This window comes from Polistes fuscatus, unplaced genomic scaffold, assembly GCF_010416935.1.
Source record: "Polistes fuscatus isolate 324 unplaced genomic scaffold, CU_Pfus_HIC Scaffold12, whole genome shotgun sequence".
Taxonomy (NCBI): domain Eukaryota; kingdom Metazoa; phylum Arthropoda; class Insecta; order Hymenoptera; family Vespidae; genus Polistes; species Polistes fuscatus.
Genome location: NW_025113020.1, coordinates 1658636 through 1770502, shown reverse-complemented (window position 1 = coordinate 1770502; position 111867 = coordinate 1658636). Strand labels below are relative to the sequence as shown.

At 33.7% G+C, this 111867-nt stretch overlaps 5 protein-coding genes, 4 long non-coding RNA genes and 2 pseudogenes across 21 annotated transcripts; 3 read left to right on the top strand and 8 right to left on the bottom strand.

Moving 5' to 3' along the window:
- Positions 1 to 453: 453 nt before the first annotated feature.
- Positions 454 to 13076, bottom strand: LOC122526724. Of its 6 annotated transcripts, none has more exons than XR_006306163.1 (5): positions 13003 to 13076; positions 6514 to 6993; positions 4184 to 4395; positions 952 to 1300; positions 454 to 722 (listed from the first exon to the last, which is right to left on the bottom strand). It is a non-coding gene; the product is annotated as an uncharacterized LOC122526724 (long non-coding RNA). The 6 variants fall into 6 exon arrangements; XR_006306164.1 differs by lacking the exon at positions 13003 to 13076 and adding an exon at positions 7163 to 7177; XR_006306162.1 differs by lacking the exons at positions 6514 to 6993; positions 13003 to 13076 and adding an exon at positions 5929 to 6053.
- LOC122526758 lies at positions 1545 to 3347 on the bottom strand. Its single transcript, XR_006306210.1, has 2 exons — positions 1692 to 3347; positions 1545 to 1620 (listed from the first exon to the last, which is right to left on the bottom strand). It is a non-coding gene; the product is annotated as an uncharacterized LOC122526758 (long non-coding RNA).
- Positions 8483 to 10470, top strand: LOC122526720. Of its 3 annotated transcripts, none has more exons than XR_006306144.1 (5): positions 8483 to 8700; positions 8842 to 8861; positions 9034 to 9189; positions 9335 to 9571; positions 9681 to 10470. It is a non-coding gene; the product is annotated as an uncharacterized LOC122526720 (long non-coding RNA). The 3 variants fall into 3 exon arrangements; XR_006306146.1 differs by lacking the exon at positions 8483 to 8700 and adding an exon at positions 8924 to 8943 and having other exon boundaries at positions 8840 to 8861; XR_006306145.1 differs by lacking the exon at positions 8842 to 8861 and having other exon boundaries at positions 8487 to 8700.
- A 30-nt stretch (positions 13077 to 13106) lies between the features above and the next one.
- On the top strand, positions 13107 to 15016 carry LOC122526747. The gene is made up of 2 exons (XR_006306199.1): positions 13107 to 14190; positions 14255 to 15016. It is a non-coding gene; the product is annotated as an uncharacterized LOC122526747 (long non-coding RNA).
- A 15794-nt stretch (positions 15017 to 30810) lies between these two features.
- On the bottom strand, positions 30811 to 33505 carry LOC122526664 (pescadillo homolog). 2 transcript variants are annotated; one of them, XM_043650182.1, is made up of 9 exons: positions 33444 to 33505; positions 33312 to 33359; positions 32944 to 33177; positions 32366 to 32873; positions 32134 to 32273; positions 31802 to 32061; positions 31487 to 31674; positions 31216 to 31418; positions 30811 to 31132 (listed from the first exon to the last, which is right to left on the bottom strand). In XM_043650182.1, the coding sequence occupies exons 2-9, from the start codon at positions 33333 to 33335 to the stop codon at positions 30869 to 30871; spliced, it is 1821 nt and encodes a 606-aa protein (XP_043506117.1). In that variant the 5' UTR covers positions 33336 to 33359; positions 33444 to 33505; the 3' UTR covers positions 30811 to 30868. The 2 variants fall into 2 exon arrangements, with proteins under 2 accessions (XP_043506117.1, XP_043506118.1); XM_043650183.1 differs by having other exon boundaries at positions 31216 to 31412; positions 33312 to 33488.
- A 1145-nt stretch (positions 33506 to 34650) lies between these two features.
- On the bottom strand, positions 34651 to 37341 carry LOC122526669 (pescadillo homolog). Of its 2 annotated transcripts, XM_043650192.1 has the most exons (9): positions 37281 to 37341; positions 37149 to 37196; positions 36781 to 37014; positions 36203 to 36710; positions 35971 to 36110; positions 35639 to 35898; positions 35324 to 35511; positions 35056 to 35255; positions 34651 to 34972 (listed from the first exon to the last, which is right to left on the bottom strand). In XM_043650192.1, exons 2-9 carry the CDS (start codon positions 37170 to 37172, stop codon positions 34709 to 34711), a joined length of 1818 nt encoding a protein of 605 aa, XP_043506127.1. In that variant the 5' UTR covers positions 37173 to 37196; positions 37281 to 37341; the 3' UTR covers positions 34651 to 34708. The 2 variants fall into 2 exon arrangements, with proteins under 2 accessions (XP_043506127.1, XP_043506128.1); XM_043650193.1 differs by having other exon boundaries at positions 35056 to 35249; positions 37149 to 37324.
- Positions 37342 to 38482: 1141 nt separating this feature from the next.
- On the bottom strand, positions 38483 to 41173 carry LOC122526668 (pescadillo homolog). 2 transcript variants are annotated; one of them, XM_043650190.1, is made up of 9 exons: positions 41113 to 41173; positions 40981 to 41028; positions 40613 to 40846; positions 40035 to 40542; positions 39803 to 39942; positions 39471 to 39730; positions 39156 to 39343; positions 38888 to 39087; positions 38483 to 38804 (listed from the first exon to the last, which is right to left on the bottom strand). In XM_043650190.1, exons 2-9 carry the CDS (start codon positions 41002 to 41004, stop codon positions 38541 to 38543), a joined length of 1818 nt encoding a protein of 605 aa, XP_043506125.1. In that variant the 5' UTR covers positions 41005 to 41028; positions 41113 to 41173; the 3' UTR covers positions 38483 to 38540. The 2 variants fall into 2 exon arrangements, with proteins under 2 accessions (XP_043506125.1, XP_043506126.1); XM_043650191.1 differs by having other exon boundaries at positions 38888 to 39081; positions 40981 to 41156.
- A 1141-nt stretch (positions 41174 to 42314) lies between these two features.
- On the bottom strand, positions 42315 to 45006 carry LOC122526667 (pescadillo homolog). 2 transcript variants are annotated; one of them, XM_043650188.1, is made up of 9 exons: positions 44945 to 45006; positions 44813 to 44860; positions 44445 to 44678; positions 43867 to 44374; positions 43635 to 43774; positions 43303 to 43562; positions 42988 to 43175; positions 42720 to 42919; positions 42315 to 42636 (listed from the first exon to the last, which is right to left on the bottom strand). In XM_043650188.1, the coding sequence occupies exons 2-9, from the start codon at positions 44834 to 44836 to the stop codon at positions 42373 to 42375; spliced, it is 1818 nt and encodes a 605-aa protein (XP_043506123.1). In that variant the 5' UTR covers positions 44837 to 44860; positions 44945 to 45006; the 3' UTR covers positions 42315 to 42372. The 2 variants fall into 2 exon arrangements, with proteins under 2 accessions (XP_043506123.1, XP_043506124.1); XM_043650189.1 differs by having other exon boundaries at positions 42720 to 42913; positions 44813 to 44989.
- Positions 45007 to 46150: 1144 nt separating this feature from the next.
- On the bottom strand, positions 46151 to 48842 carry LOC122526670 (pescadillo homolog). 2 transcript variants are annotated; one of them, XM_043650194.1, is made up of 9 exons: positions 48781 to 48842; positions 48649 to 48696; positions 48281 to 48514; positions 47703 to 48210; positions 47471 to 47610; positions 47139 to 47398; positions 46824 to 47011; positions 46556 to 46755; positions 46151 to 46472 (listed from the first exon to the last, which is right to left on the bottom strand). In XM_043650194.1, exons 2-9 carry the CDS (start codon positions 48670 to 48672, stop codon positions 46209 to 46211), a joined length of 1818 nt encoding a protein of 605 aa, XP_043506129.1. In that variant the 5' UTR covers positions 48673 to 48696; positions 48781 to 48842; the 3' UTR covers positions 46151 to 46208. The 2 variants fall into 2 exon arrangements, with proteins under 2 accessions (XP_043506129.1, XP_043506130.1); XM_043650195.1 differs by having other exon boundaries at positions 46556 to 46749; positions 48649 to 48824.
- Positions 48843 to 62267: 13425 nt separating this feature from the next.
- On the top strand, positions 62268 to 64867 carry LOC122526719 (annotated as a pseudogene).
- Positions 64868 to 88353: 23486 nt separating this feature from the next.
- LOC122513573 lies at positions 88354 to 89236 on the bottom strand (annotated as a pseudogene).
- Positions 89237 to 111867: the final 22631 nt, after the last annotated feature.

Sequence of the window (111867 nt, the reverse complement as noted above, 5' to 3'; positions counted from 1 at the left end):
ACCTAGCAATTTGTGAAATTCTTGCTCATTATACACAATTCCTGTTTTATATAAACTTTCTATAGAATCAAATATAAATTACTAAAAATATATATAATAATTAATATTGATATTTACGAAGAAAAATAATCATAAATTTATGATATATAACCGGAAAGAATTATCGATGGAGTAAACAATAAGTCAAACAAACTAGCAGTTACTTTGAAGTATCTAAAATACAATTATGTTTAATCAATTAAAATTATTTTTGCTTGAAAAAAACTTTTTATATAAAAAAATGTTGATTAAAATGCGAGTTGCCTTACCTTGAATATAAGAACAACAGCAAATTTACTATGACGAGGTATTTTTTTAAAATAAATATAGAAAAACGAAACAAAAAAATGAATAAACAAACCTAAATAAAATCAACAAAAATATATCTTATTAGAGAATAAATTAAATACAATCTGAATTTATCAATAATTTATTAACAAAATTTTGTTATCAACAAAATTTACATTTACACAAGTAAAATGTGTGCAGCAAAATAATCCACATAATCGAAAGAAATCTTAATCCGTGTGTAACAGGAATTCCAGCATCTTCAAATTTCATACTAAATATTATTTTCGTGTTAGAATATGCGGAAAAAGCTATGAATATTTTACAAAAGAAACTGCGGTATTCTAATTTTTCCAGTTGATCCTCATTATTATCGTTTGGCGTTTAAAGTTCATCTAAAAAAAAAAAATAAACGTTATGATATTAAATAAGTATTTGTTTATTCAGTAGTATTAACTATAATAATCCTTTTGTTACTAGTCACCAAAATAAGTTTCTGATTCATGCAAAGGTTTTATTTAAACTACCGGAACGATAGGATACGTCCAAAGGATTTTTTATGGAATGATATTTACGCAAAAGTATGTTTTAACAAAAGGATTATAAATAATTAAATATATTTACCTATCGCTAGAGAATTGACATTTTTACGGTCTCGAAGATTCTTCTTTTTCTTCTTTTTATTATGACTTCGTCCTGTTAGAATAGCTTTTTTTTTTTAATGCTATTTTCGGGAACGATTTATTATTTTTATCGAGGGTAGGTTGCTCGCCTCATCCTCGAACCCTTCTCCTTTGTCTGAGATTGGGATCAGCAAGGTATTAACCAGGCGGAGTCGGTCTTGAAGATAATTGTCATTTTTCTTCAATCGTTTTTAGTAGCTTTCTTCACCTTGATTTTTCTCAATAAATTCTTCTACGTTTTTTTCCAGATTCACTTTCCCAATCGTTTTTAGTATATCAGGATATCGTCCCTATTATAATTAATAGGAATATGAGTACGACTATTACCCTAAAAAAAGGCAACAACAAAAAAAAAATAATAATATTGTATATTTAACGAAGGACTATCGTAGATTATAAAAGAATTGTTAGTTTATATTATTGTAATGAATGTTTCACTTAATAACCATCGATGGTCATCGATTAGATCTCTTACTACAACCAACGTAAAATCGGCTGAATACAGTTCGCCTTTAAAAAGAGTTCTCTTCCTCAAAACGTTTTTTAGAAAAATAGAAAGTTGATTCTTCGAAAAAGATGCTGGTAGGTACATACCGAGCATTATCAAATCCTACAAAGAAAAAATCAAAAGATTTGATTAACTTATTAAAATCACTTGTTTCATTTTTAATAAAAACTTACTTCCTTGAGTATTTCAATGTGGTATTGCAAAGTGCTATTATGTAGAAAATTAGCAACGAAGAATTACAATTCGAAAGGTGGAAATTCATCCTCGATAGGACGAAATCTCGAATTGTTTCCTAATAACTCTTCCGATAATAGGAAGGGATTTCTGTTTCCGGCATCTTCGCATTGGTGCTCTGGGTACATTCTAGTATCCAGTCAATAATTATTTCCAGAAATGAACCCTGACTTTAGTTCTCCGCTCGTATCGATTTTTTTAATAAATAGAGTGTAGTCTAAAATTATTGTAACTTTGTATGCTTTTTATTTTGCATTATTTAGAAAAGCTTGCATTTGTAAAGCAACTTATATGAGTATTTAACGACAGAATGTTCGATAATATATAATGTGTATTGATTTACATCCAACGAACAAAAAACTTTTCTTCTCTCTTCTTTTTCTTCTTCTTTTTATTAAAAACTTCATCCTGTTATCTTCTTCTTCTTCTTCTTTTTTTTATTAGGACTTTTTCCTGTTATAATAGCTTGTTTATTTATTGCTATTTCTAGGAGCGATTTATTGTTTTTACCGAGGGTAGGTGTTTGCAAGCCTCACCCTCTGAACCCTCTCCTTTTATCTGGGCTTGAGATCAGCTTTAGATGTTTAACTAGGCCGGAGGAGTCTTGGAGTCAACGGCACATCGGTTTTTCAAGCGAGTCACCCATCCAAGTACTAATCGTACTCAGAGCTGCTTGACTTAATGATCGAGCAGTAACCAGTGCTATATCACCGTGTCTGTTCTTCTTCTTCTTTTTATTAGAACTTCGTTCCGTTATAATAGCTTTTATTGCTATTTCCTGGAATGCTTTGTTTTTGTTTTTATCGCGGGTAAGTAGGTTGCTAGGCTTCACCCTCTGGAACCTTCTCCTTTTATCTGGGCTTGAGATCAGCTTTAGATGTTTAACTAGGCCGGAGGAGTCTTGGCGTCAACGGCACATCGGTTTTTTCAAGCGGGTCACCCATCCAAGTACTAATCGTACTCAGAGCTGCTTGACTTAATGATCGAGCAGTAACCAGTGCTATATCACCGTGTCTGTTCTTCTTCTTCTTTTTATTAGAACTTCGTTCCGTTATAATAGCTTTTATTGATATTTCTTGGAATGCTTTGTTTTTGTTTTTAGGTAGGTTGCTAGGCTTCACCCTCGAAACCCTTCCCTTTTGTCTGGGCTTGGAATCAGTTAGGTGACTAAAAATAGTCGGAGTCTTCACTTCAACAGCACATGGCATCCATATAAAATATGATGCACTTTTGAAAAACTTCATCCAACATATTTGCAACCAATTTACCTTTTATTTATTAATGTCTCTTGTTATCTGTTTCTGATTGCATTTTGTAGGTTTTTCGTTGAAACGAAATTCTCTCGTTTCATTTTGTGTACAATGAACTTATTATGTTGTTTACATTGTTTTATAATATCATAATAATCCTGTGGTGTATATCGGTAATCCTTTTTTCTCTTTCTTTTTTTCTACGGACAATAGACTTACACCACTTTCAAAATAAACGGTCCATATACGAAGAATTTTCAACATGGCAACTTTATAAGAAGATAAAGATGTAGTTTTTAAAAATATATTTCTACTACATTCTAAGAAACTACATTTATTCATATAAGTTCTTTCTAAACGAAAATTCTTCTATAAAATGTTTAATAAAAAGTATATAATAACGCGTCAGGCGACTCTATTTATTAATAAAAATCTTTTAAGATGCAGCTAATTTGCAATCTCCTCAATAGTATTATTTTCTTAAGCTGCACATAAAAATTAGTTTCGATGGACAAAAGGATAAATTTTGTATTTTATTTTTTTTAATTTTTGTATTTTTGTATTTTTTATTTTTTTTCAGGATACATTTCTGGAAATAATTATTGGTTGGGTACTAGAATGTACCCAGAGCACCAATGCGAAGATGCCGGAAACAGAAATCCCTTCTTATTATCGGAAGAGTTATTAGGAAACAATTCGAGATTTCGTCATATCGAGGATGAATTTCCACCTTTCGAATTGTAATTCTTCGCTGCTAATTTTCAACATAATAGCACTTTACAATACCACATTGAAATACCCAAGGAAGTAAGTTTTTATTAAAAATGAAACAAGTGATTTTAATAAGTTAATCAAATCTTTTGATTTTTTTCTTTGCAGGATTTGATAATACTCGGTATGTACCTACCAGCATCTTGTTCGAAGAATCAACTTTCTATTCTTCTAGAAAACTTGTTGAGGAAGAGAACTCTTTTTAAAGGAGAACTGTATTCAGCCGATTTTACGTTGGTTGAAATAAGAGATCTAATCGATGACCATCGATGGTTATTAAGTGGAACATTCATTACAATGATGTAAACTAACAATTCTTTTATAATTTACGATAGTTCTTTTTCGTTAAATATACAATATAATTATATTTTGTTGTTGTTGTCTTTTTTTAGGGTAATAGTCGTACTCACATTCCTATTAATGATAATAGGCATGGGGTTGTACGGTCGTAGTGGTTCTCACCCTCTTACTGTGCACGGTCTCGTGAACGCTCATTCCCACTCTGCTTGAAAAAGGATTGTTATCCTTTTCCACTTCCACGTTGTAAGGGCGGAAGGAGTTGATCCAGAAATAGAACACTTCAAATGTCGTGAATTGAAGATATATCTTAAGGGGGAAATACCTGTAAAACGATGTTTTCATTATGATTTTCATAAATTTTTTTAACGTATTAAAAATTTATGTTATTTATTAATATTATAATGTCATTTTACACATATATTTGAGAACATATTTCGAAATTTTTAAAGATTTATCTCAAAAACTAAAAGAGATATCAGCTGTCACGCATTATAGGTTGCCATCCGACTGAGCAATTTGTGTACATCTTGGAAGCCACAATTTTTATCAGAAATCAATTACAAAGAAAAATTACTTTTTTTATATGTGTATCCTCTATTTGAACCTCATTCCCCCCCAAAAAAATGAAAATTTGTATTTTTTAGAGGGGTGTTAACGTAAAGCATGATTTTTTACTATTTTTTCTTATATTTTTCATTATAAAAAAAAAACTTTAAACAAAGATATCGCTTATGATTCAGGTTCAAATATAGTGTAATTATATAAAGAAACTATATTCCAAATTTCAAAATGATTGGTTAAAAACTTTGTAAGCTAGAGTGTACACAAATCCGAAAAAAGCCGTTTTAAGAAAAACGCGTTTGAAAAAAGCTCGACCGTTCCGTATTACATGCCACGCGTTCCGACATTTTAACGACGGGCGCTCACGTAATTGTTTATAACTTTTGAACGACTTGGATTTTTGACTTGAAATTTGATGACTATATTTTTTAATAATTTTACAAGCGATTTATAAACAAAAAAAAATTAAATTTTTTGAAGCCTCTACACGTATTTCCCCCCTTAATACTTGTTCTGCAACAAATCAGTATGGCGCTTGGACCCTGTATTATTATCTGCCCTAATCTCGTTGTTTCTCACTAGCAGTAACTCCTGATTTATACTAACTAGCAGTAACTTGTGTATTGACTTGAATTTTGTGCGGATCACCTGTGTATGATTCCACCTAACGAGTATGGAAAAACTGAAGCAACTGAATACACTAAATCGAAATGTAGCGGTTTTCCCCCGCCACTTCTAAGGTATGTCCCACCAAGAGCACTGATGTGACTTTGGAGTGGGGGTAGCTGATCAAAATATGTTACTCTTCGAGTTCTAGGAATTGAGATAGGATACCGAACGTGATAGCTAGGTAGCTATCGATAATCTTCTGATGTTTGTCAACGAAGTGAAACCTAAGAAAATAAATGCTGCGAAATACTTTAGCAATTGAATTACTAGACTTGCCATTTTTACTATGTTATGTTGTTCTGGTGTATTTTCGTTGTATTTTTTTTATCACTTGTATAAAACTCGTCGAAAGAATTCTATTTTTCCGCTATATTGTTGCCTTTTTGAGAAGAATTTCTTCATGTTTTATATTGAAACTACGAAAAGATCGCGAATCGATACTAAGTAGTATCTAAATTAAATCGTCAAACGATTAATTTCTCGATAAAAGATAAATCGAATGAACTTTTTCTCTTCGCAGTTGTGAGAATTTTACAGAATTGTTTTCGCGATAACGAGATTTAAGTATATATAAATATTTAGAAGAAAAGAAACAGATAAGAACGAGATAAACGAAATATATTACTTGATACTATGGTCTAAAGCATTTGTTAAACTATATTCGATTAATAATACACGACGAACGTGAAAAAACTAAGTGCACTCGTTGAAAAGTTATCACACAACCCAAGCGAAAGAGAACAACTGATTGTATTACAGAGGATGTTTCTTTTATAATCTGTCCCTCCTTGAATCATTACCACCTCCACAATAACCATTATTATTATCATTATCGATTGCGAGCATAAATTGTTACGTCAGAAGATTAATTTCTTATGTAATTCTGCTAACCTGTTATTTAGTTAGTTTTTTACCATCTCTATTTACTTTTAATATCTAAGAGTAATAGTTTCTTCAATCGATGAATATTTCATAAAGTAAAACTTCTTTTAGCAGAATCATTAATAGAAATATATTATTATTTTTAAAAATCTTCAATGTTAGAAGAGTTTTAATATTAATATTTCAATTATTTTTGCATAAGAATTACTCTCCTTGAATAAATTTATAATAATTTTTTTAGCTCTTTCAATGTTGTTTCCCTGTGCTTTCTTTCCACATTTCTAATTATCAATAACGTATTTTCAGATCACATTAACAAATTACTTACACAAGTCACGTCGTGTCAATGGATCACTTACAGTGACTCACCAAAGTATTTGAATATATAAAAGTAAAATCGAGAATTAATGAAAACAAATTTTTCCTGGAATTAATCTTAAACATTAAATGTCATTAGTTGTCGTCTTATGTACATTTTTTAGTCACAATCCAGTGTTCATGGTGAAGTATTACGATATTGATCATATATCCGAAAAGATCTTCAATTTCTAAAAGTTAGAAAATATTAATTTTCAAGTTGCGCAAAAAGAAGGAAAAATATACGATGAAATAAGTAATTTATTAAATATAAATAGGTCTATATAACAGGTCTTCGTGGCTCAAGTGGTAGAGCGTTCTTTCGATATGCGAAAGATCCTGGGTGTTCGAATCCCGGGCTTTTCATCTCGACTCTCTTTGTTAAACAATTGAAGGCTCGTATTTTATTGTGAGAGTTCTTGGAACGAACAATGCGTCAGGGTTGTGTCCACTAAAAAATAAAATAGATCTATAAGGTTTATATTATTTAAGAAATATTTATTCAGCCCGTAGAATGAATTAATTTTAATAATTAGTTTAGAACAAACATTCAGATGTACGATAAAAATTAAAAATAAGCTTATCCAAAGTTTAATAATTAAAAAAAATGTTTTTCGAACCAGCTTAAAAGACCCAGTACCGGAACGCTAAAAATGACTAGCCCCAATAGCGGAATATGATTGGCCCAATACCGGAACAGTAAATGATAAAAGTTTCTCCAAATGCAAAAATTATGCTTCATCTAAATTATAATTAAGTCAATGAATAGTTGAAAAATTTAAGTTATTAATAATAGTATTTTATTATAAAAGATATAATTTTAATTATGAAAGATATAATTTTTATATTAAAAACGAAACATAAAACATTTAAAAATTGCAAATCAAATGAGTAAATCATAAATAAAAAGTAAAGAAAAAAAAATTAAAAAAAGGAAAAAAAGAATAATAAAAAAAAAAGAAAAGAAAAAAAAATATATTTTCAACTTGATAATAAATGTAAACACAAGATTTTGATGTTTAACTTTATAAATTAGTTTTAGAGCAAAATATTAAATACAAAAATTTCTTTTTATTTTCAAAACAAGTTTATGTTCTTACTGTATTACTTATTCAATCAAAAATAATTTTTTTATTGCACTAGACCTTGCACTTTAACAAAATACACTGCATATGTCAGGCGACAGAGTAAACATAGCAGACTGTTCCGGTATGGGGTCGGGCCAATTTCGAGTGTACCGATAGACGAACAGCAAAAATTAATAATTTTAATGAATTTTTTTCATATTAACACTTAAGACTGTGAATTCTATATACCTCTGCGGACACATAAAAAAAAGACTTCTGAAAAAATTGCTTTTTACATTTTTTATGAGCTTAAGACTACGGACTGCTTTCTTAGCAAATTCCTTAAGGAATCGAGTTAAGTCATCGAACTAAGCTTGGTCCTACAATTTTTATTTTTTTTTTAATATTAGTGTTGGACTTGTAAGTTTTACTTATATTCTATTTCATGCCCACAAACCATTAAAATTTCGAAAAAATAAAAATTCTTAAAATTCCATTTTATATTCAATAAGATATAATATAATAATCCTGAAATCGTTCCGGTACTGGGTCTCGTTCCACTATAGGGTCTTTTACCTTATATCTGTAAAAAAATTGTGAAATGAATTCAATACTACTTTAATATTCAATACTAATTTAACTCAATTAGTATAAAAATGAATAATACTGCATGTAAAACGCAACAGAAACATCAAAGAGAACTATTTGTTTCATTTGTTTATTTATAAAATCACACGGACTTAAATCTGCAACGCCGTCCTTGTGAAGAATTATCGTACTCGGTATTTAGTTATTTTTTCAACAACACAAATTCGACGAAAACGATTATCTCGATCGTCCTCCTTGTATATAACTTCGTTGTGAGAATTTGAGAATATCGAAATGTTGTTATCGCGCCTCCCCACTCTTCAAACCGTTGCTAAGCACGCCCTGCTGGGCCATTAACAAAGAGACACTCGTCCTATTCTTACAATGGTTTATTATACTTATTACATACGGTGGTGATTGATGTTAAGAAACTGTGAATATCTTCAAAAACATTAATTTTTTGAGAATATTAGTAATAAAAGTTTTTCTGGAGGTTAATCGAGGTATGTATTATTATTTATTAGTTTCTTGAGATTAACTGAGATTTGTATTATTATTTATTAGTTTTTTGAGGTTAACTGAGGTATGTATTATTATTTATTAGTTTGTTGAGATTAACTGAGATATGTATTATTATTTATTAGTTTTTTGGAGGTTAATCGAGGTATGTATTATTATTTATTAGTTTTTTTGAGGTTAACTGAAGTATGCATTATTATTTATTAGTTTTTTGGAGGTTAATCGAGGTATGTATTATTATTTATTAGTTTTTTGAGGTTAACTGAAGTATATATTATTATTTATTAATTTTAATTCGTTTCATCTCTTTTCTATAGTGATCATCAATTTAGGTTGAAAATGAATAAACTGGATAACATGCTGTGCGATTTCTTTTATGCCTTAACCATACGATGACAATTTTCTGATTTTAATCTAAGTATACCGATGAATTACACATCATTCTTTTTATCCTGATATTATAACAGACAATAGTAAGTAGAATAGCAATATTCTGTTCAGTTAAAATACTTTACCAAGTAAAATATATGTATTATATTGTTTTTCAATTCAATTTATGTGCTCTGCTTCTCTTTTTATATTTTTTATATTTCATACATTAACTATTTTCTTGATTAGGTTTAGCTAAGTATGCGGCTCTACATTTTGTATTCAAATCAAAGACCGTAACACACCCAAGGAAAAGACTCCATTCCAGCATTGAATCTATGCATATAAATTTTATTTTCCATTAGTTAACGATATAAAAATTTCTTTTAACTAATGTCTCCTTCGTAGAGATTTCATGTGAATTATTATGCCAATAGAATTCAACCACAGTTACAAGGAATATGCAAGACATGAATCTGTTAAAAGGTAAAAATAATAATCTTGCTTCTGAAAAAAACAAATATTATAATTCTCTTGGAAATTCTCTTGAAAAATATTTATTCAATACATTAGAAAACTTTTTCTTTCCGCATAGATGATCAATCATTTTACTGGAAGAGAGTGCGCATTATTTTCAACAGCGATAAGAAGAAGCTGACGATACTGAAATCATGAAAGATTTTGGAAGACACTGTCATCTTTTTATTCACATTGGAAGAAACCATGCTCATTAATATTCTATCAAAAGAATTGAAAAATGGATGCATCTTAGTTATTTATAAATTATTTTCTACAATAATTCTTATTAAACTATAATCTCTTGCAGCTTTTTGACCGGTATGAGTATACATTTAAATTCTTGTTTCAGTTTTCGAGATTTCTAAGACTAATGCAGAGAAGTGCTGTTACTATCGTTATAAAAATGTTTCTAAAAGAAAGTTTTGTTACGCAGAAGAAGTATAACTTCTTACGTGCATACATAAGTATACGCACCAGTTTTTTTCTTTTTTTTGAATAAACAATAACAGTAATTTAAATTTTATATAAAAATAATTCCTTCACTTATTTTAACACTATTTCTAGTACGGTTTTTTATATAACTATTTCAACCAAAAGGTTTCTTTTTACACCATTAGTAGAAATAGGGTTAAAGTACAAAAAATTAAGTTTTATTTGCATTTTTTGAATAAAAATATGTAATATTGATTCTGCTGTGGTATGATTCTATTGAAAGCAAATATTTTCAGAATCAGTTAAACTTAGAATAAAAAAAAATAAAAATATTTTAAAATGTTTAAATTTTAAACATTTAAACATTACGTAAATGATAAATACGTAGTGGTTTCATGAAATATCAATATTAATAAATATCGTAAACGTTTAAATTAAAGAGTGATATTTTATTTAAAAGTTTGCAACGCAAATATTTGTATAAAAAAAAATTTTGGAATTTTGTAAATCTATTGAATTTATCAAAGTTTAAAGCGGTGTTATGCTTTATATTTTAACGACCAAGTTAGTCAGTAATTACATAAATGATCGAGTAGTGACTGTATTATTTTCTTATTCGTCTCTCTATTCCTTTTTTCCACGTAAATCTGTCAGGGAAATAGATTTAAAAATACACACCAATGGGTTAGCCATATCAAATCATACCAATTTTCTTCTCTATCTAACTGATCATCATGTCGGTCATAGTATCATCCTGTACACTTTTTATAACTCGTACAATAATGTAAATTGTGAATAGTTCGATTACTATATAACATTATAATTGAAATAATAAATTAATAGTGCAAATTAAAAATTAATTTCAACTTGTATGAAATGAAATCAGGAAATGTCAAAAAACAAAAAAGAAAAGAAATGAATGTTCTCCTGGGATGAATAAGAAAAGGATTGTGCTGCGACATATAATCTCATTTGAATATATACATATATCTACAATTCGTTTTATATCGTCATTTCACGTTGGGTGTTTTATATTTCATAAATTCTGTTACTTTTTACACAGGATATTCTTGTGAACGTTCGTTACATTTTGTACGTCATTAAATATAAATGTTGCACTATGATAGAAATGGAGGGTGTGTTCTAATTTGGAGTTTTTTAGATCACTGTGTTTGTGTAACACAGGGGTATGTTAAGTTATGGGTCACTCCTGTCTCATTCTTCTGTTATCGAACTTATTTCCTTCTTTATGTAGGAAATGTAACTTTCCCTAGCTACATTATGTTAAATTCATTACATTATCGTGATATAAACAGAGTGTTGCAGTTTTTTCTCACTAAACGTTACCAATATATTTTATAAGCAAAAATAAGACAAAATATCATATAAACATAAGCTTTTCAATGATTTATTAAAACGATGTAAACAAAAATATAAAATGATTATCTGGTGTTGTTTGTTACTATCACACGGATTAAGGTCATGTAAAATTCCATTTCAAAATGCTGCCCGTTATCATGAATGTAGAACAAAAATCTATGGAAAATGAAACCTATTGTATTATTAATTTCATATTAATTTTTTTCATTTCTGTAAATACATTGCAAGTTTTTTGTCTCATCTCTTGACGAAACACCAGTTCTTAATCATTTTGTATTTTTGATTATTACTTTTTAGTAACATATTTAAAAGTCTAGCTTTATATACCTTTTTTATCGTATTTTTATTTGTAAAATATGTTAGTACTATTTGACGAGAGAAAATTGAGATATTCTGTATATGATATAAAAAAAAAAATTAAATAATATAATAATACAATAATGAAGTAAAATAAAATAATATTTTAAATATCCAAAAATATAGTATATATCTTAAAAATATTGTAAAGTATTGAATGAAGTAAATAATTTAGTAATCAAGTAACCTTGATATATAACAGGACGAAGTCCTAATAAAAAGAAGCGCTTGCAAAGCGATTTCAAATTTACGGCATGAAGTAATTCTGTATATCTCCCCACGAAGCCTATATACAAAGACGATCGCAGTGTTATAAATGTGGCTACGATATACGCAATGAGAGAATGATTTCTATTGCTACTAGAAAACGCGTCGATTCGCTTGATCTGATTTTTCAAGTATAAAAAAACCTACCTTTAACTTAGGAAAAAAAAATAGATAAATAAATCGACGAAGTAAATAAAAAATTATAAACTAAAAAAAAATGGAATAATTGGTTATAATATCACAAAGACAAGAAAAAATAACAATAGTTTGAAAAAAATGTCAATAAATCATCCTATAAGGTAAAAGACCCTATAGCGAAACGACGAAGGGCATGTGACAGTTTATATTATTTAAGAAATATTTATTCAGCCCGTAGAATGAATTAATTTTAATTAATAGTTTAGAACAAACATTCAGATATACGATAAAAATTAAAAATAAGCTTATCCAAAGTTTAATAATTAAAAAAAATGTTTTTCGAACCAGCTTAAAAGACCCAGTACCGGAACGCTAAAAATGACTAGCCCCAATAGCGGAATATGATTGGCCCAATACCGGAACAGTAAATGATAAAAGTTTCTCCAAATGCAAAAATTATGCTTCATCTAAATTATAATTAAGTCAATGAATAGTTGAAAAATTGAAGTTATTAATAATAGTATTCTATTTATAAAAGATATAATTTTAATTATGAAAGATATAATTTTTATATTAAAAACGAAACATAAAACATTTGAAAATTGCAAATCAAATGAGTAAATCATAAATAAAAAAAAAAAAAAAAATAAAAAAAAAAAAAAAAAAATATATTTTCAACTTGATAATAAATGTAAACACAAGATTTTGAGGTTAAACTTTATAAATTAGTTTTAGAGCAAAATATTAAATAAAAAAATTTTTTTTTATTTTCAAAACTGAAGTTTATGCACATTTGATGATATTGTTATAATTAACGTACTTACTGTATTACTTATTCAATCACAAATAATTTTTTTATTGCACTAGACCATTGCACTTTAACAAAATACACTCCATATGTCACCGGCGGTTCCGGTATGGGGTCGGGCCAATTTCGAGTGTACCGATAGACGAACAGCAAAAATTAATAATTTTAATGAATTTTTTTAATATTAACACTTAAAACTGTGAATTCTAAATACCTCTGTGGACACATAAAAAAAAAACTTCTGAAAAAGTCGCTTTTTACATTTTTTACGAGCTTAAGACTACGGACTGCTTTCTTAGCAAATTCCTTAAGGAATCGAGTTAAGTCATCGAACTAAGTCTGGTCCTACAATTTTTAATTTTTTTTTAATATTAGTGATGGACTTGTAAGTTTTACTTATATTCTATTTCATGTCCAAACCATTAAAATTTCGAAAAAATAAAAATTCTTAAAATTCCATATCATATTCAATAAGATATAATACAATAATCCTGAAATCGTTCCGATACTGGGTCTCGTTCCGCTATAGGGTCTTTTACCTTATATACGATACTTTATATTATTAAAAAATCGAAATTTCAAGGAATTGTAAAAAATAAATATACCGTTCTGGTCAACTTAGATAAAAAGAATCATACCTCCATCCGACTTTTCCGGTAATCGTTAGTAAATACGGACGTATTTATGTACCGCTCCCGAGAATACAAGTATTTAAATAATAAATACGTTGAGATACAGTATAACGTACGGCGGTTAAGTTTACATCGCAGATATAAGGATGAAGTGACCAGTGTGTTCTAGTGAGGGTGACACTGTACACCCTCGCGAGTAACCGCGTGTTTTTTCAAGCCTATGACAAAAATCTTTGATCATGAAAATTAACAACATCCCACCTCTTCAAATAGTTAATAACGGTAGCAGTTACATTATTCGAACAAGAGCTAATACCCGAAATAGGTCAACCGTCGATGGAAACAAAACAATCCTCTAACCTTGCTCGTACAGAAAAGAGAATAATCAAAATAGATAATAGAAACTCGAGTATGGAAAATGAGATGGATCAGACTCGGAAGATTCGTAAAACTGGATTCCCGCTAAATCAACTAAATTACAAGGTTCAAAAAAGCGCAAAATGGATGAAACAAAAAACAAAAAAAGCAATATAGTTAAAATAACAAATTAATTAGACAAACTTGGTCACAAGGTAAGATCAATAAATAATATAACAAAATGCGATACCTTTATTTTTTATTGAACTGGCTCCTCAGGAAAATAACAAAAACATATATGAAATTAACACCCTTTTGAATACAATAATTAAAGTCGAACCACCTAAAACAAAAAGAGAAATACTACGATGCACATGATACTTATGGACACACAAAAAATTATTGCAATCGAAATCCTGCCTGTGTCAAATGTGCACAGAAACATCTAACAACACACTCTGTTCTCAACAGGGCAAAATCTAAAATGTCAAATGTGCAAATTATAAAAATAATGTACAAAAGAATAAAACGAATAATTTCTGACAAAAACCTTTCTAACTGAACATTCTACGTAAAAATCAAAGACACTCATTCGAACATCATACTAATCAGAGCTGAGCTGTCGCAGGGAAATATCCTCTGACCAATTCTCTACACCCTCTATACGGCAGACATACCAATAAAAGCAAAGTGCATAATCTTAACATTTCTGAATGACACAGCAATGCTTACCATAATCAAAGACCCGCAACAAGCAAATTAATCGTTACAAAAACAAATCAACTCTCTCGAAGAATGGTTACGTAATAGGAAGATCAAGGTAAACTCTATCAAGTGTAAGCATATTACGTTTACACTGAGGAAAAACCAAATACCGAAACTACAACTATATAATACAGAAATTCCGCAAGTAACGACGGTCAAGTATTTAAGACTACATTAAGATTTCAAATTAACATGGAAAAAGCATATATTAGGTTGACAAGAAAGTAATTTCGGATTTTTAGTGTGAAATAAAACTTGAATTTTCTATACAAAAAATGAACTTTAATCAGTCAAATATCTTCCATTCTGTTCGATGACCTTTTGCCATCTTTCTGATAACTTCATTATCCTGCGCTCATAGAATTTCTGGTCCTTAATAGCAAAAAACTCAATTAAGTGCGATTTGAGGTCATCGTTATTACCGAAATTTTAACCTTTTAAGAAGTTTTGTAAACTTCAGAATAAATGATAATCCGATGGTGCAAGGTCGGGGCTGTATGAGGGATGCGACATCACTTCTCAACCAAGCTCCAATAATTTCATACGTGTTGCTAAAAATGTGTGAAGCCTTGCATTGTCGTGGTGGAACACGATTCCTTTTCAATTTGCAAATTTTGGCCTTTACTCTTTTGATTGCTTCCTCCAATTTCATAAGTTGTTAGCAGTAAACATCTGAGTTGATCGTTCGGTTGTTTGGAAGCAACTCAAAATACACAACACCCTTGTAATCCCACCAGATTGACAGCATGATCTTTTTTTGATGCAACTCAGCTTTTGATATGGTTTGTGCTGGTTCATTATGCTTGGACCATGATCTTTTTCGATTAACTTTATTGTAGACAATCCATTTTTCATCGCCAGTGATAATTTGTTTCAAGAAAAGGTCCATTGCATTACGTTTGAAATGCGTATCACAAACATTGATTCGTTGTGTTGGGTGAATTTCTTTCATTTCGTGCGGAACCCACAAATATCGATCTTTTTAACAAGTCAAAGACGTCTTGTATGATTTTCAATTGTTGTGTGTGATACATTTAACTGTTTTGCAATCTCTCGCACAGTTATGTGACGATTCGATTCAATTATCGTTTTCATTTTGTCATCATCAACTTCAGAAAGTCGACCAGAACGTTGATCATCTTTCAATGAGAAATATCCGGAACGAAATTTTTTAAACGAATTCTGACAATTGCGTTCTGTTAAACAATCAACACCATAAACTTCACATATCCCTTTGAGAGCCTCAGCCGTTTTCTTGCCTTTATGAAAATAAAAAAGTAAAATGTGTCAAAAATGCTTATTTTTGCACTCCATGTTAAAACTGACAGTAAACAGACAGTTGTAAACAAAATTACACGAAATTGGTTTCTATAGCAACCTAAAAGTATCGACTACCAAATCTTAAAAGAAAAAAAATTTTAACATTGAAAGAAAAATAACGAAACAAACATAATGCTAACTACTGGTGCAAACCGAAATTACTTTCTTGCCCACCTACAACCAACATATCCCTAGAAGGCTCAGAAAATCCACCCAGGAGACCTAGTAAAAACTATAACTAAATAAAATAAACGACAATAGCGACGCTATCTCATTGGAGAAACCGTCCATGTGCTTCACTTATATAACAATTTACCAAATATCTACGGACAAATTGTAAAAATGTATGGAGTTAATAAAAAAAAAAGAAAAATATCTCCATCCAATTAGTATTATATTTCGTTAAGTGTTGTATGTATAATATACTCATTATAATAATTGATAAATTATTTCATTGCAAGTGTTCAGATACTTATGTGTGTCACTGTATGTTTCAGTGAAATTTCACCATTCGACGATTATTAAAATTTTGTAGGTTACATAATGTTATAATATCATTTTTGTTTAGTTATATTACTTATTACCAATGTTAGTGCGTAATATGTAAACGTATATATATATGTATATAAGAAATATTTTTCAAATCAACGTGCAAGACACTAATCAAGCAAAACATCTTCTCATGTACAAGAGACAACAAATTCGGCCTTTCACTAAATCGGCGCTTTCGAATAGAATATTTCTTTTCTCTGATATTTTTTTTTATCGTACGAAATAAATAAGATATTTTAGGTGGTCGAGTATGGCGAAAGATCCTGTATAATGTAGAATAGATAATCAACAAAAGTATAAATAGGTATTGAAATCAACTATAAGTTCGTGTTTATTTAATTTTCTTTTTTCATAATTTTCCAAAAGATCCTAATTTAAACTCTAAAATTAATTATTACTTAAAATAATTAATAAAATATTTTCTTGTAAGTTCTCTCTTTAATATACTTTTTGAAACACCGTATATGTGAGCGAATGTGGAAATAGTTAAATCATTCAATCGATCGAAGTTAAGAAAACATAATACTTTGTATTAAATATATGATTACCAGTGTATGTAATTTAAAAAAGAATATTAATTATTTTGCGAAGAGAAAAACTAACAAACGTACATGCACTGTTTTTTTAAAATTAATAATTTTGAAATGAATATTAAATGTTTGAAGTGAAACTTCAAACATTTGGTAGTGAAACTACACACGCACGGAATAAAAGTGAAAGGTCGAACAGACGGTTTTTTCTGGTTACTGTGTTACGTAAGTAGGACGGAACAAAAACGCAAGATAGAATTTTAATACGAGTAAGAAAAACTACTCATATTATACATGACATTGCTTATTCTCGGTTTTATCTTGCATTAGTGTTTATTTTTTTATAAATGACGGAAATTTATTGTCACTTCACTCGTGTCTCAAGTGCGTATTCTTCCGAAAGAAATATTTTCCTACACTTGGCTACCAGGGCTCTAGGATTAGACGTTAATAAACTTTATTAATTAAAATCAAATATGTAAAGTTGGGCGCCAGTCAAGTTTTCTCTAACAGAATATAAATTTTAAACTATCCAATCTATGCAGTCTCGACTTGCAGAAAGAGAATGGGACGAACACAGGCTAGGTGTCTTTGAATGACCCAATATAAAATAATTGCGAAATTTCAAGAAATGTTAATGTCAGTATAGACGATATAGAAAATCAAACAGTAAAGACAAATGAGTAAAATTCGATTAATCAATTGTTGAAGTAAGTTTGTAATAAATTTTGACTTACTAACATCCGCTGAGATACAATATTCGACAACAGAAAAGAAATGTTTGATAACTTTACATTGTATTAAACAATTTAGATCTTTTATATACGGACAGTATCTCAAAGTTATAACTGACCGCAAACAACTCGTTTGGCTAGCATCAATGAAAGACAAAACCTCTGCTAGATATTGGCATTGGCATCTAAAATAGAATGAATATAATTTCAAAATTATACATAAACAGGGAAAAGTAAATTTAATCGAAAACGCAATCTCTAGAAACCCCGTAGTATCCGTAAATCATATTATAATTCATCTGAAGAAATAACGAAAATAATGTTACGTTACTGCCGTAATTAAGATTAACGACTTGGGAAAAATTCCAATGACATAACTGTTCCCATTCAACCGACATCCCCACCATCGATCCATAGAACTGATTACGTACAACATGAAAATAGTAAGATAGTCGTCGCTTTCAATACTTGCTCGAAGTGTGACGTTCCATTCTCCTCCCACAACGAAAAGGAACAACGTTTATCTTCCCCTTCCCCGAAAATACCAACTAATGAGAACGAAACGTCCAACGAAGAACCTGGCACGCGTGAGTTCCTCGATCTTCCCCTCTACTCTCCTTAACTATCCCCACCATTATCACCCCTACCTTCCAGATCTCCATCTCTTCTATTTCATCAAAACCAGACGAACCTGACCCATGGGCAATCCCTCGCCCTGCGACTCTGAATTCATTGTTTAAATTAATTGATTGCAGGGATTGTTTGAAGAATAGAAAAGATAATTTAGTAATATTCATATCATACCAAGGTAAATCCCTTGATAAAGGTGCCTTGGAACTTCATGAAAATAAAATGCTGCCACTAAATGAAGACATCATGCCGAAAGAGCTAAAGTAACAAACATTACACAAGAAAAGAAACTAATATCATACCAATACATTATCCTCTAAAAAAGCAGAGTAAGGTAAAAGCCCCCTCGGTTGGCCAGTTAAGCCGTTTTCTTTTTTAGAAAAATTATATTCATTCAATAAAATAACTTACATCTAAACTAATGGTTTAACCTGTAAGCTTGAGCTTTCAGCTTTGAATAAAAATAAAGAAAAGACAAATTATTCATAAATATTTTAATAATAAATTAAAAAAAACATAGATTTGCAATGTCCCTATTTTTAGCCAACTTTCTCCCTCTTTTGGCCACGCATGTCCCCTCATTTGGCCATGTTTCCTATTTAAAATAAATAATTAATTAATAACTAATTTATTAAATAAATCAAAATTGAATAATTCAAAACTCGTGTACAAAGAAATTAATTACTCATTAGTATTAAAAAAACTAGTTGAATACTTTATGTACAAATATATATAACCTCAAAGCGAATAGCCATAAGTTGGCTAATGATAAAAACAGAGGCAATAATACTGTCTCCATGCTTGGCCACCATATTTTTAATGGAGAATAATTAAAAATCACTTAATTTTCAATTTCTATAATAATTTTAAGCTATGTTAATTGCAGAAAAAAAATATTTTGGTTGCTATTGTCAAAAATGAAATATATAGGTTAATAAAAATCACAGTATCCTTACCTTACTTAACAAGAAACCATCCAAAAACAGAAGTCTTGCACAACTTTATTTTTTTTCGTTTTTAAATATATTTTTAAAATAATCCGAATTACTTTCAATGATATTTTAAAATTAGAATTTTTTTTTTTTAAAACTGTCACCATGTGCACATCAGCATATAATTTATAATCACTGTTGTGGCATAAAGTGGCCAATAGAGGGGGCCTGGCCAACCGAGGGGGCTTTTACCTTATAATTGAAGCACTGAAATCATTATTTTACGTAGTTACCGAATTAGGAATTAAATCCATAAGCATTTCTAAAACTAAAGTTATGGGTGATTTTCCTTGGATAACTATAAAAAAAAATCTTTGAGAAATATTTTCAAAAACAGATTCAGCCATAATTATTTGCAATTCATTATTTAAAACTCCTTTAACAAATGAAATAAATAGTTTACCACAGAAATATCACTTATCTACAAGGGGCGATCATAAAAGTGTAAGCAAAACTTATTGTCCTATGGGAAACTATTACTTTTGGAAAAATATGAAAGATGATATAAGAGATTTTATTAACAAATATAAAACTTGACAAATGAAGAAAATGACTCGAGTATATCGATGATACTCACTGACACTCCTGGACAAGCATTCGACAAAGTAGCCGTAGATATCATGGGAGCTCTTCCCATGACCCGTAAACGAAACCAATACGTACTAACTATTCAAGATTTTTTCACTGTCACTATAGCGGACGTTTTTTACAAAGAGTTTATTTGTCTTTTTGGAGCCCCTCGTGCAATAATTACTGATCAAGAGAGAAATTTTTTATCAGCCGTATTTAAAATAATGGCGAAGGAATGGAATGTTGAAGAATTGACTACGACAGCATATCACTCTCAGTCTAATGGGCCACTTGGAAGATCTCATCAAGTTTTAATAGAATATCTTAACATGTATTAGGGATTGGGGAATAAGTTCGTAGCATTTTTATATTTTCTTTAGTTTTACAACGATTTTTTTGCTGTTTGACACAGTGTATAATATTCATTCGATAGAGCTCATTCTGCTCTACAAAACTATGCTAATTGTCTTTTTGAGTAATTTAATTTTTTATTATAATACTTTTAAGGCTTAGAGATGGCATATTCAGGAGATAAAAATCCACAATTTCGACACCTGTTCTTATCCATTTTTTATCGAGGCCTAAAAGCTGCTGAAGCAGCCCGGGACATTTGCAACGTATACGGAAAAGGTGTCATAAGCGAGTCTACATCACGGAAATGATTTGCAAAGTTCAAAAAATTGCGATTTTGACGTCGACGACACGCCCCACAGCGAAAGATCTTCTGAATTCGACGAAGATCGTCTCAAAGCACTTTTGAAGGAAGACGGTCACCAAACAAGTCGTCAATTGGCCGAAAAAATGAACTGTGATTATAAAACGATTCTCAATTATGTTCATTCAATGAGATTTGCCGAAAAATTGGGAGTCTTGGTGCCTCACGAGTATAACGAAAACAACAAAGAAAATCGACAACTAAGATACGATGTATTTTTACAAGTTTTAGACCAAATCGTAAACATCGTTGAAAATAATGGTAATGTATAAAATAAGATTTTTTTGGTTTGAGTGTAGCAAGCAACTTTATTAGAAAGATTTCAACAAATCAGGCAGAATGGCAGATCAACATATAGATCGTGAAATTCGTGCGTGTACTACAAATCGTTTTTGTGTCACTTAATATCTGTCTTCTTGGGCGTCCAACGAAAGAATACCACGAGTGTCTTTGCTAATGGATCCAGTAGGGCGTGCTTAACAACGGTTCGAAGAGTCTCTAAATAACTAGTGGTATTATTGCTTCGATATTCCCTAAATGACTGAGGCGCGCATTTTGAATATACCCTAAGAATCTACGATCTTTACGGATCGTACATTATATTTTTAAAATTTTACTTTTATTATAGGAATTTTTTAAATATTGCATGAAATGATTAATGTGATATAATGAAAATTGATTTAGTTGTAAAATGTAACATATATTATAAAAAATTTGTAAAAAGACAATTATAAAATGCAAAATATTTTATAAACTTTATAATAATTATAGCAATAATTTTCTGGTGTCCCAATCTTTTATTTCTGCTCTAATTATAATAATTAAATATGGTAAGATTGTTATTTATAATTTATTAAAGAAAGTAGTAATTTGATTTATTTATTTAATATCGTTAAACAGTAATTATTAAACCATTTAAGAATATAATAAGATAGAACGGTAAGCATTTATAATCTAAATTCACAATATATCGCCACGAGATGTTAGGTATTACTTTTTACGCCGTAATACGAAGACAATCGTCATAATTAACAAAGAAACATCGTATTCGACTTTTTGTCACCTAGCGTCGTCTTTCGTGTCTCTTCACCGTCTCCCGTTGTTTTTAGTCTTTCTCGTTTTCTTTCCACCCAACACTCCTCGTATAAACAATGAACTGTAACGGAATAGCCCTCGCCGGCCCATTTCGTCGCCTATTATGCTTAAAATCCCCTCCATCGTCTCTCGCCATTTCCTAGCGTTCCTTCTAGAAACTTCCCGATGATTCCTGATCATGAATAAAATTCTTTCTGCACTTTTTTGGATCGGGAACGTTCGAGAGACTTCGATGGGATCGCACAAAGGCGACAAGTCCAAACGGTGTAACCTTACAGCAGAAACAAATACCTCTATCTAACACAACGGTTCCTTTCTCTTTCGTCCAACCATACATTCTCTCACTCACCTATACTCATAGCATCACACATATAACATAAAGAAAATATTTACTTGTTGATAATTATAAAGAAATCGTCTATTAATAATTCTAGAAACCTCCACACATGCACATTTCTCGAATTTCCCCAACCCCACAATATTAATAATGATTTGGAAAAGAGAAAAACTGTCAGAAACCACATCGTTATTATTATCTCATGTGTAAATCTATTTATACTTTGTTTTTGAGATATTACAAGGATTTGGTATTAATTCATTTTAAAATATTTCTAAAGTGTAACGTATTTAGGTGATATTATTGTAAACATAAATGTAGAAAGTTAATTTTGATATTTCATCCAAATTTGTAATATTATTTATGAAAAACAATATTTTCGGGTTTAAAACAAACTCATATAGTTTTAATTAGCGAAAATCCTAATTGGCTCGATAGAATTGATGGTATTATTAGACGGTGTAATAACCACAAACGCTTGTCAGTCGTAAGTCACCTGCTTACATCTAACACTCGATATACGAAACAAAAAATATAAATAGTATAAAAAGTTTAAACAGCGTTATAGGAAAACAGTCGAGGTCGCAACAGGTCTCTATAAATTAACGGTTTTGTTGTTCGGCTAGAAACATTGAAATTGGAATTAACGTATCGCAACGCACTTGCGATCGGAGATAAACAAACGAGTACGTTAGATTAATTTAGCTGCTAGTACACGATTCGTCATAACGTTAGAAGGATCATGTAGATTTTGAACTTACTAACGTTCGAATTTAAAATATACAATGAACAGCTTATAGAACTTATAATTAAATATATTATTGTTTCTACTAAGGACAAATGTAGGACACTGAATATACCCCACTCTCAACTTTTATCTAAAAGCAATAAAATTTAAACTGTCAGTCATTAAGGATACGTTAAACAGTTAATATATTAGTATAATTTCGCAACGTTTATTCGCGTTAACTTTATACTTTCTTAAAACAATTTAATATATATAACGATTTAAGAGTATAAAGGTGTGAAAGAAACGCATCGCAGAGGCGGTAATAAACGGTGAGAAACCTTATTTCTTATTAATCCGGATATTCGAACAAGGCGATCCCACGTGCGTTGCTCGTGGTCGAACGCTTATAGTAAGGTGTAGACTAATATCAATCAGGGTTTTTATGCTGCAAGGCTTTTCCCTGACGAACCAATTAAGCATTACACTTCTATTGGCTCAACCAAGTGTTTTCTATTTATTTTAATTAACCTTTTCACCTTCCCCATAATTAGCTTAACCAAATCGCCGGAGGACTCCATGTTGTAGGAATTTTGACAAATACATTTTGGTGCCTCCTGTGAGGTGTGAAATCCTGATTCCTGGTTTGAGTGAAGCTGCATATTCGGCATCGTTATTGAGAACCTCTACTTCCTGAACATACACGCTACCAAGTCGAGTTAGTCATCACAAAGGATTCGGAATAGGAGATAAGAAGATTTAATCATTTGTGCGTACGCTTATGCGTATCTACTTTAAGTATTACTAAATATTCTATAAGAAATTGCGGCTTCGAAACCTGTAGTAGAAGTTCGCAATTTCTAATATAATTCTTATTCTTTTGTCTCATCTTTTCCACTAAACCATTATATTAAAATCAGAAGTGACTGTTAATTTCGACCGTTTATCAAATGGCGCGCTAACGTCAGTAGTAGCGTTCTTGCTTCTCGTGCCGCTAGTTAGTGTTCGATCCTTTATGTGGGAATTATTTTTTAATAATTTTTTTCTATCTGTTTTCAATTTTTTTTTAATATTTCAAAATTTTTAAATATATACAGGAAAGAGAAAATTATTTATTACAAAAAAATTAAAAATACTAAATTTATTACCATCTTGCGCAAATAATAAAAGAAAATTGATTACTTGAATTACTTTAATTATTAGTTAACATTTTATTTTTTAAAAGGTATATAAAAATAGATAAATTTTCAATATATATTAACAAATATAACAATCGTATATATTCTAATCATTAACAATTTCATGTATAATTTTTTTATATCCATGAGTTTTAACATTTCTTGTACATTTATTAATATTTATTGAACGCTAATTCCAGAGTGATAGTTATCGTAAAAGCATTCAATAGTCCATTATCAATTGTCATCAAAATTTTTTCATAAAATGATTCGATATGCATGGTACGCTTCGAAATTATTAAAACCAAATGAAAGATAAATATTTTTAAACGTTAATCTTGTTTGATTTCCAACAGATCTTTTAAAATAAATCATTGTTTGTGTAAAAAGTCATCTTTTATTAATTGCGCGAGATGTGAAAAAATTTATTGTTTCTAATTTTTTTGTAATAAATAATTTTCTCTTTCTTCTTTATAATAAAAAATTAAGAAACATGAAAAAAAATTTGAAAAGAGATAGAAAAAAATTATTAAAAAAAACTTCCTCCATGAAGGAACTCTAATTAGCGGCACGAGAAGCAAGAACTGACGCTATCGCGCCAATTGATAGACGGTTAAAATTAAGATAATTATCTTAATTTTATAAACATATATAAACAAAAATTAAAACTTTAAAACGTTTTTTCTCCAAATTAGCTGGGCATTTTGAAAAAACCCTTTACCACAAAAACACCCTAAAAGTATACTACTAATATACCAAAGCTCTTTAAAATCCGTGGGTATCCCAGAGCAATGTCCCCTTGGAAACACAGTTACTTGTCTTTTAGCGCAGTTGAACAGTATTAATTAATTAAAATATATAATATAAAAATAAATAAAATATATATATATATGTAATAATAAAATTCATTTTATTTTTATTTTATTAAAAAGCCGTGTTCATGGATGTGGACAAGGTATGCAACATATGCGATGAAGCATGGAGTCTGCTACGTCGAGTCGTGACCGTTGGAGAAAAGGGTCTGAGGACATTAATTGAAAAGCAAAGAATTCGGCGATAAAATGGGAGGTTTGGAGCATCGTACCCCTGTTCTCGTGCATGACTCGTGCCGAAATGGTACACAAGCGACAATTAAAAGTTAGCCGCAAGAGCAGCAAAACTGAAAGCTTCATCGACATCTTCTGCTGAAACACCTAGTACGTCAGCGAATCTTTCTAAATCGGAAAATGAATTCAATTTCCGTGACTTGTGCTTAATATGCGCACGTCCATGGATCAAAAACACAAGCCAGGCTCCGTGATACAGAACGACTTTATGAAGGAAAGGTTACTCAATATAGCTAAACAGCGAAACGATGAAATGGGCATCACTATGCAAAATCGATTAAAAGATGTCAATTCTGTAGTTGCTGTAGGCGCTCGATATCACAGAAAATGTTACTTGCTGTTTGCGAAAATACCAACCTACTCGCCGAAACGTAATTTAAGATTAGAAGAAATAGAGTCTGATTTTCAATACATTGCGGAATACATACAAAATTCGCAAAAAGGAAAATTCACAGCGAATGAATTACTGTATCTTCAGGGCAGCAGATGTTTTACAAGAGATGTTTTATTTCGAAAATTGACGGAATTTTTCGGAGAAGATATCTACATCTTGCGGCATCAAGGCCGTGAAACTATGATCTTTTATAAATGCTTCAGTACAGCCAAGTTATGTGGAGACTGGTATCGTGATCCGGATTCCCTCACTTTCAAACAGCGAGAAGCAATTGTAAACGTTGCAGCACAGATCGTCCGAAAAGATATCGAGAATCACGATTACGAGAAAATTCTTATCAGCCAGCTGGAAAATTTCTCAATTCAGTTCAACGAGACATTCCTCCACTTCTTCGTGTACTTATTGATCAATTGTTGTATCCAATTCACGGGAAAATGTCGACGACGATAAGACCGATATTTCGTGCAACGAAGTGCAGTAGCCCATTCTATTTAGCTCTCATCCGACGTTCCGGTTTCACATCGCATCTACAGTGGCACTCGGAATTTACATTTACGCAAATGCGGATCAAAGGTGATGATCGATATCCTTAATAAATTAGGCTTCTGCGTGTCATATTATCAATTGCAACAGTACGAGGCATCGATCATCATGGATCCACCGAAATTCGTATTTGAAGACGATGTTTGTGTGCAACATGTCTTTGACAATACCGATCACAACGTTGAAACTTTAGATGGCTGTAATACGTATCACTGCTTAGGTGGAATAGCTATCTACACGCCGGAGAAAAAATAAGCTATGAAGGTCGGACGAAAAAATTGAAAGGTGCCTCAAAAGTATCATCTACGACGATAGCGTCACAGAGCATAGTGCAAACCATACCATGGACAGGCAATTCGGACGGATTGGAAAATATTAAATACGATGACACAACAAAACTCTTTTCCATAGATTCGCCTGTATTGCCAGCCGTATACTCGGCATATCTATGGGCAAAGCACTGCAACATAGAAAATGTACCGAGTTGGAGAGGTTTTATGGAGGTTTTAACGGCGAATAACACTTATGATGTTTCTAAAGTTGTTTGTCTGCCTTTCATAAATCGTCCTCCTTCCAATATGAGCACTATTAACACAGCTTTACACACCGCTCTAGTTGAGGCTCGTCGAATTAATCAGAAAACGTGTTTCGTAACATTCGACCAACCATTGTACTATAAAGCTCGTGCGATTGTTGCAGCATCACAGGATACGCTGAAAGACGTTGTGGTTCGCTTGGGTGGGTTCCACTTGCTTATGTCCTACTTAGGCTCAATCGGTCACATTATGAATGGCAGCGGACTTGAAGACATCTGGGCAATAATATACACTCGAGCAGCAGTGAAGAAGGTGTTGATGGGGCATGCTTTGCTCGTGCGATGCGTGCTCATATCTTGACATTTACCGCTTTGGGAGTAATGATGATCCGAGAAATCGAAGGTGAAATACGTAAACAATACGACAAAGACATTAAAGCTTTTTTCCAAAGATGGGATTCAGAACCTCCGACTATCGGCGATTGTCAAGCGAAAACTTCGATTACTTCGATGACTATGGACTTGATTGCACAATTGGCTATTTTAAAAAATCGAGGACCTACGGCACAACTATGGGTGCAATACTTTGAGTGCGTCGTAATTGCGTTGCAGTTTATGGAGGCCGAACGCTCAGGCAACTGGCAATTACACCTTCAAAGTATTCGTAAAATGTTACCTATTTTTCATGCTGCAGGCAAATTCAACTACGCTGAAGGTGTTCAAATATATCTTCAAGATATGGTCAACATAAAGCAGACAATGACCGATGACGAATACCGAAAATTCACAACGGAGGGCAATTTTACGGTGAGAAGGTCTGACAAAGCTTGGTGCGGTATGTGGACGGACATGACGATTGAGCAAACTTTAAACAGGTTCTTCGGTACAGATCTGAAACATGGGAGAGGTGTTACACCTAGTGTCAACGCAAGATTCTTATCAGTGATGCCATCGTTGTTCTCAATTATTGAGTGCTTGGAAGACTTTTGTGGCATTGCATCATTAACAAGCGAACAACACGCCGATCTCGCCAACCATCGAATAAAACGAGATGATGACGAAATTAAGAAGTTCATATCTTGGTTTGAGAAACGCCGTCCTTTTGAACCTCGAACTACATTGTGTTCCTTGTCAACGGGGATTGCCGGTGTGGTTACTACAGATTGTCATCTAGCATTCGAGAAAGGGAAAAAAAGTATGGAATCCATGGTGGGAAAGAGTGTTGCTGAAGTATCATTATCTTCGGTAACAAGCAAAGTGAAAAATCTGACGGCAGCACGAATGCAGACTCACGATAACAATGATACGAGTACGGTCGACCCTGTTTTACTCTTTCAACGTGTTTCGCATATATTTCACAGTGACGAGGTACAAACACGTAAAGCATTAGAGTACGAACTTTCACCGTATCCCTTATCTTTATTCGATGAGTTTGGTCTTATGAGGAAGACATCGAAGTCCGAACTGAACAAACTATTTAAGCCGTACGTTTTACAATTACAAACTTCGATCCGAAACATAACCTTTGTCATTGATGGCGGATTCCTTCTGCACAATATCAGCTGGCCGAATGGAGCATCGTTTCAAGAAATTTGTGAATTGTACCATTGGCACATCATCAACAAATACGGAGAAAATTCTTTGGTCGTCTTTGATGGATACACCGACGAGTATACTGGAATAAAGTCGTACGAGAGATACCGGCGACGTGAAGAAAATATGGCACCGGATATCGAGTTCAACGAAAGCACATTCCTTACTTTGAGCCAAAAAAAATTTTTGTCGAATGTGAAAAACAAAATGAAACTGGTGCAGATGCTTGTGGTATATTTACGTGCACATGGTTTCAACGTGAAACTCGCTCAAGAAAATGTGGACGCGCTTATAACAAGGACAGCGATAGAGCTAAGGCAAAATACGGGCCGCGAAGTGGCAGTTGTCAGCAATGACACCGACCTGCTGATTTTATTGATAGGTTTATCAAATTCCAATCCTCTGTTTTTTTACAAGATTATGCCAGGTGGTAAAATAAATACTTTGTATTATACAGAGGACCACGCACATCTGAAGTCGTATATTTTATTTGCCCACGCATTCGCAGGATGTGACACGACGAGTGCCATGTACGGCAAAGAAAAGAAGAACGTCATCTCCATTCTGCAAAAGAATGACAATCTGCAGAATGCTGTAAAAATATTCTACAACGCTACTAGTACAGTAGAGAGTCTGTGTGAATGTGCAGAACAAATAATTGCACATTTATACAACTTCAAAAATCCGAATCAGTCGCTCAGTGATGCTCGATACGAAAAATTTGCATCGCTGCCCACGGACACCACCGTGGAAATTCGATTGGCGACTTTACCTCCAACGCAACCCGTCCTGCGAGAACACGTGAAACGCACATTTTATCAGGTGCAATCGTGGTTGGGGAACAAATTGGATGCACGGGATTGGGGCTGGAAGCAAACCACCACGATGATGATTCCTATCATGAATAGTAAAGATTCAGCGCCTGACAATTTGTTAAGAATGGTAAGTTCTCAAAAAAATTTGAATAGACTAAATAATTGAATGGAGAAACAAGTCAAGTTAGTTATTTTTTGAAAATTAAAAATTTTATAATTTTGTAAAATGTTAACCATCTAACGTTTCTCTTTTAAATTGAACACCAACGTTACCTTTGTTATACTTGATTCGAAGAAGAAAACAAAAATTAGTACGATATTTGGAAATTTGCAAAAATTTGCACGACTCAATGATTTTTTAAAAAATTCACGAATTTTTAAAGTCTTAATGTTGTAATGAATTTGTAAGGTCTAATGTTTCGCGAATTCGGAACGAATTATATTAAAAAGCATATACGCATTCTTTGTGCACGCAAATTCTTAATCATTTTCTCTACATGTCTATGTTTCAGGTACAATGTTCGTGTCCGGGAAACAGCAAAGCTTTACGCTGCAGTTGCCGAAAAACTGGGCTACTTTGCACTCAACTGTGCAAATACTGTGGGGGACAATCCTGCTCCAACTTTTCCACTAGCACAGTCGAGAATTCTGCTGAAATTCGAGTAGAAGAAAGAGACGAGGATGTCGAAGATATGGCAAGAAATGAATTCTTCGATATTGCCGCAGAAATAGACGACCCCCCCAGGGCTTATAATTACGAGGTGTTTCACGAAAATGAGCAAGATATCGATATAAATATAGAATATCCTTTTGAATTGTTGTAGATAAATATATAGAATTAGTGTTTCATAAAGAGTCCGTCTCATATTATTTTCGTTATATTCGTTGTCGATTCGCCCTTAAATCAAATTTTCGGAATGATAAGTGAATTAAAGAAGTTTTGCCCTTTTTGACTGGCCTATAAAAGAAAAACAATATTTCATTTTAACAGAATTATTATTATTTAATCGAAAGTAAAAATAATGAATTATTTTGTGTCTCGCCATAAAATTAATTAGTATAATTAAATGATATAAATGTTAGGTTTCACAAAAATTTAGTTGTATATCAAATTAAATACATACTCTTTTTAAGACGAAATTTAAAATTTAAATATTTTTCCTATTAAATTATGTATTTTATAAAATTTTAAATTACTGACTTTTTGTCTCGTAAAAATTTATTAGTTTATCAAATTGAATACATATTTGAAAAAGAAGAATTTTATATCTACATATAAAATTAATTCAAGATATACAGGAAAGGATATTCTAAAAACGTGGAATTTATTTTTTGTGTAGACATAATTATAATTCATTTTTATTATGTTATAAGAAAATAGTAATGCATTCTGATTCATTTTCGAAGTCTTAAGAATTGTACGAAATAAATTGAGATATTATCAAGTGGTGCGTTAGCGTAAGTAGTAACGTCTTCGCTTCTCGCGCTGGGTATTTAACGTTCGATTCTTTGTGGGGGAATTATTTTTTTATAAGTATATAAAAATAACATATATACATATACATAATATACATCTTACATTAGTTTGTATAAGAATTAGGAAATAACATATATACATATATACATATATACATCTTACATTAGTTTGTATAAGAATTAGAAAAATCATAAAAACTATCTTTTGTCTTTTTTTACAATTCTTTCTTCTTTTTTATCGCAATTAAAATTATAATTATTTCGTCTCTCTCTTCGGTTTTTCTACTTATTCAATAAGATTGCGCTTTCGCAATTTACGAGCTTCCTTATGTTTTTCTTTCTCAGCATTGTCGTGAATTCGCCTCTTTTTTCGCAGTAACCAGATTTCTTTAGCTCTCTCTTTACGACCTTCCATCATGCTCTTGTACAAATTACGATGTTTCTTCTTAATCATTTTTTCTCTCAACCGATATTCCTGTTTATTTTGACGTTCCTTTTCGTAAGGATCTTCCTTCCTTATTTCACCGGCCTTCACCTGCATCGCTTTTTTCTAAAATTTATAAAATACATTATAAGCAATAAGAAAAGGAAAAATAATTCATATTTGAATATATAAAACAGTTGCTTAATCACCTTTCGCATTCGTTCGCGTTTCTTTTCTTTTTCTTTTTCTTCATCTGATACCTCAATTTCATCCTTATCATCATCTTCCTCTTCGTTATCTTCTTCATCATCATCTTCTTCTTCTTCTTCTTCTTCGCTACCTTCTTCCATGTCTGCTGTTTCATTTTCCTGTTTATCTTCTTCATTCTCAGAAGATAATTCTTCATCTTCAACTGCATATTATTGAATTAAATTATTAATATTGAAAGATATTGTATCAATTTAAAATTATATTATTTACCATCTCTGAGTTTATATTCAGGATTCATCAATGCGCGTTCCTCTGGTGGAATGTATGTTTGATCTAATCGACTCTCATTAAATGGAGACAAATGTGGTGGAAGAACAGCACCCATTAAATACTTCTGTATAGGCAACAATTCTCTTGCATTCACTGAATCGAACACCCATTGTGGTTGTACGTAATTTCTATATTATTTAACGAATTATATAAGTAAAATAAAGAAAATATTCACACAGCAATAATTAGACAGAAAACAAAAGTACAATGAGAAATATATTTATAATTATATATCTTTAAAAATAAATTAACTACCTAGATAAGAATTGTTTGTCCATATTAGGTCTGTCCACAATCTGATGTGTGATTGTTTCGTCATTTTCATTAAAAGTAGCACCAACGAACATTAGCTTATCCCAAGAAACTTCTCCGCCAAAGCAACGTAAAACAAAAACTAATGGTTCTCTCGGTACTTCTCTGTTCAAAAAGAACTTCAAACCTTTAAATAACGTCTTTAATTTTTTTATTTTATCAGCTTCTAATTTAGCTGCTTCCAATTGTTGAGCATCAACATCCTAGACAAATAATTACTAACGTTTATTCATATTTTCGAAGATGCATATTATTCAATAATTATATTCTTTTACCTTAGAAAATTGATCTATTTCTATTTCTTCATCATCTATGCTTTGTATGGTAGGATCTAATGCCTTAAGTGGTACATTCAATGCACTTATTCTTTCCGATACAAACGCTTCCTCATCTACAAGATTCTTTTCGCATTGGCCTAAAAATGTATTACTTATTAAAATATCATTCATTACCTCTTTTCTTTTCGCTTAATAAAATATAGAAAGAAAATGAATAAAATCATCTTACCAGTATTATTAAATTGTGGAGGATAAAACAAATTAAGAGAATGATAAAGTCTATAATTAACAAATCCAAGCATTACGACATAAAATTCCACAAATATGGACATAACTTTGAAATCAACTTCTCTTTTCTCTTGCGGTTCAAAAGAGAAATGATGTGGTACGATCCAATTTATTATTTGGCCTTTGATTTCCGCTTGATAGTAATAACCTTTTATGGATATAAAAACTTTTCTTAAGGCTTTAGCCGCTATGACGAAATGTAAAAATTCAATAGTTAATCTTCTGCACAGAGCTGATTGATCGCGTGGTATATGAGCTAATGATGGGAATGTACTGAACAAGAAACATAAAGTTAAACAATCATCTAAATCTCTCAAAGCGTCTACAAATGTCGGATAGCGTTCTTTGACGATATGATCCAATTTCAAAGTTGGATGATTACTTAAATATCTTTTCATTTCAGCAAAATCTCTAAGTGCCCTTGCCCTTCCAACTTTTCTATTGAATACCTAGGAAGAAATTAGACATACATAGATAATGTTTCAAAACAAAATATTAGAGTGATAGATATTAACTCACTTTGTAATCCCTTAATTTCCATATTATCGGTTCGTGCATTAAGAATTGAATATCCTTTTTATGATACAAGGTTTTTATTCCAGCTTCACCTTTTTGTGCTCTTTTACGATTACGAGGCTCCCTTGGATAAATTCCTTTCAATATACATAGTTTGCGAAATTCATTTAAAGAAAGTTGCAATTTTTTCAATGCAGATTTTCTGGTCATAAACTGTGCTCCTTCTCCTGATTGATACTGTAAAATACGCAAAATACATGTTATTTAAATTATTTAAAACTATATATGTTATATTATTTTGTTAAGAAGATAACATTATAACCTAAAATATTTTTAATGTTAATTACATAAATGTACAAATTAATTCTTACTTTCTTCTTCCCTATCACAACCATTTTGTTTGTTGCGTTTTTCTTTCACTATATGTTAACGAATATATTAGTATAATTACAACAATATTAATCATATATACTAAAAACACACGTGGGCTAACAAGTACATACTGTAATGTAGATATCCTAGCGACAGATTAAAAAAGCTGTTTTTAAGCTTCTTGAAAGCAACACTATGAGGCACTGCAATCAAATCATATGTTAAAACATGTTTTTTTGATGGCTATAATTTATGCTAAAAAATTAATAATAAAATTATAAATATATTTTTATATATATTATTGACAATAAATGAAAAAATATGGAGCAAACAGGTAATTTACTTTATAAGATATTAAAACAGGCAAAATAATGTGTAACATATGATTTTATGGCATACGATTCTACATATGATATTTACAATTTATTTAATAGAAATTAATTTATATTCACATATTGTTTTTTAGAAATTTGTGAATATTTTAATGGTATTATTAAGTATGAGAATCGACGATTGTTGAGCGTTCTGATATTTCTCTTTTTATATTTTTTCTTTCGGTAGCAAGAATTTTACGTCTTGGCCATCGAGCGTCGAGCGTTTTGTATATCTATATATATCGGCGTATAAGCGCGGCATTTTTAAATCGAATCTTGATGCTTATAGCACGCCGTTTCTTTATTTAGTGTCAAAAATAATGAACCATGACTAACAAAAAAATAATTCATTTTAACAGAAACTATTATTATTTAGTTGAGAGTAAAAATAATGAATTAATTTTGTGTCTCGCAATAAAATTAATTAGAATAATTAATTGATATAAATTCTTTGCCTCACAAAAATTTATTTGTATATCAAATTGAATACGTATTCTCTTTAAGACGAAATTTAAAATTTAAATATTTTTCCTATTAAATTATGTATTTTATAAAATTTTAAATTACTGACTTTTTGTCTCGTAAAAATTTATTAGTTTATCAAATTGAATACATATTTGAAAAAGAAGAATTTTATATCTACATATAAAATTGATTCAAGATATACAGGAAAGGATATTCTAAAAACGTGGAATTTATTTTTTGTGTAGACATAATTTTAATTCATTTTTATTATGTTATAAGAAAATAGTAATGCATTCTGATTCATCTTCGAATTATTTTTTTTTATAAGTATATAAAAATAACATATATACATATATACATAATATACATCTTACATTAGTTTGTATAAGAATTAGGAAATAACATATATACATATATACATATATACATCTTACATTAGTTTGTATAAGAATTAGGAAAATCATAAAAACTATCTTTTGTCTTTTTTTTCAATTCTTTCTTCTTTTTTATCGCAATTAAAATTATAATTATTTCGTCTCTCTCTTCGGTTTTTCTACTTATTCAATAAGATTGCGCTTTCGCAATTTACGAGCTTCCTTATGTTTTTCTTTCTCAGCATTGTCGTGAATTCGCCTCTTTTTTCGCAGTAACCAGATTTCTTTAGCTCTCTCTTTACGACCTTCCATCATGCTCTTGTACAAATTACGATGTTTCTTCTTAATCATTTTTTCTCTCAACCGATATTCCTGTTTATTTTGACGTTCCTTTTCGTAAGGATCTTCCTTCCTTATTTCACCGGCCTTCACCTGCATCGCTTTTTTCTAAAATTTATAAAATACATTATAAGCAATAAGAAAAGGAAAAATAATTCATATTTGAATATATAAAACAGTTGCTTAATCACCTTTCGCATTCGTTCGCGTTTCTTTTCTTTTTCTTTTTCTTCATCTGATACCTCAATTTCATCCTTATCATCATCTTCCTCTTCGTTATCTTCTTCATCATCTTCTTCTTCTTCTTCTTCTTCGCTACCTTCTTCCATGTCTGCTGTTTCATTTTCCTGTTTATCTTCTTCATTCTCAGAAGATAATTCTTCATCTTCAACTGCACATTATTGAATTAAATTATTAATATTGAAAGATATTGTATCAATTTAAAATTATATTATTTACCATCTCTGAGTTTATATTCAGGATTCATCAATGCGCGTTCCTCTGGTGGAATGTATGTTTGATCTAATCGACTCTCATTAAATGGAGACAAATGTGGTGGAAGAACAGCACCCATTAAATACTTCTGTATAGGCAACAATTCTCTTGCATTCACTGAATCGAACACCCATTGTGGTTGTACGTAATTTCTATATTATTTAACGAATTATATAAGTAAAATAAAGAAAATATTCACACAGCAATAATTAGACAGAAAACAAAAGTACAATGAGAAATATATTTATAATTATATATCTTTAAAAATAAATTAACTACCTAGATAAGAATTGTTTGTCCATATTAGGTCTGTCCACAATCTGATGTGTGATTGTTTCGTCATTTTCATTAAAAGTAGCACCAACGAACATTAGCTTATCCCAAGAAACTTCTCCGCCAAAGCAACGTAAAACAAAAACTAATGGTTCTCTCGGTACTTCTCTGTTCAAAAAGAACTTCAAACCTTTAAATAACGTCTTTAATTTTTTTATTTTATCAGCTTCTAATTTAGCTGCTTCCAATTGTTGAGCATCAACATCCTAGACAAATAATTACTAACGTTTATTCATATTTTCGAAGATGCATATTATTCAATAATTATATTCTTTTACCTTAGAAAATTGATCTATTTCTATTTCTTCATCATCTATGCTTTGTATGGTAGGATCTAATGCCTTAAGTGGTACATTCAATGCACTTATTCTTTCCGATACAAACGCTTCCTCATCTACAAGATTCTTTTCGCATTGGCCTAAAAATGTATTACTTATTAAAATATCATTCATTACCTCTTTTCTTTTCGCTTAATAAAATATAGAAAGAAAATGAATAAAATCATCTTACCAGTATTATTAAATTGTGGAGGATAAAACAAATTAAGAGAATGATAAAGTCTATAATTAACAAATCCAAGCATTACGACATAAAATTCCACAAATATGGACATAACTTTGAAATCAACTTCTCTTTTCTCTTGCGGTTCAAAAGAGAAATGATGTGGTACGATCCAATTTATTATTTGGCCTTTGATTTCCGCTTGATAGTAATAACCTTTTATGGATATAAAAACTTTTCTTAAGGCTTTAGCCGCTATGACGAAATGTAAAAATTCAATAGTTAATCTTCTGCACAGAGCTGATTGATCGCGTGGTATATGAGCTAATGATGGGAATGTACTGAACAAGAAACATAAAGTTAAACAATCATCTAAATCTCTCAAAGCGTCTACAAATGTCGGATAGCGTTCTTTGACGATATGATCCAATTTCAAAGTTGGATGATTACTTAAATATCTTTTCATTTCAGCAAAATCTCTAAGTGCCCTTGCCCTTCCAACTTTTCTATTGAATACCTAGGAAGAAATTAGACATACATAGATAATGTTTCAAAACAAAATATTAGAGTGATAGATATTAACTCACTTTGTAATCCCTTAATTTCCATATTATCGGTTCGTGCATTAAGAATTGAATATCCTTTTTATGATACAAGGTTTTTATTCCAGCTTCACCTTTTTGTGCTCTTTTACGATTACGAGGCTCCCTTGGATAAATTCCTTTCAATATACATAGTTTGCGAAATTCATTTAAAGAAAGTTGCAATTTTTTCAATGCAGATTTTCTGGTCATAAACTGTGCTCCTTCTCCTGATTGATACTGTAAAATACGCAAAATACATGTTATTTAAATTATTTAAAACTATATATGTTATATTATTTTGTTAAGAAGATAACATTATAACCTAAAATATTTTTAATGTTAATTACATAAATGTACAAATTAATTCTTACTTTCTTCTTCCCTATCACAACCATTTTGTTTGTTGCGTTTTTCTTTCACTATATGTTAACGAATATATTAGTGTAATTACAACAATATTAATCATATATACTAAAAACACACGTGGGCTAACAAGTACATACTGTAATGTAGATATCCTAGCGACAGATTAAAAAAGCTGTTTTTAAGCTTCTTGAAAGCAACACTATGAGGCACTGCAATCAAATCATATGTTAAAACATGTTTTTTTGATGGCTATAATTTATGCTAAAAAATTAATAATAAAATTATAAATATATTTTTATATATTATTGACAATAAATGAAAAAATATGGAGCAAACAGGTAATTTACTTTATAAGATATTAAAACAGGCAAAATAATGTGTAACATATGATTTTATGGCATACGATTCTACATATGATATTTACAATTTATTTAATAGAAATTAATTTATATTCACATATTGTTTTTTTAGAAATTTGTGAATATTTTAATGGTATTATTAAGTATGAGAATCGATTGTTGAGCGTTCTGATATTTCTCTTTTTATATTTTTTCTTTCGGTAGCAAGAATTTTACGTCTTGGCCATCGAGCGTCGAGCGTTTTGTATATCTATATATATCGGCGTATAAGCGCGGCATTTTTAAATCGAATCTTGATGCTTATAGCACGCCGTTTCTTTATTTAGTGTCAAAAATAATGAACCATGACTAAAAAAAAAATAATTCATTTTAACAGAAACTATTATTATTTAGTTGAGAGTAAAAATAATGAATTAATTTTGTGTCTCGCAATAAAATTAATTAGAATAATTAATTGATATAAATTCTTTGCCTCACAAAAATTTATTTGTATATCAAATTGAATACGTATTCTCTTTAAGACGAAATTTAAAATTTAAATATTTTTCCTATTAAATTATGTATTTTATAAAATTTTAAATTACTGACTTTTTGTCTCGTAAAAATTTATTAGTTTATCAAATTGAATACATATTTGAAAAAGAAGAATTTTATATCTACATATAAAATTAATTCAAGATATACAGGAAAGGATATTCTAAAAACGTGGAATTTATTTTTTGTGTAGACATAATTTTAATTCATTTTTATTATGTTATAAGAAAATAGTAATGCATTCTGATTCATCTTCGAATTATTTTTTTTATAAGTATATAAAAATAACATATATACATATATACATAATATACATCTTACATTAGTTTGTATAAGAATTAGGAAATAACATATATACATATATACATATATACATCTTACATTAGTTTGTATAAGAATTAGGAAAATCATAAAAACTATCTTTTGTCTTTTTTTTCAATTCTTTCTTCTTTTTTATCGCAATTAAAATTATAATTATTTCGTCTCTCTCTTCGGTTTTTCTACTTATTCAATAAGATTGCGCTTTCGCAATTTACGAGCTTCCTTATGTTTTTCTTTCTCAGCATTGTCGTGAATTCGCCTCTTTTTTCGCAGTAACCAGATTTCTTTAGCTCTCTCTTTACGACCTTCCATCATGCTCTTGTACAAATTACGATGTTTCTTCTTAATCATTTTTTCTCTCAACCGATATTCCTGTTTATTTTGACGTTCCTTTTCGTAAGGATCTTCCTTCCTTATTTCACCGGCCTTCACCTGCATCGCTTTTTTCTAAAATTTATAAAATACATTATAAGCAATAAGAAAAGGAAAAATAATTCATATTTGAATATATAAAACAGTTGCTTAATCACCTTTCGCATTCGTTCGCGTTTCTTTTCTTTTTCTTTTTCTTCATCTGATACCTCAATTTCATCCTTATCATCATCTTCCTCTTCGTTATCTTCTTCATCATCTTCTTCTTCTTCTTCTTCTTCGCTACCTTCTTCCATGTCTGCTGTTTCATTTTCCTGTTTATCTTCTTCATTCTCAGAAGATAATTCTTCATCTTCAACTGCACATTATTGAATTAAATTATTAATATTGAAAGATATTGTATCAATTTAAAATTATATTATTTACCATCTCTGAGTTTATATTCAGGATTCATCAATGCGCGTTCCTCTGGTGGAATGTATGTTTGATCTAATCGACTCTCATTAAATGGAGACAAATGTGGTGGAAGAACAGCACCCATTAAATACTTCTGTATAGGCAACAATTCTCTTGCATTCACTGAATCGAACACCCATTGTGGTTGTACGTAATTTCTATATTATTTAACGAATTATATAAGTAAAATAAAGAAAATATTCACACAGCAATAATTAGACAGAAAACAAAAGTACAATGAGAAATATATTTATAATTATATATCTTTAAAAATAAATTAACTACCTAGATAAGAATTGTTTGTCCATATTAGGTCTGTCCACAATCTGATGTGTGATTGTTTCGTCATTTTCATTAAAAGTAGCACCAACGAACATTAGCTTATCCCAAGAAACTTCTCCGCCAAAGCAACGTAAAACAAAAACTAATGGTTCTCTCGGTACTTCTCTGTTCAAAAAGAACTTCAAACCTTTAAATAACGTCTTTAATTTTTTTATTTTATCAGCTTCTAATTTAGCTGCTTCCAATTGTTGAGCATCAACATCCTAGACAAATAATTACTAACGTTTATTCATATTTTCGAAGATGCATATTATTCAATAATTATATTCTTTTACCTTAGAAAATTGATCTATTTCTATTTCTTCATCATCTATGCTTTGTATGGTAGGATCTAATGCCTTAAGTGGTACATTCAATGCACTTATTCTTTCCGATACAAACGCTTCCTCATCTACAAGATTCTTTTCGCATTGGCCTAAAAATGTATTACTTATTAAAATATCATTCATTACCTCTTTTCTTTTCGCTTAATAAAATATAGAAAGAAAATGAATAAAATCATCTTACCAGTATTATTAAATTGTGGAGGATAAAACAAATTAAGAGAATGATAAAGTCTATAATTAACAAATCCAAGCATTACGACATAAAATTCCACAAATATGGACATAACTTTGAAATCAACTTCTCTTTTCTCTTGCGGTTCAAAAGAGAAATGATGTGGTACGATCCAATTTATTATTTGGCCTTTGATTTCCGCTTGATAGTAATAACCTTTTATGGATATAAAAACTTTTCTTAAGGCTTTAGCCGCTATGACGAAATGTAAAAATTCAATAGTTAATCTTCTGCACAGAGCTGATTGATCGCGTGGTATATGAGCTAATGATGGGAATGTACTGAACAAGAAACATAAAGTTAAACAATCATCTAAATCTCTCAAAGCGTCTACAAATGTCGGATAGCGTTCTTTGACGATATGATCCAATTTCAAAGTTGGATGATTACTTAAATATCTTTTCATTTCAGCAAAATCTCTAAGTGCCCTTGCCCTTCCAACTTTTCTATTGAATACCTAGGAAGAAATTAGACATACATAGATAATGTTTCAAAACAAAATATTAGAGTGATAGATATTAACTCACTTTGTAATCCCTTAATTTCCATATTATCGGTTCGTGCATTAAGAATTGAATATCCTTTTTATGATACAAGGTTTTTATTCCAGCTTCACCTTTTTGTGCTCTTTTACGATTACGAGGCTCCCTTGGATAAATTCCTTTCAATATACATAGTTTGCGAAATTCATTTAAAGAAAGTTGCAATTTTTTCAATGCAGATTTTCTGGTCATAAACTGTGCTCCTTCTCCTGATTGATACTGTAAAATACGCAAAATACATGTTATTTAAATTATTTAAAACTATATATGTTATATTATTTTGTTAAGAAGATAACATTATAACCTAAAATATTTTTAATGTTAATTACATAAATGTACAAATTAATTCTTACTTTCTTCTTCCCTATCACAACCATTTTGTTTGTTGCGTTTTTCTTTCACTATATGTTAACGAATATATTAGTGTAATTACAACAATATTAATCATATATACTAAAAACACACGTGGGCTAACAAGTACATACTGTAATGTAGATATCCTAGCGACAGATTAAAAAAGCTGTTTTTAAGCTTCTTGAAAGCAACACTATGAGGCACTGCAATCAAATCATATGTTAAAACATGTTTTTTTGATGGCTATAATTTATGCTAAAAAATTAATAATAAAATTATAAATATATTTTTATATATTATTGACAATAAATGAAAAAATATGGAGCAAACAGGTAATTTACTTTATAAGATATTAAAACAGGCAAAATAATGTGTAACATATGATTTTATGGCATACGATTCTACATATGATATTTACAATTTATTTAATAGAAATTAATTTATATTCACATATTGTTTTTTTAGAAATTTGTGAATATTTTAATGGTATTATTAAGTATGAGAATCGATTGTTGAGCGTTCTGATATTTCTCTTTTTATATTTTTTCTTTCGGTAGCAAGAATTTTACGTCTTGGCCATCGAGCGTCGAGCGTTTTGTATATCTATATATATCGGCGTATAAGCGCGGCATTTTTAAATCGAATCTTGATGCTTATAGCACGCCGTTTCTTTATTTAGTGTCAAAAATAATGAACCATGACTAAAAAAAAAATAATTCATTTTAACAGAAACTATTATTATTTAGTTGAGAGTAAAAATAATGAATTAATTTTGTGTCTCGCAATAAAATTAATTAGAATAATTAATTGATATAAATTCTTTGCCTCACAAAAATTTATTTGTATATCAAATTGAATACGTATTCTCTTTAAGACGAAATTTAAAATTTAAATATTTTTCCTATTAAATTATGTATTTTATAAAATTTTAAATTACTGACTTTTTGTCTCGTAAAAATTTATTAGTTTATCAAATTGAATACATATTTGAAAAAGAAGAATTTTATATCTACATATAAAATTAATTCAAGATATACAGGAAAGGATATTCTAAAAACGTGGAATTTATTTTTTGTGTAGACATAATTTTAATTCATTTTTATTATGTTATAAGAAAATAGTAATGCATTCTGATTCATCTTCGAATTATTTTTTTTATAAGTATATAAAAATAACATATATACATATATACATAATATACATCTTACATTAGTTTGTATAAGAATTAGGAAATAACATATATACATATATACATATATACATCTTACATTAGTTTGTATAAGAATTAGGAAAATCATAAAAACTATCTTTTGTCTTTTTTTTCAATTCTTTCTTCTTTTTTATCGCAATTAAAATTATAATTATTTCGTCTCTCTCTTCGGTTTTTCTACTTATTCAATAAGATTGCGCTTTCGCAATTTACGAGCTTCCTTATGTTTTTCTTTCTCAGCATTGTCGTGAATTCGCCTCTTTTTTCGCAGTAACCAGATTTCTTTAGCTCTCTCTTTACGACCTTCCATCATGCTCTTGTACAAATTACGATGTTTCTTCTTAATCATTTTTTCTCTCAACCGATATTCCTGTTTATTTTGACGTTCCTTTTCGTAAGGATCTTCCTTCCTTATTTCACCGGCCTTCACCTGCATCGCTTTTTTCTAAAATTTATAAAATACATTATAAGCAATAAGAAAAGGAAAAATAATTCATATTTGAATATATAAAACAGTTGCTTAATCACCTTTCGCATTCGTTCGCGTTTCTTTTCTTTTTCTTTTTCTTCATCTGATACCTCAATTTCATCCTTATCATCATCTTCCTCTTCGTTATCTTCTTCATCATCTTCTTCTTCTTCTTCTTCTTCGCTACCTTCTTCCATGTCTGCTGTTTCATTTTCCTGTTTATCTTCTTCATTCTCAGAAGATAATTCTTCATCTTCAACTGCACATTATTGAATTAAATTATTAATATTGAAAGATATTGTATCAATTTAAAATTATATTATTTACCATCTCTGAGTTTATATTCAGGATTCATCAATGCGCGTTCCTCTGGTGGAATGTATGTTTGATCTAATCGACTCTCATTAAATGGAGACAAATGTGGTGGAAGAACAGCACCCATTAAATACTTCTGTATAGGCAACAATTCTCTTGCATTCACTGAATCGAACACCCATTGTGGTTGTACGTAATTTCTATATTATTTAACGAATTATATAAGTAAAATAAAGAAAATATTCACACAGCAATAATTAGACAGAAAACAAAAGTACAATGAGAAATATATTTATAATTATATATCTTTAAAAATAAATTAACTACCTAGATAAGAATTGTTTGTCCATATTAGGTCTGTCCACAATCTGATGTGTGATTGTTTCGTCATTTTCATTAAAAGTAGCACCAACGAACATTAGCTTATCCCAAGAAACTTCTCCGCCAAAGCAACGTAAAACAAAAACTAATGGTTCTCTCGGTACTTCTCTGTTCAAAAAGAACTTCAAACCTTTAAATAACGTCTTTAATTTTTTTATTTTATCAGCTTCTAATTTAGCTGCTTCCAATTGTTGAGCATCAACATCCTAGACAAATAATTACTAACGTTTATTCATATTTTCGAAGATGCATATTATTCAATAATTATATTCTTTTACCTTAGAAAATTGATCTATTTCTATTTCTTCATCATCTATGCTTTGTATGGTAGGATCTAATGCCTTAAGTGGTACATTCAATGCACTTATTCTTTCCGATACAAACGCTTCCTCATCTACAAGATTCTTTTCGCATTGGCCTAAAAATGTATTACTTATTAAAATATCATTCATTACCTCTTTTCTTTTCGCTTAATAAAATATAGAAAGAAAATGAATAAAATCATCTTACCAGTATTATTAAATTGTGGAGGATAAAACAAATTAAGAGAATGATAAAGTCTATAATTAACAAATCCAAGCATTACGACATAAAATTCCACAAATATGGACATAACTTTGAAATCAACTTCTCTTTTCTCTTGCGGTTCAAAAGAGAAATGATGTGGTACGATCCAATTTATTATTTGGCCTTTGATTTCCGCTTGATAGTAATAACCTTTTATGGATATAAAAACTTTTCTTAAGGCTTTAGCCGCTATGACGAAATGTAAAAATTCAATAGTTAATCTTCTGCACAGAGCTGATTGATCGCGTGGTATATGAGCTAATGATGGGAATGTACTGAACAAGAAACATAAAGTTAAACAATCATCTAAATCTCTCAAAGCGTCTACAAATGTCGGATAGCGTTCTTTGACGATATGATCCAATTTCAAAGTTGGATGATTACTTAAATATCTTTTCATTTCAGCAAAATCTCTAAGTGCCCTTGCCCTTCCAACTTTTCTATTGAATACCTAGGAAGAAATTAGACATACATAGATAATGTTTCAAAACAAAATATTAGAGTGATAGATATTAACTCACTTTGTAATCCCTTAATTTCCATATTATCGGTTCGTGCATTAAGAATTGAATATCCTTTTTATGATACAAGGTTTTTATTCCAGCTTCACCTTTTTGTGCTCTTTTACGATTACGAGGCTCCCTTGGATAAATTCCTTTCAATATACATAGTTTGCGAAATTCATTTAAAGAAAGTTGCAATTTTTTCAATGCAGATTTTCTGGTCATAAACTGTGCTCCTTCTCCTGATTGATACTGTAAAATACGCAAAATACATGTTATTTAAATTATTTAAAACTATATATGTTATATTATTTTGTTAAGAAGATAACATTATAACCTAAAATATTTTTAATGTTAATTACATAAATGTACAAATTAATTCTTACTTTCTTCTTCCCTATCACAACCATTTTGTTTGTTGCGTTTTTCTTTCACTATATGTTAACGAATATATTAGTATAATTACAACAATATTAATCATATATACTAAAAACACACGTGGGCTAACAAGTACATACTGTAATGTAGATATCCTAGCGACAGATTAAAAAAGCTGTTTTTAAGCTTCTTGAAAGCAACACTATGAGGCACTGCAATCAAATCATATGTTAAAACATGTTTTTTTGATGGCTATAATTTATGCTAAAAAATTAATAATAAAATTATAAATATATTTTTATATATATTATTGACAATAAATGAAAAAATATGGAGCAAACAGGTAATTTACTTTATAAGATATTAAAACAGGCAAAATAATGTGTAACATATGATTTTATGGCATACGATTCTACATATGATATTTACAATTTATTTAATAGAAATTAATTTATATTCACATATTGTTTTTTAGAAATTTGTGAATATTTTAATGGTATTATTAAGTATGAGAATCGACGATTGTTGAGCGTTCTGATATTTCTCTTTTTATATTTTTTCTTTCGGTAGCAAGAATTTTACGTCTTGGCCATCGAGCGTCGAGCGTTTTGTATATCTATATATATCGGCGTATAAGCGCGGCATTTTTAAATCGAATCTTGATGCTTATAGCACGCCGTTTCTTTATTTAGTGTCAAAAATAATGAACCATGACTAACAAAAAAATAATTCATTTTAACAGAAACTATTATTATTTAGTTGAGAGTAAAAATAATGAATTAATTTTGTGTCTCGCAATAAAATTAATTAGAATAATTAATTGATATAAATTCTTTGCCTCACAAAAATTTATTTGTATATCAAATTGAATACGTATTCTCTTTAAGACGAAATTTAAAATTTAAATATTTTTCCTATTAAATTATGTATTTTATAAAATTTTAAATTACTGACTTTTTGTCTCGTAAAAATTTATTAGTTTATCAAATTGAATACATATTTGAAAAAGAAGAATTTTATATCTACATATAAAATTGATTCAAGATATACAGGAAAGGATATTCTAAAAACGTGGAATTTATTTTTTGTGTAGACATAATTTTAATTCATTTTTATTATGTTATAAGAAAATAGTAATGCATTCTGATTCATCTTCGAATTATTTTTTTTATAAGTATATAAAAATAACATATATACATATATACATAATATACATCTTACATTAGTTTGTATAAGAATTAGGAAATAACATATATACATATATACATATATACATCTTACATTAGTTTGTATAAGAATTAGGAAAATCATAAAAACTATCTTTTGTCTTTTTTTTCAATTCTTTCTTCTTTTTTATCGCAATTAAAATTATAATTATTTCGTCTCTCTCTTCGGTTTTTCTACTTATTCAATAAGATTGCGCTTTCGCAATTTACGAGCTTCCTTATGTTTTTCTTTCTCAGCATTGTCGTGAATTCGCCTCTTTTTTCGCAGTAACCAGATTTCTTTAGCTCTCTCTTTACGACCTTCCATCATGCTCTTGTACAAATTACGATGTTTCTTCTTAATCATTTTTTCTCTCAACCGATATTCCTGTTTATTTTGACGTTCCTTTTCGTAAGGATCTTCCTTCCTTATTTCACCGGCCTTCACCTGCATCGCTTTTTTCTAAAATTTATAAAATACATTATAAGCAATAAGAAAAGGAAAAATAATTCATATTTGAATATATAAAACAGTTGCTTAATCACCTTTCGCATTCGTTCGCGTTTCTTTTCTTTTTCTTTTTCTTCATCTGATACCTCAATTTCATCCTTATCATCATCTTCCTCTTCGTTATCTTCTTCATCATCTTCTTCTTCTTCTTCTTCTTCGCTACCTTCTTCCATGTCTGCTGTTTCATTTTCCTGTTTATCTTCTTCATTCTCAGAAGATAATTCTTCATCTTCAACTGCACATTATTGAATTAAATTATTAATATTGAAAGATATTGTATCAATTTAAAATTATATTATTTACCATCTCTGAGTTTATATTCAGGATTCATCAATGCGCGTTCCTCTGGTGGAATGTATGTTTGATCTAATCGACTCTCATTAAATGGAGACAAATGTGGTGGAAGAACAGCACCCATTAAATACTTCTGTATAGGCAACAATTCTCTTGCATTCACTGAATCGAACACCCATTGTGGTTGTACGTAATTTCTATATTATTTAACGAATTATATAAGTAAAATAAAGAAAATATTCACACAGCAATAATTAGACAGAAAACAAAAGTACAATGAGAAATATATTTATAATTATATATCTTTAAAAATAAATTAACTACCTAGATAAGAATTGTTTGTCCATATTAGGTCTGTCCACAATCTGATGTGTGATTGTTTCGTCATTTTCATTAAAAGTAGCACCAACGAACATTAGCTTATCCCAAGAAACTTCTCCGCCAAAGCAACGTAAAACAAAAACTAATGGTTCTCTCGGTACTTCTCTGTTCAAAAAGAACTTCAAACCTTTAAATAACGTCTTTAATTTTTTTATTTTATCAGCTTCTAATTTAGCTGCTTCCAATTGTTGAGCATCAACATCCTAGACAAATAATTACTAACGTTTATTCATATTTTCGAAGATGCATATTATTCAATAATTATATTCTTTTACCTTAGAAAATTGATCTATTTCTATTTCTTCATCATCTATGCTTTGTATGGTAGGATCTAATGCCTTAAGTGGTACATTCAATGCACTTATTCTTTCCGATACAAACGCTTCCTCATCTACAAGATTCTTTTCGCATTGGCCTAAAAATGTATTACTTATTAAAATATCATTCATTACCTCTTTTCTTTTCGCTTAATAAAATATAGAAAGAAAATGAATAAAATCATCTTACCAGTATTATTAAATTGTGGAGGATAAAACAAATTAAGAGAATGATAAAGTCTATAATTAACAAATCCAAGCATTACGACATAAAATTCCACAAATATGGACATAACTTTGAAATCAACTTCTCTTTTCTCTTGCGGTTCAAAAGAGAAATGATGTGGTACGATCCAATTTATTATTTGGCCTTTGATTTCCGCTTGATAGTAATAACCTTTTATGGATATAAAAACTTTTCTTAAGGCTTTAGCCGCTATGACGAAATGTAAAAATTCAATAGTTAATCTTCTGCACAGAGCTGATTGATCGCGTGGTATATGAGCTAATGATGGGAATGTACTGAACAAGAAACATAAAGTTAAACAATCATCTAAATCTCTCAAAGCGTCTACAAATGTCGGATAGCGTTCTTTGACGATATGATCCAATTTCAAAGTTGGATGATTACTTAAATATCTTTTCATTTCAGCAAAATCTCTAAGTGCCCTTGCCCTTCCAACTTTTCTATTGAATACCTAGGAAGAAATTAGACATACATAGATAATGTTTCAAAACAAAATATTAGAGTGATAGATATTAACTCACTTTGTAATCCCTTAATTTCCATATTATCGGTTCGTGCATTAAGAATTGAATATCCTTTTTATGATACAAGGTTTTTATTCCAGCTTCACCTTTTTGTGCTCTTTTACGATTACGAGGCTCCCTTGGATAAATTCCTTTCAATATACATAGTTTGCGAAATTCATTTAAAGAAAGTTGCAATTTTTTCAATGCAGATTTTCTGGTCATAAACTGTGCTCCTTCTCCTGATTGATACTGTAAAATACGCAAAATACATGTTATTTAAATTATTTAAAACTATATATGTTATATTATTTTGTTAAGAAGATAACATTATAACCTAAAATATTTTTAATGTTAATTACATAAATGTACAAATTAATTCTTACTTTCTTCTTCCCTATCACAACCATTTTGTTTGTTGCGTTTTTCTTTCACTATATGTTAACGAATATATTAGTGTAATTACAACAATATTAATCATATATACTAAAAACACACGTGGGCTAACAAGTACATACTGTAATGTAGATATCCTAGCGACAGATTAAAAAAGCTGTTTTTAAGCTTCTTGAAAGCAACACTATGAGGCACTGCAATCAAATCATATGTTAAAACATGTTTTTTTGATGGCTATAATTTATGCTAAAAAATTAATAATAAAATTATAAATATATTTTTATATATATTATTGACAATAAATGAAAAAATATGGAGCAAACAGGTAATTTACTTTATAAGATATTAAAACAGGCAAAATAATGTGTAACATATGATTTTATGGCATACGATTCTACATATGATATTTACAATTTATTTAATAGAAATTAATTTATATTCACATATTGTTTTTTTAGAAATTTGTGAATATTTTAATGGTATTATTAAGTATGAGAATCGATTGTTGAGCGTTCTGATATTTCTCTTTTTATATTTTTTCTTTCGGTAGCAAGAATTTTACGTCTTGGCCATCGAGCGTCGAGCGTTTTGTATATCTATATATCGGCGTATAAGCGCGGCATTTTTAAATCGAATCTTGATGCTTATAGCACGCCGTTTCTTTATTTAGTGTCAAAAATAATGAACCATGACTAAAAAAAAATAATTCATTTTAACAGAAACTATTATTATTTAGTTGAGAGTAAAAATAATGAATTAATTTTGTGTCTCGCAATAAAATTAATTAGAATAATTAATTGATATAAATTTTTTGCCTCACAAAAATTTATTTGTATATTTTTGTAGAATATAATGAAGGCAATGTTAGTCGCGAACGGTGTAAATAGCGATAAATTTTGATATTTGTGATATTGTAAATAAATTAAATGGTTTTATTTTTCCAAGTGTACTAAGCGATTTTTTTTTTAAATGAAAACTATGTTTCATTCAAGAATGAATCGAACATTTAACGAAAATAATATGAGACGGAGTTTTTATGAAACACAAAATCTATTTATTTATCTACAACGATGTAAAAGTGTATTCGATTTTTATATCGTTTTCTTGCTTATTTTCGTGAAATTCTTTGTAGTTACAAACCGTTTTTAAACTGAAAAAAATCGTTTCTTCTTTGTAGGAAGACGAGTGTTTACTCAGTTAGTAAACACCACTTCGAAGGCTGGCGACCAATCGGTCCGTCGCATCGACACCTCTCAGCTAACATAGAACTTTGTTTGATAATTTTATGGTCTTCAAGAATGCACTATAAGGTCTCTTCTACGTCTTCGAATACGATGCTCGCGATTTAAAATAATATCGAAGACCTATGCCATATGATTCATTATTTCAGTTGCGTAATGCCTCAATAATTAATATATTAACTAGATGAACTTGTTACTTTTATCTACTTTTTTTTTACTTCCTACTTCCTTTTTTTTTTCTTTTTACTTTTATCTACTTTCAGTACGTTACTACTATTATAATGATAAGTTTAATAATAATTACACAATTTTAATTTCCGTTTTGTTTCATCTTTATTTTGTACTACACTGTAATTAATAGCCTTTAGGGAGCTTAGGCTCTAGCGTCAATAAAATATTATTAAATAAATAAATAAATAAATAAATATTAATTATTTTTATGTGTCAAGACACAAAATTAATTCATTACTTTTTACTCTCGACTAAATAATAATAGTTTCTGTTAAAATGAATTATTGTTTTTCTTTTATTCAAAGTTTACTATTTTTGACAATAAATAAAAAAACGGCGTGCCATAAGCATCAAGATTCGATTTAAAAACGCCGCGCTTATACTTCGATATATATAGAAATACAGAATGCTCGACACTCGGTGCCCAAAACGAAAAAACTCGCTAACGCATAGAAAATAGAAAGAGAGAAAAACAAGTTTCGTCTCTCACTCGCACTCGTATTCACGACTGAGAGGCCCGAGAATAACTGTAGACCCTTCGTTTGGTTTAGTACACACGGACGCTTGCACGCGTACTAGCCCATTCACTTGTAAGACCGAAGGTTAGGCGGGGCTTGTCCCCACTCTTACCATCCTTTACCATCCTTTTTCCAATATTTCTAGCTTATTTGTGCAAATACGAAGATGGACCTCACAAAATTTTTTACGTATTTTTCAATTATCTATACAACTTTTTTTTGATTGATACTTTTTTCGATTAAATGCCTAGATTTCGACATATCCGGTTCTTAACCCTACTAAAACCTTTTTCAAATTTACAAATTTCGGAACTTTCTGAGTTTAATTCTTAATTATTAATGTCCCCATTCAATCGACCTTTCCACCATCAAATACAACATGAAAATAGTAAGATATTCGTCCCTTCAATAATAGCTCAAAGTATAACGATCCATTTTCCTTCCACCCCGAGAAGAAACGACGCCTATTCTCCCCTCTCCTAGAAAAACCAACTAATGAAAACATGACGTCCGACGAAGAACCTGTTATGCGTGAGTTCCTCGATCTACCCCTCTCCGCTCCTGAACTATCCCCACAATTATCACCTCAACCTTCCATCTAGCTACCCCTTCCTCTTCTAGTATCTCAGACCCAGACGAACTAGACCCATCGGCTATCCCTCGCCCTGTAGCTTTGAGTTCATTGTATAAATTAATTGATTGCAGGGATTATTTGAAAAATAGAAAAGATAATTTAGTAATATTCATATCATACCAAGGTAAGGATAATACCAAGGTATCGAGGAATTCGACGAAGATCGTCTCAAAACACTTTTGAAGGAAGACGGTCACCAAACAAGTCGTGAATTAGCTGAAAACATGAACTGCGATCATTAAACGAATCTTAATCATCTTCATTCAATAAGATTTGCCGATAAATTGGTAACCTGGGTGCCTCAAGTGTTTAGTGAAAACAACAAAGAAAATCGCTCGAAAGAAATGCCATGGTTAACAAGGAGTTCTATAAATTCCAGTTACACTGCGTGAAAGAGGTTATTCGACTGAAAAACCCCATCGACAAAGGAAACCATACTCCTTTACGGCAACGCCTGGTTCCATGTTGCACAAGTCGTCAAAGCCGCACTCCAATAGTTCGAATGGGAGGTCCTCAGCATCCGCCGTATTCTTTGGACCTGTACCGACAGATTACCATGTTTTCTGTTCCCTGTCGAACCATATTAAGGGCGTTACCTTCGACAATGAAGAGGACTTTAAAAACTGGTTCAACAACTTCTTCGATACCAGACCGGGCGATTTTTGGCGGAACGGCATCGACTGTGTAGTGGGCGGTGCCTGCGGTTGTGGATCGGCGTCCAGCGATGGTGACTAGTAGATGCGTGAGGAAGTCCCATATTGACACGAATATGTATATACAGCAGCCGTAAATGAATGCAAAGTGTATCCTCGAATGATCGTGTCAATTACTGTTTTTATAAGGTATACAGGCTCGGTGTGACAGCCGAAATTTCGACGTTTTATCATGAATTTTTTCAAATATGAAAATAAAGTGCGTTCGTTTTGAAATGTTTGCATGTTTTCATTGGTGTCTTGAAGTGGGCAACACAAATTTTTTTATAATTAATTTTACATTAATTTGTTAATAATTTTATATGTCCAAGTTTAGTCCTCGAAAAAAAGGTGAGTTGTTTGGGGAAAACACACAGCGTAGTCATCTGAAATAAAATATTAAAGAGATTATTGTTCTGTAGGTTTCATCCTAATGAACTAACTTATAATATGCATATTAAAAAAAAAAAAAAATAGCGTACTTGTAAAGAAAAGGTTTTCAAAATAAAATTTTTCTTTTTATAAATTGTTTAAAACAATTAATTTATTATTAAAATATTGAATATTTTAAAGGGTACACATTTAGCTATTTGTGTCTTAAATAACGGGTTCAATTTGTAGCCAAGTCGGTTGAATAGTTTTCGATCAGTGCTTCCCCGAAGTTCTGAAAATGTGATTTTGAGTAAAACGCGTTCAAAGTTTTGACAACAGATTTTTTATAACAAAAATTATACTTACATTAATCAGCTATGCCTGGTGCATAGAGTAATTTTTCCGTTTCCTCAAAGTTATCATGTTCAGCAACTTTGAGATTTCTTCATAAGATTCTGGCCTCTTTACAGTTACCTTCTGCAGTTTTCTCTGTCCTTAAAATTCGTGCATTGTCAACAACTAATTTTACAATTAACTTATAAGTTAATGTAAAAGATTACTGAATGCTACGGTTTGGCAATCACCAGAAACTGTGAATATCTCGAATAAATGAAGAGAGCCGTTCTATTACATGATATCAACAGACGAAAACCGTCACCATTCTTACTGCCGAGATTCTTGGTGCAAGTATCAACATCTGAAAGCACAAAAGCAAGAGACCACTTTTACGTACCAGTAACGTTTGACGAAGAAACTATTAATCTTATAAAAACAGTTTATGAGACTTTAGAGTCTGAAGATTTGTTGAAAAGATGCTTGGGAAGGAATATCCAAAATAATAACGAAAGTTATAATCACTGTGTATGGAATTTCGCTCTCAATCATACTTTCACTGGAAAGCACGTTATGGAGTTCGGTCGAATGCGAAGCGTTGCCTAGTAACATAAATACTATAAATATGTATTTTTACGTGACTCGCGCTCCAGTGACAGCCTGTGAAAAACGTAAAAGTGCGTTGACTGTGTACAATGTGTTAAGATATATCCAATATGCACATTCCTATGTAAGACGGTTGAAACAATTAAATTTTAATTTTATCCATTTCTACACCGCGATAAAATTTTCGGACAAAAATTGTTCTATCGTAAAATTTGGCTTGGCGATTAAATTTTTAGCGCCATGTCCCATTGGGTTAGCAATTTTACGTCTTCATGATTACGAACGTTTTCTATTGTTTTACCAAATAATGCGTTGTTCATTAGTGAAAGAGATTTATTTTTTGTATTTAATAATTTATTTAATATTTAATAGGATTTTATTTGATATAATGAGTTGAGATAGAATAAAATAGTAAGAATCTATAATCTAAATTATTAATTAATCAACACGTTTGTGTTATGTGTTACTTTAAACGTCGTAATTAACGAAGATATCGTCGTCCTTAGTTCTTCGTTGCCGTCTTCTTTCGTCGTTTTTCATCTTCTTTTAAACACAACTCTCGTCATACAAAATAATAAAATATCAAATGCTCTTCGCTGATTCTTTTTAAGGGGTAATACGCATAAGGGGTTATATTGCCAGTCTCAAAAAAGACGTCTTTTTATGAAATTTTTGTAGAAAAAGTTTTAACTTATCAATTATAAGTGATTGTAATTCAAATAGAGCCTATTTTTAAAAATACAATAGCGCGTCGATCATGTAAAAATATTAATGTACACCGCTCCTGTAGATGATTTCCTGAACGTCCTCTAAAAAAAGGCGTTTAGCGGTGTCCTCCATTTCAGTGGTTTGGATTATCTGATATCAACAAATATGGTGGATTCTTTTAAAGGACAGATAATTGCAGGTATTGAACGAAGGAATAAGAAAAATTTTGATTTTTGACAAAATGGCGTCTGTTTGAAAAAATGTTTCGTTTCTGACTGAAATTTTCGCTCTAAATTATTAAAAAAAAAAATAGTAATAATTTTTTTAAATCTTATTCCTTCGTTCAATACTTGAGGAATATATCTGAGGAGGTTATGTTAAAATTTGAAACCGATCGGTTAAGCCGTTTTTGAGAAATCGTGGTCACCAATTTTGAAAACACCGTTTTGAGAAAAACGCGTTTAAAGTTTCAAAGAGACGTTTACACAAAGTTACAAATTTTTGTTTGCAGCTTACATGGAGTGAAGAATATTTGCCGGATCAAAAATCTATTCATTCTATTCGATTATTATCTATATCGATCTTATTATATATATTCTATATCCATTTCTGGCTCATTTTCGTGAAACTCATTGTAATTATAAACCTCGGAGTCTAGGCGCGTTACTTACTATTGAAAATACAGTTGAATTTCAGTCACCGGTGATTGTTTAAATTTCAACTGTTTTGAGTTTTCTTTCTGTATTGAATAGTTGGACGCTTTGAAGCAAAAAATTCTTTTCAACATTACGTATCTCGGTTTGCAAAAGTCTAGTGCTGTGTAAGTTTTGCATGCTTTTTCTACACACTTCGAATATTTTTTATTGAATAATATATGTAAAGGGAATATATTCTCTTTATACTTAGCGCGCAAAGTACGATCCACGCGCCTCTATGACGGTATATAAGGCAATGAAAAGTGATAACGTATTTAGTTTCCGAAAGCTCGTTAAAGATAATATTAGTTTATATTATATTGAGAATTATATTATATATAGAGGTAAGTTTAATATTCACAAATTTTTTTAACCCTTGGGTACGGATTTATTTGAGAAAATATTTGCATGTGGAACGAAAATTATTTTTGGTTCCTTAGAATTCTTAATCTATTCTTTCTAATCTATTCTAATTTTAAATTCTATAATTTATCGATATATTATATATATAAGAAAGAATAAAAAAAAAATGTCAAAATATAGATATTATGCAATGCAAATATTATGGTTGCTTGGTTTGCTTGGTTGTCAAATGTACCTAAAAATGTAATTTTTGGTTTGACGTCTTAGATACGTCATCCGCTCCTAGGGAAAAAAAGTGAATGACGTGTCTCAGACGTCAAATGTACCCAAGAGGTTAATATACAATTATAATAGTACTGTTAATGATAATACTGTTATAAAGAGAATACAGGGCAAGGGAATACAAATACTTTTTGTGTAGCAGTACATTATTTATTTCCAACGAACTTTTCGAATCACACTTTTCGAACTTCCTTTGTCTCTCTATTTACCTGTAATGCCCTAACGTCTCTTTGTTTCCTCTTTGAAAAATTAACCGCTTTTCCCTCTCTTTACCTGTATTTGTTTATACTCACACGACATTGTTCGAGACGTCGCGTGCTTTAAATTCATAACAACAACTTTCTCATATAGTCTACACTAAGCACAGTTTGTGGTCTTTTAGCATTCGATCAGTAAACATTAAACATTAAAATATTCTCTTTCGAACATTTATACAGCCCAAATCAAGTATTAAAATAATTGTATCATAGTCGTCAAGACAAATAATAAAATAAATTGTTGACTAGTGAACTATTCATGGATGCGGACAAGGTATGCAACATATGCGATGAAGCATTGGAGTGTGCTACGTCGAAAGTCGTGACCGTTGGAGAAAAGGGTCTGAGGACATTAATTGCGAAAAGCAAAGAATTTGGCGATGGAAAATGGGAGGTTTGGAGCAGTCGTACCCCTGTTCTCGTGCATGAATCGTGCCGAAAATGGTACACAATAGCGACAATTAAAAGTGTGGCCGCAAGAGCAGCAAAACAGAAAGCTTCATCGACATCTTCTGCTGAAACACCTAGTACGTCAGCGAATCTTCTAAATCGGAAAATGAATTCAATTTCCGTGACTTGTGCTTAATATGCGCACGTCCATGGGATCAAAACACAAGCCAGGCTCCGTGATACAGAACGACTTTATGAAGGAAAGGTTACTCAATATAGCTAAACAGCGAAACGATGAAATGGGCATCACTATGCAAAATCGATTAAAAGATGTCAATTCTGTAATTGCTGTAGGCGCTCGATATCACAGAAAATGTTACTTCCTGTTTGCGAAATACCAACCTACTCGCCGAAACGTAATTTAAGATTAGAAGAAATAGAGTCTGATTTTCAATACATTGCCGAATACATAAAAAATTCGCAAAAAGGAAAATTCACAGCGAATGAATTACTCAATCATCCGGGCAGCAGATGTTTTACAAGAGATGTTTTATTTCGAAAATTGACGGAATTTTTCGGAGAAGATATCTACATCGATCAGCACCAAGGCCGTGAAACAATGATCTTTTATAAATGCTTCAGTGCAGCCAAGTTATGTGCAGACTGGTATCGTGATCCGGATTCCCTCACTTTTAAACAGCGAGAAGCAATTGTAAACGTTGCAGCACAGATCGTCCGAAAAGATATCGAGAATCACGATTACGAGAACAATTCTTATCAGCCAGCTGGAAAATTTCTCAATTCAGTTCAAAGAGACATTCCGCCACTTCTTCGTGTACTTATTGATCAATTTGTTGTATCCAATTCACGGGAAAATGTCGACGACGATAAAGACCGATATTTCGTGCAACGAAGTGCAGTAGCCCATTCTATTGTAGCTCTCATCCGACGTTCCGGTTTCACATCGCATCTACAGTTGGCACTCGGAATTTACATTTATCGCAAATGCGGATCAAAGTGGATAATCGATATCCTTAATAAATTAGGCTACTGCGTGTCATATTATCAATTGCAACAGTACGAGGCATCGATCATCATGGATCCACCGAAATTCGTATTTGAAGACGATGTTTGTGTGCAACATGTCTTTGATACTAACGATCACAACGTTCAAACTTTAGATGGCTGTAATACGAATCACTGCTTAGGTGGAATAGCTATCTACACGCCGGAGAAAAAAATAAGCTATGAAGGTCGGACGAAAAAATTGAAAGGTGCCTCAAAAGTATCATCTACGACGATAGCGTCACAGAGCATAGTGCAAACCATACCATGGACAGGCAATTCGGACGGATTGGAAAATATTAAATACGATGACACAACAAAACTCTTTTCCATAGATTCGCCTGTATTGCCAGCAGTATATTCGGCATATCTATGGGCAAAGCACTGCAACATTGAAAATATACCAAGTTGGAGAGGTTTTATGGAGGTTTTAACGGCGAATAACACTTATGATGCTTCCAAAGTTGTTTGTCTGCCTTTCATAAATTGTCCTCCTTCAAATATGAGCACTATCAACACAGCTTTACACACCGCTCTAGTTGGGGCTCGTCGAATTAATCAGAAAACGTGTTTCGTAACATTCGACCAACCATTGTACTATAAAGCTCGTGCGATTGTTGCAGCATCACAGGATACGCTGAAAGACGTTGTGGTTCGCTTGGGTGGGTTCCACTTGCTTATGTCCTACTTAGGCTCAATCGGTCACATTATGAATGGCAGCGGACTTGAAGACATCTGGGCAATAATATACACTCGAGCAGCAGTGAAGAGGGTGTTGATGGGGCATGCTTATGCTCGTGCGATGCGTGCTCATATCTTGACATTTACCGCTTTGGGAGTAATGATGATCCGAGAAATCGAAGGTGAAATACGTAAACAATACGACAAAGACATTAAAGCTTTTTTCCAAAGTTGGCGTACAGAACCTCCGACTATCGGCGATTGTCAAGCGAAAACTTCGATTACTTCGATGACTATGGACTTGATTGCACAATTGGCTATTTTAAAAAATCGAGGACCTACGGCACAACTATGGGTGCAATACTTTGAGTGCGTCGTAATTGCGTTGCAGTTTATGGAGGCCGAACGCTCAGGCAACTGGCAATTACACCTTCAAAGTATTCGTAAAATGTTACCTATTTTTCATGCTGCAGGCAAATTCAATTACGCTGAAAGTGTTCAAATATATCTTCAAGATATGGTCAACATAAAGCAGACAATGACCGATGACGAATACCGAAAATTCACAACGGAGGGCAATTTTACGGTGAGGAGGTCTGACAAAACTTGGTGCGGTATGTGGACGGACATGACGATTGAGCAAACTTTAAACAGGTTTTCGGTACAGATCTGAAACATGGGAAAGGTGTTACACCTAGTGTCAACGCAAGATTTTTATCAGTGATGCCATCGTTGTTCTCAATTATTGAGTGCTTTGAAGATTTTTGTGGCATTGCATCATTAACAAGTGAACAACACGCCGATCTCGCACCCCCCCGAATAAAACGAGATGATGACGAAATTAAGAAGTTCATATCTTGGTTTAAGGAACGCCGTCCTTTTGAACCTCGAACTACTTTGTGTTCCTTGTCAACGGGGATTGCCGGTGTGGTTACTACAGATTGTCATCTAGCATTCGAGAAAGGGAAAAAAAGTATGGAATCCATGGTGGGAAAGAGTGTTGCTGAAGTATCATTATCTTCGGTAACAAGCAAAGTGAAAAATCTGACGGCAGCACGAATGCAGACTCACGATAACAATGATACGAGTACGGTCGACCCTGTTTTACTCTTTCAACGTGTTTCGCATATATTTCACAGTGACGAGGTACAAACACGTAAAGCATTAGAGTACGAATTTCACCGTATCCCTTATCTTTATTCGATGAGTTTGGTCTCATGAGGAAGACATCGAAGTCCGAACTGAACAAACTATTTAAGCCGTACGTTTTACAATTACAAACTTCGATCCGAAACATAACCTTTGTCATTGATGGCGGATTCCTTCTGCACAATATCAGCTGGCCAAATGGAGCATCGTTTCAAGAAATTTGTGAATTGTACCATTGGCACATCATCAACAAATACGGAGAAAATTCTTTGGTCGTCTTTGATGGATACACCGACGAGTATACTGGAATAAAATCGTACGAGAGATACCGGCGACGTGAAGAAAATATGGCACCGGATATCGAGTTCAACGAAAGCACATTCCTTACTTTGAGCCAAAAAAAATTTTTGTCGAATGTGAAAAACAAAATGAAACTGGTGCAGATGCTTGTGGTATTTTTACGTGCACATGGTTTCAACGTGAAACTCGCTCAAGAAAATGCGGACGCGCTTATAACATGGACAGCGATAGAGCTAAGGCAAAATACGGGCTGCGAAGTGGCAGTTGTCAGCAATGACGTCGACCTGCTGATTTTATTGATAGGTTTATCAAATTCCAATCCTCTGTTTTTTTACAATATTATGCCAGGTGGTAAAATAAATACTTTGTATTATACAGAGGACCACGCACATCTGAAGTCGTATATTTTATTTGCCCACGCATTCGCAGGATGTGACACGACGAGTGCCATGTACGGCAAAGAAAAGAAGAACGTCATCTCCATTCTGCAAAAGAATGACAATCTGCAGAATGCTGTAAAAATATTCTACAACGTAACGAGTACAGTAGAGAGTCTGTGTGAATGTGCAGAACAAATAATTGCACATTTATACAACTTCAAAAATCTGAATCAGTCGCTCAGTGATGCTCGATACGAAAAATTTGCATCGCTGCCCACGGACACCACCGTGGAGATTCGATTGGCGACTTTACCTCCAACGCAACCCGTCCTGCGAGAACACGTGAAACGCACATTTTATCAGGTGCAATTGTGGTTGGGGAACAAATTGGATGCACGGGATTGGGGATGGAAGCAAACCACCACGATGATGATTCCTATCATGAATAGTAAAGATTCAGCGCCTGACAATTTGTTAAGAATGGTAAGTTCTCAAAAAAATTTGAATAGACTAAATAATTGAATGGAGAAACAAGTCAAGTTAGTTATTTTTTGAAAATTAAAAATTTTTTAATTTTGTAAAATGTTAACCATCAACGTTTCGACTCAATGATTTTTTTAAAAAATTCACGAATTTTTAAAGTCTAAATGTTGTAATGAATTTTTAAGGTCTAATGTTTCGCGAATTCGGAACGAATTATATTAAAAAGCATATACGCATTCTTTGCGCACGCAAATTCTTAATCATTTTCTCTACATGTCTATGTTTCAGGTACAATGTTCGTGTCCGGGAAACAGCAAAGCTTTACGCTGCAGCTGCCGAAAAACTGGGCTACTTTGCACTCAACTGTGCCAATACTGTGGAGGACAATCCTGCTCCAACTTTTCCACTAGCACAGTCGAGAATTCTGCTGAGATTCGAGTAGAAGAAAGAGACGAGAATGTGGAAGATATGGCAAGAAATGATTTCTTTAATATTACCACAGAAATAGACAACCCTCAAGAGGTTTATAATTACGAGGAGTTTCACGAAAATGAGCAAGATATCGATATAAAATTGAATATCCTTTTGAATTGTTGTAGATAAATATATAGAATTAGTGTTTCATAAAGAGTCCGTCTCATGGTATTTTTGTTAAATGTTCGACCCATTCTTGAGTGAAACATAGTTTTTATTTAAAAAACAATCACTTAGTACACTTGGAAAAATAAGACCATTTAATTTCTTTACAATTTCAGAAATACCAAAATTAATTGCCATTTACACCGCCTTCATTATATTCTACAAAAAATAAAAAATAATTGTAACAATAACAATAGTAATAACAATTTATACATAATCTTATAAAATTGACAAAAGAAACATAATACTCGAATTAAAATTATGTATATGATTGAATGCCTCCAATTATAATGCGAGAATTTAAATTGAGAATTTAATTTATATTTCTAAACAAAATTTTGACGGAATTAAAATGATGTTCTAAATTTTAATTGAAATATTTCAATTATGCGCATAGTGAGAGAGAACATTGACAATGATTATTTTCTGCGGACACAATACAAATTCTGTGTGATTTTAAATTTATTTAAATAATTGAAATATTTAATTTGTGGTATTTCAATTCGATTTTGATATAGTACGCGCAGTCGTCATATAATTTTAATTTATCCAATTTAAATTCCTTTTATTTTGTAGCCTATTTAATTTTTTCCTGCAATTTTTATGACTTTAAAGCTAAATACAAATGCATTACTATTTCTTATAACGTTATAAAAGTGAATTAAAATTATGTCTACACAAAAAATAAATTCCACGTTTTTAGAATATCCTTTCCTGTATATCTTGAATTAATTTTATATGTAGATATAAAATTCTTCTTTTTCAAATATGTATTCAATTTGATAAACTAAAAATTTTTACGAGACAAAAAGTCAGTAATTTAAAATTTTATAAAATACATAATTTAATAGGAAAAATATTTAAATTTTAAATTTCGTCTTAAAGAGAATACGTATTCAATTTGATATACAAATAAATTTTTGTGAGGCAAAGAATTTATATCAATTAATTATTCTAATTAATTTTATTGCGAGACACAAAATTAATTCATTATTTTACTCTCAACTAAATAATAATAGTTTCTGTTAAAATGAATTTTTTTTTTTAGTCATGGTTCATTATTTTGACACTAAATAAAGAAACGGCGTGCTATAAGCATCAAGATTCGATTTAAAAATGCCGCGCTTATACGCCGATATATATAGATATACAAAACGCTCGACGCTCGATGGCCAAGACGTAAAATTCTTGCTACCGAAAGAAAAAATATAAAAAGAGAAATATCAGAACGCTCAACAATCGTCGATTCTCATACTTAATAATACCATTAAAATATTCACAAATTTCTAAAAAACAATATGTGAATATAAATTAATTTCTATTAAATAATTGTAAATATCATATGTAGAATCGTATGCCATAAAATCATATGTTACACATTATTTTGCCTGTTTTAATATCTTATAAAGTAAATTACCTGTTTGCTCCATATTTTTTCATTTATTGTCAATAATATATATAAAAATATATTTATAATTTTATTATTAATTTTTTAGCATAAATTATAGCCATCAAAAAAACATGTTTTAACATATGATTTGATTGCAGTGCCTCATAGTGTTGCTTTCAAGAAGCTTAGAACAGCTTTTTTAATCTGTCGCTAGGATATCTACATTACAGTATGTACTTGTTAGCCCACGTGTGTTTTTAGTATATATGATTAATATTGTTGTAATTACACTAATATATTCGTTAACATATAGTGAAAGAAAAACGCAACAAACAAAATGGTTGTGATAGGGAAGAAGAAAGTAAGAATTAATTTGTACATTTATGTAATTAACATTAAAAATATTTTAGGTTATAATGTTATCTTCTTAACAAAATAATATAACATATATAGTTTTAAATAATTTAAATAACATGTATTTTGCGTATTTTACAGTATCAATCAGGAGAAGGAGCACAGTTTATGACCAGAAAATCTGCATTGAAAAATTGCAACTTTCTTTAAATGAATTTCGCAAACTATGTATATTGAAAGGAATTTATCCAAGGGAGCCTCGTAATCGTAAAAGAGCACAAAAGGTGAAGCTGGAATAAAAACCTTGTATCATAAAAAGGATATTCAATTCTTAATGCACGAACCGATAATATGGAAATTAAGGGATTACAAAGTGAGTTAATATCTATCACTCTAATATTTTGTTTTGAAACATTATCTATGTATGTCTAATTTCTTCCTAGGTATTCAATAGAAAAGTTGGAAGGGCAAGGGCACTTAGAGATTTTGCTGAAATGAAAAGATATTTAAGTAATCATCCAACTTTGAAATTGGATCATATCGTCAAAGAACGCTATCCGACATTTGTAGACGCTTGAGAGATTTAGATGATTGTTTAACTTTATGTTTCTTGTTCAGTACATTCCCATCATTAGCTCATATACCACGCGATCAATCAGCTCTGTGCAGAAGATTAACTATTGAATTTTTACATTTCGTCATAGCGGCTAAAGCCTTAAGAAAAGTTTTTATATCCATAAAAGGTTATTACTATCAAGCGGAAATCAAAGGCCAAATAATAAATTGGATCGTACCGCATCATTTCTCTTTTGAACCGCAAGAGAAAAGAGAAGTTGATTTCAAAGTTATGTCCATATTTGTGGAATTTTATGTCGTAATGCTTGGATTTGTTAATATAGACTTTATCATTCTCTTAATTTGTTTTATCCTCCACAATTTAATAATACTGGTAAGATGATTTTATTCATTTTCTTTCTATATTTATTAAGCGAAAAGAAAAGAGGTAATGAATGATATTTTAATAAGTAATACATTTTTAGGCCAATGCGAAAAGAATCTTGTAGATGAGGAAGCGTTTGTATCGGAAAGAATAAGTGCATTGAATGTACCACTTAAGGCATTAGATCCTACCATACAAAGCATAGATGATGAAGAAATAGAAATAGATCAATTTTCTAAGGTAAAAGAATATAATTATTGAATAATATGCATCTTCGAAAATATGAATAAACGTTAGTAATTATTTGTCTAGGATGTTGATGCTCAACAATTGGAAGCAGCTAAATTAGAAGCTGATAAAATAAAAAAATTAAAGACGTTATTTAAAGGTTTGAAGTTCTTTTTGAACAGAGAAGTACCGAGAGAACCATTAGTTTTTGTTTTACGTTGCTTTGGCGGAGAAGTTTCTTGGGATAAGCTAATGTTCGTTGGTGCTACTTTTAATGAAAATGACGAAACAATCACACATCAGATTGTGGACAGACCTAGTATGGACAAACAATTCTTATCTAGGTAGTTAATTTATTTTTAAAGATATAATTATAAATATATTTCTCATTGTACTTTTGTTTTCTGTCTAATTATTGCTGTGTGAATATTTTCTTTATTTTACTTATATAATTCGTTAAATAATATAGAAATTACGTACAACCACAATGGGTGTTCGATTCAGTGAATGCAAGAGAATTGTTGCCTATACAGAAGTATTTAATGGGTGCTGTTCTTCCACCACATTTGTCTCCATTTAATGAGAGTCGATTAGATCAAACATACATTCCACCAGAGGAACGCGCATTGATGAATCCTGATATAAACTCAGAGATGGTAAATAATATAATTTTAAATTGATACAATATCTTTCAATATTAATAATTTAATTCAATAATATGCAGTTGAAGATGAAGAATTATCTTCTGAGAATGAAGAAGATAAACAGGAAATGAAAACAGCAGACATGGAAGAAGGTAGCGAAGAAGAAGAAGAAGAAGAGATGATGAAGAAGATAACGAAGAGGAAGATGATGATAAGGATGAAATTGAGGTATCAGATGAAGAAAAAGAAAAAGAAAAGAAACGCGAACGAATGCGAAAGGTGATTAAGCAACTGTTTTATATATTCAAATATGAATTATTTTTCCTTTTCTTATTGCTTATAATGTATTTTATAAATTTTAGAAAAAAGCGATGCAGGTGAAGGCCGGTGAAAAAGGAAGGAAGATCCTTACGAAAAGGAACGTCAAAATAAACAGGAATATCGGTTGAGAGAAAAAATGATTAAGAAGAAACATCGTAATTTGTACAAGAGCATGATGGAAGGTCGTAAAGAGAGAGCTAAAGAAATCTGGTTACTGCGAAAAAAGAGGCGAATTCACGACAATGCTGAGAAAGAAAAACATAAGGAAGCTCGTAAATTGCGAAAGCGCAATCTTATTGAATAAGTAGAAAAACCGAAGAGAGAGACGAAATAATTATAATTTTAATTGCGATAAAAAAGAAGAAAGAATTGAAAAAAAAGACAAAAGATAGTTTATAGTTATATGTATATATGTATATATGTTATTTCCTAATTCTTATACAAACTAATGTAAGATGTATATTATGTATATATGTATATATGTTATTTCCTAATTCTTATACAAACTAATGTAAGATGTATATTATGTATATATGTATATATGTTATTTTTATATACTTATAAAAAAAATAATTCCCCCACAAAGAATCGAACGTTAAATACCCAGCGCGAGAAGCGAAGACGTTACTACTTACGCTAACGCACCACTTGATAATATCTCAATTTATTTCGTACAATTCTTAAGACTTCGAAGATGAATCAGAATGCATTACTATTTTCTTATAACATAATAAAAATGAATTAAAATTATGTCTACACAAAAAATAAATTCCACGTTTTTAGAATATCCTTTCCTGTATATCTTGAATCAATTTTATATGTAGATATAAAATTCTTCTTTTTCAAATATGTATTCAATTTGATAAACTAATAAATTTTTACGAGACAAAAAGTCAGTAATTTAAAATTTTATAAAATACATAATTTAATAGGAAAAATATTTAAATTTTAAATTTCGTCTTAAAGAGAATACGTATTCAATTTGATATACAATAAATTTTTGTGAGGCAAAGAATTTATATCAATTAATTTTCTAATTAATTTTATTGCGAGACACAAATTAATTCATTATTTTACTCTCAACTAAATAATAATAGTTTCTGTTAAAATGAATTATTTTTTTTTTAGTCATGGTTCATTATTTTTGACACTAAATAAAGAAACGGCGTGCTATAAGCATCAAGATTCGATTTAAAAATGCCGCGCTTATACGCCGATATATATAGATATACAAAACGCTCGACGCTCGATGGCCAAGACGTAAAATTCTTGCTACCGAAGAAAAAAATATAAAAAGAGAAATATCAGAATGCTCAACAATCGATGGCCAAGGACAATAATACTCGTTATCGCATGATAAAAAAAAGAGAGAAATATTGGTTTGTTCTCTCACTCGCACTTTCATTCAAGACCGAGAGTCCCGAAGATTGCCGAAGATCCTTCGTTTGTGCATTAGTGCACACGGACGCTCGCACGCATACTAGCTCGCTCGCGTGTAAAACGCGACGGAGGGATAAGCTTGCTTTCTCCCACTCTTACAATTTTGTTCCCATCTTCAATCCAATTTATTCGCTTATTTTTGAAAATACGAAGATAACTCATAGAACATTTTTTTATGTATTTTTTAACTCTATACAACTTTTGTTTGAAACTTTTTTCAATTAAATGCGCAGATTCTAAGATAAAGAGATTCTTTTACCCTTTTTAACCCTCTTTCTAAAAAACGTGCCATACGATTCAGCGTTGTAAAATTACCCTTAGATCAAATTATCGATCTTCCAGATAAAAATGAGAGGTTTGGCTCTTTTTGACAGGCCTATTTCGGACGTTCCATTGAATTGACCGGTCATTTTTGTTCCATTTGTCGTTGAATTCTCGTTCGGTTGTGGGTCCAGATGTATCGTGAACGATGCACAACGCATTTAAAGGATATCTTCGACAGACTTTTTCTCGTCTTCCGTGTCCAAATTCAATTCGTCTCTTTCCATATCCTCTACGAGCTCTCCGAATTCACTGGTCGACGGTGACGTCGCATTAAATTCTCATAAAAACAAACAAAAATAAATAATTTATTGGTATTGAATCAAATCTGAAAAATTTATGAGATATTTAATACTAAATCTATCGATACTAAATGTGTAACATACCGCTTTTAACCCTTTAAGTGCTATGAGCGCATATTTGTCCAACGAAAGCAATCCGCATGGACCGAAGACGCATATGCGTTCTTCAATTTTTTCTATCAGAAAAATCATTTGTCCCCGGTGATTGCAATTGTTAAACGTATTCAGCATTCAATAGATAAAACAATATTTATCTTTATCTAGTATGAGTTTATTCAAATGGATAATGAATCAAATATTATATTAGTATATCCCTCCTATTTTTTTTATATATTTTCTTTTATTTAAAAACGAACAATGTTTATAATTTTATGCGTTTTAATTACATTTTTTTTTAAAGTGGTTGCTTTAATATTTTTAGGATAATTGAATAAAATCTAAAAAAAAGAAAAAAAAATTGAACGGATCATAAGTTTCTTTTTCGTTTCAATTTTGAGATAAACAAAAAAACATAAATCTTAAGTATCAAAAATATACAGACTTATATATCTGACACAGTTATCACTAATCATGGAATCCCACGGAAGATTAGGATCGATAGATCATCGCGCGACTCTTATCAAATTGTTTTGTTGAAAAATTAATCCCGTACGTTATCGTTTAGATGCAAATTTTATCAATCGTGGGATGACCCAAGTTAGGAAACAAAATATTTATTTAAACGTTTCTTATAACACGAGATTACAAAAAAACAAGAAAAAATAACAGAAAATGGAAAAAAGCTATCGATGTTTCTTCTGCCAGTCGATTTCAATTAGACAATTCTATTGAAACTTGTTGAACGAACAAAAGTGGTGGTGTTTGCTAAAGAAAAAAAAAACAAAGAAATAGTACGTACAATCGAACGAATCAAAAAAGAAAATATATCGGACGAGTTTTATAGTTCCGAATTTATTCATGAAGGTAATTAATAAACTCTCGAAATCAAATACAAATGTATGAATGTCTCTCGAATATTTTGATAATTCTTTTCTTTTTATTTTTACCTGTTCCTTTCGTCCAATTAAAAATTACTCGGCTATAAATTCTTTTACGTAATTTTTTCCTTAAAAAATGTATTATTAATAATAATATAATATAAATTTATTATTATATGCAATTCGATAAGATTTATTCGATTCGTTCGCATGCAAACTCGAGATTTCTGTTAATTAAACTCATAATTCAGATATCGAACAAATTTAATCTTTCCCTCTCCTCGCCCAACTACAAACCACAATATAACGGGAAATAAATTAAAAATAAAAAGAAGAAAGAAACCTTTCTCCTGCGTTTATCGCACAAATATATTCGAACACGTACAAACACTTACACAAATAGGCGTGTACGTTACGTATAGCAAGTAATATCGCAAGAACTATTCGATTTATTATTGAATTTTTATTTTTATTATTATTGTTATTATTATTATATTATTATTTCTTCTTCTTCTTCTCTTCTTCCTTCTTCTCATTCCTTTTTTTTTTCTCTCCCCTCGAACCTTTCTCTCCCTTCGAAATAGGAATAGTACCTCGTAAAAAAAAAATAGAAACAAATAAAAAAAAAGAAAAAACTACGCGAAATGCATTTCTAACAAACGAAGCGCTTTTCGATAAAAAATCGATCTCTAATATCGGTCTGAAAGAAGTCTGAACCTCGGGAGGAGGGTAAAGGTGGATATGTAATTAAATCATTTTCTGAATAATAAAATAAATGTAGTAAATTAATAATGATGCAGAATTTTATATATATATATATATATATATATGTTTGAATGAACAAATAATAAATCATAATAATACGAAACATTATATATTGTAATACGTTTATCCTAATTTAAAAAAGAAAGAAAAAGATAGATTTACGAATGAAACTTTAAAACAAGTATAGTTCTAATACTTGAAATATAATTGTAATTAACAAAGAAATAAAAAATAATAATATAATTTTTAATATGAAACATTATTCTAAAATGCGTTAATTGTAATTTTAAAAAAATATAAATTTACGATTGAAATTTCGAAAAAAGTATCGTTATAATAAATGAAATATAATAGTCATTGATTATAATGAGTGTCTCCTTAAACTATAAGTAAATATCATACGAAAATATTAATAAAAAAAAAACTAGATGATTTTAAAACGCGATCTTTGACAACAAATAATATGATTAGATGAAGCTCACGATTAGCGAGTATTGGAACGTTGAAAAGATACGAAATCGGATGAGTATGGTATGGTGATGTGTGTGGGAAAGGTTAGGAGGGCTAAGTGGGGATAACATTGTGCCAAAATCAACGATCAAATACACGTTTGGTAGAGGGAGTGTGTTATTCCGTCGTTTTGAATGAAAATGTGATTCCCCGATAATTACACGAACGTTAGTTTTTGATTTTTTCACTGGTATATAAGCCAGCGTGTACCGACAATTGGCAGATTACTATTGAAATTCAACGGTACTAGTACTGGTAAGTAAAACACTACATATATGTATTAATTAAATATCATATTGAGAAATAGTACGAAAAATTAATACGAATTTGTTCGTAATATTTAAAAAATATTATATAATTTTGAAAATAGGAATCATTGAGTATCGTATTGAAATAGTAGTGAATTGTTTGTAATATTCAATTAAATATAATTTTTAATAATTTATTGATTGATTATATATATTTTTTATGTTAAATAGGCTTATCAAATAATATGAAGATACTGTTCGTTTTAATCGCCATCGGGGCGATAGCTTTTGCCAATCCACTTGGAGAAAAAACAAGTAAATAAAACAAAATTGCACGATTACTTATATTGATTAAAAAAAAAAAAAAAAAACACAAATTACCACGTGTGTATGAATGAATTAATTTGTAGAATTACGGTGAGGAAGCGGTAGCCAAAACTAGGGTAGAAGTTGGCGCAAAGTGCGAGGGAAGTAAATGCAGCGGTACATCAATGTCAAGGAGATTGGTTCGAAAGCAAGGATGGTACACTGGTCCTATTTTCGAGCCCGCACCCAGCTGGCGGTAAGTGGAGGTCGGAGCCGATTGCAATGGAAGCAAATGCGGTGGTAGCGTCAAAGTGGAATTGAGTGGTTTCAATCGGAAGATGGTAGGATCGTAGCAGTACCATCCAACGAAAATCAGTACGGCAGTGAACTAAGTTGCAATGCAGGTCATTGCATTAGAAATACCACGTCAGCAAGATTTGTCGTCACTGTTGTTGGCTGGATCTGGATCAGGGTGAAGCCAAGGAAGTGATTGTTGAGTGGTTCAAAGGAAACGATGGAAAAGTTTGGTTGGTGTGCCCAGAGCTGAATTAGCCAAGACAAAGGTTGACGTTGAGGTTAAATGCAATGGGAGACACTGCAGCGGTGGGATAACGTCGGTGGGGATTGGTTCGTAGCAGGAGATGGTACCAACAACCGATACCATCGTCCGTGGTAGCACAACCTGCCGGTACCATTGAGTTGGTGCTCAATACGACGGCCAAGAGTATTTAGGAAACTTAGGTGTTCAAATCACTTGGTTCGAAGATGCCAATGGAAATCTTATTTCCAACAAGTCGTCCCACGACAGTCGGTGGCAGGGTTGAGGTTGGTGCCGAATGTCACGGATCAAAATGCGGTGGTAGTATCAAGGTCGGAGTCTTGGTTCGTAGCAGGCAAACGGCGTTATTATCTAACCCCGAAACCGGCGGGAGCAATATATCCGGTGGAGTAATGGTCACGGAAGCAAATGCAGCGGCAACATTGGCGTCGAGGTTGACTGGTTCAAAGCAGAAAATGACCAAGTTGTAGCAGTTGTCCATACAATTCCCAGACTAAAAAATGATGAAAGTTACGGCGAAGTTTACAGATACACGGGACACGGCGGGCGGAAACAAAATACCAATTATTCCGATCAATCCTGGACGACCTAAAATAATCAATCCTAAATCGTACGACGTTGATGTCGAAGATGCTTTAAAATCTTATTAGGTAATGTACCAATTATTCCGGTTATGCCATACGTTTCACGTTTAGTAGATCCCAATCTTTCAGTGCTTACAATTGGGATGAACTTGTTAGTTACGCTAAAAAGATTATATTAGGAAGGGGCCCACAAGATCCCAAACGTCCCCGTCGAAATTGTCGATTCCAATTGCAAGGGATTGCAATAAAACAATTGAAATGCAAGAAATTAACAATGGATCTATGTTTTTACACTACCAAATGGGAGAAATCATATCTCAAGTAATCGGGGAGGAGGATGTACCGGAAAATCTATTATATCGCAAATCAGCCAAACGACTGCACGTTTCCATGTTAGTGTAGTTTGTAAAATCAATTGCAAGGATAAAATGCAATGGTACGCTACCATTAAAGCCAATAAATTAAACGAAGGGACCTAGATGAAGGATTTATTCAAGAAATTTACAGAGCCAGTTTGACATCTACAGGAATGAAGGAAACAACGAACTCTTCGATATGATCTTCGAATTTACAAGCTTTTAAAACTCGTTATTATGTATTTACATAAATTTTTATTTGTTTGTTTTTAATTATTATAAACGAAACCACCAACTTGCAATTTGTTTAACATCGTGCTTTTACATTGAATACATTGACTTTTGACTGACAATGAGAAAATTACGAATAAAGACCATCTATCTTTTTTAAATATGTAAGAATGTGGTGCCCTTTTATTTTTTTTCTTTTCTTTTAATTCTTTTAATTTATTTATTAACATAATTAACTAACCTGTCATTTATATAAACTTTATCTAATTATATTTAAATAATAATCAAATATATATATATCGAAATGAATTATTTCAAACAGTATTCACACCTTACTTTTTTACCTTCATTGTTCTAAAATCCTTATTTTTTTTGTTTTCTCTCTCAAAATTAAATTATTATCGCAACGATCTTTATTTCGCATCTTTCTCACCAGAATATGATTGGTAAAGCAAATAGCAGAATAAATATATATATATATATATATCCTTCATATGGGAGGTGATTAAAAATTATAAACTATGTCAAAATTGTTTACGAAAACATCGAGATCTATGCAATCCTCGATTATAAAATCTCCCGTAAACAACATCACACGTCACTACACCGAACCGATAATTAGAATATACCTTCGAAGTCTGTTACCACATCTCTAAGGAAGGAGTAAATCCCGTCAAAGTCCCAAGCAGATCTCTGATGATATATAAACAACTCTAATATTTCATGTCAACACGCGAAGTATATCGAATCAATCAGAACTAGATTTAACCGATTAAACCATATTCGATTCCAATCCACGCAATCCACGATAAACAGACTTGTTTGACAGGCATTATCGAAATAACGATTCAATTGTTATATATCAGACTTAAACGAAATCTTTCATTACCAATCGTTCCTAAAAAAGCCGACAAAGCTCTGAACGAAGTTTTTTCCATGCGAACTCGTTAGAATTCCGATTTATTGAAAACTTGCTAATTCTGAATTCTATTTGCCATTATCGGTGACTTTTTGACAGGCTCCGAAGCCACGTTATCTCTTATGTCTGTTGGACTATTGCTTTTATCACGAGAAAGCAGTGATTTAATGTACCAGAAGATGCAACATAGGTTGGGTAGTCACCGGCGGAATCGAATCGAACAAACAGAAGGGAAAAACCGCGTTTCTTGCAATGATGGAGTTAAGGGAACAATTGGAGAAGTTTTGGTTTTTTGAAGACGCGGCCATGACACGTTCGAGCGGTTAAAACAGGTTAGAATGCGAAACACACTATGTTCAAAAACACGAAACGCGACGGAATAGGACGGTATGTCGTACGCCTACCGTCCGCGTAGAGGGACACGACTATAGCGATTAAGAGGTGAAATGCAGTCAGAGGTGTGAAATATGAGAATTTTAATATTTTCTTTTTATAATAATTAAGTTTTTTTATAAAACGATTGCACAGAGTTATTATTATATGTTTCAACTTTACTTCTACAATAAAAAAACAATATTAATTTTTTATAAAAATATCGTCATTTGTTGGACCCCGTTTCGCAAATAGTACTCAGGTAGCAAAGTTAGAAAACTTAGATCAACTTCAAAGTATTTACCAAGGCTTCTATCTTGATATTTCAACTTACTATTATTCTTATTAAAAAAAAATAATTGCATACAATTTTGACGGTTTTGAGGTTTTGGCAGACACTTTTGAAAATGTCAAAAAAATCAAATTTCGTTCGTACTTTACTTTTAAACTGAAATTTTATATGTTCTATATTATAGTAATTGAAGCCTACGTTTTATGCGGCAGACATTTTCTCCGGTAACAATTTCCGGCAGACACCTAATTATTATTATTGTATATTTTCTTTGTTTGTTATCGACCACGATCTCGTCCCTGATTTTCCTGTTTGAACTTGGTACCTGTAAATCTTAACGATTGTTTTGTTTTTTCTTTTTTGCATTTAATAAATAACTTTACTGTTATATTTTCTTTTCACACTTTTTCAGTTTCATTCTTATTTTATTCTATTTAATTTTTAAGATATATTGTTCGGGTGAAATTAGCGTACTTAACAGTTTTGTATTTCGCCGGAATAGGTTAGATAGCGACGGCTTGGAGACATTAGATGTGTGTTTTGTGTAGTCAGAAGTTCTACGTCGTGTCGATTGTTGTTCTGATTCGCATCCCCTGTGGCATTGTAATCGGCTCGGGTAAAGCCTGAACGGATTCAAGCGATCAAGAATTGAGAGTGTGTTTCATTGTTTCGGAGGACATTCCGTGCGTTCCTGCCGTCTAAAGTCTGCTGTTNTAGTGGAAGAAGAGGTCTTGTATGGTTGATATCGCATTAACCCTCTCCGCCACAGATTCAGATTCATTACTCGACATCCAAACTCCGTTCAAACGGAATTCATCCATCGGATGAACCCTCTCCGCCTAGATTTAGGACAGTTTAATATCATGTCATTATTTGATATGAATCATTTAATGCATTCCCTGCGTAGAAAGGACAAAAAAAAATAATTTACGTAATATGACATTAGGACTTATTTTTTTATTACCGAACATATATTCTTGTTAATGATTTTTGCAATTTTAATATAGTAATACGATTATACAGTTAATCGCATTAAAATCTAATGGTTCATTCTAATAAAAGAGAGCAAACACACATACGAAAAAAATATATAATTAAACATAAGCAAATTTTTTATAAGTATAAAATATTAGAAATTTTGTTAAAATCGAATATTCGAATTTACTTTAAAAAAAATTCGTCGTTTCTAAGAAAAGATCTAAAGAAAAGATCTAAAAAAAATGTTTCAAGTATTTTTTCAATAAAAATACGGAAAAAAATAATCTTTCAAACATTTACTGTCTCTGGATTTGTTTCGCGAATGTGATTCGAACGTTTCAGAGTAATAATATAACATAGGTACAAATAAAATAGAAACAGATTAGAAAAATTCAAAATATGTTTGAAAGATTTAAACGGAACTTTATAACAATTTAAAAGAAAAGATGTGTAAATTCGATAAAGTACAATTATTTTCTCTTTTTTTTATTTCTCCTAATATTATTTTTCGACCTTACTAATGGATTTTCTCATCAATTTTAAAACATTTCAAGATTCTATCGAATTATAGAACTTTTTTAGAGGGAAACATTAGAATAGTTTTTATCAAATATGAGGTTCACGAAAACGCATAAATACCTTTTATAATTTTGTTTATTTTTTATTTACGAATTACTATTTATGCAGGTTTTATGTGCGAAAATCTCCCCAAAAAGATGATAAGTTGAATTCATCGAAATATTCGTGACTATTTCTCAATACGGAAAATCATAAATGTAAGAATTGATAAATGACCGTTGAGAGATTCTAATGTTTATTTTTCTATACGTTGAAATAAAAAGAACAAACCGTTACTCGTTTTATTTGATTCCTTTTTTTTCTCTTTTTTCTTTTCTTTTCCTACCTTTTTCTTTTCTTTTGTATTTCTATTTCGAATTTTTATTCGATGACCTTTGGTCGAATCAAATCGTATCCTATAAAGTAGTCATTTTCAAGTCGGAAATAACCGAAGCATACTAGGTATGTAAGTCGTAAGTTAACGTTAATATTAAGTAAGTTAATGTTAAGTCGTATTTATTTTTTTGTCTTTACTACGCAGGGAATGCATTAAATGATTCATATCATAATGAAATTGATATTAAAAACTGTCCTAAATCTGAGGCGGAGAGGGTTCATCCGATGGATGAATTCCGTTTGAACGGAGTTGATGTCGAGTATGAATCTGAATCTGTGGCGGAGAGGGTTAATCCGATATCAACCATAGCAAGACCTCTTCTTCCACTACGGCCTAAAGAGAAACAGTTAAAGAAATCCGAACAAAATGTATGTGTATTTTGTAAGAAAAATAGAAGACATGAATTTATTTATAAATCGCTGTACTTATACAATTACATGTATAATTTTTATTATCTATGAGTTTTAACATTTATATTACATCTATTATTATTTATTAGACGCAGGTTCCAGAGTGATAGTTATCGTAACCAGCATTCAAAACAATAAATTTTTTCACATCTCGCGCCATTAATGAAAAAGACTTGTTACATAAACAACGATTTTTTAAAAGATCTGTTGGAAAAACAAAACTGATAAACGTTTAAAAATATTTCTTTTTCATTTGGTTTTAATAAGGCATGAACTTAATGTTATATCTACATGAAATTGTTGATGTTTAGAATAGAATATATACGAATGTTATTTGTTAGTATATTGAAGATTTATCTATTTTTATATATGTTAAAAAATAAAATGTTAACTGTAATTCAAGTAATCAATTTTCCTTTTTATTTTGCGCAAGATGTTAAAAAATTTATTATTTCTAATTTTTTGTAATAAGTAATTTTCTCTTTCCTGTATATATTTTAGAAACTTAATAAATATGAAAAAACAAAATTAAAACAGATAGAAAAAAAATATTAAAAACACTACCCCTACGAAGGAACGAACACTGACAAACGGCGCGAGAAGCGAGACGCTACTATTGACTCTAGCCCGCCACTTAATACACAGTCGAAATTAAGATAATATAAAAATACATACAACAACAAAAAAAAAATTTTAAACCTTTTTTCTCAAAAATGGCTGCGCATTTTGAAAAAACCCTTTGCCCACGATAACACCTTAAAAGTACTTCTAATACAAAGCTCGTTAAGATCTGTGGGGGTCCCAGTGTAAGGTCCCCTTGTCAAACCCAAGTTCAAGTCGCGCGGCCATTGCGCTTGAGGGTCGTAACTACGTTATACGGGGGGTAACCACGGGGATATATTATCTAAAGAAACTATCTGTTGCGTATCCCACGCAACGAGTGAGTAGGGCGAAGCACCTAGGCGCGTACGGCCCTGCTAAAGCGTTAGACGCGTGCGACAAAGCAATCTCGTTGTTTTTTTGTAACCACGGTAGCGCTAAGATGCCTGCAAGGGCTCTTTCTTTATTCTAGCTCGCGTTCTCCCACTACATTTATCACGCCAATCATATGTATCGACAGCCGCGTTATGCTCAGACTTTTCGGTGATTGGTGCAGCATTGCATCGCCTTTTGGTATAAAAGCCAGCGCGTTTTTGCGCCGGTTGTCACTCTGGATTCGTCGCTCGAGATTCATCTAGCTGAGACTTGCGAGAACTACTTCAGGAGAATTCTTTGTATTGCGTAATACCATATCATCGAAGTTCGGCCAGCGACAAGGGACAAAGGTCCTGCACGTGGCCAGAATTATCCGGATTTGTGGATTCTTCTTCATCGTTTTCAACCAGGGTTTTTATGCCGAAAGGCTTTTCCCTGACGAGCCAATAAACGCGTACTTTTTAGTACTGATGGCTCAATAAGTTTTATTGTGTTCTTTATTTTCCTATCCTCCTTCCCTTTAATAAGGAATCTCGATATCACTCGTAAGGGCATTTTTCGATTCACTACTATCCACTGGAGTACCGATTAAGGCATCGGTCGCTCAACACTATCCTTTCTTTAATTTATGTACTGCGTTTTCAAATTGTTCGGTACATTCAGCTGACGTATAAGTCAGCTGTTCTAAAAGAGAAGGGTACGATCGTAGCCATAAATAATTGGTAGATTAGAGTTGCGAGATCAGTCGCGAGCGCTTACTTGAGCAGTAGGGACGATACCGTCTTATAACGAACATTAAATGTCGTTTTCTTCTCGTTACAGGTAAGAGATGTAAATATTAATCACATAAGTTTGTAAATAAAAGTTTAAACTTCTCGTTACAGAAACAATTTTGTTTGAACTTGTATTCTCCCTATATTATAAATAGTTTTATACATATATATGCGAGTTCATAGCGCTTGTCAATTATTATTATAATTAAGTTCGATTTGTAATAATAATAAAGTAAAGCTGTACTTGTTGTTGATCCAGTTGTTACTAGCATCAACCGCTGTACTTATTATTTGTAACGTAGTTACCTTATTTATTACCCTTTAAGTGCTGAATACTCGTGGCATATACAGTCCTACGGACGGCGCGCTGCTGGCGCTGACGATCGTTGGGGACTGAATACTGAACTGAATGTTGGACAATAGAAACAATTGCCGAACATATAAATTTGACCATAGTATACTGGTAATATTTTCAAAGAGTGTATTTGCGTCCAGAGTCCATACTGATAGCATCTACCGAGCGCGTATTTGCGTCCATAGTCTTTATCGAAAGACTTTCGCTGGACGCATATGTGCGCCCATAGCACTCAAAGAGTTAAGACAAAGGAATTGTCTTATATGTAAATAAATGTAAAATTTGTTTATTTTATATATTTCTTTATTTACATTTTCTTTGATACTTAGTATTCTTTTTAAATGATATGAAGAAATAATCTTCAATGTGTAATGCAACTCCAAGAGACTTGCACATTAAATTTGTTGGCCTTCTTTTTTGTTTTTGTTACGTACATGGCAGTTTCTTCGTTTTCGTTTGTTAGTTTCGGAAATGAATATTACACATTTTTATCTACTTTCCCTCTATCAAAATTTTGAATGTAGTATTTGTTTGTTTCGTTACTAATTAATTTAAATAAATCGTTCCCAATAAATAATTGCACGATATCCTTCACTCTCTGTGTAACTTCGGGAAATACGTTGGGACCCGAAAACCTTTCAAATTCATTCTAAGTCCTAGTTAAATCAGAATCTGACTATGGTACAGCGTCTTCTTCGTCTGATTCATTTGAATCAGTTGTCAGCCGTTGCGTTATTAGATATTCCTTATAAATAATGTACTGTCGTCCGAAGATTCAGAATCGGCAAGGTCGATTGGATTGTCAGAAAAGTCATCCGCGCATTCATCGTATCTTCTCTTTCCTCTTCCATTATAAAAAGACAAAACTACTTGTTGAGTATGGTACCTATACTATAATTTATACACACATATATGTGGGGTTTTGAATTATCTAAAAGTATGATATAAATGTGTAATGGTATGAGTGTGAGAAAGGAATGAAAGAACGCATCGGGCGAGAATAAAGAAAGGGACCGTTGCGTTAGGATATTTGTTTAGGATATTTGTTTAGGTTCAGGGTTACATCATCTGGACTTTGTCGCCTTCGTATAGCTACATCGAGGCCTCTTGAGCGTTCTCGATTTTAAGGTGAAGAAAGGGCCGTTATTCATATGGTGAATCATCGAGAAATTTCCAGAAGAAGCAACGAGAGACGATGGAGGGGATGTAGGGTATAAGTAGGCGACGGAAAGGACTGGTGGTGCGTTCTGTAGTAGTTTTTGATTGAGACGAGGAGGGAAAAGTGTAACGTGAGGTACGGAAGACAACGGGGAACGGCGCGGATTACGATAGGCGACGACGAGTCGGATTCGGGTGTTCCTTGTGGTTGTTCGCGGACGTAGAGATTACACTTAGTATATCGTAGCATTAGTTTAGATTATAGATACTTACTATTCTATCTCTTAAAAACATTATACCTTGTTAAGTATTTATTAATAAATACTACCTTATTGTTATCATTAAATATATCTCATCATTATACATAATCTTACATATATATTATATGAGTGTGTGTCGAGAGCCTATGTAGGGAGCTACAATTGTAGCCAGCATGCGTGTGCACGTTCAGTTGGTAGAGAGCAAGCGGCTAGTCGTAACACTTAGAATGTAAGAAATTAATCTAGGATTATAATAAAAGAGTTATTTTTTTAGATTTATTAACCCACAACTATTTTATTTAATCCACCTAACATCAACATGGTAGCAGAGCGTGGTTACGATAAAAGTAAGTGTTTAATTAACATATGGCTAAAGAGATTAATTAAAAATTAAGATAATAAAAGGAAGAATAAATGGCTGATCAAGCAAGAATTGATGATATTCGTATTCCTATTTGATGGAGTTAATTATAGTGCATGGAAATTTAGATTTTTGACTTTATTAGAGTATAAAGAATGTGATAAGCCTGCAATAAGGAAAAGGTTGGATACAGAAAATGAAGCTAGTTGGAAAAAGTTAGATCTAAAAGCGAAAACGATATTAATTAGTTCTGTATCCGATAAACAATTAGAATATCTTAGTGAGTGTACGACGACGTTTGAAATGATAAATAAATTAGAAACTTTATACACAAGTAAATCAACTGCACTGCAAATAATCAATCGGAATAAGTTAGATAAAATAAAATCGGAAAACTATCACACAGTAGATGAATTTTTCATTAATTGAAAAAGCCTGTAATGAGTTTAAACAGGCTGGCAAAATTATTAGAAGAAGAGAAAATGAGATATTTATAAAAGCACTTCCATCTAGTTATGCACATATTGGAGATTTTATTGATTTGGTGCCAGAAGATCAAAAGACTGTTGATTTAATAAAATCTAAGATTCGAGAAAAGAAGATAAATGCCAATGATAGTGAAAATAAAATAAATACGAGTACATTTAATGTTAAAACTAAAGGTCAATGTTTTAACTGTGGCAAAACAGGACATCATATAAAGATTGCTGGCATAACAAACAAAGACTATCAGAAGTCATCGAGAGGACAAATGGGGTCTCGCAGAGGCAACACGTACAGAGGTCGAGGAAGAGGTCATGAACAACAACAGAAATCATCGCACGAATCCTGGGCAACACAGGTAGTTCAAGGAAATGTAAACCAGTGTAGTGAGAGTGAAAACGAGAATGAGAACATTATAGAATTGTTACTTGATAGTGGTTGCACAGATCATATCGTAAATGATCAGAAATATCTATGTGATATAACAGATTTGAGAAACCCAATAGAAGTTATCCTCCCAAATGATAAAAAGTTAAAAGCTACTAAGATAGGAAGCGTAAAAACGGTGTTCAAAACGTATAACTATGAAACAAATGTTGAATTAAAAAATGTATTTTTTGTAGAAGGGATAAAAGAAATTTATTAAGCATATCGAAAATAACGAGAAGAATAAAGTAGTAGCATCTGGTAAATATGCAAAAATTTATAATAATTATCATAAATTAACAGCAGTAGCAGAAAAGACTGATGGTTTCTATCATATGACTAGCTTTATACGTAAGAATAATAAGGATAATGTTTACCCAATTCTGTTAAAATAACAAGTAAAGAAAAATGCATAGAGCACTTGGCCATATAAATTTTAGGTATTTAAGTAAACTAGTAAGGGATAAAATGCTCGATGGGTTACCAGATAAGATAGAAAAGGTTTTATGCAATGTATAAATTGTAAGCAAAGCAAAATGGCTAATGTACCATTTGAAAATAAGCGGACTAGGTCAAAAGAAATATTAGAGGTAATTCACACAGACTTAAATGGGCCTCATAGGACTCCTGGTTACAAAGAGAAAGATATTTGTAAGTTTAATGATGATTATAGTAGATGTACTAAGATATATTGTATTAAAAGTAAAGATGAGACAGCTGATTGTCTAATTGAATTTGTAAACTTAGTAGAAAACCAATTCGGTAAAGGTATAAAAAAATTAAGGTGTGATAATGGTACAGAGTACTTAAATAAGAGAATTTATGATTTCGTAAAAAGTAAGGGTATTGAGATATTAAATTGTCCCCCATATGTTCATGAACTCAATGGAGTAGCAGAAAGGTACAATAGGTCAGCAATGGACATGGGCAGATGCTTAGCAAGAGAAGCAAAAGTTAATATTAAGTATTGGCCTGAAATAATGAAAACGGTAGCGTATTTGAAAAATCGTACGATAGCCAATATGCTGGAAAATATAACTCCTTATGAGATTTTCTTTGGTACAAAACCAAATATTTAACATTTAAAAATATACGGAAGTAAGGTTTTTGTAAGAGTCCCAGAAGTTTTAAGAAAAGGAAAATGGGATGATAAATCAAAATTAGGGATTTTGGTTGGGTACAATCATGATAGTTACAGAGTTCTAGTCGATAATAAAGTTTTAGATGCAAGACATGTTGAAGTAATTGAAAATGAGAATGATTTGATTTATGGTGAAAATGGAACCAAAGACAGAAACGAAAAGAATGAAAATGAAAAATTTAATTTTGTAAATTTAGAAAATGGTACTCCTATTTCTGTGCAAACCAAGGAGGAACTTAGAGATAGTGATGAAGATAAGAATAATGAAGTAGAAAACACTAATGAGAAAATTGGAAGTAATGAGTGGAAAAATGAAAGCAATAGAGACCCAGAGAGTGTATCACAGAGAACAAGAAATAAGGTAAAAAGATTTGGAGATCCTACAAGGTATTGCATCTCTGTAAACTATATGGATATAAATGTACCTCAATCATTTGAGGAAGCATTAAATTGCGAGGAACATGAGAAATGGGAAGTAGCGATGAAAGACGAAATTAAGAATATAAATGAAAACAAAACCTGGGTTTAGTAAATAGGAAAAATAGTAAGAATATTATTGATACCAAATGGGATATACTAAAAGGTGAATGGTAGATTTAGGGCAAGATTGGTTGCCAGAGGGTTTAAACAGAAAAATGCAATTGATGATATTTATGCTCCTGTAGCGAGCAATCAGGCTATAAAGTTTTTGTTATCTTTCTGTTGCATTAATGGATTGACAATTAAAGTAGTAGACGTAGATTCAGCTTTCTTGTATGGAGATGTAATCTCAGAGGTGTACATTGAACAGCCTAAAGGTTTTAGTGATGGCACAGATAGAGTTATGAAATTAGTAAAGTCAATGTATGGTCTAAGTAAGAGTCCACGAGATTGGTATAGATGTTTTAATAAGTATGTAGAAAGCTTAGGATTTAGGACAAATGGTATAGAATTATGTTTATATGTACACGGTACAGGAGATAATAAAGTCTACTTAATGAATTATGTTGACGATATAATAATATGTTGTAAAAATAAAAATAAAATTAAAGTTATTAAAAGATTATTAGGGGAAAAATTTAAAATTAAAGACATAGGAGAAATTAAAGAATACTTAGGTATAGAGATAGACTATAATATAGAGAAGAATGAAATGAAATTAAGTCAAATTAAATATATAGAAAAGCTAGCAGATAAATATGATGTAGTAAATAGTAAGTGTTTAATACCCCAATGGAAACAAGATTAAATGTAGAAAAACCGGATTGTTGCAATGAAAATATTATGTATAAAAACCTACTAGGGGCCTTGTTGTATATTAGTTCGGGCACAAGGCCAGATATAAGTTATAGTGTAAACTACCTTAGCCGATTTCAGAATTGTTATACGAGTACACATTTTAGATATGCTTTGAGAATCTTGAAATATTTATATGGTACCAAAGATTTAAAGTTATGTTACAATAAAATGAGAACTATGAGACTGTTGATTGTTATGTAGACGCTGATTGGGCAGGTGATAGTTCAGATAGAAAGTCAACAACAGGATATGCGATTAGATTATATGGAAACTTGATCTATTGGAAATCGCGAAAACAGAAGTGCATTACCAAAGCGTCAACATATGCCGAATATGTAGCATTATCGGAATTGGTAACTGAAGTAAAATATATAAAAGAACTAATAAAAGTATTTGAAATTGAAATGAAAAAACCGATTAAAGTATACGAAGATAATTCAGGGGTAATAAATATTGCAAAGTACGGTAATTTTACGAAAAACTCAAAACACATTGAAATTCACTATCACTATGTACATGAGAGTGTAGAACAAAAGATTATCGAGGTACTCAGAGTAGAATCCGAAAAAAATCTAGCAGATATGTTTACAAAAGCGTTATGTAGAGATAAGTTTGAAAAATTTAGAAGAATGTTAATTTTAAAATAAAGTTGTATTTGAAATGATAATAAATGATAGTGGGATATAGTATAAAGGTAAGGAAGCATGTTGAGTATGGTACCTTTATACTATAATTTATACACATATATATATGAGTGTGTGTCGAGAGCCTATGGTAGGGAGCTACAATTGTAGCCAGCATGCGTGTGCACGTTCAGTTGGTAGAGAGCAAGCGGCTAGTCGTAACACTTAGAATGTAAGAAATTAATCTAGGATTCTAATAAAGAGTTATTTTTAGAGTTTATTAACCCACAACTATTTTATTTAATCCACCTAACATCAACACTACTTATAAAAAAAAAACTTGATGACGTTTGTAACTTATTGTTACTTTAAAGAAAAACCAACAGATACCACAGATCACCAACAGAATACAAACGTTACTAAAGTACAAATATTGAGTCGAGCACTTTCGGGTTTGTGCACGATTGCGTACCTGCGTTTTTTCACTCTGTTCGAAAAAAATGCTATGATTTTCCATTTTCACGTTGTAAGGACGGAAGGAGTGTATCCAGAAAAACACACTTCAGTTGTAATGAAACAAACGAATTGCAGCAGTCTTCCCTCGCTAATGATAAGTTTTTTCCCATTAAGGGAACTGGCATGATTTTAAAGTAGGGTTTGCTGACAAAAACTACCACTTTCAAATTCTAGCCATCAAGATAGAATGCCACGTTCTATGAAAGCGCAAATATTGACGTATTGTTAGGAATAGAAGTCTACCTAGAGATTATATGCACGGGCTAAATAAGAGCAACGCGTTCGCATCCAACCCTTCAAAAAACGCAGTTAGGATAGGTGGTAGGTGGACATTTACTAAGTGGTAAAGGCAGCCTTAAAGGGGTAGTGTGCAACGTGGCGACTCAAGCGCAGGATATCGAGAAATATATATATCAAGGTTTCAAGAATTGGATAACATCACAGACGTTCATCCGTTAATCTAGCAGAAAAAGTACTGCGAGGATCACTTTCAACGAAAGCACAGACGGGACACTGACGGTCAGTTCGTCGAACACCTCTCCGTTATAGAAGAAAAATTAGTAAGCCTCAAGGATAATAGGACCGCGGCATTAAATCGATTTCTAACCTTAGAGCGCAAGTTAACCAAAAATTCGGTATTGCGAGATGATTATACAATGTTCATGAAAGAATACAAGGATTTAGGGCACTTGAGGACGGTTCCAAACGATAAAGCAGCTGCTCTAAGTAATTACTACATACCGCATTACGCGGTTGTGAATGAGGAAAGTGTAACTACAAAGTAACTACATACGCAATTCTACCGCCTAGTGCGAATAATAGCGTACTGCAGCAGGTTCAGCAGGAATGTGCGCCGTGCACAGGGCAAGGACATCGGTCCATTAGCTGTGACGAAAATCGCGGAAGCTAAAAGTCGTTTGAACAAACTGTGTCAAAAGCAAGAGTTCAGAGAAGAAATAAGAGTGCTGACTAAAGATCCAAACATTGTAATACGCGGTAGATTAGAATGCTTTCTAGACAATAACAGAATCAGAACACACACACACACACACACATGCGTGTAAGAGGGGGTTGCAAAACGCGAGCATACAGTACGACAGTAAATACCCCATCGTGCTTCCAAGAGCGCACTAACTTACCGTGCTAATAATTCAATATGAACATCGGAAAAATTGTCATGCGGGCCCGCAACTGACACTCCCGGCGGTAAGAGAGAACTATTGGCCTATGGTGAGCAGAAGTACGGTCCGAAGAGAAATCAAGAAGTGCGTAACCTGCTTCAAGAACTCGTTAATAGCTTCGCGATACAAAATGGGTAATCTACCGGAATCGCGGGGTACCCCCTCCCGGACCATCACAAGCACCGGCATAGATTATTGCGGCCCTATCCTGGTAAAAGAGGGGTGGAGATGGAATGTTAAATACGTAAAGGCATACGGTGCAGAGTATTCTTATGCATAGCGACAAAAACAGTTAACCTTGAGTTGGTGACAGATATGTCAACAGATTGTTTTTTAGCGTATTTGAAACGATTCATGGCACAGCGGGGTAAACCTCCTAATATATATTCAAACAATGGAACTTACTTCGTTGGGGCAAATCGCGCGTTAGGAGAAAAAACAATACAAGTATTCAATGATATAGCGAAACCCAAGATTAGTGATCCATTAAGCGTCGAAGGGGTGACCTGGCACTACATACCGCAAGGCGCTCCAAATTTCGGTGGTTTGTGGGAAGCGGTAGTGAAAGCCGCAAAATATCACTTAAGACTCGTGGTAGGAAACGCTTCACTAACATTCGAGGAATTGTGTACTGTGCTAACCCAGATAGAAGCAATATTAAATTTACGCAATCTGTTACCTCTATCTGCCGATCCCAGAGACATAAACGCCCTTACTCATGCTCATTTTCTTATTTGAGACTCCCTGCTGTCGGTATCTAAACCGGACATAAAGGAAATTTCAATCAATCGGTTATCCTGGCACAACTTATCGAGTAGCTGCGACAGTATTTTTAAGCGGTGGTCAAAAAACTACTTAAACCTGCTCAAACCAGAGGCCAAAAGGATCCGTGCAAACACGTGATTCACTACAGAAGGGCCACTTGGTCGTAATTCAAGATGACAATCTACCCTCACTACGATAGCTGCTGGGCAGGGTGGAGCAATTAATACCGGACGCAGACGGAGTAACTCAAACAGCAATGATTCGAACATCCAGAAAAATCATCAAGCGGGCGGCAACAAGGCTATGTGTTCTACAAATAGAGCAACCATAGGCAGTCATAAGCATTTATAATTTGTAAAATGTATTCAATGTATTATTAACAGGTGGTGCTTAGAAGATTTAGTTAGTATCAAATGTTATTTTAGGCAACGTCAGATTATATTTTTTGATCAGATTGTACATATCAGCGTTATTAGGTTCCAAGTTTTATTTTGAAAGGCAGTCCTTTCAAGGAGGCCGGCATGTTCCGTCATTGTCGGAACACTTAAAGGAATTTATCAAAGGAAAATTCGGATAGCATTCACAAATATAAAGATAACGGAGAAAGCAATTTACAGTAAATAGAAAATAATAATTTAGTATCACTGGGTTTTCTTCGTCGACAGACTGAAAAGTGTCAATAGATATCTAGTTATCGCGTTCGGTATCCGATCTTAATTTCTAAAGTCAGATCATTATGCCTCGACATACTGTTTTATGCGTAAAACACTGAAACGTTGGCGCAAGCTATTTTTTGGGGGATTAGAAGTTTGCATAATTATTTCCTATATTTTATACAAACTGGTTGAAAGGCAGAGAAACGAGCAGCCACTTAATCACTTGCAAATCCGAAAAATATTAGTGAAACTGTTCGGTGAAAATAGGGTACTTGACCGTTTTGTATTGCGCGCGGAATAGTTAAGATAGCGACAGCGTGGAGACATTAGATTAAGTAGATTCACACCCTAAATAGGATCTGTCACGATGGCCTTAGTTGAGTTGTGAGGGCGCGCGGGGACATTAGAAATTCATGGAGGACCCCTTAGCGCGTCAGGGTCATGCGAGTGCGTCTTGAGGTTGGTGGAAGGGGAGAGGCGTGCGTGGAACCTTGGTCTCGAGAGCGCACGCAGTACCTAATTCCAGTTCTGGATAGTGAGAGAAAGAGTGTTATTTCTGAGAATAAAGAGTGACGCCATATTGTCTTTGTTTAAGTGAGAGCTGTGGTGTGCTTTGTGGTGCGCTTCCAAGCTACTATCGTGTAAGTATTCAGGGTTGTTGCAGAGACACAACCATTCAAGGGTGGTTGCAGAAACACAACCATTCAAGGGTTGTTGCAGAGACAAAACCGTTTTAAGGTCGTGCAGAGAAACGACCACTCCTTTTACAGAGAGTAGCGGTGTTTCTTACAGGGCTTGCCGGTCTACCAACGTAGGAGAGAATCGCAGCGGCTCAGACTACCTCCAGGTATAGATTGTTGGCGACGAGAATAACGCCCATTTGTAGGACTGATAACGTGGCTAAGTAGGTTGCGGTACCTTGAATAGTTGTACGGAAACGTAGATAAGAGAGCTGACTAGCGTAAGGAGGAAAGAAGTTCCTCGCGACCATAAAAGGTGTGCAAGTGTATCGGCACCGAAGGAGACGATTCATCGGCAACGACGCGAAGATCTTCAGTCGGGTGGTAAGATTGGATCTTCTTCTCAGGGTGAAGAGAAGACGAAGGGTGCGAACGAGAGAAGGTGCTATAATTGTAACAAGTTCAGGCACTTGATGGGAAATTGTCCAAGGCCGAAGAGTGAGCGTGTAACATGTTTTAAATGCAGTAATTCTGGTCATCGGGCCAATCACTGCCAGCCAAGAGAAGAACAAATTAATTGTGTCACGGTAACGCAGGAAGAGGACAACAACAACTTTCTACGTGAGGTAGAACTGCGTATTAATATGGAAGAAAATAATTTTAGTATGCGGTTAACCCATTTGCATCATCGCTCTACTTAAGCTTCCACATCGAAACATCAGCGACGTTCAACAAACGAATGACGCGTATCACCACGCGCGGTCGATCGTATGTGCAGTAACGGGCATCGAAATTATCGATGATGATTCATGATAAAAATTCATCGAGCTCATTAAAAATGTACTTTTTAAACGATTTATACAAAGTATTATATCGCATTTTACATTTTTTTACACAAAAGGATAAACAAATATTTTTTTATAAATAAAATAAACTTATTTTAGTTAAAATGAACATATAAATAAATTAACGTTCGTGAAATTCTTTAAAGTAGTCAATACATAATGCTTTATCACAAACATGGCATTTAAATACTGTCTCCCTTCGAATTGACATACTTAGGCATAGAACGCATCGTTTTGAAATTCTATTTCCCTTTGCTGGAGTTGCAGGTATCTGTACAGGAAAATGTCTGCCAGTAAATCTCGTAATGGAATCATTGACAGGTGCCTTATTTACATTCATATTGGGTAAATATTTATCAATAATTTCTTCAGCTAATAACTGTTTAAACACATGAAACGATCGATCTTTCTTATGATTTTTAAAAATTACATAAGTGTTTAGCAACATCATGTCAATAAAATAAAAAAATATTTTTTTATAGGCTTTTTTACATCGTCGAATAGTATGAAATTTGCTTAACATCTGGTCGCCAACATCAACTCCACCCATATATTGATTGTAATCTACTACTGCGGTTGGTTTTAAACTATTTTCTCCAGTATATCGGTTTCGTTTTTCTTCAACAAAACTTAAATCGTGCATAGTAGTTAGCATAACGACATCTTTCTTGTCCTTCCACTTTATCGCCGCCATCTCTTTTATACTAAATATAACAGCTTCCCCTTTTTGTAATACGCATGATTTTAATTCTGGAGGAATTTCTTTCCTATTTATTCTCGCTGTTCCGCATACATTTTTCATATTATATAATATTCTCGGTATAATGTTGGTGAACTGTACCAGTTATCAATGAATAAGCAATACCCCTTGTGCAATAATTGACTTTCTTTCAACAAATTCAATACAACATTCCTGCCAGCAGATCCTGTAGCAGTTTTATCTCTTCCTATATATATTGAATTATGTATGTATCGTGATTGTGAATCACAGACTTTATAAAATTTGACACCGAATCTCGCACGTTTTGTTCGAATAAATTGTATGTAATGTAAACGACTTCTACATGCCATTAGTGATTCATCAATGGAAATGTTTTTATTTGGGACATACATACGAATAAAAGTTTTCTTTACAATTTCAATAACTTTTCGAATTTTAGACAATGGGTTATTAGGATTATTTGTACTGGAAAAGTGTAAATTTTGTGAGATAGAAATAAATCGGCTACAGCTCATGACATTCTTAAAATACGGAGTTTCTATACTTTTATCTGTTGACCAATAGCTTTGAATCATGGGCTTGGAAATTATATATATAGACTCATTAAAATATTTACTGCAATAAATACTTTTAATTCGTCCCCTTCAAAGATATAAAGTCTGCGTCGCTTGCAACATACTTATTGGTTTCCATAATTACTTTTGTAATTAATTCATTGTTAAAAAATAATTCAAAAACCTCCCCTCTCGACAGACCCCGTGTATTTACAGTTGCACCACCCACATTTGTAAAACGATGTATAATCGGAGTATGATTTTCGGCTTTCCACACGTACTCTTCATTTATCAAACTATAGCTCTGTTCATTTTCGCTATCAGAACTTGACGAAATCCACCGGCAACGTCTTCTAGAAAGTCGTACCTCATTACTTGATTCCGAATCAGGATACTCAATATCCATTGGGGCATACTAAATTTTAGATTATATTACAAAATAAGATTGCTTTCGAATTCTTGGAGCAAAACTTACTAATAGTGGCAATTTGAAAGATTTTCACAGAAAAAGTAAAACTTTTTTAAAATACACTGATGTATATTAAACTCAAAGAACTGGAACGCTCTCACAAATGGTTAAACGTGGTCTGATGCAATTGAAGAATATGTTGCAACTGGTAACAAAAATAAACGAAGGCTCGCAGATTATTCCGCTCTTGGTGATAGCTGACTGTCGCGACTCGCAGATTATTCCGAGCTTGGTGATAGCTGACTGTCGCGACCCGCGGATTATTCCGTGCTTGCATGCAAATGGGTTAAAAGCGCTCTTAGATTCAGGAAGCCCTATTTGTTTTATTAAGGACCGATTTATTCCGCGCGAATATATGTTTACTAAGGTTGATTCGAATCGATTTTGCGGAATTAATAGTAGCGGTTTGGAAGTGATCGGCTGTGTAGATGCGATATTAGTTTTCAGTGATAAGGAATACAAAATTACATTACGAGTCGTACCAGATACGACGATAAGCAGCGCGTTAGTGTTAGGTCGAGACTTTATGTTGGTAGCAAAGCTATTTTTAAGCGAAGAAAAAGAGATCGCTGATATTATGAGTATAGAGGTAGATCGCGATAACGATTCCGGTTCGTCGCAGGTAATGGAAATTAATGAAGACCTTCTGTCGGACATAAAAGCACGGGCACGTAAAATCTTTGACAGATGTTACATTAAAGCGCAAAGACCGTTTAGTTCAGCCGTTGAAAATACAATGAAGCTTAAATTAAAAGACGATAAATTTGTCATTTCGGGTCTCACAGAGGCGGCTTCGAAGAGCTTACCAGCTGCAGAGGTTAAACTTGGTAAAATTATAGAGGTTCTTGATGTAAGCGCTAATAGTTTCTCATTGGTAGAGAGAATTGGATACAACAAGAAGAAAAATGGTAAAGGAAACTCTGTTCGCGAACGAGATATCATCATAAAATGCAATTCACCAAATTTGGTCGATAAGTTTTCTGCCTGCAGGAGGAAATGCAATGATGTTACAGCAAATTTAGTCATCAATGGGTCACAAAAGACGCTAAGTTTTGTAAATAAGCGGTATCCAACGGCATTGTATAAATTGCGACAAAATATTGCTAAGAAGTTTTCTCACATCAGCAAAAAAAATATTTGGATTACGGCTAATTCTGTTTGCGCGGACCTTAAAAATGGATCGGAACCTGTAAAAATTTTGCCGTCAATGGACCTATCAAATATCCATAGTCTATGTAAATAGTATTGTAGTATTGGCTCTCAGCAACGTAATATTATTGCTGAATCATCGTTTAATTTAAAAATATGTCACTTAAATGCCCAATCACTTATTCCTCATATTGATGAGTTTCGAGAATTTTTTAGAAAAACTAATAAGGACATTATTGTTGTCTCTGGATCATGGCTTTTCAGTTGTATTGTAGATGCTCAAATATTGCTTCCGATGTTCCATTTACATCGACATGATCGCAAGCGTCGTCATGGTGAAGGTATTTAATTATTTGTACGCAATACGTTATTTTCTCGTATTGTTGCTTGCTTAACAAATCAAATAGATGATTTTCCTGAGTACATGATTGCTGAAGTATGGTCATCGGTTCGTAATAAAGTTTTAATTTCTGTGATCTACAGGCCGCCTAACACAGCATTATTGAATATTTTTGAGCAAGATTTTGATGAGTTATTTATGCATTATAAAAATATTGTAATAACAGGTGATTTAATAGAGACATTCAGCGTGTTTTGTGACTTAGGATTTAATTTAAAAAAATTTCTTTTTTTGTTTTTGTTTTTAACCATATGTTTGTTGCTTTGAGCCAATACTACTATACTACTATTATGGAGGCGGGCGGCTTAGGGTGGAGTGTCCACTCTGCTCTAGGAAGTACTATCTTCGAACGTTCTCGTCGTGTCCGCCGGGCAACGTTGCTGGGGAATGCTACTTTTATGAGTGGCGTTCCCGCAGCGGCGGCTAATACGAAGCAATGGTCACTACACATACACACTTATACAGGCACACGCACACTTACACTATACACAGACAGTTACACTAACAGGACCATGGGAGTGTGATTCCGAGAGAAAAAGAGGTGAGAGGGACCTATAAACGGTCTTCTCTCTCACGAAGCGGAGTGAGTCAGGTGCTCTATAAACGAGTTTATCCCGACGCGTAAATGAGGAAGTGAAAGTAGAATGTTTGCACGCGCGAATGCTAAGGGGCCCACTAAACTGGGTACCTCCTGTATGGACGTAGAATGAATAAGAATGTATGGCGGATGATCTCTCACATGGTTACACACATCACCGACACTCGACACTGAGCACCTGCGGCGGTCGCGACCTGCCCCTTCCTGGGGGTTGGTCAGCCGGGGCGTTGAGCACTGGAGGGTACCCCGAGAAAACTAGGTCTGATGCACCTGGGCCGTTGGATAGTACAGGGGCCCGAGCCCTCCAGCCAGACGGGCTTGGCTGCCCTATCAGCCAACGAAAAATCTCCATATTCGTTTCAGTGCCGGGTGGCGCCCGGACTGGGCCCTGCAGCGGATGTGGTGGGGCCTCGGTGAGGCCACCGGTGTCCGTCGAAGCTGCCCGACCGCCGGGATCTACGGGGTGGTTTCGGGGTCGTAGCGGGAAGCTGCTCACTTACAGACTTTTCTCTTACAATTACACACACAGGGTTTTTCGAACTGGGACGGGTAAACTATATCAAGAAAAATGAAAAACACGAAAGAAGGAAAAAGTTCAAACGCATCGAACAGCTCGGGGCTCCCAACCCCAACCCAAATGGAAGAGGACAACGGAACCACTGCAGGGTCCCTGGTTTCGTATGTCAGTGGAAGAGTGATGGACCGGCTCGCGTCAATGTACTGCGAGTTGGTCAAGATTGAAAAAGACATGCCGAGGAACACCAGCTCCTCCGTCAAGGCAAGCATAGCTGTCTTGAGGGAGGCGCTGGACGTTGTTCGGCAGGAGTGTAAGCTGCAGCAGAGCAGTGCTCGGGTCCGCATGGGTGGCGATAAGGACGGTGGACAGACCGAACTGACGCCACAGACAAAGAGGAAACGGGAAACTACCGGATCCAGTCCGGATTTCACCCCGACTAAGAAGCCGGCGGGGGGATCCGGGTGGAAGACGGTGTCCTATAAGAAAAGGACGTTGAAAGTCCCAGTCAGGACCGACGGCAACGCGAAAGACGATACGACGCCTGTTCCGACGAAGACGAACGCGACCAAAGGGCCCAAAAATAAAGATAATAAGAAGAGGAAGAGAGGAGCACGGTCCCGCACCCTCGAGAGCGGAGCCGTTCTCATCAAACCCTCCGACGGAAAGACGTTCGCTGACGCACTGAGACGGATGAAGGACGCTGACCTGACGACGGAACAGGCGCAAATAAGAGGTTACAAAGTGACGAAGGACGGAGGCGTTCTGCTTCGCATTAAAAGCGGGGCAGACGCGAGAGAAGCCCTGCAGGATAAGATCAAGCAGGCTGTAGGGGATGAGGCAAGTGTGAGGGACATCACCTCGGGCGTCGCGCTCGAGATTTTGGACCTCGACTGTGCCGTTGACATCAAGGACGTGACTGACGCACTACAACGGGAGACGTCAGACGGAAGGGATCCAAAGGTACACATCTTTGGACCCAACAAGAACAACAAGTATATGGCAGTGTGTGAGGTTGAGGGAGGCGCAGCAAGGGCTCTCCTCAACAAAGGACGAATCAGAATCGGATGGATGGACCGCCGTGTCAAACCGAGACTGACAGTCCCAAGGTGCTACAAGTGCCTAGGATTCGGTCACACTAGACAGACGTGCAAAGGACCGGACAGAGGACGGTGTTGCTGGAAGTGCGGAGGGTACAACCACGTCGGTAAAGACTGTAACGTGACTCCTAAATGCTTCCTGTGCTCTGAAGCGGGGCACCGGGACACTAAACACATCCCTGGTAAGGGAGAGTGCGCGGTGTTCAGGGCAGCGCTGGAGGAGTCCAGGAAAAAGACGCAGACATGACCGTGATACAAGGAAACCTGCAGAGATGCGAGACAGCACAATTATTGCTGCCACATCGCAACAGAACACGACGCTGACGTACTCATGATATGCGAACAGTACAGAGACCTGACGATACCGACGTGGTTTAAAAACGCATCGGGAACGTCGGCCATCTGGGTGGTGAGGAACGGGTCGCGTGTACGCGGAAGCGGGGCGGGCGAGGATCACGTTTGGGTGAGGCTGGATACCGTCACTTATGTCAGTGTCTACCTCACCCCAAACTGTACCATCGGTGAATTCGACAGAAAGGTCGACGAGTTAGAGTACGCGTTGAGGACGCTACCGGGCAACCTCATAGTAGCCGGCGATCTCAATGCAAGAGCGGTCGAGTGGGGCATGGACAACACCAACGAACGGGGTAGGTTACTGCTGGAGATGGCTTCCAGGCTAGATCTGGTGGTGGCCAACACCGGACGTAACGCGACATACGTAAGACCAGGGTATGGATCTTCCATCCCAGACGTCACGATGGTTACAGCAGACTTTCTGTCACGGATAAAAAGATGGAGAGTGATCGATGACTTTACGGCCAGCGATCACCAGTACATCAATTTTGAAGTGGCGGATGGGTCGGTAAGACGCGACAGAACCGATTACAAACTACGGTGGAACGTTAACAAACTGGACTCAACAAAACTGACGGAGACTTTGTTGGATGCTTGTGCTCCAATAAACAACGTTCCGTACGGGCTGACGGGAAGACAAAGGACGGAAAAACTAGTGGATGAGACGATGAGGCTGATCCGTCACCTCTGCGACGTCTCAATGCCACGAAAACATAGTACGCACCATAGACGATCGACATACTGGTGGACAGACGAGATCGCTCATCTGCGAGGGCTGTGTATAAGAGCGAAAAGACGAATGTATCGCGCGCGAGAAAGAGGTAAGCCGGAAGCTAATACCTTATCGGCAGAATATAGGACAGCACGGAAGACATTGACGGTCGCAATAAAAGCCAGCAAAACACGATGCTGGAGACAACTGTGTGACGAGGTGGACAACGATCCCTGGGGACTGGGCTACAAAATTGTGACTCGGAAACTGGAGAATCGGGGTCCGCCTGTGTTGCAAGACGAGACGATACTGGGACGAATTGTGGACGGACTTTTTCCTCCACATCCAGACAGAGAGGAGACAAACGAGGCCCACGATGGGATCGAGGTTCCTTTCTTCACGGAGGAGGAGGTCATTAGAGCTTCTTCTCTGATGAAGGCCAGAAAGGCGCCTGGCCCTGATGGGATACCTGGAGAGGTTATCCGAGTGATAGCCAAGAAAAGGCCAAACGTTTTGCTGGACATGTTTAACGAATGTCTTGCATCGGGCGTTTTCAGCAAGAGATGGAAGATGGCGAGGCTGGTTCTTCTCGATAAAGGGAAGGGGGAACCACATCTGCCGAGTTCCTACAGACCTCTGAGTCTCCTTGACACGACGGGCAAGGCTTTCGAGCTACTGCTAAGACCACGACTGACGGACGCGATCGAAGCCGCCGGTGGCCTCTCCGATACACAACACGGCTTTCGCAGGGGACGATCTACAATCGGAGCGATACGCGACGTTGTGGAGACCTTCCACAAAGCTCAGACGATGAACCACAGAACACGACCGTTAGTTCTGCTGGTGACACTGGACGTGAAGAACGCCTTCAACTCGGCCAGGTGGGTGGATATCCTGCGGGCTCTGAAAAGGACCTTCAGGGTTCCGTCGTACCTGGCTCGGGTGATGGAGGACTATCTCAAGGACAGAAGAATAACGTACGAGACGAAACAGGGACAGGCGACCAGAAGGATCACTGCGGGAGTAGCGCAGGGGTCTATCCTGGGACCAGACTTATGGAACGCCACGTATGATGACTTACTAAGGACGGAGATGCCCCGAAACGCATCGCTTGTGGCTTACGCTGACGACGTAGCTGCAGTGATCGTGGAAAGGGAGACCAAGACAGCACAATTGACTCTCAATCAAGTAATGAGGAGGGTCGACAACTGGATGACTGAGCATGGACTCACGATTGCGCTGAGCAAGACGGAGATCCTCATGCTGACGAGAAGACGGATACCGACTACAGTGCCGATGATGATTGGAACTGAGCAGATCGTGACCAGTGACAAGGCCAAGTATCTGGGGGTTACCTTGGATACAAAGCTGACGTTCTGGCCACATATCGAAAAGACGGCCGATAAGGCGGCAGCGAGAATATCTCAGCTCAGCCGGCTGATGGCGAACACACACGGACCGAGACAATGCAAACGAAGACTGCTTATGTCGACGACTCACTCGATCCTTTTGTACGGAGCGGAGGTATGGGCCGACGCTCTCGATGTGGGGGTGTACCGGAAAAGACTCTTAAGAGTTCAAAGACAGAGTGCGCTTAGGGTTGCGTGCGCCTATAGAACGGTCTCAACGGAGGCAGTTCTCGTGGTGGCGGGCGTGATTCCTATAGACCTATTAGCTAGGGAACGCAAAAGAATACATGAACGCGATGCAGGCGCGACAAGGCTCGACGCGGCGAAGAATGAGAGAGAACGTACCATGACGGACTGGCACGCACGCTGGACTGCTGGTATGTATGGAAAGTGGACAAAAAGACTGATAGTCGACCTGGGTGCCTGGACGGGACGGGAATTTGGGGAGGTGAATTTTTACCTCACTCAGCTCCTTACCGGACATGGTTTCTTCAGGCACTATCTGCACGGACGGGACATTGTACAGACCTCGGACTGCAAGTACTGCGGACACGAGACGGACGACGCGGAACACACGTTCTTTGACTGTGACCGCTGGGTGGACAGGAGACGAGAATTAATGACGACGGTAGGAGAAATATCGCCTGACAATATTGTCGGCTTGTTGCTCCGAAATCAGAAATTCTGGACGGAAATCGCCACTTTTGTGGAAACGGTACTCCGGAGTAAGAAAGAGGATGGATGCTTGGAGGACGAAAGAGAAAACGTCGCCCGTTCATGATGAAGAACGAGGATAAATGGTGAAGACCCCGTCGGTTTGAGTCTCGTACTCTGAAACGGTGGGACTGCTGTTACCTCAATGGCGACGGAGAGAATGGGGACGAGCGCTTGTGTGTGAATGGGCCTCAGTAACGAAAGAGATAGTATGAACGGGTAAAGAAGAATGGATGAATGAATGAATGGTGTGTATGGAATGGTCCTGCGGTGGTGAAGTTATACTTACGTGTTTCCACACCGTCGGGCGGATGGGCATACGGCTGTCAGCTTTATGGTAGCCCTATGTTCGGGGGATCTTACATCTGCCTGGCGCGTGCAATGAAGACATTTTCTTGTCGACATTTCACGAATCAGATGATGGAGGTTTAGGCCGTAGGCTACCCTTTGCTACCTCTTTGAATAATAAGTGGAAGTAAAGGGAGAATCGGTCACGCGAGTTGCGCGTTCGCGGTCGTCGGGTGCCTGAGGTCGCGAGAGCCTTCTTATGGTCTTCAGAAGATTTGCCTCTTTTTTTAACCCCTTCAAAAAACAAAAAAAAAAAAAAAAACGTGGTCGCATCGACTCGATCACTCGTTTTTCTGCTTCCGTTTCGTAAGTAGTGTAAACATCAAAATTATAAGATAAGGATAAAGTTATGAGAGCCTGTCCTTCGTCGCTAGCACCATAATGTACTAATACAATTTTAATTCGTTTAAACCTCCAAGTATCTGAATGAAAAATGCAGTAAGCTGCCAAATAGGCTTGGGGAATTGATGAAGCATCTACAAAGCTCCAACTGTCTGGAATAATCTAAGTAAAATCTGGATCGGCTGAAATTTCATTACTTATAGTGAAATTATCAACTAGTCCCATTACTCTACGACCTTTTTCATCTGTCTCTGAATATTCGGCAATAGATATCTGTGATTCTAGCCTGACATCATTTTTTAACAAGTATTCGTAAACACCTAAGTTAAATGCAGAACATTTAACATTCACAATCCAATTATTTTTTTCTTTAATCAATGGTAATTTTTTTATCCATACTTATGAGCCTAATTTATCAATTTTTGCTTGCAAACGCATAGAAGAATAGACTTTACTCGCAATGGCATCAATAAACAATATACTAATGGAATATGTGAATTAATAAAGTTTACAATTATGATAGAAGAAAGCTGAGGTATTTTCTCGTTTAAGTACCATAAAAAAATTGCCTGGATTCATTTTAAATCTTGTAAACTCTTCTTTTATGTATGTACTTGATACACAAAACAATAAGAAAGCCTTATAGATGCTGTGCTTTTCCAAATTTTCAAATACTTGCAAACCTGAAAATCATAAGATTGTATTAGTAAAGTATTAAGCCAACTGAAAGAGTCTATATATAAGACTATTTATGTTGTAGGTCGAATACAGTTAAAAACAAAATTGTGTTTCTGTAACGAGAAGATTTAAACTTTTATTTTCAAACTTATGTGACTAATATTTACATTTTTTACCTGCAACGAGAAGAAACGACATTTAGTGTTCGTTATAAACCGTATCGTCCCTACTGCTCAAGTAAACGCTCGCGACTGATCTCGCAACTCTTATCTATTCCCCCTCTCTTTTACAACAGCTTACTTGTATGTCAGTTGTATGTACCGACGATTTTGACTAATGCGGTAAATTAAATAAATAATATTTCTTTACATCTTCCCTCCCGAAGGAGAAAATGTTTACATTTTCTTATGAATAATGTACAAATAATATATCTATTTATAACTAAATCAGCACTTAATTTTTTTTATTGATTTCCCGTTATTGCTGGAATTAATTTTGATATATGGAATAAATTTGACCTTTGTCTTTTCCGTCCCATGTTAATTTCAAATATTGAGATCGAAAGTTTTTTTAAAATTTCATAGGGTCCACTTCTCAATTCATCCAGTTTTTTCTATTTAACTTGTTTCCATTCTCCACGTATACCCAATCGCCTGCGGACAACATCAACTGTTTTCTATTTTTATCATAGATATTCTTATTATACTCATGGGATTTTTTCGAGTTTTCTAACGCTGTTATTTTATCTTTTGCCCAATCTTCCCGAGTGATTGTTATTCTTAATTCTTTAGGCAGTGTTGTGGAGTTTCTTCCATACATCAGGTATGAGGGAGCAAATCCTGTGATACTATGTTTAGTGTCGTTGTAATATTTCACACATTCTTGTGCTACAGTTGTCCAAGCTACCTTCTTCTTGTTTTCATTCATTTGCATCTGATCCTGTTGACGAGTGTCTGATTCAATCTCTCGTTCAGACCATTTGAGAACGGGGAATCAACACTTGTAAAAATGATGGGTATTTTTTTCTTCTATGTATTCCCGGAAATCTTTTGAATCTATCCCGGGATATTGATCAGCTAAAATGCTTCCAATTTTCTCCGTTTCTGCGACCATATCTACCAATTTAATAAAATCGGGTGCACTCTGGGATTTGGACGTTCGTATGTAGGCATATCGTGTGAAATGGTCGACTAAGAGGTGTAGGTATCTCTTTGTCGAGCTTGATCCATCAAACCCTCCTACGGTGTCTATTGACATAATCTGATATGGTTCTGTTGCCGGACCTAATTGTGACATTAAGCCGTATTTTGTTGTCCTCTTGTTTTATTTTTGATGCATGTCAGACAATCTCTACAAATTTTTTTTATATTTTCTGTCAAATTTTCGGCTGTATAATATGGACTGATATTTTGATGCTTCTGTCTTATGCCTATATGACCTAAATTCTCATGGATATCTTTAAAAATCGCTAAGCTGAATTCTTCTGACAAGATAATTTTCTCTTTGTTATTCATTTTTTATAATAAATGTTATTTCTGGCTATCAATTATCTTTTCTTGTTTGTATTTTATTGTTCTTCTTTTGGTCTTCGACAATATTTTCCAATTTTATCATATTTACAGTTTTTAGCTGTTCTCCATAATCTTCGTCTGAGTTCAGTACTTGATTCCTACTAAGACAATCAACCTCTTGGTTATATTTTCCTGGAGAGTATTCAATTTCAAGATCGTACTGAGATAAATAGTTTGTTAGATCTCCCAAGTCCTCATCCGTTCGAGATTTAATATTTAGATTTTCTAATGGCTTGTGATCTGAAATTACCTTGAATTTTCTGCCCAGTAGTAGGTGCTGCCAATACTGTAAGCATTCTTTTATTGCTAAGCATTCTAAGAACGTTGCTTTTTTCTTTTTCTGCGCTGTATTTAATTATTTTGAAAAATACCCAACGGGTTTTTCCTCTCCATTTTCTTGAATTTGTTTCAATATTGCCCCAAGTCCTAGAAGGCTGGCATCTGTATAGATCCGTATTGGTAGTTTTGGGTCAAAAATTGTAAGAACTGGCTGTGAGCATAGTATTCGTTTCATCTCATCGAAAGATTTCTGGCATTCTTCGGTCCATTTAAACTCTTGGTCTTTTCGCAATAAATTGTGTAGCGGGTCCAACTTAATAGCTATGTTTGGTACATACCAATGATAAAAATTTATTTTGCCTAGGAACTGTCTTACATTCTTTTTTGTAGTTGTCATTGGAAATTTTTTTATCGCAATAAAATTGTCGTTTAAAGGTTTGACCGAATTGTTTTGTATAATATGACCCAAGTATTTCACCGAGTCTCTTGAAAAAGCGCATTTCGAGAATTTCAATCTGAATCCTCCTTCTTTATGGCTTAAAACAGCCGCCTCAGGTGATTCATATGTTCGTTGAATGATTTGGAAAATATTAGTAAGTCGTCTATATAACAGATGGTGAACTCTGCAAGATTGTTTTTTCTGATTATGTTACTCATTATCCTTTGAAATATCGCTGGTGAGGTCTTAAGTCCAAATGGTAAACAAGTCCTCTGGAAGTGACCTTCTTGTGTAACGAATGCTGTTTTGTATCTGTCTGACATTTGTAAAGGAATAGACCAGAATGCTGAGTTTATGTCCAGCGTCGAAAAATATTTACAGTTTCTTGTCTTAATCACAAGGTCTTCAATCAAAAGGAATGGTTGCGATTGTGGAACAACGATTTTGTTTAAGTCCCTAAAGTCAATGCATAATCTCGATTTCCTGTTTTCTTCTTTTTTGAATGCTAGAGTAACTAGCGCGGCGAACGGGCTGTATGATTCCTCAATCAATTTTTTTATCTAATAATTTTGCTACTTGTGATTCAATTTCCTTCTTTTCTTCTACTGTGCATCGATATGGTCTCTTACTGCAATATTTCTCTGTCTGTAAATCGATGTGTGATTCATAGTTTTTCACCGTGCCTATATCGTATTTATCTTTAGCAAAAATTGAGGTATATTCATTTATTAGTTCTTTTATTATAAGTCTTTCTTCATTGTTCAGATGATTTATATCAATCTTAAAGTCTTCTTCTTTGACATTTTCGTTGAAATTAACCAACACTTTTTCTTCTACGCTTTCATTCCTTAAGTTTTTATCAATCATACTATTACTTTTTTGTTCTTCGCTAATCTTTTGGTTTTTTTTTTCCTCCACTTGACTGACTGTTAAATTTTCATCTTGCATCAAACGGAATTCTTTGATGCAATCGAGTCCGATAAGAAATTCATTGTCAACTTTTCTTCGTATACTATGTAAACATTCATTTTTTTTTCTATATTAAAAATTTTTATACTTCAAGTGATAAAACCACTAGCTCTTCTTACGCCGTTGATCGTTTTAATCTTGTATTTTTTGGACTCATTGGGTTTTCCATTTTTGATTTTAAATACTTTGAACTGATTAACGAAACATTCGCACCAGAGTAATAAATTCAATCAACCTCCTCTTTATTGTCCAATAATACCTTTACTTTTATCAATGGCAGCAATACTAGTTTTTGGCTCTTCATTTTGTAGTTTAACTTCCAGTTGTGAGTTATTGACTAATTTTATTGGATTCTTTTCTTCCCCTTATTCCGTTTTTGTTCTAAACCAGCAAACGCTTTCGAGGTGGCATCTATTTTTTTTTTCATATTAACTCGCATACTTTACAGGGATTTTTCTTTTCTACTTTATTTTTATAAGTTTCAGGTGGATTTTTTTCCCATTGAAGTCTCCTTTTTCTACCAAGTATTCCAGACTTTTGATCTTGTTGAACAGATCTTTCGTTCCTTTGATTTCGTTTTGGTCCATTTTATCCGTGATGTAGTCTGGCAGACCAGTGGCGATCAATAATACCATTATTTCCGTATTAATATTTTTATCCATATCCAGAAGTATTTGTTCCTTTTTCAATGCATAGTCCAGTAATGAGCAACTTATATACTTAAAATTTATAGCATATTTTGCTGTTGACTATCCCTTATTTTAGTAAGTATCAACAAAATCTTTTTTCAATCTGCCCAACTAGAATTTATGGAGTGTTTCATTAACATCGAACTGTACCAGTCAACGCAAGAACCTTCTAAGAACAATCTCAGAATTTCTATTTTCTCCTCATCTCGTTGAACATTCAGGCGTTCGCATTCTCTTTCGAATAGATCTATCATTGGGTAATATCGCTCTTTTTGTTGGTGAGTTTTTCTAGAATGAACCTTTCTGAAGATGACTTAATTGTCCTCTTTTGTTCAGTCATTGTTTGGGAAGCACTACTAAAAGTTTGTTTCAGATCTTCTTTTGATAGGCCGTTTGAATTATTAGCCTTTGGACTGATATTTTGATGCATCTGTCTTATACCTATATGACCTAAATTCTCATGGATATCTTTAAAAATCGCTAAGCTGAATTCTTCTGACAAGATAATTTTCTCTTTGTTATTCATTTTTTTATAATAAATGTTATTTCTGGCTATCAATTTATCTTTTCTTGTTTGTATTTTATTTTTTTGAAAAATATACAACTTTAAAGAAATATTCTTTAATTAATTTACCGCGTTAGTCAAAATCGTCGGTACATACAACTGACATACAAGTCAGCTGTTGTAAAAGAGAGGGGGAATAGATAAGGGTTGCGAGATCAGTCGCGAGCGTTTACTTGAGCAGTAGGGACGATACGGTTTATAACGAACACTAAATGTCGTTTCTTTTCGTTACAGGTAAAAAATGTAAATATTAGTCACATAAGTTTGAAAATAAAAGTTTAAATCTTCTTGTTACAGAAACACAATTTTGTTTTAACTGTATTCGACCTACAACATAAATAGTCTTATAAAACGACATTTTTGTCCGTTAAAATTCAAAAAGAGAAACTGAAGAAAAATGGATAAATTATGTTTCGAATTTATCATGAAAGAAGCCACAGACAAGAAGTCGAACGCGCTATTGGTGACTTCCATTACAACACCAGACAACGAAACTTTTGACCTGCCAGAAGAATTGCAGACCTACAGAAGAATTCTGTTTTGCTACTCGAGCTATTCACCTCGAGCTGGTTAGTGACTTAACCTCTGAGTCCTTCATAGCTGCGTATCGTCGGTTTGCAGGTAGACGGGGTATTTTCAGAATCTTTAAAGCGACAATGCTACTAATTTCCAGGGGGCTGATAAAGAGCTTAGGATTATGTTCAAACCGTGCTTCGGAGTTTTATCAGAGAGTGGCATCTTTTCTTGCAAACGATGGAACGAACTGGAAGTTCATTACACCCAGTGCTCCACATTATGGTGAGTTGTGGGAAGCCGGAATCAAATCAGTGAAGCACCATTTAGAGAAAGTCATAGGGGTGCATACGCTCACCTTTGAGGAGTTATCCACAGTCCTCGTGGAAATTAAAGCATGCCTCAATTCTCGTCCTCTATGGCCGCTAAGTTCGGATACCGACGATCTGGGGGCGCTCACTCCTTCTCATCTTCTCAATGAGGGTGTTTCTACTTTTATTCAGGACGCCGATTTACCAAAGCTACCTGAGAACCGTTTAAGTAGGTTTCAGCTTTTTCAGCGAATTCGAAACAATTCCGGAAATGTTGGTCGAGCGAGTATTTGGCACACTTGCAGTGTCGAATAAAACGGAGGGATCCTTGCGAGAACTTCAAAGTAGGTCAGCTTGTGTTAGTAAGGAACGACCGGTACCCCCCCTCAAAATGGCCCTTAGGCAGAGTCAGAGAGGTTCACCCTGGGCCGGATGGTTTGGTTCGAGTGGTCACCGTAAAGTTTGCTACTTCTTCACGTCAGCGACACATTGCGCGGCTAAGCCTTCTCAGATAGCAGATACAACCACTTAAGATACTCGATTAACAGCTAGTTTTGGTTCGTCAGTATGACGAAGGCGGGCGGGATGTTCGGTGAAATTAGGGTACTTGACCGTTTTGTATTGCGCGCGGAATAGGTTAGATAGCGACGGCGTGGAGACATTAGATTGAGTATATTAACACCCTAAATAGGACCGGTTACGATGGCCTTAGTTAAGTTGTGAGGGCGCGCGGGGACATTAGAAATACATGGTGGACCGCCTTAGCACGTCAGGGGCATGCGAGTGCGTCTTGAGGTAGGTGGGATGGGAGAGGCGTGCGTGGGACCGTGGTCTCGAGAGCGCGCGCAGTAGTCTAGTCCAGTTCTGGATAGCAAGATAAAGAGTGTTATTTCTGAGAATAGAGAGTGAGGCCATATTCACTTTGTTTAAGTAAGAGATGTGGTTTGCTTTGTGGTGCGCTTCCAAGCTACTATCGTGTAAGTATTCAGGGTTGTTGCAGAGACAAAACCATTCAAGAGTGGTTGCAGAGACACAATTATTCAAGGGTTGCTGCAGAGACACAACCGTTTTAGGGTCGTGCAGAGAATCGACCATTCCTTTTACAGAGAGTAGCGGTGTTTCTTACAGGGCTTGCCGGTCTACCAACGTAGGAGAGAATCGCAGCGGCTCAGACTACCTCCTGGTTGAGGATGTTGGCGACGAGAATAACGCCCATTTGTAGGACAGATAACGTGGCTAAGTAGGTTGCGGTACCGTGAATAGTTGTGCGAAAACGTAGGTAAGAAAGCTGACTAGCGTAAGGAAGAAAGAAGTTCCTCGCGACCATAAAAGGTGCATGCGTTCTTTGTGTAGCTTTTTAACAGGGTACTACTTCTTGTATCATTTGTTTGAATAAAGTCTCCGATTGTCCTGGCTTTTCTTTAAAGTTCGTGAGAGTTTTTATGCCTAGGCAAGTGTTCTATACCGCGTAAAATTGTGTTGATTGATTTATTTATCCTTTCCTATGTCACTCATTCGTACGTTGAATTAACCGAACTCACGACAATAATTTCAAATTGCTTAAGTCTTATATTCTACAAACACAGAGGTTACTGCTAGTAAGAAACAACGAGATCAAGGGAGATTTCCAGGAAAAGCGATGAAAAAAGTTATAAATAGCATTTCATCGAATACAGACTCGGATACTGATGAATCATATGCAAGTGAAGATTTTGAAGACATGCTAGAAGAACTAGTTTTAGACGAAGAAGAGAAATTGACAACAGCTCATGATTCATTGGACAATATCCAATAGAACGAGTTCGATAGCAGGCAATAATCATTTCTGTTCACTGGAAAAAGCAGTCTTCTGATGGATTTGCCCTGTGACATTAGCCTAGGTGAAGTTCTTTCGATATTCTTGAATGAAGCAGTAATAAGTTTTTTAGTCACAGAAACTAATGGATATGCAGAGCAGAAATTACTTGAACATGAAATGACTGGTCACGCTAGACCAAATAAATAGAATCTTATCACTTCCGAAAAAATTAAAAAATTTATTGGACTGATGATTTGGATGAGTCTAGTACAAACACCACTCAAGAATTTTGGTCAACGGATCCTATATACGATTTTTCATTGCCGCGCAGCACAATGTCACCAATGATGCTACACATCACACCGCTACTTCAGATACTTGGATTGATCATTTTATCATCAATAATGATTTTAATTCAATATCTTCCTGTCAATCTGATTAGCAGTTTCTTTCAGGTAAGGATTGCATATCAGTGACAGTTAATTATAATGCTCCTAAGCATACCTAAATGATTATTATACGTCGTAACTGGGATTTAATTAATATGATGAATTATATATATATATATATAATTGTTAATAATATTAATGACTTTGTAACATTAATCTTTACTGAGTACTTATCAATTGATGATTTCGTCAGGTTTAAGTCACACCGAATGTTTTTCCCGAAGCCTTAACCAGAAGACTAGATCCGCAAGCCCCCGATAAGCTTATACACTCTGATCTCTACTGTCCATTTCAAGAGGAATCGATAAATGAATCACGTTATTTTTTCGTGTTTAAAGACAATTTTTCTCTCTACAAAACCGTATACTTTCTACAGAGTAAAAACGAGAGTACAGAACGGATCAAAGATTTCATTCCAATGACAAAAAATTGTATGGGAAAAAGTACAGTAATCTACGTACAGACAATGGTTTGGAGTTTGTGAAGCAAACAGTCAAAGAAACGCTCAAGCAACATGGGATGTAACACAAGAAGACGATGGCTCCGGAATCTTTCTACTGAAAGAGAAAACCGTACGGTTGTCGAGGCTATGAGAGCAATGATTCATGCGAAGAAATTACCCTTGAGACTGTGGGCTTAACAGTAAACACGTCGGTTTTCATTCTTAATCGCACTGACACGAGTTCCAACCCAAAATAACTCCGTACGAGTTATGGTTTGGACGGGACGTTATGTTAGGAAAGCTAGTTACTTGCGGAGCAACTGCCTACTCGCATATATAAAGAAAAACTCAAGAATCTTGACAGCAAGACTATTTAAGGTTTTTGCATGGTATATAATTAGAACGTGAGAGGCTTCAGGATATTAAAATTTGATTGATTTCACTACCGCTTATCACTTTTCACCCATATGTGGTGCAGCAAGAAGATTAAAATGCCACTAAGTGGAGTCAGTTGAAAGTACTGATGAGATAGCATAATGTTTCTGAGTGCATTTAGTAAACATCGGTTTTAACATTGATTCCGCGCCTACGAGATTTGTGCCACAGTCTGAATGCAGGTCGCGTGGGATGCCTCTTCTAGCTGTAAAGCGTCTGTATGTTAGGATAAAGCTATCACAGTTGAATAGTCACTGACAGTCTCGAGGTGCACAGCTGACGTTGTGAGGCATACAAAGATGCAGATCCAACCTTTCGTTGATTTTTCACCACAAACTTTCAAGCATTTGATTGTGAGTGGACCAGTTTAGTCAACGCTGGTATGAGTAAATAGCCGTGATGGTATGACACGCACGACAGGCAGCTGTCCCATCAATCGCTGTGCACGAATTCCCCGTTGTCGCGCGCAAGATATGCAGCGGAGAATGAGGGTTTTGACTGAAGTTCTACCTCCGAGAATCCAGTATGATTGACTTTTATCAACAAGAGTGATTTAAATGCCTCCATGATGAGTACGTAGATGCAAGTGTTCTTTGATGAGCGTAATAATGCGTGAGGAGTGCTGTGGCAACAATGCTGCATGTTTGTTATCCAATGTTAGTGAGGACAGGTTGAGCCGATCTTCTTACTCGTATGACTGCTTAGTGATCAAGAAAGGCAGTTAATCTAGAGAAAGCGTGAGCCTTTGGCAGAGTTGAGATTGACTTGAGTACGTAGATTTCGTGTAAAAAGAAAGCTGCTTGAGTAGCCCCAACTCAAAATATCTTGACAAATTCTATATCTTCTGAAGAGATTATTGTTGCAGGTGAAGTTAGAGGGTGCTTTCTCAGTCTCGCTATGATTTCAAAGTAGAGAGCTGTCATTCTTATGAGTTTTTTGAGCGATGAGTATCGATATATTAAATCCCAATTGTACTCGATTTTTGAAGCTGCTACAAAGAGTGCAACACCGGGAAAAGCTTCATGAGCACTGAAGTCGATTTGTACTTGGTTAATTGTGTGGTGAGATTTATAATACTGTGGGTATGAGTTTTTCTTTTTCCTCCAATACCGATGATTGGTATAGATGAGTGCAGGCGGTTGGTGTTGAATTAACGGGTGAGTTGTTCGGAAATAAAAGTGAGTTCCGAACCAGGATCGATCAGTAGACGAGCATGATAAATGATTACTTGCGTATGAACCTTGGAAATTTATTTGAGAATCAGCTTTGCTACAAAACAGTAATAAAATCGCAATCGGCCCAAATGAGGCTAGCACCTTTCGGCGAACATCTTCCTCACAGCTTCTGGCAAGCATGCGCGATCTTAGCAGCAGCATCACCGGAAATAACGGCTATTAACGGCTATTGTCTACCTACTCTTGAATTCGATTGCACGTGCTTGGTTTTGTCTCATTTTCGTTAGTCTCTTTTTCTAACGTGCGTACTCAAGTTTCTTTACAAACTCATCTAAATCCTTTGGTCTTCTCATCTAGCAGTTGAAGCAACAGTTCTTCAATTAACATAAGGCTAATATAAGTGCATCACCATTTCTAGTCATCTCTCCTCGTAGTGTGCAGACTACGTGCAACCGATAACTGACCGTTAGGCAAAATCACTAACTCACCTCACAGTGCATCAATAATATCTCTGTGCGGTAGTACTCAAATTGTGCAACTCATTCGGTCTGTACTCATACAGATTTTCTCATTACGTAGGACAATTGTGTATTTCCATGCACTTAATTTGTGTCTTTATTTAAAACCTTTGTAGCGAGCTCCCTTTGTTCCAAGCGTACCATCAACAAGGCAATTTTCAAACATTTGTTCTTTGAGCCGAATTTGCTACAAAGTAAGAATTAGTGTTCGTGTAAGTGTGTGATTGGTGCTGGCGTCTCATTTGAGATCTCACGCGAATCCTTTGTTAATATTCGCGAGAGCAGTGAATGAGAGTAATGAATACGCGGACTAGCCTGGATTCAAAGATTCATACTGAAGAACGAGAGGACATTAAGCCGCTTTATTATCTCCAAAGTTGTATACAGGGCTCACTGGCACAACTCTTGCAAACTTCCCATTGACTAGAAGCCCACTGCAGCATCATGAGAAATGCTCAACGCCCTCTATGATAATAGGCGGTTACCCATCAAAGCTCAACTCGATAAGCTGTGCTGACTCACCCCACTAACATCGAAGTCCGCGACGAGACTCAGCAAGCTCATTTCTACGGTAACGGAGGCACGCAAGACATTGGAGTCACTGGGAGTAGTTGAGAACTTTGGAGACATCATATAAGTTCACTACGTCACACGACATTTAGACAGAGAGAATTCACTGGGCTCGTCCCTCGATTAACCACCTTCAAGCAGATCAAAGAATTTGTGAACTCAAGGGCTCGTACGTTAGAACGCATCGAGATACCACCGCCCAGTCATATGCAGTGAAGACGCAAACACTCCGAAAGCCGGCGACAGTTCATCAGGTCGTCACTTATCAGGACAACACAAAGTTTCGCGCACTCAATGTCTCTGCGCGGCGTACCATAGCAACTGACGCTAGGCTATGCTACAACTGTCAAGGACGACACAACGCGAACTCATGCCGAAAAAGCCTGCGTTGCAAACAGTGTGGAGCGAAGCATCACACTATGTTCCACGGCCCAGGACGTCCTCAACCAAAAACCGCACCTAATACGGAGCCGTCACTTTCAACCTCAAGTAATCACTAGGATTCAGGTGCAATCGTCCACTGATCATCCACTCACTGCATTCATCACTCAACGCTGCTTACAATAGCAATTGCCAAGGTTCATACGCAAGTACTCACTCATCAAACTCGTTTACTCATTGATCCTGGCTCAAAGCTCAATTTCATCTCCGAGCAACTCATCAGTCAACTTAACATCAAACGCCAGAACTCATCTATACCAATTATCGGAATTGGAGGAAAGAGAACTCAAACCCACAGTATGGTAAATCTCACCTTGGGTTCCATCTACACGAGTTAAAAGTACACCGTTCAAACTCACATTTTCAAGACTGTTTCCTCCATACTGTCATCGTTCCAATCTAACAATCATAACTGGTCTCATCTCTCAAATTTGAATTTAGCCGATCCTCATTTCTTCGAGAATCGCTCCATTGACATCATTATTGAAGCTGATTCATATATGCAAATCATCGAGCTCAACATTATCAAAAGCTCCAGGTCAATGCTAATTGCTAAGCTCTCAATTTTTGGATAGCTGGTCCTCAATCCTGTTCACTCATTGCACTTATCATTACATTAAGCACACCATGTTTCCACTCAAGTCAATGAAATAAAGCTGCAAGAATTACTCACTAAATTTTGGATACAAGAGGAGTTACCATCCGACACTGCAAGTGCGCTAACTCCAGCTCCCATTCAAATCATCACCCAGCTTACTGAGTAACTCATACTCAGCAGCTCATCATTGTTTACAATGAACACTCAAGAGGCTCCAGCGAGATAGCCATTATCGTTAATTATATACCTTATTCATGGAGGAATATGAAGAGTTTGGTCACATGGTTGGCATCTCAGGCAACTCAGAGAGGTCGGCGCGACAATGTGAATCCAATACTTGGGAGACTGTTGAGAGAAATGATCTTGGCATGAGATGCTTAAGACCATCTGAAGGATTGAGGTTCTCATCCAGCAGATTACAAGCAAGGATTCAGTCTCGACCGACATACTATCTGCTAAATCATAGAGCACTAAAACCAGACATCACAACAACCCAGCTGCGAGTGGTATTTAATAGCACGAGCAAAACCACATCGGGTTACTCACTCAAGCACATCGATGAGAACCATCGCGACTGACATCACGAAAATTTACCAACAAATCAAAGTGCATGAAGACGATTGAGACTTGCAGCGAATTCTATCGGTAGACAAGTAACTCAAGGAGACTCAATATCATATCATCACGGTTACGTATGGAACGAAGGCTGCGCCCTTTCTTCCAGTACGAACATTGCTACAACTAGTTAAGGATGAAGGACATCGCTACTTGTTAGCTGTGCCTTCACTATTAAAAGGCAGATATGTCGATGACATAATTAGCGAAGCTGACTCAGGCGAGCAACTCATCAATATTGCTTATTAACTCAAGAACCTATGCAATGCGGGAGGCTTTCCACTTGCAAAATGGCAATCAACAGAGCAAAATCTGCTCCGAACATTCGCACTGGCTCAAGAGAACTCAACGGCTATCTCATTTGACGATTGCACTACCAAAATTCTCGGATTAAAGTAGCTTCCATACTCAGACTCATTTGCATTCTCATTTCTCTGACCACTGACAATAAATCAAGAAGCGTTGCATCCTATTTCGTCTCTTGCTAATGAATATTGCTCGAGTAGTACAGGTGCTCCAGAAACGCTACTAGCCAATTGAGTTCGATATACGCATGAATGTCCGAGAATTCCTTATAGATGTGGTTGAGTTGTTCGAGCTATGTCTAGGACATCATTCTGCTGAAACAAAAAAAATGATGTTAAAAGCGGGACATTAATACTAAAATTAAGTGTCATAGTAGACTATAATCTCGTTATGGAAGAAGTCGGTAAAACCGATATGATTTTAAATTCCACTAATACTGTTCGTAAAACTCTAAAATGGTATAAGAAATTCTTTTTCCACATGCTGAACCTTTCGATTTACAATGCTTACATACTCTATAAAACTACGTCCAGAAAAAATATAACATTTGCGAAATTTCATTTAAATCTCATTCAAGAAATTCTACTAAAATATCAAAATGAAAATATATGTAGTAATAAGTCTGAAGGCCAAACTGAGTCAAAAGATAATTTCTTACACTGATTTAAAAACATTTTCCATCCAAATATACCAATCCCGTAGGAAGCGGGAAAACGGTCAGCGGAAATATGTGGTTTGCAGCAAACACAAAAAGCAAACCGAAACACGATTCGAATATAAAGACTGTAACGTTGGATTATGTATTGAACCCTGTTTTAGATTATATCATACAAAGAAAAATTAATAAAAATTGTTAAAATTGTAGGAGACGGTAGGCGTCGCCGTCTTATCTCGTAAGTCTGTCGGACAAAGATACCGGTGCGTATAGAGTAGGGCGTTGGGTTTGTTAGTTTTAAGTAACCTGATCCATCTAACGAAACAAGGAACAGGAGAGACCCAACGAATCGATGCACGAGCGATGAAAGTAGTCAGCGTTCAGCGATGAATAAGCGAGGTTCTGTGTTTTTTAATTGAGTTTTAAATAAATTTGTTTTTCCTATTAAAAATCCTACAAAATTATCTAGGATTAATAAGGATTATAAAAGATTGTTAGCGATTACTAAAACTGTTATTATAATTAATATTATTGTTTGATCAGCGTGCCGGCTAGCTGCCACAGGGAAATGACCAGCATAATCAGATCTGCACATCGTGTTAGGAATGACTCGCGTATCTTGATGTACGCGCGGTCCATCTTTCCCTGTCACGCCGGCTGCCCAGAACGCAATTTATATCTGAGCGCTGCGCTACGAAAAAGAGTTAATAATACAAATACAATAAAATTCTCTATATATCACAACACAATAAAAAAAGGTTTTTTGTTGTCCTAAGGTTTATTTATGATTTTTGGGTTCATTTTGCGAAAAAATCAAGAAAAAAATCAATACTCCTTTTAAAGTTTGCTTGTTAAAGTAGAATTTTTTATAATAAATATGATTTCGAGTTTTTATAAAATATAGACAATTCG

What these genes read in the sequence shown, in the direction of transcription:
- LOC122526664 (XM_043650182.1), bottom strand. Translation starts at nt 33,335, where the DNA reads ATGGTTGTGATAGGGAAGAAGAAA. An exon ending in TTGTGATAGGGAAGAAGAAA is followed by an intron (nt 33,178 to 33,311) that starts GTAAGAATTAAT and finishes CGTATTTTACAG; the next exon opens with TATCAATCAGGAGAAGGAGC. An exon ending in TCCACAATTTAATAATACTG is followed by an intron (nt 32,274 to 32,365) that starts GTAAGATGATTT and finishes ATACATTTTTAG; the next exon opens with GCCAATGCGAAAAGAATCTT.
- LOC122526669 (XM_043650192.1), bottom strand. Translation starts at nt 37,172, where the DNA reads ATGGTTGTGATAGGGAAGAAGAAA. An exon ending in GGAAATTAAGGGATTACAAA is followed by an intron (nt 36,711 to 36,780) that starts GTGAGTTAATAT and finishes ATTTCTTCCTAG; the next exon opens with GTATTCAATAGAAAAGTTGG. An exon ending in TGAATATAAACTCAGAGATG is followed by an intron (nt 35,256 to 35,323) that starts GTAAATAATATA and finishes AATAATGTGCAG; the next exon opens with TTGAAGATGAAGAATTATCT.
- LOC122526668 (XM_043650190.1), bottom strand. Translation starts at nt 41,004, where the DNA reads ATGGTTGTGATAGGGAAGAAGAAA. An exon ending in AAATAGATCAATTTTCTAAG is followed by an intron (nt 39,731 to 39,802) that starts GTAAAAGAATAT and finishes TTATTTGTCTAG; the next exon opens with GATGTTGATGCTCAACAATT. An exon ending in GACAAACAATTCTTATCTAG is followed by an intron (nt 39,344 to 39,470) that starts GTAGTTAATTTA and finishes TAAATAATATAG; the next exon opens with AAATTACGTACAACCACAAT.
- LOC122526667 (XM_043650188.1), bottom strand. Translation starts at nt 44,836, where the DNA reads ATGGTTGTGATAGGGAAGAAGAAA. An exon ending in GACAAACAATTCTTATCTAG is followed by an intron (nt 43,176 to 43,302) that starts GTAGTTAATTTA and finishes TAAATAATATAG; the next exon opens with AAATTACGTACAACCACAAT. An exon ending in TGAATATAAACTCAGAGATG is followed by an intron (nt 42,920 to 42,987) that starts GTAAATAATATA and finishes AATAATGTGCAG; the next exon opens with TTGAAGATGAAGAATTATCT.
- LOC122526670 (XM_043650194.1), bottom strand. Translation starts at nt 48,672, where the DNA reads ATGGTTGTGATAGGGAAGAAGAAA. An exon ending in GACAAACAATTCTTATCTAG is followed by an intron (nt 47,012 to 47,138) that starts GTAGTTAATTTA and finishes TAAATAATATAG; the next exon opens with AAATTACGTACAACCACAAT. An exon ending in TGAATATAAACTCAGAGATG is followed by an intron (nt 46,756 to 46,823) that starts GTAAATAATATA and finishes AATAATGTGCAG; the next exon opens with TTGAAGATGAAGAATTATCT.